This window comes from Talpa occidentalis, unplaced genomic scaffold (genome assembly GCF_014898055.3).
Source record: "Talpa occidentalis isolate TD23 unplaced genomic scaffold, MPIMG_talOcc4v2.1 talOcc4.12, whole genome shotgun sequence".
Lineage (NCBI taxonomy): Eukaryota > Metazoa > Chordata > Mammalia > Eulipotyphla > Talpidae > Talpa > Talpa occidentalis.
In genome coordinates, this window is record NW_023601212.1 from 20,466,421 (window position 1) to 20,610,599 (window position 144,179).

The 144,179-nt window shown below is 42.1% G+C and overlaps 2 protein-coding genes across 3 annotated transcripts; both read left to right on the top strand.

Moving 5' to 3' along the window:
• The first annotated feature begins 1,679 nt into the window (after positions 1-1,679).
• On the top strand, positions 1,680-73,362 carry TECTA (tectorin alpha). The gene is made up of 24 exons (XM_054693153.1): positions 1,680-1,880; positions 3,107-3,171; positions 6,217-6,350; positions 9,474-9,761; positions 13,283-13,420; positions 13,766-13,931; positions 18,258-18,670; positions 24,063-24,633; positions 26,801-27,393; positions 28,657-29,230; positions 32,701-33,302; positions 40,724-41,285; positions 49,628-49,827; positions 53,908-54,291; positions 56,429-56,715; positions 59,076-59,371; positions 62,030-62,140; positions 63,346-63,548; positions 64,528-64,691; positions 65,141-65,389; positions 69,763-69,925; positions 71,027-71,114; positions 71,662-71,778; positions 72,592-73,362. The coding sequence occupies exons 2-24, from the start codon at positions 3,108-3,110 to the stop codon at positions 72,690-72,692; spliced, it is 6,468 nt and encodes a 2,155-aa protein (XP_054549128.1). The 5' UTR covers positions 1,680-1,880; position 3,107; the 3' UTR covers positions 72,693-73,362.
• Positions 73,363-117,298: 43,936 nt separating this feature from the next.
• On the top strand, positions 117,299-134,479 carry SC5D (sterol-C5-desaturase). 2 transcript variants are annotated; one of them, XM_037505467.2, is made up of 6 exons: positions 117,299-117,388; positions 119,987-120,099; positions 126,459-126,676; positions 127,381-127,513; positions 130,507-130,607; positions 130,959-134,479. In XM_037505467.2, the coding sequence occupies exons 3-6, from the start codon at positions 126,467-126,469 to the stop codon at positions 131,412-131,414; spliced, it is 900 nt and encodes a 299-aa protein (XP_037361364.1). In that variant the 5' UTR covers positions 117,299-117,388; positions 119,987-120,099; positions 126,459-126,466; the 3' UTR covers positions 131,415-134,479. The 2 variants fall into 2 exon arrangements, with proteins under 2 accessions (XP_037361364.1, XP_054549131.1); XM_054693156.1 differs by lacking the exon at positions 117,299-117,388 and adding an exon at positions 117,520-117,644.
• Positions 134,480-144,179: the final 9,700 nt, after the last annotated feature.

Here is a 144,179-nt window from a genome sequence, read left to right on the forward strand (position 1 = left end):
TGATTATGTCCAGATGGCATTTACTTGCCCCCTACCCCCACCAGCAGCAGCCCTGCCTCAGAAGGATGAAGCATTTAATATGGGTCAAAGAGCTGAGACAGAAAAAATCTTGAGTGCACGAAGAAAAAAGAGCAAAGCCATTATTATGCCTCAAGCAGTTTTTTAAATCAAGCCAACTATTTGTGCTTCAAGACATATAGGTTGACTAAAATCTTAATAAAACTTGGGCAAGAAGAAAGCTTTTCTAGGTGAGTCTTAGATTTGAGTTTAATTTAATTTACTTTTTTAAAAAAGATTTATTTATTTATTTATTTATTTATGCAAGCACTGGGTACAGTCAGAAGCGCGAGATGGTGAGAGAATCTACCAGAGCCAGAGTGGGGAGAGCAGAGCAGGCAGACTGATGAAGTACACTGCTGAGGGGAGCAGCGGGTGGCAGGAGAGGTCTGCGCGCCATGTGGGACCCTCACCCGGTGGCCAGGGATCCAACCAGCGCTGCAGAGGTTGCGGGCAGCTTCACAACCCAGTGCTCAACCGCTGCGCCACCGGGGAGGCCCTAATTTTATTTTAAATAGGCATCCCCAAAATATGTACCTTTTGGAGGAAAATACTCATTTGACATTCATAAGTAAATATATGTGGAGGAGCAGTAATACTGCTGAATATAAGCTTACTATGAAAAACCTACTGAATTAGCACAGGCAAGTACTGGGGAAATGTTGAATCACTTAGACTAAGAAATTAGTTCCCCAAACATCCTTGTTCACTTTTGGATGGCTTGCTCATAACTGGAATTCTGTTTGTTTGTACATTGGCATTTAAATGTCTGATCAGAGAAAAACTTGGAGTAATATTTAAAATCTCACTGATTGACAGAGTTTTTCCTGCTACATTCAGATGATCTCTCTCGAACAAATTTCACTTTAAATATTTTGAATAGTAGACTTTTGTTTATTCTTCACCCCAATTTTTCTCATTCTTCATCAAACCTAACACGTTTGTACCTTGTTTACACAAACTTTCAAATTATGTACTCACTGCAAATGTCAGGCAGGGCAGTCTGTCTCCCCTACCCCCTCAGGACCCTCTCTAAAGATCAGCAAAGGGCCCCAGGGCACTGGGCTTCCCCTTGTGTGGGATCCTGGGATCAGGCCTGCCATTGGTCACCCACTTCAGTGTTGCTGGAAAGCGCCTCGGCCTGAGAAAAGGGAAGGGCTAAAACCTACAAAAGTTTGAGAACGTTTCTTTAAATACTTCATGCATACCTGTGAAAAAACAGGATAGAATCTGTCTGTGGCAACGGTTCAAAACTAGAGAAACAAAAAAAGACTTGAGTAGAAAACCAACTTCATTTAAATGTTGGAGGCAGCAGCTTTGTTTGGAGTTTTAATCCCATGCTGGTGGATGTTAATTCTGTAACATTATACAGTGGCCTTTTTTTGGGTACAAAGGTAGAAGGGGGGGTTTCTTTTGTGTTTTTCAGTGCAAAGTGATTCTGATCAGCGAGGACCAGGATTTCAGCTCCGAGTGCCTGACATTTCCATCTGAATCTACTTTTTTTTTAAGGGGGGAGAAAAAGGTCTAGTTTTTCAGGAAAAGAACCTCTCTACGCAATCCTGAAACTGATCTTTAGATTTACTTTTCCTTAATCAATAGAAAAAAACTTGATTGCAACTCAACACTTATCTGACTCTAGCGCAGGACTAACTGAATTTTTGGTTTTACGAGTAGGGGATTCAGACATCATTTCAGGAATCAGAAATAATTGGCAGCAAGTGAGGGAGAACCGACATGAATTCTTGTTGCACCTAAGTTTTTCCTGGTTTACCAAGATCTGGCTTAATATTTTTGACTCAGTTCCTCCAGTCTCTACAGAACAGGTTAGTGACATTTTTCATAAATGCAAATATTTAAATGAATCCTCCTTATTGCTCTCTGAACTGTTTCCCTAAGGACTCAAGGCTTAAACTTGCTCGGCATTCCCTCTAAAACATGTGTGTGATTTCTGCTTAAGTTTTAGTGTCCTTTTCAGCAGAAGTGACCAATATTGCTGATATACTTGAGATTTCAATGTGTATGGTCGACAACTGGAAATTTACAATAAAATCTTCCCTGGGTAAATTCACTGATTTTTCATGGAAGTTTGGCAGATGAGTTTGATAGCGTCTGTAAGAAGAGGAGGGTTTTTAAGAATACTATTAGCAGACTTGATGGTCTACCCCTCTACTTGGTTCTTATGTAGAACGTAGAACTTGTACCTGTGTGTGTGTGTGTGTGTGTGTGTGTGTTTCAGTGACTGGAGCAGCACAGACCACACAAACTCTTAACAATCCCTAAAGCCACAAGTTCAACTAATGGTAACTTAAATGAAAGCTGAATTCACTTTTGTGATGTTCTTTGTTTAATTGATTTGCTGGGACTAATCATTTGCTGTGCACTGGATTCCACTTTTATTGTTATTCCAGGGAGCTACCCTAATGTGGTTGTTTTTTATGACCAATATCTATCATTCATTTCTCTGTGGACAGTCAGTGCATTGTCTTATATTATCCGTGAATCTGGCCAGTACTTCCAAAGAATCATTGGCTCCATCCTATAAAGGTGATGGCGAACACCAAATCCTCCTGCCTATAAAAACATGGTGGGCATTAGTGCTTTTATTTGATCCTGATTGAAAGCTGTTGTGAAAATTAGGAGAAGCGAGTCTCACAGAGGATGACAAGTGGGCTTGAGAGACAACAGGACACACGTATTTCTAGAGGGGACTCCCATTTCTCAGTGCTCTCGTTGGCACAGATGGATGCCTTTCCCTTGCTCATTGCCACGGTCACTGCTGCTATATAATTTCCTGACAATTTGAATGATCTCATTACACTTCCAAACTGGCTTCTCATGGGGGAGTCTAATTTGTTCATGAAATGTTGAACTTCGGAGGACCTGCTGGCATTCAGGGAATTTCAACCTGACTCGGAACTGTTGATGTTGTTATGTGAATTTGTTCTGTGATGGTTGTGATGTGTCTTGGGATTTGCCACCAAACACACCTGGTGTTCTATTTACTCTGGCAAGCTGGGGATCTTTTTTCTTTTTCTTTTTAAAATTCCAGGATGAATTATTCATCATTACTTAGAATTTGGGTCTCTTTCATCTTCGCACTTGTACGGCACCAAGGTGAGTACTACAGAATTCCAGAAAGCTCTTGATTAGCATGCTCTTGAATTTATAAAGAGACACTTTTGTTGGAACCTTAATTGTCAGGGCAGGTGTACATGTGTCTACAGATACAACAAGAAAAATGTAAATTAAATTCTGTTGTCAAGGGCAAACTGCATTAACTTTGAATGATAGTCACTTACATTCCTACTTTTCCTTATTTAACTTCGAACACATTTGTGTTTATCAGGTTGCCCCAGGTTGATGCAGTCTTTCAGATAATGAAAATTATTTTTATGAAAAGGATATAGAATAGGTGTGTGTACCCCTCCCCATGACTGATAAATGATTCCCATTAAGGCATTTAAGTTACAGCACAGACTTTAGCAAATGCACTTGTTTTAGCCCAAATCAGAAAAGTCACAGTGACACTTATGTAGCAGCCTTTTATAATGGCCAAAAAGCTAAAACTGCAAGTGAAATAAGAAAACCATTCCCCTCGGTAATTCCTTCTTTTCTCTGTGTAGCATTGTCCAAGGTAGGTAGGGGCCACATAAACATCTTTCTGCTATTGTTGGATTTTACACAAGAAACATAGGAACATCTACATAGATATGAAGCTTTTATGGATAAAATACTAAAGCTTCTTCCTTTGTTTTGTTTGTCTATTTCAGCTGGCACATTATTACAAATCTAAATGGGTAAATCTATAAGACATGTGTAGCCCTAACTTGGGTAAATTTAAATAGTTGTAGCATACAAAGTGTTATGAGAAAGCTCTCCGTAGAGTGAGTCCCTCGGACTCCAGCCCCCTCCCTCTGTTCTGGGAAAGTCCTAAGAACACCATAACAGCTACTGTGAAGCCCACAGCCTAAAGACAGCACGTCCCGGGCAATTTTTTTCTTTTATTAATTCCGATGCTATTGCTAGGCCACTCTGTTTGCAAGTTACATTTTTATTATAGTGATGGTATCTAAGTTGGAAATTAATGTAGTTTAAAGCTACTCCTTATTAAGCACCCTTTTTTCACTCAAAAGTACTAAGTATTTATAAAATCAGATACCTTTATTGTTCGAGTGTCTTCTCAAAATTGAAAAATTTTAGCTGTCCAAAATTTTAATTGTTCCTGTTCAAAATCATGAATTAGTTAATATCACACATAAAGAGAAGACACTTACAAATGTGCCTCCCCTTTGAAGCAGAGAGACGAGTTAAGACTCCATGTGCCCAGTTTTCTGTCTCTTCTCTGAGGGGTATGGATTTCCCATTTCATAGGCAGATTGGCCACTGCTGCCCAAAATACCAATTAATCTTTCAATGAAAATGATTACAATTCAGTGTGAATTTGAGCCCTTATTCACACTTGGGCATCACTCCTGAAGGATAAATCCATGACATGATTTGATGTATTATTATTAACTTGAGAAAGTTCATCACCCTTAAAATATTAAAGGCCTGTGTATCACACAATGCTAGGGATCATCAAGAGATGTTTTAAAAATCCCTACCTTCTAGGAATTTGGAATTTGTCACTTCTGTGTAAATACAAATGTTTGAGAACCCTTTTTGCCTACTGATTGTGGCATTAAGTGAAGCACCTCAGCAGGGACTTCTGTGATGAAAGTAACTACTCACTTCCAGAAGGTTCAGCTTTGGTTGGCTTCCAGAGACTCCTGGGACTTGGGGAACAACACTTACACACTAATGAACAGACTAGTTTTCCCTGCCTCCCTCTGATGATAGCCCTTAGAAGCAGAGTATTCTCTGTCCAGACAGAGCTCTGCTTGTCCTGCCTCAGAAAGAGAGAAGCTGGCATTGACCAGGCTCGGCTGTGTTGCTCTCTGGCCTCTTTCTATTCTCTCTCCCATGAGCTGTTGTCTGCTCACTAAAGCCTCCCAGAGGCACACGACTGCCCCTGGCCCATCGCTCACCAGTCTATCAGCTCCATCAGCACCCAGCAGGCTTTCCCAAGGAACTGGCTGATGTGGAAAGGAGTGTTAAGACACTGGCAAGCAGGTATCTCAGCAACAGAGGCCAGAAGCCCGAAAAAGGACTTGCCAGGGCCCCTGAGAACTGCCAGTCAATTTAGAAAGAAGACAAGATGATGTTCTATTGTTCTACTTTCATTCCAGCGAGGAAGCAATAGAGGCAGAGAAAAGTGACACCCCCCAGTGTAGGTGACGTCAGAGATGCCTCTGACCCTCATCAACCTGAGGAAATTGTCTAATAGTTCTTGCTAAACTAGATTAGCCCTTGCAAGAGTTTGGATAGGGAACTGCTGAGAAACAAGCCGGCTGCCAGGAAAGGTGGTGACACCGTGACAGGGAGGGAACGGAGTGTGTTTGTGCTGGGAGGACGAGTAAGAGCCCCAAACCTCCTCTCCAAAGTGTCCTCAAGGGTCTAAGCGCCATGTCCACTTTAGGTAAACGAGCTGGTTAGACAGGCTTTTGTAGAGCCGGAGCTCAGAAAAGGTCACTCACTGGCCAGTCACCACAGGCCTTCTCCTCCTACTTTTGTCCCAGTTCCAACTATTGTTTATTCCCTTCTGGGATCTGGTCTCTTCTATTGTGAAGCAGGAGGGAGGCCACTCCTTTCAGGAAAAGACATGACAGAATTCTTGGCTAGAAAGCTTTTCATAGCCATGTCTCTGTATCTTGCCTTCCCATCAAGGATCAGGCCTATCCTAAGTCACGCCAGGACAGAGGCCACCTCTCCCTGTGCTGAGAGCTCCAGACAGAGGTTATTTCACAGCCTTCTAGTCAGTTTGAACCCTCGCAAGAGTTTGGATAAAAAACTGCTTATTCAATTGCTCTCACCAAAATAAAACTCAGAAATGAAGCATGAAGTGCGTTCTCCTCAGGAAAAATGGCATCTCTCCCATTTCCACAGGGAGATGATAAGGCGCTGTGTCCGGTGCCGTTTGGGATAAGCGCAAAGGCAGTCTGACTTGCATTTAGCCTGTGAGACTCATGAAAAGAAGCTGGCGTGAGTGGGTGGGAGGGAGGTAGCTTGCCAAAGGGAAGCGGGTTCTGCTGTCTATCTAACTGTCATCTCTCTTGACAGCTCAGCCCAAGGAGCTCATGTATCCATTTTGGCAGAATGACACCAAAACCCCTAAAGTAGACGATGGAAGCTCATCGGAGATTAAGTTGGCCATCCCTGTTTTCTTCTTTGGCATTCCTTACCGCACCGTCTATGTAAGTGGAGAAGCCTCTCAGCTGTTGCCCTGTGGCCCCCACCTTTGATTGTCATTAAGGAAAATCTTTTAAACACCTTTTTCCAGGGCTCTGAGAATGGAGGATTTACTAGCAGCCAAAATGACAAGTTCTGAGATTTCATGAGCTGATAGGTTTTATGATTAAGAAAGTCAAAGGTATATTTAATGGCTAATGTTCATAGGAGAGGAGTACACAGGGCAATAAATTGCTTCTGTGGGTGATTAAACACAGAAGTGAAGCAGAGGCCCCAATGCCATGAACATTATTTCTGCTACTCGACAAGATAGAAAGATACAGTGAACCACAATAGGAGCAATATCATTTTTTCTTTCCTTTTAGGGGGTGTGAAAAGTTTAGACATCGGCTCTTCGTGGGTTTCCCACCAATTTGGAGCAGAGTTGAAGTAGAGCTGAGGTGTCATCAATTAGTGTCTAAAAGTTGATTTCAGAATTGGCCACCCTCACTGGATCTGAGATGTGCCATGGGGTCCCGTTGTCAAACCCGCAAGAAATGGTACTTTAAAGCACAAACTCTTGGGGTCTTCCTGGTGGCGCAAGGGGTTAAGGCACAGCACTGTGATGCTGTTCGCAGCCACTGCAGCACCGAGTTCGATCCCCAGCCAGGGAGGTGACCCACATGGCGTAGCAGACCTCTCCTTCTGACTCACCTGCTGCTCCCCTCAGCAGTGTATTTCAGTCAATCTGCCTGTTCTGTTCCCCACTCTGTCTCTGGTGAATCCTCTCACCCCCCACACCTCTGGCGTGTACCCCAGTTCTTATATGCACAAATAAATCTTTAAAAAAAAAGTACAAACTCTCGCCCATAATCAGAGCTTTCCTGGGTATCTGTGTTGTCAAGATTTTTTTCTGACCATTTGATGAGACTGTTGCATATTGAGAAAAAGTTTCAGAGCCACTGAACCTGTCTTTATCTTTGCCTTAAAAAGCTGGGCGAGGCATATGTAGATCAAACCCCATTCCGTCCTCTTCTGGGTCCCATGCTGGAGAAAGAAATGAAACTCCAAGCGTGTCCGTCTCTGGCTGTCTCTACATCTGGAACCTCCATCTTTTCCAGCTTTGCTCGATGGCTTAGGGCTGGCTCCCATTAGGAACTAATTCCCTCTTCCATTGCTGAAGCAGTGGTCCCTGAGCCTGTGGCATTGGCTTCACCTGGTGACTTGTTAGAACTGTCACTTCTCAGGCCCCACACCAAACCTACTGAATGGGAAACTCTGTGAGGGGAGTCCAGTAACCTTTATTTTAACAAAGCCTCCAGGAGCTCCTGATGCCCATAAAAGTTTGAGAACCACTGATCAAAACTATAGGATTTAATCAAAATGCACCTGAGACTTCTCAGGCTTCCCCCACAGTCTGTGTGTTTTAATCACACCCATTATTCCATAGTAAGCACATCACTCTGGCATCCTGAAGTGACTTTTATAAGCTACTCTCAGCAGAGCCTCCTTCGTCTATAACAGCTGATTATAAGTTCCAGAATGTGTTGATCTGCTTTTAGAGATGAGTGAGTGGTAGAGAACTTCCATCTGGAAACTTTAGTCTCCCAGACCTCTAGAACAAATGTGTTTAGTTAAGTTCCTCTTTCTCCTCCATTATCCTGTATGACATGCATCTGAATAATTATGGCCCTTGCAAAAAGGTCCTTAATTTGGGGAAGATTTATTTGAGCACAGATTGTTCCCTAGTTTCCAGCATTTTGAGTAATGCCATCTTTTTCAAGCCTCTAGGTTGTTCATGGTCACTCCAGACCATAGATGTGTAATGTCCTCCAGCTTCCTTTTCAAACCTCATACCTGTGCTTTCAAGACAAGTTGACAAACCCTTGGCCCTGTACTGGTAATCTGCCTCTGGGTCTGTTAATGTCCATAATATTACTGAATAATGTAAACATGGCAAACGATTGGTACTTACAGGAAAATGTTTCTAGGTTTTCTGTATCCAGGAATTACAGGTATTCCCATCAGAGGCATTTCTGCTCTTGAAGCCACACAAGTCACAGGGTTAAATCAGTTATCTACCAACATATGGAGTTGCAGACACAAGCAGAGGCTGAATTGTTTATAGGTCCTGAATCAATTGTGTGTGCATATTAGCTGGTGATTTGCAGTAAGGCTTAGTCATTTATTAAGTTTACTAAGCTATTTATAAGTCATGAAGAATTCGCCATAAGATAGTGATGTACATTTACGACATAAAGTATACGTATCTACATTTTTATGTAGCAATTATACAAAGAAGTGTTATCATGGAATTAAGCATTTGTAGGTTGCAACCTTGCGCTTGTTCTAGGTATGGAGCGGTTGTGACCTCAGTGGAAGCCCTCTAAATGTCTCACCCATAGAAGGACAGTGTTCCCTCTGAGATCTGAGTTTGTGGATGGACTATTTGATTTATCTTTTTCTGATCTCCTCTTGTCATATATAATTGTGTTTGCTCAAGATGGGGCTATGGTCTGAGAAATGCTTAGCTAGGTGATTTCATGGTTTGTAAACATCATAGAGCGTAATTGCAGAAATCTAGATGGTACAGCCTACTACCCACCCAGCCAAATCGTGTAGACTATTGAGACAGAGTCATAGGTTCAGATCATTATTGACTGAAATATGATTTGATATATGATTGCAATAGAATCAAGGTCTAATGTAGAACTCCTCAATTTTTTTAATTTAACTTTTGGCCTTCATGTTTCCTGTTTTTTTTTTTTCCATCTATTTTGCATTGGTGACTCTATCTTTATTGCTTCCATTACCTGCTGCCTGGCCCAACACACACACACACACACACACACACACACGGATGCACGCATGCACACACAGTAGCATTTGATAAGTATAACTAGAGATAGAGAACATGAAAATGAGACTGATTATTAATAAAAAAATGAAGCTGACTACAAATTGAAAGTGAAAGAAAACCAATGAGTTTGTCTGGAAATCAACGAACCTCCTAGCTGAGCAATGGAAGCTTGTGTAGGGGGTTCCAATTCAGTAGTTTAAAAGTTGTCTCCATTCAGATGACTGGGCAAATGAGCCTCTGAAGCTGTTGTATCCTCCAATGCCCTGTGCAAAACCTCGTATTTTTGCAGGTCAACAACAACGGCGTTGTTTCCTTCAACGTGCTTGTGAGTCAGTTCACGCCGGAGTCCTTTCCCCTGACAGATGGACGGGCCTTCATTGCCCCTTTCTGGGCAGATGTGCACAATGGCATTCGAGGCGAGATCTACTACAGAGAGACCATGGACCCTGTCATCTTGAAAAGAGCCACCAAGGACATCAGGAAGTACTTCAAAGACATGGCAACCTTCTCTGCCACTTGGGTTTTCATTGTGACGTGGGAGGATGTCACATTTTATGGAGGGAGCAGCACCACACCTGTAATAATCCACATTTTTGCATTTCCATTTCATAGCCTGACATCTAATTCTTGTCCATCTTAATTTCTGTGAAGGAGTCTAATTGTTAGAGCTGATGATCGTCCTTTTCCTTGAGTGAAACTAGGGAGTCTTGTCACCCGTTTTCCCAGAAACAGAGGGAGCCAGCATAGCTAGCCAGTTCCGTCAGTGGGAGTATTTCAGAAGCCGTGTCTTCCCTGTCACTAATCATTATGAATTTCTAAAAATGACCCCTCATGATTTTCTAGGATTAGTAGCATTCCTGTTCTGCAAGACAGTGATGGAGACACATAGGCATCATCCAGGCCATGTGAGTAGGGACCCACAGGAGCCCAAAGTGCTTTTTTTTTTCTAGCCAGAGGCATAAATGCCTCTCTCCATCAGCTAATTTCCCTTTTTTCCCCTCTTTTTTTCCACAAAACTTGGTAGAAAGAGTAAAATAGGTGTGCCAGTTTGGGGCACAAATGACCTAACTCATTTTATCATGTTATGCCCCACCCTTTTTTATTATGATTGGAGCTAGAATTATTCATATGTGATGTTAATTGGAGTGGGCAGTTAAAGCGTATCCTGAGTAAAGTTTCAACATCTGCTCTGAAATCCCAAATGTGCAGTCAAATAAAAGTCAAATCAGAAAGATTATCACTAGCATTATGGTAGAGATAATGAACTTTCCACATAAAGGGACAGAATACAGTTTTCACCAAAGCCTGTGGCTTGTTTGGGTGATGCTGGCAGTGGAGGCTTTTGGGATAACAGGCTTGTCTTCAGCTGTCTAATTTCCAGTTAGCAAAAGCACTAAAAAAATCTGCCCACTGCTTTTTTTAGTATTATTCTCAATTCCATCTGTTTTCCAATTTCTTTGGCCATGCGTTGGTTGTTTCATGGTGGAACAGAAACTACTGAGTTAGAGACAGAGATGGAAAGCACTAGGCTGGCAATTCACTGCCTCCTCGAAGTGAGTGCACAGTGGTTCAGAACCAGCAAACTGAGGCATCAAGGCACACTTTATCGCTAAGAGGTTTTAGAGAACAGAAAGGCACAAGTTTAAACAGTGGCTGCGTTGGCTAGAAATAAGCTCAAAAGAAGCATACATTTCCCTCTGTCATGTTATGGATTGCTAACGACTCCATGGGTGATGTTTTATGTCCTTTAAGGCTCATACCTTGCAGTGTTAGAATGCAGGATGCCAGCGATCAATAAATTTTAGTGTCATTGGTGGGGCAGGGGGAAGAGAAGAAATACCCATCAAATGCTGTCCACCATTTTTTTTTTCAAAAAAACTTCCCTTGGCAATAAAAGTGGCAAGATAATTTAGACACTTTCTGGTTTGTATTTTGGAGCACATTTCTAGACAAGCTGAGAACTCTTTCTATGAGATGGACGAGGTAACATCGAAGTGCTTTGAGCTCCTTGGAGAAAAAGATGATACAATCATCCAGTGCTGTTAATGCATCCATTTATCCCAATTTTCCAAACTTTGTCCCAGGTCTCCTCTCCTTTATAGGAACACATATCATCAGACCAACTTGATGCTGGATTTGAGAGCCCCTTTACAAGCAGAGATTTCATGAAAGCCCAATAGAGGAGGGGAAGGGCATATGTTTATTTCAAGCAAGGATCTTATCTTTACTGAAGGCTTACTGTGAGCCCAGTACTGTGATGGGCTATTTTTGTATTACTTAGCCATCACAAGAATGTTCCAGAATAAGCACTCTCTTTCTACTGTGAAGGTGAAGGAAGGGGCTCAGAGAGCCTAAGTAACTTACCTGAGTGGCAAGAAAAGGGGTTGGAACAACAAAAGGAGGCGGAACAATTTTCCAATGGAATTCTAACTATTTGTTCAGCTGCCTTCTAGGTTGCACCAGAAGTCCTCAGACGTATAAACGGGTTTTGCAAAGAAGATCTGGATGCATGTGAAAACTAACGCTAAAGAGATGTGGTGGGGGTTGGGGGGTGAGTGGGATTGGGTGAGAAAGGGTTGAGAGGATTTGAGGGAAGTTAGCCTCTGAAGTGTCGTTAGGATGGTTTTGAGGTGACTTCTGGGATGAGAAATGGGTTGTTCTCAAGTCTGCTAGGACCAAAATATTTCCAGCTTCATTTTGATAAAGGAACTCACTTCCCAAAGGAACTTCCTGATCTGAGGGAGGATTTAGCTTTAGTCCTTGTGTGACCTTGAGTGGATGCCTGTCCCTTGAACTGGACCCGATAGAGAGCTTATAGAAATCTTAAGCTGGCTGCTCTCTCATCTCTGTGTCCCACTTTCCCCTCTTGTTGAGAGGGGCAAATGAATGAAATCATCTACCTGGTTAACTCTATCAAAACCGCCATCGGCTGTGGCAAGCACTGAGCTGGAGAAGAAAGTCTCGTTTACAAAAAGGGCTTTTCTTTCCTTGTACCTTGTCTCTCTCCCTGGGACCGAGATGGGAGATTTGGGGCTTCCAAGATCCTCTACCCCAGTTTGATTACACAGGATAAGGATTTGTGTCTTCCTTTGCGTCGCAGAGAATGCTAACCAGGATGGTATCAGGCAGCCAGGAAAAGGCTAGGTTTAAATGAAAAGGTCAAAGCAACTTATTTGTTTCCTGAAAACATGTGCCGATTAACAGAGGAAAATAGTATAGAGTTGGCTACAACTTATTTCTGGAAACTTTGCAAGGCTTGTTTGAATTTATACAGCATCTCCTTCTAAAAAAGTATAATATTAAGAGTGTGTGATGACAGTGCACTTAGATATAGACTCGGGGTTCTGGCCTGAGTCTTGTTTTCTACTGCTGGGTCATTGCAAAATTTCTAACAATTTCATTTCCCTTCAGCCCTCGGTTTCCTTCGGTATAAAAGATGAAAATGGGCCTCCAAATCACCCTTCTTGGCATTGGTCTGAGGTACAGATGAGATTTGAGAATTTTGCAGATATAAAGTGATGTATCAATGCTCAGAGGAGCAATTTCTCCCCACAAAGTGCTTTTAAAAAAAATCATTTTCTAACTTCCATTTAAAAAAGAGGGAGACATCGCACCAAGATTGGAGGTTTTTTCCAGCAAGCAAGAACACAGTTTACACCAGCACTTCAGCCACTCTAACTAGCATTTGTTCTCTCCTCAAATCCAAGCCCCACCCAACCTGCTCAGGAAACAGGTGCCTGCAGCCCTTTTCCGGGCTCGCTGTCTCGGATAGTTTATTCTCATGCTGCCATCTATAGGTGGCCGCGGGTGAGGACATGCTCAGCCTGGCCTCTGAATTTTCTGTTGGTGCAAGTCAGATGTAAGAAGGCCGCTGAGTCAGACGCTAGGTTATTCTCAGGCAATTTCTCTTTTAGATGCACAACCCCACATGTCTTCCTTTTCCCGCTGGAGGCGAGAACAAAACTCAGAGAGGAGGCAGAGCGTGACAGGAGCCTGGAGTTGCAGCAGCTCTGAGCCTTTTGGAGGTGGGAGGGTGCAGAGCAAAGAGGCTTCTGGTGGGGTGTGTGACCCGTGAGACCAGCCCTTGCCGTCTTGTAGGTGAACACCTTCCAGGCCGTCCTGGTGTCTGACGGCTCCTATACCTTCACGCTGTTCAATTATTACGAGATCAACTGGACCACTGGGACGGCAAGCGGTGGTGATCCCCTGACCGGACTAGGGGGAGTGATGGCGCAGGTAGGTGTTCTGCATCTCCTCCCCTGCAAGTTTCTGAAGCATCAAACTCTGCCTAGTGGCTCAGCATCTGGAGGGAGTCCTGCCGACAGGTCTTCCCTAGATGGGCTTGTGTGATCTTGCAGGAGGATCGAGAGGCTGGTCTCGCCTGTCTCTTATTTGCTGACCGAAGGGTAGCATGAACTAGGCAGGCCTTCCCCACCTGGAATGGTGGGTGACCCCAAGGACTCTGAGAAAAGGGGGTCTCTTGATGCCGGATGGGCTGGCTTCTGAAAATAAGGTAATGGGGCAGATTAACCAGTGGGCTGGTGTGTGTGCTCAGAAGTCTGTATTCCCTTTGTGCTCTAGGCAGGATTTAATGGTGGAAACCTCACCAATTTCTTCAGCCTCCCGGGGTCAAGAACCCCTGATATCGTGAATATCCAAGAGACCACAAATGTCAACGTTCCAGGCCGCTGGGCTTTTAAAGTTGACGGGAAGGAAATTGACCCAGCCAATGGCTGCACCTCCAGAGGTAAAGACTTTTCCTCTTCTCTAAGGCAAAGCGGGGTTTGTTTAGTTTAGATTGACAGGCAGGCTTTTAAGCTATGGGGGCGGACTCATTCCCGATGCCTTACTCTTTTGACATCTCTCAGCTGGGTAAGAGAGATCAAGGTAATTTTAGCATGCACATTCATCACACTGGGAGCTGAAACCCTGCATTTGCTACACTGTGGTTTTCAAAGTCCTTGCCTGGGGTGTGAACACAACTCCCTGTTCGGAGCGACTCCAAAGTGGACAGGAATCTTGAGTGATTTCTCAGCCAGAGGGACAGAAGGGAGCCCTCCTGCTTAACATTATTTTTGTTGTTGTTATTGCCATTGCCCCCCCCTTTAAATTTTCTTTTTCTCTTTACTCCTGCTCTGCCATCTGCACTTCGTAGATCCACAGGAGTGGGCGAACTTGCACCGTTGCCAAGTCTCCACTAGAGTAAATCAGTACTTCCTAGTATGACTAGAAAGAAGAAAAAATGTGACCCAGTCTTTAGGTAGCATCTCCTAAAATCCTCCCACAGCAAAACATGTAGGAATTTGCAGAGAATCAAAGCTGGCTTTAGGTTTGGGTGGGTTTCCTTTACATTGGCATCTGAAGTTCAAAGCCTTTTTTGAACTATCTGAACCCTTTGGGATGTACAAAACGGCCCAAGACTCTCACAGAAACATCCTAGTTCATAGACTCCTGCTTCTTATGTGTCTAAAAGTATTTAAGAAATAGTATGTCTGCTTCCAAGAATGGAGATGATAGCTACTGCAATTTAGGTCTCTGTGGGTTTCCTTTACAGATGAAATCATTCATACATTTGTCTGTCCATCTACCTATCCACTCATCTATTTACCAGTCTTCTACCCATTCACCTATCCATTCACCTACCCACCTACTATCCATCCATCCATCCATCCATCCATCCATCCATCCATCCATCCATCCACCCATCCACCTATCCATCCATCCAGTCATCCAATCATCTACCTAAACCCAACCCTAACCCATCCATCATCCATTTGCCTATGCACACAACCTGCTACCCACTCACCCATTCATTTACTTACTTACCCACTATCCACACATACTTACATATATACATATATACATACATACATACATACAACCATTCAGCCATCCAATTATCCAGTTATCAAGTCATTACATCTTTCCAAATGCGCTTTGAAAGCCCCAACGATGTGTTTGCCATTCTGTTAGGTGCTGAGATGAAGGATTTCTAGTCTCTTATAACACCATTATGGTAAAAAAGATGCCACAGAAGCAGTGATGATGCAGTGTCAGGCATATTATGATAAACATGAGTGCAAGGTGCTGTGAAAGCTCAGAGGAGGATCTTGGGGAAAATGTTTCCAGATTACTAAGAAGTTTTGGGTTGGGATGAGTTTTCAGGGGATCTCTTGCAGATAGAAAGCACAAACTAGTGACCTACAAAATATCAGCAGTCCTGGAGGCCTCAGAAAACTCTCTGACTCAGTTTTAATTTCTTTGTAATATACAGAAAAGTCACATTCTCCTGGTTTGATGTGCCTACCTTCTGTCCCCTTCCTTGCACTGAAGCTTATCAAACCTCAGCCTTTGCACTAAGAAAGGTCATTTGCGTAGATGGTCTGCCTGAGCATCTTTGCCTCTATGGACTCTGTGAAGTCCTCCATGCTCAGAATAGCAAATAAATGTTTTGGAGTTAAGCTGATATTAAGCTGAATTGGAAAGAACCTTGCTCCAAAGCTCACCATGAATTCAGAGATTGTGCCCTCCCCCCCTTAACAGTGTGAATATAGAGTGTAAATACAGCATCACATAAGGTCTGTGAACAATGCCAAGCCAGTACTCCATTATCTCCCTCCTCTTCGTGGCCCAGACTAGGGACCTACCCGAAGCCTTCCCTGCTTTGTCGGAGCATCACATAGCTGAGTGGCTGTGATCGTGCAGTCTAAGTACCGAGCGACAGCCTCTTGCCTGAGTCCTGGGAATGAAATGCCGTGATAATGGAAAACGTTGGCTTGCAGAGCTGTGGAGTTGGGCAGACGCCAGCTGTGTACAGAGTCCTCACTTTGACTTCATTCTTTTCCTCCTGAGTTATGAGTTTGGGTTGCATGTGCAGGACAAATTCAATATCTTTATACAGACTGTTGTGCATTTTTATGGGCCACTGGACATATATCAATCTAATGAGATTGGGGTTTGGCTGAGGTGACAGCAGGGGAAGTGTTGCATAAAGCTGGTTTATTATATCAGCATTTTGCAAACAAAATGATCTCAGAGAGCCTACCTTTTTGGTCCAAACCTCCTCTATTCAAAGACATTTTCCTCTCCTTAATTGGTCTGCCTGAAAAAAACAGAGAGTGGAAATTATACCAAGTGGAGGCTATTAGAATATATGCCGCCATGGACCAGTGCTGAAGAACGTTCATGATTGAGGGGGCCCATTTGAAGGGCTGAGGCATGTGATTCACTGGGAATGTGAATAATCGATTGTTCCATTTGGGGCCCTGGTCTTAACAGATGCAAAAAAAATAGTTGCCTGTGAGATATAATTGATCCTGTTGGACCATCATCAAAGCACCCCTGCTTTTTGCTTGGGTTGTCCTTAAGACCCTGTGCTGTTCACTAGTATTCAGGTTTATAAACACTTGAGACATCTTTTCAAAATAAAGTTTCAAAGGAGTAACATCATTTCCATTTCTTAATGTGGTGTCTTTTATACTTTCCTTTTCAGACACTCAATTTATAAATGCTTCTGCCTCTATCACTATGTGCCAAATTTATAGTTTCACTGTTCTTCATGAGGCAGGGATGAGACAATAACATTGTCCACATTTTCAGGTTAGAAAACCGAGACACCTGAAATTTAAGTCAGTAGACCTATGTCGATTGCAGACTTGTGACCATGGTCCAGTTTTCTTGACCTTGACCCCTCACCCAGGGCTTTATCACAGCCTGCAGCCTAGAGATGCTTCTATTTTAAATAGAGGTTGATATCAACAACTGGCACATTTCAAAGCTTTTGGTGGGGGAGATTATTTATTGAGGCTTTATTTTATTTTTTAAAAAACTTATTAAATTTTTTTAAGTCGTGGTAACATTGGTTTAGAACTCTGTATGCATTTGGAGGTACAGGTTCATACCTCTTCAGGTGTGTGTTACCACATCACGCCCGCCACCACTAAGGCACCTAAGTCCTCCACTGTAGTCCATTGTACAGGGAAAATGGGCTTAAAGACTGATGTCTACCAAGTAAATAGAAGTAAAGACTTAAAATTAGCACAGTCCGTAAAGCCATGCCCCTCTTCCTTCTCCTGGTGGCTTAGGTTGTATCAAGAAGTTGCATTCAGTGGATAAAGACTTAGGGCCTGGACCAAGAGAAAGATGACTTGAGTAGAAGCGAGCTCTGCCTCTGCAGCATCTGCAGGATTTATGAGCCTTGGCACGTGGCAGGCAAGAAGTCAGCCTTTTCCAGAATCTTCCCCAAGACCTGGGATTTAAATATGTGCTTTTGACTCCTGGTTCATGTTGTTGATCTTTTCTGGAACACACTGGCCCCGGCAAATATTTGTTCAGTGAGTGTATGAGTGAATGAATGAACACAACAGCAAATAAACCAACGGTCTTGCTGAAGGGCCTGGCTAAGTGGGACCTTTGTTTTGGAATTCCCCTTATTCTTTTTTTTTTTTTAAAGATTTATTTATTTATGTATACAAGTACTGGGGTACAGGCCAGAGGTGTGGAGGGTGAGAGGATTCACCAGAGACAGAGTGGGGAACAGAACAGATTGACTGATTGACTGAAATACACTGCTGATGGGAGCAGCAGGTGAGCCAGGAGAGGTCTGCTGTGCCATGTGGGCAGCTCCCTGGCTGGGGATCGAACTCGTGCTGCAGTGGCTGTGAACAGCTTCTTAGGCTGCATCTAACCCCTTGCACCACCAGGAAGGCCCTCCCCTCTTAATCTTGAAAGGAAGGCTAGGGCTGCTGTGTTCTAACCTTTCCCAGGGATTAAGGTGGTATCTTTCCTTGAATGGGAATGTGCTCACCGGCCACGGAGACAACCATGCCAAGAGTGTAGATTGGATTCAGACAGACTCAGCTTGGGATCCTGCCTTCATCCCTGAGCGGCTCAGTGCTCCTCCACAAACTGCTCAACTTCTCTTAAGCCTCAGTTTCCCCATTTGTCCAATGAGGGCAACAATACCTGCCTAATAAGGTTCTTGTGTGAATTAAATGGTATAATGCAAGTACAGCACATAGCCCCCGGATGGCTCAATGTCATTATTGTTGGCTCTGCTGTCATTATTCCCCAGGACAGTTTCTTCGGCGAGGGGAGGTGTTTTGGGATGATCTGAACTGCACCATCAAGTGCCGCTGTCTGGATTTCAACAATGAAATCTACTGCCAAGACGCCTCGTGTAGCCCCTATGAGTCATGTGAAGCCAAAGGCAAATTCTTCTACTGCAGCCCGGTGGAGACCAGCACTTGCGTGGTGTTTGGGGAGCCACACTACCACACATTTGATGGCTTCCTCTTCCACTTCCAAGGCTCCTGCGCCTACCTGTTGGCCCGACAGTGTTTGCAGACTTCCAGCCTCCCATTCTTCAGTGTGGAGGCCAAGAACGAGCACCGCGGAGGCTCGGCAGTCTCCTGGGTGAAGGAGCTCTCGGTGGAGGTGAATGGCTACAAGATTCTCATCCCCAAAGGAAGCTATGGAAAAGTTAAGGTGAGGCCCTCTCTCTCCTCCGTGGGGAGGAGAAGCTGGAGATTCTTCAGCCTGGAACAGACCTTTCCAGGTCTAGGAGCTCTGTTGTTTGCTATGTATACCAAAGAGAGGCCCTGCACTTCTGGCTTTGCAAACGTCATGTCAAATCCCTTATGAGGCTAGGTTTTCTTTGCACAAGAGCTTGCTCCCCTGAGCTCTCTCCCTAGTGTGTCTACTTGCTGTAAAATACACTTATGTTCCAGGTTCCCTCATAAAGGCTGGTAGACACACACTCACATACACAAGCATGAACACACATGTGAGCACACATGTCCGAGCTCAGCAGTAACTGGGACAGGGAGTAAGTGCAGTTTCTCATGGACCTGGCTTGCAACAGGTCATGCCCTCAAGCTGGTGCAAAACCAAAGCACACTCCCCCTCTGCAGCACAGCCTTTCATGAACACCCCTCATCCCTCATCCTATTTGCTTCATTCTCCAAATTGATTGGTTTCTCCAGAGGCTCCTGAATAGCCTCCTGGAGTGGACTTGGAGACTGTAGTGAGGCCGGGTGGGAAGGTCTGCAGAAAGCTGTGCCCATACCTCCTTCTGACAGAACTTGCCCACTCCTGGTGGCAAGAGAGAACATGGGTCTCTAGGTCTGTTTAGCATATGCAAATGGTTCCTGCCCCTGCCCACCTGGATTTCAAGCCTGGGCACTGACAAAAGAGGGAGCGCAAAATGCCATTAGCAATTACTCAATTTGTGGAGGCCCCAATTTTCATAATGTTAATGAAGACCTCGTTGCAACCATGTATTTATTTGAGCAGTAATAATCACAGCCACAAGGGGTTGATTGCTGCAACCCCATGCAATCCTTAATCCCCATGCATGGAGGCCGTTACAGAGATTACAAACCAGAACTGAAGCCAATGCTGGGATTTCTTTCTTCTCTTAAATGTGTGTTGTAGTTTTAATGGATGCAGCATGTCCAACAAAAGGCAGGACAGAGGAACTAATTCCATGTTTCTGGCTCTGCCCTTCCCAGACCTATGTGGCTTTTCAGTGTCATAATTAGAAAAGTGAGCCATTAACGTGGTGCAAATGCCAGTTTTCTTGTTTGGTTAGCGTCTCTAGAGACAGCTCTGTGTCCAATCAAACGTCAGGACGCGTGGGTACAGGAGGCTGCAGTTTTTCCATTTTAAATGTGTAGTGCGCAGTTGAGCAAGATACTTATCTTCGTAGATAGATGCTAACATTTCAGGCCAGAAAAAATGTTCGCTGGCTGTTCCCTACTTGCCTGTATTGTGGAGATGATGTGTATGATATCTGCAGTTGCAAGAGGAAGCTCCATGCTTCGTTCCTACTTTCCATTTTGATTAAAATTCTTTCGCGCTCACAGTCAGACTTTTTCTTACAGAAGGAAAGGGACACCGTCATTGCTTTCGGGCCCGGCAGCTCTGCTAATTTCGCACGGCTCTTTTCCACCGTCCAAGCGTAGGGCATGGATTCTTCAATTTTCTGTGGTGACAGGGAGATGTGGATGTGAATGTAAATGTTACAGGAAGAAAAGGTTATGTGACTCCAACAGCAAGCTAACAATGGCTTCCTTTTCCTTTTGCCAAATGGCTTCCAAGTGTCTCTGCACACACCTGCTCTGCTGGGGAGGCTGGCAGAGCCTCCTCCCTGGGTGAAGTGGGGACAGGCAGGGAGAGGGTGGGAAGCAAGCAGGAGCCCCATATACCTGTGAGGCTGCCGACTTCCTCAGACATGCTGTGGCCACTTAAGTCTCTTTTTGCTAATTATTGATTGCCTTTCTCCATGTGCTGGGGTTAGGAACTGGGCTCTGTATATATTTTGTTCCCCCTTTCATTATTCCCAAGTAACAAAATCAATGATTGGAAGTTGTATATGTTAATGGGGGTCACAGAAATCGGCTAAAATCTATATGTAAGAATCATCTCCTTCTAGCTAATGCTTATCAGTTTTCATATTTCTCCGCCAGACCAACCTGAATAGTTTAGGTGCTGCCGTGAAAAAATTGCCAAGGCCAAATAATCTGTGGTGACGAAGCGCTCAATTAGGGGACACATCTGCTCAGCCCCTGTGTCACCACTGCCAGTTGATTTGCCTCTTTAAGTTTCATTTTCTTCTCCTGTAAAATGAGAAACACTGTCCAGAAGACAGGGCTTCTGGGTTGTAGCTTGGACTTGGTTACCTCCACTCAGAACTGGGTTGGAGGGAGCAGGGAGCAGTGGCCAGACATGGTTTTGCAGCTGGTAAAGGTCAGGCCCTCTTATGTACAAGTTCACAAATCCTAAATCTCAGTTTCCTCGTCTGCAAAAGGAGAAAAGGATAAGAACCTTCTAAGGTGGCCATGAAATTGAAATTGATTTAGTACAAAATCCTGGCACACAGTTGGCACTTAATACATTCTCATTCCACATTGCCATTCCCATTGAAATCTTTTAGTTCTAGGATTTGTGCTTCCATGAATCTACTTCTCTCTTCTTACCTTGTGCCTACCCGTGTCCTGGGACAGACACTGACAAAAGAGAAACAGCTAAAATGCAGAGAGAAGGGAATGCAAAGAGGTGGGATTCATCAACCTTTGGCTAACCCAGAGCTGAGGAAATAAATCATCCATTGGAGTAAAGTTCTCTGGAACTCCCACTCTGCAATGTGGGGTACAGATATGGTGACTCCATCCCACGTGGGTTAACTGTGACACATGTGCAGTGAAAGGGGAAGCAATGAGCACTTTAACCAGGAAAAAGGGGCATAAACTGTAAAATACCAGTGCTGTGATCAACCCAGGTCTAAAGTCAGTCTGAGGGGGCGCAGAGGGTTGTTGCAACCAGAGGGTTGTTGCAATACCCAGAGACCACCAGAGACCACCTACCCCTGGCTTTGCTTTCAACACAAAATGACAGTCCTTGGTTAGCAGGAGCTTAAGAGAGAGGAGAGGAGAGGCGAACCCTAGCAATGACTCTATTTGGCATTTACAATTATACCAACCTTGGGGAAGATGTCACTTTCTGCATCTCGGCATAAAACAACATATAATAGTCATCCGGTGCTCCTGCTCGCTGATCTCCTCATAATTTGGCTTTTCTTTCCCTTGTTGGTTAACCTGCTACCTAGGAGATAAGGATAAATCAATCAACTCCTAGGTTTTTCTTTCTACTTCTAGCTCTCTGAATGACAGTCTGTTTCTCGAGCCCATTTTCCTGTCCTCTTTTCTGATGGAGTCTTACTAATCTCAAGACACAGAGCATTGCACAAGGTAAGCCCTGGAGGCAATGCTTGGACAGCCTATTGTCTCACTTCCTAGATGACTCAGAAGGCAGCAACAATGGGGACAGTAATCAGTTGGTGCCAGAAGCCAGCATGGGCCCAGGGCAGCCTGGAGAGCACGTGCACACCACAGGCAAGCCCAGCGGGACTTTTCTAGAACAACCATTCCATCCTGGCCACGGATGTGATGTCTGTACGTGCCAGGCATATTCAGTGGGACAAGAAAATGGACTCTCCATTGGAAGTACATCCAGCCTCCTCCTCAGATGAGCCTCACATTTAGGACTCATGCTCACCTCTTCCTCCATTTCTCAAAGCCAAAACCACCAGGTCCTGCTGAAGGCACCCCATAATTCATCCGTCCCCTCCCTCTTCACATCTGTATGTGGCTTATGTCCTCATCCTCTGTTGACCCCAGACTCTTAAAGTAGTTGCTTGTCTGGCTTCTCTGCGTCTAATCTTGACATCCCCACTAATGCAGGACAGAGGGGACTTTGTAAGATGCAAATCTGACCATGTCCTTCCCTTGCTTAAAACCTTTCAGGGCTGTCCCCACCCAGTGGAAATCCAAGTTGCTAGGGGGGTTTGTTTGTTTGTTTTTATGGGTGCTTTGTTTTGATTTAGAATATGGCTTCCAAGCCCCTCAGCACAGAAGCCAGAGCAATTCTTCTCCATGAGAAATCAGGTCATGCTGATCTTTTGCTCTCGTGGCTGCTTGGTTGTCTTCAGAGTTAAAGCCAAGGTGCGCACAATGACTGACGAGGTCCCACCTTTGCTGGCAGTCTGACACCGACTTCTGCCCTCCTCCTCCCACCCTCATGCCCCCATCTCCCCACCCCCACTCCCAACCCCTCGAGGTCCTGCGAGTACCCACATGTGCTCCTGGCTTTGTCCACACTGTCCCCTGCATGAGCCACTCTCATCCCAGAAAATGGACCTACAGGGCATGCTCCCTCATCTCAAACACCCTCCCTGGTAAGGACTTCCCTGACCCCTACTTAAAATTACGAACTCTCTACCCTAGCACTTATGAGACACAACTCCTGCTGTATTTTTTGCATAGCACTAATCTGACATATATTTTGTTTATTTTGTTTGTCATCAATGAAAATATAAACTCTGCCACCATTTCTTTTGCTCATTGCTAATCCTTAGAACAGTGTTTGACACACAGAGAGGACTTTTTGTTGATTGAATGGACCTTGCTTGTGTCCCCAGCTTCATCTTTGGCCACCCCTTCCCTCTGCAGTAACACCCCATAGCTGTCCCTGTACCCGCACAACTCTTTCTAACCACCTGCCTTTATTCTCTCATCCTGAAATTCCCTGCTCCCATCCTTCCTTTGGCTTCTTCTGTTATCTTTAAAGATCTGGATCAGACTTAATTGCCTCTAAAAAGGCTGATATAACTCCCCTAGGCTGGATTAAGTGTTAATTTACTGTTCTCCCTGTTCATTGTCTATTAATGTGTATTTAAAACAGTATACGATAAATGTCTCTGTCTCTCTTTCTCGGCAGACTGAGTGCTCCATGAAAGGCAGGGACAATTGCTTATTTTAGCCTTGATTCCTCAGCACATAACACACAGTAGGTGTTCAGATTTGTTGTTGAGTGATATCATGTCAGGAAGTGACAGGGTGAAGCATCAGAGGACGATACCTGGGCAGCCTCAAAGCTAAATTGTGGGAACAGTTTATAGTACACATTTTAGCTTGAAGGAAGAATGCTAATGACTGGGAAGGGGTCTTGGGAAATATGTGACTTCAGTTGAGACATAAAGAATGGATTTAGAATAGCAGGTGACTTGTCTTTCCGGAAAAGACCTGAAGTTAACCCTAGAGCCAGCCAGGAGGGGTAGACAGCCACCTGTCCCCAATGGTGTGGAGAGTGCCGCCAGCAGGTGCCATCCGTCTCTGCTTACGGGCACCAGGCCAGCCGGCTCATGGTAGACCCTGCTCTTGAGGCTTCCCCCAGGCCTCTGCCTAAATAGGAGGCAAAACTGGACATTTTCAGGTCATTTTCTCTGGAACACTGAGTTGCTTTGCTCCCTTCCCAACCTCAGCTGGACCCTTGCCTGTGCACCTGCTCACCTGCCTTTCACTGTTACTGTTGTTGGCAGGTTAACGACCTAGTGACTTCTTTGCCTGTCACCTTAGACTTGGGGGCAGTGAAAATCTACCAGAGTGGCATGTCAACGGCCGTGGAGACAGATTTTGGGCTCTTAGTGACATTTGACGGCCAGCACTATGCCTCCATCTCTGTGCCAGGCTCCTACATAAACTCCACATGTGGGCTCTGTGGGAACTACAACAAAAACCCGCTGGATGACTTCCTCCGCCCTGACGGCCGGCCAGCCATGTCTGTCCTGGACCTGGGAGAGAGCTGGAGGGTGTACCACATCGACTGGAAGTGCGGCTCGGGCTGCGTGGACAACTGCACCCAGTGTGACGCCGCCACCGAAGCCCTCTATTTTGGCTCTGACTACTGTGGCTTCCTCAACAAGACAGACGGCCCCCTGTGGGAGTGTGGCACCATGGTGGACCCCACGGCCTTTGTGCACAGCTGCGTGTACGACCTGTGCAGTGTGAGGGACAATGGGACCCTCCTCTGTCAAGCCATCCAGGCCTACGCCCTCGTGTGCCAAGCCCTGGGCATTCCGATTGGAGACTGGAGAATCCAGACTGGATGTGGTAAGCTCCCATCCAAACAATGCAGGGGGTACAGGAGAGGGTGGCAGGACTCCTTGTTAAGACCAATTCCCTGAGTGAGGAATTATAAAGAATTATAACTATAAAAGGATTTTTACCATTCTCCCCTTCCCTACTATATCATAGTTAGAAAACAATAAATCTGTGATAAACATAAATCACTGATAAACAGTGGCAGGAAATGCTTGGCTAGAGGAAGGCCAGGTGGCTGGAGTGGCAATCCCAGAGCTGAGGGAGGAGGTAGGGTTTTCAGAGCTGGAGGCTGTTGAGTAAATGCAGAATTCAGCCTGCTTTATCAAAAAGCAATCTCTGGGAAAACAATGCACCTTCCTAATGGAAGCCACAACATCTGCTTCCTGCTCTTTCCTCTCCACTTTGTGTTCCTTTTGGTTTATTGTCTCTTGCTCTTTGAGCTGGCCCCCTGCTGCTGGTGCGTGAAGGGGCTGCAGAGAAGGTATAAATCTTTTCTGAAAGGCCCGATGGTTAACAAAAGCCCCAGCAACTCCAGTGTGAGGTAACCCAGCCTCTTCTGAATTAGACTTTTGGACTAAGATTTGTACCGCTGAGTCTAACCCAGCCTCTTCTGAATTAGACTTTTGGACTAAGATTTGTACCGCTGAGTCTCGTACCATTGTTGTTTCCTCCTATCCCACTGAAATTGCTCCCTCTTTTCCTAGTTATGAAAAATTTAAAAACAAACAAATAAAAAACAAAAATCTTTGCAGAATTTCTTAATCCTTGGTTTTCCCCATAGGAGTAAACAGAAAATTAGAATCCATGCACATGAGGGTGCCTTGAAGTGAGAAGTTTTCGATGTTTCTTGAAGTTCCAAGGCCAGAGGAAGATTATTTCCTATCAGTATAGGTTCCATTCACATAAATCATCATGTGTCAGATCCAAGTCTTAGACAATAGGTCAAATTACTAAGAGACACTGTATTTTGTATTTTTATTTCTTACTATTATGCTCAGAGCATCCAAATCCTGATTCAGGTTGACATAGACTTCCCTTTGATCAACTTGTATATTCTAATTGCCTAAGTAATATTTTGCCTATAATGGCAATTTTTTCTAGTGTTACTATTTTCCTATCCCCCCCACCCCCTTTACTGGGATGAATTATATATAACTGAGAGTGCTAGTTTACTATGCTGCTGAGTCCCTGCTTACTGGATTCAACTACACTAAGACATTTATGTAGATTCAGATGTTCTTAAAATAAGAACTGAAGGTTTCTAAGTCTCGAAGGATTCCTGGAGGAATAAGCACACACATTCTTTTCAGATAGCCAAGACTTCTGATTTTTACTCTCTCAGGAAATTCATTTGCAGTCTTTTTGCTACTGCTTAGGTATTTTAAGTACCTCCCAATTACAAATTTCGCATTTTCAAATTACTCCTCTTAACAGCCACACTTTACATTTCTCCTGTCAGTGGATTTGTTTCTTTTTAAGAATGGATCATACTCTTCAAAATCAGGGGGAAAAAAGGTACATGTCCATCAATTGAAGATCTTTTTTTTTTTTTAAAAAAAAAGTTTATTTATTTATGCATATAAGAACAGGGGTGTAAGCCAGAGGTGCCAGGAGTTGAGAGGATTCACCAAGGAGAATGGGACGCAGAATGGGCAGATCTATTGAAATATACTGCTGAGGGGAGCAGCGGACTAGACAGGAGAGGTCTGCTGCGCCAAATGGGTAGCTCCCTGGCCCCACCAGGGATTGAACTTGCTCTGCAGTGGCTGGGGATGGCTTGATGTGCTGTTTTTAACCCCTGCACTACCAGGGAGGCCCTCAATTGAAGATCTTAAATCATCTCAATGATTGTATTATTTCACCAAATACTGAATCTATATTGAATCAGTCTAGCCTAGATAGGATAGTGGCCTGAAGTTTAATTTCTATCAAGATGATCAAATGAGAGTCAGGGGTGACCATTCCATCATGTGACTCAGCAGTTATCAGAGATAAAATTGCGCTCATTTCTACCAACACAGCCTCAAATCCTCTTCCCAGGGAGTGGTGGCTTAGGCCTCACTCTGGCGGTAAATGCTCCAGCAGTGTCCTTCTGCCAGGTCCCAGTTCTGAGTGGATTCTGGCAGGTTGGCGCCTGCGTCATTCATATGCTGTTCTCTTCTCTCCCCTATGTCAGTGTCCACAGTGCAGTGCCCAAACTTCAGCCACTACTCCGTGTGCACCAGCAGCTGCCCTGACACCTGCTCGGATCTGACGGCCTCGCAGAACTGCGCCACGCCGTGCACCGAGGGCTGCGAGTGCAATGAGGGCTTCGTCCTCAGCACCAGCCAGTGTGTCCCGCTGCACAAGTGTGGCTGTGACTTCGATGGTCACTACTACACCATGGGGGAGTTCTTCTGGGCCACGGCCAACTGCACGGTGCAGTGCCTGTGCGAGGAGGGCGGCGAGGTCTACTGCTTCAACAAGACCTGCCGCAGCGAGGAGGTGTGTGCGGTGGAGGATGGCTACCAGGGCTGCTTTCCCAAGCGGGAGACCGTGTGCCTGCTCAACCAGAACCAGGTGCTGCACACCTTTGATGGGGCCGCCTTTGCCTTCCCCTCCGAGTTCTCCTACACCCTCCTGAAGACCTGCCCTGAGCGTCTGGAGTACTTGGAAATCGACATCAACAAGAAGAAGCCTGATGCAGAACCAGGTTGGCTCCGGGGTCTTCGGATTCTAGTGGCTGACCAGGAGGTCAAGATAGGAGGAGTTGGGGCTTCGGAAGTCAAGGTAAGACCCCTGTTGCACTTGAGGGTTTTCCGATGAGCCCCACCAAGTGAAGGACACTTATTCTTCTGGTCTGCCTTTGGGCCTCTGACCACAAGCAGACTGGAGAAAGGCAATGACTGCAAAACTGGAGCACTTTCTCACGATCAGCACCAAACAAGAGTCTATTGGTTGGAGACATTGAGTGAAGCCGTAATTTTTCAAATTAGCTCTAGCAAGACTAAGCCAAATTGCAAATAATTAAAGGATGCTTATGTTTTGGATAAAAGGTATCACATTTCATCCTATGAGGTAGATAATAATATTACACTCACTTTATAGATGAGAAAAACTGAGGCACAGAGAGGTTAAGCAACTTCCCCAGGAACACACAGCCATAATGTGGATCAAGGCAGATTCTGTGATCTTAAACTACACTGATGCTTCATGGAAGTCCACCTGGGTCCATGCAAGGGGTGCTTGCTATGGTGTTTCCTGACCCTCTGACCAGCTCTACCATACCACCATTAGGTATCCAGACTCAGATTATTAGTTCTAGAAGGAGTCTTTGGAATCATCTGGCACAGCTCTTTGTTTTAACATGCAGATTCCAAAGACCTAGGTGAGGGAAAGAGGCCTCACAGCTAAGTCATAGCCAAGCCAGGAGGATGCGGAGGAGGAGGAGGTCTCCTTCCCCCTGCCTTACATGTCTTTTACCATATTACATGAAGTCTCATTTAGAAAACAAAAGTCAACCACTGCTGACCAAGGAGATAATAAAGCACGCATCCACAACCGAAAGGCTGTGCTTTCATTCCTATTGGCACATTGGCAGAGATTCCTATATTAAAAAGAACAGTAAGAGGTGAAAGGATGGCTATATAATTAGATATACTCTGTATGCCTCCAGGGACTGGGAGATTTGATGGGAAAGGAAGGAGCTGGAAAGGTGGGGAAGAAGAGGTTCTCTTTGTGAAAAGATGTCAGGCAGCAGGAAGGAGCTCATATTTCAATTGGTTGGGAGCTACCCCAGTGTGTGTGTGTGTGTGTGTGTGTGTGTGTGCGCGCGTGTGCGTGCACAGAGCAAATGAGTTGGGAGTCTGGAAAGAAAGAAACAAAGATCCCATGTAAAGCTGTTGGTGTCTGTGTGGCTCACATAGACTGCTGATTTCTTGACATTTCTGAAAGGGCCAGTCATGGGCAGAACCACATCTTTATTCCATAGTCTAGTAAATTGTTGGTGCTTTGTGTGTTTCTGGAATTGATGACAGTGATTTGATTTTTCAGTTGAATGGTCAGGAGGTGGAATTACCTTTTTTCCACCCGTCGGGGAAGCTAGAAATTTATCGAAACAAGAACAGCACGACTGTAGAGTCCAGGGGTGTGGTGATGGTCCAGTACTCAGACACGGGCCTGCTGTACATCCGGCTCTCCACCGCCTACTTCAATTGCACTGGAGGCCTGTGTGGCTTCTTCAACGCCAATGCCAGTGATGAGTTCTGTCTCCCCAACGGCAAGTGCACTGACAACCTGGCGGTGTTCCTGGAGAGCTGGACAACTTTTGAGGAGATCTGCAACGGGGAGTGTGGGGATCTGCTGAAGGCCTGCAACAATGACTCAGAGCTGCTCAAATTCTATCGGAGCCGGGCCAGGTGTGGCATTATCAACGACCCCTCCAACAGCTCCTTTCTTGAGTGCCACGGGGTGGTCAATGTCACTGCCTACTACCGCACCTGCCTCTACCGCCTGTGCCAGAGCGGGGGCAATGAGTCGGAACTCTGCGACTCTGTGGCCCGCTACGCAAGTGCCTGCAAGAACGCTGATGTGGAGGTGGGCCCCTGGAGGACCTACGACTTCTGCCGTAAGTTGGAGTGACCTTATGGATGTGTCAGCTGGGCAGTGAGGGAACACATGAGACATTGGGTCTTCATCCTCAGGATTTCTCTTTCTATGGGAATTGAGCTCACAGACTAATTACCGTGTATTCTTTCCCTAATCGGATGTGTCCTCTAAAAGGGCCATCACCCTAAACCAGATTTCTTCTCACGTTTGTTTGATTCTAATTACACGACAGCTCTCCATTGTAGAACACTTGACCTTCCCCTTGTCCTGTGTGGTTTTATTTAGCTAGTGAAGGGTACACATCCTGTCAAAGGGCTGGGAATCTTTGTGATCCTTAATTTGGTGTTTTCACTCTTGGCAAAGAAGGACCTGGATCATTCACTAGAAGGTGATGGGTTAGAAAAACATTTACATTGTAGAGATGAGTGCTGCTTCCCAGGCAAATCTGGCAATGGCTATTAAGAGAGTCCTATGTTGCTGGTTTTTCATTTTGTTCCCAGAGTTCCTGACCCCTCCCAGTAGGGCAGTGATAGTGTGAGCAACAATTAGAATAATGACTGTGAAGAAGCAACATATAGTACCCTTGGTTATCTGGTTTTCAAGGAGGCCCCGGGAGATGCAGTGTGGAAGGGTAGAATGAGTGACTCAGGGGGTGGGACCCACATCTGGAGCAAAGACTGCCTTTCTGGGACTCCATCCCCCATCTCTTTCCCTCCAAAAAGCTCAGTTCTAACCCAAAATCAGTGCCACCAGTAAGAGTCCATCCTTGACAGTCATTACATTTCTTCCTTCCTGTGTTATTTTTTAAACTTTTCATTTTGAAAGAACTTCAAAGTTGAAAAAAAATTTGCAGGAATATCTGTGTACCCTTTAACCAGAAGCTGGCATCTGGGTGAGCTTTACCCATTGCTATTGGGGTATTAGTGTTTTGCCTCTTTGAGCTAATAACACACACATACACACACACATGCACAAATGCATATATGCATATACATGCTTGTCTTTTTAAGTCTCTGGTGTCAGAACATGAGTGAGGTTGGGTGGCTGTCACTCAGAGATGAGTAGTCACACCCCTGCTGAACCTTAAGCACAGTGGACAGAGATCAATAGCAGATACTCTGAATCCTAAAGCTGGGATTCTGGGAGTCTGCTCTTTTCATAGTCACCTTAGGGAGGGAGGCCCCAAGCTTCCTGCGTACCTCCACATCTAGTGGGACCTTATGATACTTTCCCAAGGCGGTTCTTTTAATCCATCCCCCACGTCCTCTTTTGACCTCTCGCCAGCTTATCTAATACGGTCTCCATCCCTGCTTCACACTCAGCTCTTTAGCTGTAGTTCATTCATGCTGCAGGATCCACTCTGTGGCCCGGCATGTCAGTGCGCTCCTGCTAGACTAAGAACTCCTACCCAGCAGGGAAAGTCTCTGGCTGGTTTTCATGTTGTGTGGAGCACAGTCTGGTGAAGAGTGAGTGCAGGGGGAGGATGATGATTCCCTCTTCTTCTGGGTGTGAAGGCTGCTGAGAATACCTTCTCAACTGTCCCTGATCTGGGCCTGGAGAACTGGAGGAAGTTCTTGCAAGTGCCTCTTTTAGAGAAAGACACATGTGCAGAAGCAACCGCATGGTACATGGCTTCCTGGGGCAGGGAAAGAGCCAGGGCTCAAACTTGAGACCTCTCCCCAGGATGTGTGGTTGTGGGCTCTGGTGAAAAGGATCTGGAGCATGTTCTTTTGCTTAATCTTGTCTGCAGGTACTAAGGGGTTAATCTGGCTGGGGTCCTGCAGAGTGGGGACTAGATTGTGCAAAAGCTGTAAATCAGGCACACAATCTTCTTTGAACCTAGAAAGAGACAACCATTGCTTCTGTCTTCAAATATTTCAAACCAGCCCTCTGGTTGACAGAGCCAGGCTGCCCAATTAAGTAATTTCACAGAGGCATTTCAGGGGCCAGGGGAAGTTTTATTACTTTACGTCGGTATGTTCCAGACTTTCAGACAAATTCAGACAACACAATAAGTCATAAAGCTAGAGCCATTTAAATAAGTCATGTTATTTGCTATCACCATAAACCTGCAGTCAGTGTTATAACATTCATAATTTAGAGACAAATGTGAAAATCCCGCTACATAGACATATTTAATCAGTGCAGAACTAGCCTTCAACTCCAAAGCCGTATGGTTTTGTAGTCAATAGGAGTGGAGAAAGTCCTTTAGCCTGGGGGGGAAAAAAATTGGCTTCCTATGCACAGTGCAGAACCATTGAGTTGGTACTTATGGGCAGAGCTATTATTGTCATGCAATTTATTTCTCTGTGGTGTCCTCCATGTCCTTGGATTATAGAACATGATTAAGGAAATGATAGTATGCATAAGAGCCAAAGAAAGTTTTAGAGGCAAGATCTTATTCTCCCAGGAGATGGTGGAGACCTTCACAGGTCTTTACGCTACACAGACTTGTAGATTTCCTCCATGCTCCTGAATTCGTCCCTGTCCGTGTCAAATTTTGACAAACTAAAATGATAATGAGAAACGGGAAGTTTCCTGGCACTGCACAGTGAGCTGCTCACGCTATCATCATATCATGTGCGGTGCTTTGTGACTCGGAAACTAGGCCTGGGAAGGCTGCTGGGTGGAAGTGCAATTTGCATGAAACTTGTGAGATGGTAGGATTTGGCTGGGTGAGGGCCATCTGGTGGGGGGGGGGATGTGAGCAAATGATGCAGTAGCAATCCTGTGCGGGGGTGATGTGGGGGAGACTCCAGTAGGTGGGGGAGGCCAGAGGGCACCAGCAGCAGAGAAACGAATGAGAAGAGGAAGAGCAGTTTATAAGGTAACAAAACCTAATTGACGCCTGTCTGTAGTAGACGGAAGTGTAAAGAGGAGACAGGGTGTACCGTTTATGGAGACTCTGCTGTGGATTCCGTATATCAGGTTATTACTCCTCAGAATTACCAAGCTAGGTAAATATTGATCTGATTTAATAAAGGAAGAAACTGAACTTCAGTGATGATATCCACAGTCTCTATGACCTCAGGACACTCTCCAGAGTCTTTGATCAGATGAATTGAGAGTCTAGAGATTTGGATTTGAATCTCTCTTTCCAGGACTTATTAGCTGTATTAAGTTAAGTCTCTGAACCTCACATTCCTCACCTGTAAGACAGGGATGATAAAACTTCCCTTACCTGCCAAGCTGCTAACAGAAGTCGCACAGATGTGCCTAAAGCAATGGCTGGCATGTAACTGTTACTCAGCCCAAGCTCATGGTCTTGGAACCTTCTGCATGGAAAGTGCACTCAAAGTACACAAGAGTCAGGGGTTCACTGAGCCTTTGTGCACCCAAGATGACAGTGGAGTCATTCACCTGGACTTTACCAGCTCTCTGAGCTGCACTATAGATATACACGTGCATGCACACGTGTGCTAATGACGCACACACACTGTCTTTAGCTTGTCCCTTTCTCAAGCCTGTCTTCTCCTTGCCCACCCTCAGCCCTGGACTGCCCGGAGAACAGCCATTTTGAGGAGTGCATGACGTGTACGGAGACCTGTGAGACCCTGGCCCTGGGCCCCATCTGTGTGGATAGCTGCTCTGAGGGTTGTCAGTGTGACGAGGGCTACGCCCTGCAGGGCAGCCAGTGTGTCACTCGGAGTGAGTGTGGCTGCAACTTTGAGGGGCACCTACTAGCCACCAATGAGACCTTCTGGGTGGACCTGGACTGCCAGATCTTCTGCTATTGCAATGGCACAGACAACAGCGTCCACTGCGAGACCATCCCCTGCAGGGATGACGAGTACTGCGTGGAGGAGGAGGGCCTGTACTACTGCCAGGCCCGCACGGATGCCTCCTGCATCGTCTCAGGCTACGGCCACTACCTGACCTTTGATGACTATGCCTTTGACTTCCAGACCAGTTGCCCACTCATTCTGTGCACCACAGGACACAGGCCAAGCTCAGATGCTTTTCCCAAGTTCATCATCACAGCCAAGAATGAGGACCGGGACCCATCACTGGCCTTGTGGGTCAAGCAGGTGGACGTGACTGTGTTTGGCTACAACATTGTGATTCACCGGGCCTACAAGCACACTGTGCTGGTGAGTAGTCAAGAGCCAGACCCCACAAAGGAAGACTCAGGGGTGTGAAAACAGCTGGGCTACAGCAGAGTCAGGCTGGCCCAGAATCCAGCAAAAAGCACAGGGTGTTAGAGTAGAGGTTCTGTGTCCTTTTCTCTTATAGATAAGGAAACTGAGCCTCAGAGAGAAAAATGATCTCTCTGAGTCAAAAGTACCAACTTAGAAAGATCCAGTTGTTGAAATGTTATCTTTTCAGCGAAGCAGAGTATTTTGGGGAGAACACAGCCCTGGATCCAGTCCCAGCGCAGCTGCCACTGTGTGCCTAGGACAGTCCCTGCCTTTGTAATAGAGAACACAGGCCTAGCACAGAACTGCCTATTGCCTTAATCCTCAGAATAGTATTTGCCTACCTTGGCCTCCTCCCACCTCCACAGTCTCCCCAGGGACTCCAGGATCCTGGGCTCAGCAGTCCTGAAAGCACTGGGAGCAATCTCTGCTCACCTGGGCCTCAGTGCCCCCTTTGCACCCCCTTGACGGTGAGGATGGGAGCTAGTCAGGGTTGGGGAGTTCCGTGTGCCCTTAGTCCAGCCTAAGGGCCTTAGCCCCAGCCCTCCTTATTCCACATCTTGCACTGAGCATAACATCAAACACTAACAAGCCAGCCACAGCCTCTGCTTAGGCGTTTTGTTGGAGCCGATCTAGGGTGTTAGCCTTTTAGCATCATCCTCCCCGGTCTGTGGCATGATTTATGTCCAAGGGGACTCCTTTTCATCTTGTACACATTCTTTTTAAAATTCTGAACTGACACGAAAGAGTTCCCCAGGCAACTCTACTGATTTCTTCCTTAGGATTTCCTGAACCTCCTACTCTGACAAAGAGAGGTCTCCAGGCTTCTGAAACTGTCTTCCCTTTCACATTTATTGGAAAATGTACCTTCTTAACCTCTAAGGTGAATGTCTCTCTCTGCCCATTCTTCTTTCCTTTCTTGATTTTATACCTAAACCCCTGATTGCTTGCTTCTCAAAAACAGTGTGTTCCTGTATCCATTTCTGCATTAATCACATTGTAATTTTTCCTGATGTTCGTGTTTAACCCACTCAATATTAATCGTGGGCCTTTTCAGGGCAGGGACCATGCCTAATTCATCTTGATATTAAATGAATACACAGTGCCCTGCATATAAAGACACTCTAAACATTTGTCAGACAAATGGATGAAATGACATAATAACTCCTTTCTTCTAAAGTTCCTAGGACTTTTATTTTGCTGCCGGTCACCTCTTTGGCGATCCAAGAGATTAAGCTGTCACTGAGGCAAGTTAGGAATAGATCAGATGTACTGCTTTTAGACATGTCAGGTTGCTGCAGAGGTCTGCATCAGTGAAGCAGCTCAGTCTAATAACGCCCTGCTAGTCCACTGTCATCATATGTGTGAAAAGGAACGTAGCAATCATTGTGTCTGTGTGGCTTGCTTGCATCATATTTGTCCTTTTCTCCTCCAGGATATATTTCTACCCTAAGATGTATAAATGTTCAGACAGTTACTTATGTCCTTGACATTCAACATTCTTCTACCTTCCTACCTTCCTGGTTTTTAATTTTCTTTTAAAATAGAATTTGTTCCAGGGCCTCCCTTGGTGGCACAGGCGGTTGAGCGCCGCACTGTGAAACTGTCCGCAGCCTCTGCAGTGAGGGTTCGATCCCGGCCAGCTAGTGAGGGTCCCACATGGCATGGCAGACCTCTCCTGTCTCGCCCGCTGCTCCCCTCAGCAGTGTATTTCAGTCAGTCTGCCTGTTCTGTTCCCCGCTCTGTTTCTGGTGAATCCTCTCACCCTCCTGTGCATCTGGTCTGTACCCTCGTTCTTGTATAAATAAATAAATAAATAAATAAATAAATAAATAAATAAATAAATAAATAAATAAATCTTAAAAAAAATAGAGTTTGTTCCAGGTCCTGTACCATCCAGAGTGTCATGAAATCCCACTCTCTGCCTTGGGTTATATGGTCTCAGCATGGAGGTGTGTAGACATCTGAGGCTCCACTCATGAGCTTTCTCAACTCTTCCCAGTGATTTTCACATAAAGGCTACTGGAGCCTCCTGAATGCTTATTCTTTGTGTGTTCTCCCCTCTTCCCTTTGTGGTAACTGACTCCCCACTCTTGCTGGGCAGATCCCTCTCTCCCTCTGCTGTTTGGTGAAGGCCCTGGCGGGTCAACTCCCCTTCCAGGCAGGAGGGCTATTCCAGTCTCACAAGATGCCCTTGTGAGAGCATCTTGACTTTGGCTGAAGTCAGAACTGTGAGAACCACACAGCTGGTTCCTCACATAAAGATGGCGAGGGAAGAGTACTCATTTCTCAGGGCTGCCATCACAGAGAACCGTGGACCAGCAGACTGAAACCAACAGAAACGTATTTGTCATCATCCTGGAAGCTAGAAGTCTGAAATCAGGCCATCAGCAGGGACTCTCTAGGGCCCCAGTTCCAGGCCCCTCTTCAAGCTTCTCGAGATTGTAGGCAATCCTTGCAGATCCTTGCTTTGTGGCAACACGGCTTCTTGTCGCTGCTATGTCTTTGCATGGCTGTCTTCCTCTGTGTCTTCTGTTTCTCTGTCTCAGATCTCTCTCTCCTTTCAAGGACACCCGTCATTGGATTTAGGGCCCACTCAAATCCACTATGATCTCATCTTAACTTGATTACATCTGCAAAGACCCCATTTCCAAATAAGGTCACATTCACACGTCCTGGGCGTGAAGACTCCAACCTGTCTTTGGCGGGGGACACAATTCAACCCACATCAGAGGGTTATCAGAAAGCGATGAGCATCAGAGAGCAATTGATTGATTAAAAGGGTGGGGCGCCCCTTGCCAGTGCCCATCTTTCTGAGTCACTCAGAAGTCCTAAGTGCCCAAACTGGGAATAAAGTATATCACTTTTAAATCTCTGACAAGAAGACCAAGTTCAGGATGCAGCAAAGGTTCTTTTGGGGCCTGAGGGATAGATTTAGCATTTACTTTGAATTATTAATATGCATTACAGGATCTGCTTGTTCAATGATTTGCATTTGTTTTTCCCATGATGTTATTATTAGTCACCATCTCTCCCTGAGAGAAGAATAATGGCTGTCATAATGACAGTGTGCGATGAAGTGCCGGACAAAACACAGCACAGAGCCCGGGGTCACAATTGGCACTCTCAGAAAAGGAGGTGACAGGAAAGTGAGTCCTTGGGACACAGGGTCGCTCTCTGCCTCTGACCTTTCCCTGCATTAAGCAGTGCTGGAGATGTGGGAGGATGCGCTAAGCCACAGGAAACTAGAAATAAATCTGCTGTCTCTATCCCAGCCCGGGTCGCGGGGGCGAGCAGCAGAAGGTGAGCCTCTTCAGGGCACTGCACACCCCCGACCCGTAGCTCACCAGAGACAGCTTCGCTCCTGCTGTCTCCCCCAGGCTTCATGGTCCAGGCACAGGGACGGGCTCCAGGACCCTCAAGGCCGGGCCTGTCACCCACTGCCCATCTTCTGGCTGGCGGGAAAGAGGCTGAGTGTCATTCCAGCTCAGTTTAGTCTGCTGAGCATGTGTCGGCACCTATTCTGTGCCATGCCCGAGGGGCAGAAAAATGAGTGACTTCTGTCCTAAGAGAACTCAGTGTCAGGAAGAGAGAGATGTGATCACGGGTCATGCATGGGCAGGGCTACAAAAGGTGATGCATGAAGATGAGGCTTGTGAGGGCAGAGAAGAGGGATTGCCTGGGCCACCTGAGCTTTCTGGAAGCGCTATCCCTGTGCTGAGCCCCGAGGACAGTGTCAGGCAGGCTGAGAAGGAGTGAGGGCCTTCTAGGAAAAAGAAGCATCAGTGAGGACGGAGGCCAGCACTATGGGGTGTGAAGGGACATCAGCTCAGCTGAAGAGGCTTTAGAAGCAGCTCAGGGCTGGCGTTTTCAAGGAAAGCCGTCCACTGAAACTCCAATATGTCTTCTATTTCTAATACTTAAATATTTGAAATCACTGTTCCCACACATCCCTGTGCCTCTCCTCTTCCTCCTCTGCTCCACGCCTGCGCCTCCCTCCAGCAGGCTCTGCTTCCATACCACCCTCTCCCTTCAGCCTGTTTTCCTTCCATTTCTCGCGTACAGAGGAAGACAGAGCAGTGGTATTAGATGGAGGAGACATTCGGGGCCTCCAGAGACGGAGAAAAGCCAGACCAGCCGGTCTGAATGCTTTCTAGGGGTTCCCCTTGGCCGTGACAGAGTTCAAAAGCCCTTCAGCTTTCATCCAATTGTTTTGCCTTCCCAAGATCTTGCCTCCTGCATGATATCTGGTAGCCAGGAACATGGAATACGGGGAAACTGAGAAGGAAGAGCAAGCCGCTGCAGGAGCCTTTGGGGGCACAGCTCTTGGTTTATTAATGAGTCCCCTGGCCTCCCCACCCCACAGTGACCCACTGTGTCTGTGCTCCATGTGTAGAGTCCAGGACTCCATCTCTAGTCCTCCAGCTGAGAAAGTTGTGCTCACCCGCATGATCTCCCTCTTCCTTCCACCTCCCTCACCTGTCACGGAAATGACCCATCACAGTATCCTTCCCACCACCTCCAGGTGCAGAGCTGAGTCACCCTGCTTCTCCCTCTCCACCCCCCGCCCACTGGTGTCACCTTCTGTGCCTTTTCTGGGATGTTCCCCGTCTCTCATCGCCTCTCCCTCCTGTGTCTCAGGGTCTTTAATCCACGAACACATGCACCCCAGCTCACCATGAGCTTCCATCCAACCTCTCCCCTTCCCTCTGTGTTCACATTCTTGGAGAGGGCTGTCTCTCCTGGTTGCTTTTTAACTTCTGCTATATTACTTCTGGCCTCCTCATTTGTTGAAGTTCTCTAATTAAGGCCGATGATGACTCATTTTTGCAAATAATAAAAAAAGCTTCAGGTTTTATCTCTCAGACCTCCCTGCCATGTAATGTTGCCTCCACAGCCCTGGGCGGGCCAGGCCCTCCCTACCTCTCCATTTTCATCTCCCACCACGCCCAAGGCCACGTTGTATGCTCCAGCAACACTAAATTGCTGTAATTCTTCATATTTATCAGATTTCCTCTTTCCTCTTGGCCTTTGCTTGGGCTGTGACCTTTTCTTATGATTCCTTTTTCTTTGCTCTCATTCTTCCTCAATGATGAGCCCAAACCTACTCACCTTAGGAGGGTGTGTGGGTATCAGCTTCTGCGGGCGTTCCTGATGCTGTCCCCAGGCTGTCTGCTGCCTATCCAACTGTTTATCTCCATCTCTGCTTTCATCAGAGGATGTTGTTATTATCTGATTATGTACTTTGCCACCTGCCTGTGAGCTCCTCGAGAAAGGGCCCCCTGATTTGTTCCAGCACGAGCACAGTGCCTGGCGCAGAGGGAACCAGATTGAAAGCCACTGGACAAACAAATGGGGAATTCTGCCTAGATAGATGTTCATAGAAGAGGAGAGGGTTGAGTTGAAACCTGAAGGGTGAGTATTGCCCCAGAGAAGGGGGGCTGAGGAGAAAGGCATCACTGATGCATTCTGTCCATTTTTCTTTTTCTTTTTTTTTTTTTAAAGATTTATTTATTTATGCATACAAGAACTGGGGTACAGGTCAGAGGTGTGGGGGGGGGTGAGAGGAGTCACCAGAGACAGAGTGGGGAACAGAACAGGCAGACTGACTGAAATACACTGCTGAGGGGAGCAGCAGGTGAGTCAGGAGAGGTCTGCTGTGCCATGTGGGTAGCTCCATGGCCGGGGATTGAACTCATGCTGCAGTGGCTGTGGATAGCTTCATAGGTTGCGCCTTAACCCCTTGCGCTACCAGATCTCTAGAGCAAATCCTGAGGGGGATTCTTGGGAAATGAGGGAAGCACGAGCACATGAGCACTCAGCAAGGATAGGTCCAAGCCAAGACCAAGGTCAGCCTAGGGGCCTGCACTGACCTGCCCACAGAATTGGCCCCCTGTGTGGTCAGTCATCATCAGTGCAGGGCTGCCCTTGGGATGGGTGGGGTGGAGGGGTCCTCGCCTCCTGGGCCAAGTGGCTCCCATTGGCCAAGGCCCGTTGCAAGTTATCATAACCCGCCATCACAGCGACTGAGGATGGAGTCCTAGGTGAGCAGGGAAGACACTACTGCGCCCCTCAGCAAATGAAATGGCATAGTCACATGACATGTCCATTGGGGATTGCATAGGGTGATGGATATTCTTGGGGTGGAGGAAGTCAGTGGGGCCAGCCCCTGGTGAGACCTGTGTGATATGCGGAGTATGACATTTTATCACGCCGGGAAGAGGGTGGTAAGGATTGGATTCACTGCTTTCTGTTGCATTAAGAAATACTGTCATAGCAGTAGTGAGTAAATGAAGGACAGGGGTGATGCCAGAGTGGGCGGACCCGTCAGGAGAGCATGCAGTAGCCAAGGAGGGAGGTGATGACTGTCTGAACTAAAGCCGTAGCTGTGGGGACAGAAGGGAGTCAGATTGGAGAGCAATTAAGGAGGTCAGGAGGGAGGGGCTTTTGGGTCAAAAGAAGACCAGGAGAAAGACCAGCCCTCCTCCCAGATCTCCCTGCAGGCACTGTTATCCACGTGCACGCATCCAGCCAAGGGCTGTGGAATTTGGCTCATCTGAGTCCAGTGGAGTAGGGTGGTCCGCTTGGGTCAAGTGCACTCAGCGTGAGGCATTGTGCTGGGTGCAATAAAATGTCCTTCCTGCCCTCAAGTTGCTCATAATCTAGGAATATAGCAATGCAGGCAGCCAACCACGCTATGAGGCAGATTGTGATGTGTGCTTCAATAGCAGGACATGTGTGCTTGATCTTGCCCAAAGGTGGAAGCTGCAAGAGAGTATAAATAACATTTTGCTGACCCAGACAAGGGAGTGATTCATTCCTACCACATGCTTAGAAAATCTTGCTTTACAGAAGAGGCGATGTTTGAGCAAGTTCTGGAGTAGGAGAGGAAAGTTGATGGGTGAAGAATGGCATCCTAGGGAGAGGGACGAGCAAAGTCAAGTCATTATTCAAGGAGAAAAAAATCCCAAAGGAATTACTAAATTGGCACTTGCCCCAAATAAATCCACAGTAGAGCTAGAAATGGAAACACAGGAGTTCTAGGTTTGTGTATTTTAGTCTAGACTTTAATTGAATTCTTATTACCCTCTCATTACCTTGGAGAAAACAATTTGAACTCCTGGGGGAAATAATGCCAAGTAAACAGAAGGCAGTGAAATAAATAGGTTTATTAGTGCACAAAAGAGTCATTTAAGTCTGTTCAAATCCTAATAATACTAGTTGACTGACATAAACGACACTAAATGCAAAGATTGTGCTGAACCTCCTCAAACCTCCCTCTGGGCTGCCTCTCTCTTGAGGCTCGTCATTAGGGGAAGCCTTGGGAAGTCTCCGGGCTGACTGTATTTCTCTACTTAACCCTCTTTCTCTGGCAGGTCAACAACGAGCGGCTGTATCTGCCATTGAAGTTGGGACAAGGGAAGATAAACATCTTCTCCTTTGGCTTCCATGTGGTGGTGGAAACTGACTTTGGCCTGAAGGTTGTGTATGACTGGAAGACCTTCTTGTCCATCACCGTCCCTCGGACCATGCAGAACCACACGCACGGCCTGTGCGGCCGCTATAATGGCAACCCTGAAGATGATCTGGAGATGCCCATGGGTCTGTTGGCCTCCAGCATCAATGAGTTTGGGCAGAGCTGGGTGAAGAGGGACACCTTCTGCCAGGTTGGCTGTGGGGACCGCTGCCCTTCCTGTGCCAGGGTGGAAGACTTTTCCAAGGTCCAGCAGCTCTGCAGCCTGATCCCCAGCCAGAGCTCTGGCTTCACCAAGTGTCACAGCAAAGTCAACCCCACCTTCTTCTACAAGAATTGCCTGTTCGACTCTTGCATTGATGGGGGTGCAGTGCAGACTGCCTGCAGCTGGCTGCAGAACTATGCCAGCACCTGCCAGACGCAGGGCATCGCTGTGACTGGCTGGAGGAACTACACGTCCTGCTGTGAGTCCTCTCCCTTCTCTCCTTATATCTTGATGGGTGCGGGCAGGCCTTTCTTCCAGCACCATAGAAGCCAGGGCAGATCGCAGAGAAAACTTCAAGGACATGCACTTTGGAGTTGAGTTTGCTGACAAGGTGTGTAACCTCCCAGAGCCTCCACTTCCATAAAGTAGGGTTCATGCCGATCAGTCCTTGTGTTACTCTGAGAATGACATAAGGTTATGTATCAAAACCACAGAGTAGCATGTGTGGATTTGGACTTAGCGAGTGTATAGCAAAATTCCAACAAAGCCCTACTGTGGAAGGGTGAGTTAGTAAGTTAGTTATTGCTAGGGCCTCACGGGACCTCCATTGTGCTGACCGTTGACAAGCTTTCTTCATATAAGTGTGTTTTTCTCCGTGCATGTATGGCGTTTATCGATCTTGTGTTTATGAGGAGCATTTGAGAAAGAATTCGCGTCTCTGGATCATAGCCTTGTTCTGTCCTTAAGGACCAGTGAGATCTTGGCGCCTCTCGCTTTTTCTCTCTGGTTCTCAGGTTCTCCCTGATCATGTGCCGCCTACACCATTTTTGCTACACAAACATCAGGAGGATCAAATTAGGTAATTGAAAGCTCAGCACGCGCTATGCATACTAAGTGTATTGTTGTTATATTAATGGCTTGCTCTGAGCCAAGCCCAGTGCTAAACGCTTTATCAACATTATCTCACATTTTCTCCTCAATAACCCAATTCATCAGGGAGAAATTGAGACTCAGAGGAGTTAACTATCCTATCTTAGGTCATACAACCACAATGGCAAAGCCAGAGTTGATCTAACCCCAAAGCTCATACTTTCAACCCATAGGCTATTCTGGAATAATTTGCCTGCATTTAGTACATCACAGTAGGAAAAGATTGGGGAAAAAAAAACACAATTGGTCTCTGGCCAGTCTGGCTTGGTCTATTTTTCTCCATCTCAAATCTCATTAGCCACAGAAAATTTCTTTTAGACACAACTGTGTGTAAAGGCTGCAAATTGATACTGAATGTACAAAACTCTCAATAAGTGATCCAGTGGGGGGGCCCAGAGAATAAACTCCCTTTTCATGCTGGAAAGGGTGGTTTGGATGAAAAACCAGAAACAGTGGTGTTGTTTAAGCTCACGCAGACAGTTTACATTCCTCATAATTGGATTTGCGTAGACTGTGGGGCAAGGTTGGAGGAACTGGGGAGGTGGAGGGAAAAATGCCAATACTGTATCATCCCAGCTCAGTCCCTGAGCAAGTGGTTGAGAGGATGATGCCAGTGGGGGGTGACTGTCCAGGCTAACTGGCCTCTGGTGACTTTAGTAAAATAAGTTCACCCTATAAAAGTCAGGGCCTGGATCAATCCCTAGAGTCGCTCTGAATGTGCTGGGGTCAGCACAGTGGGGCAAGAGAACTTGCCTTTCTCTGTATCAGGAAACCAGGGTCTGTGCCCAGGGCCTGAAAATGGTGCAGGATGGGGAAACTGTTTTAGACACCAACTATGGGGAGTTCCCTCTTCCCCTGAGCCTGGCCACAGAGGCTGCCCACTCTCTGGCCTGCCTGGGATGGGGGCATGTATCGGAAACTGGTCTCCGCAGCGGTCAGCAGGGCCAACACAGGTAAGGGCTGCTTTTAGAGGAGCAGGTACAGAACCCTCACCTTAAATTATGGTCCTAAATTTTGTCGCTCATGAAGGAGGTGGAGTTGAGTTAGCCAACCCCTAAACCTTACTTCCAAGGATGAGGTTCCTGCTGCCCCCGCAGAACTTGCTTAAAGATAAAGAACTTAAAGATGATTTTTCTGTCCCCTCCAAGAGAAAGCTTTTCCTCTTCCCTCAAAGTTCTGTTCAGACATTGGCTCCTCCTCCTTCCACAGAAATGGGGGGCTTTCTCCAAGGCACCCCTGTCTCCTTTACTTTCGGCCATGAGTCACATCCCTGGCTCCACCAGTTGCCCACCAGCAAGGCCTCGCCCAGCATCAGGGCCAGCCATCCCCATCACGAGAGTAGTAGCACCCCCCATACCCCCCACCACCTTGGTATTTCAGGACAGGGGAAGTGATCCAAGGACTGCACCTGAGGAGAGGGTGGTAGTGACTGGAAAGCTAAAAAAAGAGGAAAAATTATACTTTAAAGACGGTAGGTGGGGGCCTCCTTGGTGGCGCAAGGGGTTGAGACGCAGCCTATGAAGATGTCTGCAGCCTCTGCAGCACGAGTTCGATCCCCGGCCAGGGAGCAACCCACATGGTGCAGCAGACCTCTCCTGGCTCGCCTGCTGCTCCCCTCAGCAGTGTATTTCAGTCAGTCTGCCTCTTTTGCTCCCCACTCTGCCTCTGGTAAATCCTCTCACCCCCCACCCCGCATCTCTGGCCTGTAACCCAGTTCTTGTATGCATAAATAAATAATTCTTTAAAAAAAAATAAAGATGGCAGGTGGGTGTGGATGGGAGTGAACACAACTGGAGGCAGCTTGGTTTTGCATTTTGAATTTCGGAAGCAGAGAAAAGCTGTGGGAGACTGGGTTCTGGCTCAGCCATGGATCTGAGAGAACAGAGAACATGACCCAGAAAGCGGGTCTTGAATGCGATTGTCGCCCTTTGACGAGACTGAAAGCTCAGAGACATGAGGGCGGGACTCACATTCCCCACCCCTTCTTCTGAGCATCCAGCAACTCAGCATGCCCCTGTTGACACGGAGAAATGGTGCTTTTAGAAGAAAGAGAGTTAAACCAGAATTGCCCGTTTGACTTAAGCTTTACTGGTTACAAGGTAGCATGTGGTGTTCTTCAATGATATTGGCTGCTCCTATCAATGGATAATTTATTATGCAATTACCTTATTTCTAAATGCATCAGAATAGTTCTTCACCCAAGTTGAACAAATAGGCTTACAGGGATAGGCAAGTAAATTGTTTTAATTATTAACCCCTCCTTAAATCGCAATTAACTGAGTCTTTCATTCTCCCAGTCCCTGAGCCGGGGGTGTGGCAGGGGTTAAATAAGAGTACTAGGGGTTGGGAGTACAGTAAGAGATGAAAATAATAAATGCATGATATAACTTGGCTCTGATTCTGTGCCAGGCACTCCTTCCTCGAGGAGTATTGGTCATAGCTCCTTCTCCCAGGAGGAAAACAAAGTTCAGAGAATTAAGTCACTTTCCCATTCGGCTTAGGTGAGTTGGAAAGTGACTCCAGAAAAACTGTGTCTCCCCCTGTGTGATTCTGACTCTCTGAGGTCAGGGAGACCTGGAGAGCTGGGGAGGTCCTGGGTGCTGCAGAGGGTATATAGTGCTGGAGGACCAGGTCTGGGGAGATTCTTACAATCTCATCAACTCATTGTGAGAATTACATCTGATGCTCTCTCATAACCATGCCGGCCAGTGCCTGACACCTGTGGTCAGTTTAGGGTGGGTGTCCAAATTGGTTCCCCTTTTATCAGAGCTGGCTTTTGCTACTTTGGAGTCCCGTGTCCAAAATCTGGCAACCAGGGATTTTCTTGCATATTTCTCTGCAGATTCATAAATTCTTGTTGAATGATTTTTAAAAAAAAAAATCCCTACTACTACCATTATAGCTGATCCTATTATTAACAGCAGAAGTACCAGGCGTTGTGCTTGTACCATCATTGAATTTCCAGGCACTGTGCTAGACACCTTGTAAAACTATGCTTCGTTCTAGCTTAACATCTGCTTGATGTGGGAGACATTATACCCCCCATTTCAGAGATAAAGGAACAGAGGTTTAAAGAGAGTAAACTCCCAACCCATGAAGACATTGTTAGTGGCAGAACCAGGGTCAAACCAGGTCAGTATGATTCCAGCGTCCTTGTCCATTCAATTATACTACAACAGATTGCTTTCAGGACGATGGGTGTATCCTGCCCTCCCCCAGGCTAAGTCACTAGCTATAGCAAGAGACACATTTGTGACCATGGTTGAAATCCAGACGGAGAATGGACATCAGTCACAATTCTCAGTACTTAAGTGGAGAAATTTTAAAGTTTTTCCTCAGGAATCAAAGGTTTGTGAACCAACTACCATATTCTCAGCACTATCTGGGGTGCCACTGGAGAATCACTATTTAAAAATATGGAGTTTATAATCTGGTTGGGAAATAGAAGCAGCATACTTAAAACAACAACCACCACTAAATCAGTAGAATCTCTTCCTGAATATTAAGATGTATTGTAGAGCTTCAGTAATGAAAACCAGATAATACTGACACATGAACAGAAAGACCAACCAATGCAAAGGTGACAAAGTCTAGTAATAGACTCAAACACTAAGAAACACTAAGAAATTAGTGAATAGTAAAGCTGGCATTTTGAATCACTGGGAGAAATGTATCCCTCAATAAACAGGAAAGGACAAGCTACTAAGAGAAAATAGTTAAATCCCTCCTGCATTCTTTGCTCCAAAATAAAATCGACACCAAATCAAGACTTAACATAAAAATTCAAGTTATAAAATATGTATACAGATTATTATAAATATCAAATCATTATATTGCAATACCCAAAACCAATGTAATTGTGCATGCCAGTTGAATCTCTATTAAAAAAAAAATAGGGGGCCTCCCCGGTGGCGCAGCGGTTGAGCGCTGGGTTGCGAAGCTGCCCGCAGCCTCTGCGGCGCCAGTTCGATCCCTGGCTGCCCCCCTGCCACCGGAGGAGGGTCCCACATGGTGCGCAGACCTCTCCTGCCGCCTGCTGCTCCCCTCAGCAGTGTACTTCGGTCCTTCTGCCTGCTCTGCTCCTTACTCTGGCTCTGGTGAATTCTCTCACCCTCTCGTGCTTCTGACTGTACCCAGTGCATGTATAAACAAAACAAACAAACAAATAAATAAATAAATAAATAAAACATGCCTCTATTAAAAAAAATAAAATAAAATAAAAAAATTTAAAAAAAATAGGTACTAAAAGAAAACAAAGGAGTTCTGTTTGGGAATCCTGCAGCAGAGAAGGCCTTTTAAAGCAAAACACCCAAAGCTATAAAGGAAAAATCTATAAATCTGACCATTTTAAACATTTTAATTTCTACATTGGAAAAAACACATTGGAAAAATCACAAAAAGAAAAAACACACTCCAAAAAAGAAAAAAAAAAAAAAAAAACCCAGCCGCAAAGTCAAAAAAAAAATGGTGAACATTTTGTAATACACGACAGGCAAAAATCTATTTTTAATTTATAAAAAGCCTTTCTAATTTAATAAGAAACTTTTTCAACAACACAAAATGTGCAAGGGACATGAAAAGGGAGTTCAGAGAAAAGATGAATGCTTATAAGCAAATGAATAGATTACTAGCCTGAGAAAGATTGCAAACTCAGAATATAGCATATGGAGCACTTTCTCTGCATTTTTTTTTTTATTGTAGGAAAATATACACCACTGATGTTTATCACCTTACCCATTTTTAAGTGGCATGGCATGAAGTACATTTATACTGCTGTGCAGCCATCACCACTGTCCATCTCCAGAACTCCTTTCATCTTGCAAAACTGAAACTCTGTCCCCAATAAACAGTAAGTCCTCATTCCCTGATTCACCCCCACCCTCAGTCCCTGACAACCACTGCTGTAGTTTCTGTCTCTGTGAACAGAACCACTTTAGATTCCTCGTGTGAAAGGAATCATAGTTGGTTTTTTCTGTGTGTGTGTGTGGATGGCTTATTTCACTTAGCATAATATGCTTAAATATTATCTGTATTGAAGTATATTACAAAATTTCCTTCCTTTTTAAGACTGAGTAATATTCCATCAAATGTATATAGTCAGGCATTGCTTAACAGTGTTTTGGTTTTGGTCAACAGCAGACTAAATATGCAAGGTTGGTCCCAATAGGCCATACCATATAGCCTAAGTGTGTGGTAGGCTATGCCATCTAGATTTGCTTGACCACACTTTATGATACTTGCACTGTGATGAAATTACCTAATGACACATTTCTCAGAACACATCCTCATTAAGCAACACATGACTGTGTACACATTGTGCTTATTCATTCCTCCATTGATGGACACTTGGGTTGCTTCCATGTCTTAGCTAGTTCACTAAATCTTGCTATGAATATGGGTGTATAAATACCTCTTTGAGACATCCAAAAGTGGAACTGCTATGGTAATTCTGTTTTCAAATGTTTGAGGGATTGCCATACTGTTTTCCACACCAGCAGTTCATTTTACATTCCCTCCAGAAATGCAAAGTGTTCCAATTTTTTTCACATCTTTGCCAACACTTATTATTTTCTTTCAAAAATATTATCCACCCTAATGGATGGGAGGTAGTATCTCATAGTAGTTCTGATTTGCATTTCTCTGATAGTTAATAATGTTGAACATATTTTCAGGTGGTCATTGACATTTCATGTATCTTCTTTGGAGAAATGTCTATTCACATCGTTTGCTCATTCTTGAAAAGGGTGGTTTAGGCTTTCTGTTGTTGAGTCTTAGACGTTCTCTCCATATTCTGCATAGTAAACCCTTACAGATATAACATTTTACCTTTCAGAGTTCCAAGAACAGAAAGTTTGGTGATAAACAATTAGTAAGGATATAGGAAAATAAACCTCATGTAGCTCTGATAAGAGGATAAATTGGCACAGTTTCTTTAGAGGGCAATTCATTTGTATCCATTAAAAATTTAAATGTCCATACTCCTTGATTCAGTAATTCCACTTCCAGAAATTTATTGTACAGATTCACTTACTCATGAGGGCAAAGATATATGTACAGGGAAGTTCACTGCAGTATCATCATAAACACATCAAAAATGCACACTATGCAGCAGTGTGAAAACAGTAATTAAGGCTAAATGGAAGAAATATTGTTATGAAAAAGCAATGAGCAGAAAAGTATGTATATTATGCTCCCACTTATGAGAAAATGGGGATGGATTCACACAGGCCTGTACACACACGTGCACTAGGGGGCTTGTATTTGCATAGAAAATTTCTGGAAGAATTGACTATAATTTTTTATCAGAGATTACCTTTTCATTGCTCTTTTACTTATATGGTTTGTATTTTCCCCCCATGTAAGCAGTATCTTTTAAATTAAATGTTTAAAATATTTATAGCGTGTTATGGTATTGGTTACACAAATCTGCACGTGCTAAATTCATAGATGTATGCACTCAAAAAGTAAATTATTACCATTAGATAATTTAAAAATTAAATAAACAGCAAAATATATGCTATAGATGATATAGAGTGGTAGTGCCCACAAATAGTAGTTGTGCTTTCATATACATTGATTAAAATAATAACTTCTATATAATTTTTTTCTGTTTTATTTATTTATTTTTGAAGATTTATTTATTTATTTATGCATACAAGAGCTGGGGTACAGGTCAGAGATGCAGGGGGGTGAGAGGATTCACCAGAGACAGAGTAGGGAGCAGAACAGGCAGACTGAGATACACTGCTGAGGGGAGCAGCGGGCGAGACAGGAGAGGTCTACTGCGCCGCTTCTGTATAATTTTTGAGCAAGCCTGCCTTTAATGATTGACTGACATTAAGCACACAAACTCATTTAATCCCTCCAAGCGAGCCATGAAGTAGGTGCTGTGAGTGTCTTCTTTTCACCAAAAAAGGACCTGAAACCCAGAAAGGCTAAATAATGAGCTCCGATCTCTTACAGCTGACTCCAGTGCCCAAACTTTTCACCTAACTGTCTTCCATAGAAGCATCTACAAGCATTTGAAAGGCACAGAATATGGATGACAGAGGTCAGACTGCATATACATAGTACACGGGTGCCTTTGCAGAAATCGAGAGCTCAGGGGACTACCAGTGGTAAACTAGAGGCTTAGGGAAAAATTCTGCAAAAGTTATGAGTTGAAGGTGACTTGTCAGTGGCATAAGTGGGGGAGCCTTATGAATAAGATGGAATTCCACCTGGGAATTGAAGGATGGGGAATTTGGATAGGCTGAGAGGATGAAGAAAGGCGTGAATTAAGGAAGATCAATGTAAGTGAGGACATAAAGGCAGGAATGAGTCCAGGACACCCCAGGAAACCATCACATGGAAGATGATTGAAGTTGAGGTGTATGTTGGGAGGTGGGTTTAAGGTAGCAGGTTTTGGAGGACCTCCAAAAACCAGGCAGAGGAGATGAGAAAGCTTCCATGAGAACCCCCCAGTGACCTCCATGTGCCCTGCGGTCCATTCTTTAGCCAGTGATAAGTCAGATGGAGCCTTTCCATGAGCAGAGAGGGTCTTAATGAAGAGGGTTGACAGACCTCCCTCTCCACCAGGCCCTCTGCCTCCCGGAGTGGGTGAGCGGGGCCGGGAGAAAGCTGCTGATCATCTGCGGCTGTACGAGTCTTGGCTTGTGTCTTCTGTTGCAGCCGTCACCTGTCCCCCCAACAGCCATTACGAGAGCTGCGTGAGTGTGTGCCAGCCCCGCTGTGCTGCCATCCGCCTGAAGAGCGACTGCAACCACTACTGTGTGGAGGGCTGTCAGTGTGACCCCGGCTACGTCCTCAATGGCAAGAGCTGCATCCTGCCCCATAGCTGCGGCTGCTATTCCGACGGCAAATACTACGAGGTAGGGGAGCCCTCCTGTGCCTCCTTCCATGCATCAGACTCCTCTCCGAGTCTAAGAGGTTGGCCACCATTGGCCAGTCTGCCCAAGTCACTGTGAGGATTGCAGGGAGATGTGACAGGACAAGGAGGTTAAGAACAGGGTGGCGAAGCTCTTGTTTGCAGAGTATTGGGTCCAGACACACACCGGGGTTTCACTCCTCTCTCCACCCGATGCCTCCCCTTCTTGCTGGCATTCGTGTTTTTCTCCCCCCATGCCCTTCTCTGGCTCCTTCTGATTTCCTCTCCTGTAAATCTTAATCTGGAAGCCTCTGGAAGCCTCTGATGTGGCTACAGTTTGGAACGAGGGTCACTGTGCAGCTGACATTTGTAGCTGTCTTAGCTAAGGCCATTTTTAACTGCAAAATATAGAGCGGAGGCTGAGAGGAGTGACCTTCCCTTTTCTGGCTATCAAAGCCCCATGAGAGGGAGCAAAAGCTGCCATCTCTGCATGTACCATTTGTCACCTTGTACTGTCCCCAGAGAGTTCTGTCTAGACTGCTTAATGCAGTACTCCCACATCCCACCCTCTGCTTCTCTCTCTTATGGGGGATTAAATATGAAGCTGATGAAGATGCCCTTCATCGGTAGCTGTCACTCAGCAAAACATTGTACTTTATAGTCTTTATGTGTCCTAAGACTAAGCTCGTAAAGGTCTTGCCTAGAGGAGACATTTAGCCTGTGGCCCATTCTCTGTTTAAATGACATCAACACCTTCTATCCGTGAGAAGACATTAACAACTGCCAGTATCGACTATCTGCTGTTTGTGCTCTCTATGCTAGAGGTATTGTTTGGGATGATAAAGCATGGTCCCTGCCCTAAGGAACTTAAAAAATCTATGCAATGAAATAAAAAAAAAAATGCACTTTAAAGAACAAGAGAACAATTACCCCCAAAAATCAACAAATGAAAAATAATAGCCTGCAGAACTAATCAATTTTAAATGGAAAAAAATAGCAGCATTAAAAAATCTAATTGAAATGTCTGAATTGGAAATAAACTAGGCAAAATATAAATAATGTGCCCCTTTTGTAAAGATGCATTGACTTGTTCAAGAACAACGAAGTTGCCTTTACTCTGAGAAATAAATAAAAGAAAATAAATGTGGAAGTCACTCTCAATTTCATTTTTGCTGGGAAATTTATTTCAATGTTATATTTAAAAGACAAGGAAAAGTGGAATAAAATAGTAGAACTAATCAGCGACTTCTAGGTTTTGAAGTTAGTTCTTAGAAATATTGATTATTTGAAAGGAAAAGGCAGACATGAGGGGGAAATCATAATAAATTCAGTTTTCTCACAATCTGGGAAAAAACATAACCAGGCTCAAAACTGAAAAAAACACTCGTCTAATCTCTGCTCCCCTTGTCTGGAGACTTACTGAAATGTATCCTCTGCCAGGTGGGTCACGCATTCTCAGCGGGGATCCTGTGTGTGTCTGTGGCATAATAAAACGAGACTTGGGTTTGATCCTAGCTGAAACACCACTGGTAGTGTGACATTGAGTAAACACTGTTATTTCCCTAAGCTTCGACCACTCTCTCTATGAAATGTAACTAATAATACCAGCTCTAGAGGGTCGTTGTATAAATAATCTATGCAGGTGCCTAGCCTCCTACCTGCCACCTAGCAGTTTAATAATTAGTACCTGCCATTGTTGTTGGTGGTGTTGTTTTTCTCTTGGGACACATTTTGGAGAGAAAAAAATCCAGGCATGTTAATGAAATGATGCCTCTAAAAGCCCTTGGAATTCACAGGAAAGGCCCAATATAGCTCTTAGCAGCTATTAGTACTATAAACATTATTATCTACTTTTCATCAGGAAGTCAGTGGGTTTTGACAACAGCTTATATCTAAGAAGCAGCAAATGCACAGAACAAATAATCCACATCTACTTGCCATGATTCAAATAAGCTTGGGGGCTTGTTTATACAACAGATTTCTTTGGAAATAAAGAGAGAACACATCTAGCCATTAGCATGGGGGGTAAGCACCCAGCTGTTGTTGTCAGGTTAATTAAGGTAAAGAAAACAGCACCGGGGGCCTTTTACCAGGAAGCCAGTTTTGTGATCAAGTTCTCCTGTGGGATGAGATATTTACCCTTGATCATATCCACATGCATCAGGTGATTTTTCTCTTTCTGCCCATGTGAGTCTGACTTCTTATCAGAAAGAGGCCAGACCATTCACTCAATTATCCTGCAAATCTGATAAGAGGAGTGAAGTCAATCTGTGAGGCTGCTGGCACTCAGAACATTTTATAGGTCTGGAAGGAGAGAAGACTTGGTTCCAAGAACCTTTCACTTTGAGGATGAAGGACTCAGCTGTGGCATCTTTGAATTCACTGGACTGAAGAAACTTTTCCTGGAAGATCTCATACTCTGTATTTATCCTTGAGTATGAGTCATGCCTGTATTTAATATCCAGGGTTTTGATAAGTCTATAGTTAAAGCAGCAAACAGTGACCAAACAGGGGTCTAGGCCTTCTTGTGCCATTGAAACATCTCTGGGTAACACTGAGTTAAGTACATCAGTGCACTGGCTCTCTACATCCATGTCTCTACAACACTGTCTACTTGCTGAGACCACCCCCCTAATTAGACAATCATGATCCATTTCCAACAGTTCCCTGGAATTCCCTGAAAGTGTGATATCAAGAACACAAATTCCACCAAGTAATGTTGTGGCTGTTCATGTGGGTGGGGAAGAATAGAAAATAAGAGCTGCTACCGCTTGAGGATGTACTTTGTAGAAGGTATTTTATATATCGCTGTGCAATTCCTTACCATCTAAAAAAGGACAAGTGGTCCTTCTCCTGTAATAACAGCAGCTACTAGTATTTATTAAGTGCCTACACTATTCCAGGAAGTGTGCTCCACACATCTGATTTAATATAATCCTCCCAATGGCCCAGCAAGACATTATTATCATTATTTCCAGTTTAGAAATGAGCAATCAGACATTCTGGGAGGTTAGCAGTGCTCCTTACCATGGCACATGGAGGGTGGTAGGGCCAGCATTGAAACCCCAGTGACCTGATCCTAAAGCTTTCCTGTCATAGATGTCTCACTTCGGGGCACAGAAATGGAGGTACTGGGAGCAGAAGTAAATTAGAAGTAGACTAGATAAAAGGGAAATGTTTGGAACGGTGAGTATCGTCAAAGGTTGACATGGTTCCTCCGAAACTGGTCATCACTTTCTTTAGCCTAGTTCAGATTTTGAACGGCTGCTTTTCTCTTTCTTGAGTGAATTTAAATTTCATCTGTGAAGTGGAGCCAGTACTTACTGGAATAATTTTCTAGCCTATATTTTTCCTCTTCACCTAGTTCCCCTAACAGCAGCACATTCAGATGAGCTGTGGCTAGTTCTGCAGTCCAGGCACCAAGATTCCCAAGTCCTTGATCAAAGACAGCAGATTACTTGGCATCTGAGTTACATGGATTTGATGTAATATTTGAATTGAAGCAGCTTCTCTATTGCCCCCAGTTGCATATTCCAGCCCCATGAAAGACAGGCTAACCCAGCCTGGTGAATATTTTTTATGTTTAATATATTTTATTTTATATAATTCTTACATCATTTTTCATTTTTGCACAGTGTATGCATTTTCATTTTGGTTATATTCCCCATACAATTCCACTCCCCTTATTTTGACCCTAATCCCTCCTCTCCTCTGTTCCGCACCCCGGTAGTGTGTCTCTGGTTTATAGTTGCTTGTTGATTTTGATTTTTTCTTCATTATATTTAGTCTTTTTCCTGGTCCCTTATTTAGGTTTTCTAGATTCCTGCTATGAGTGAGACCATCCGGTATTTTTCTTTTTCTTTCTGGCTTATTTCGCTGAGCAGGATCCCTTCCAGCTCCATCCATGTTGCTACATGTTGCATGAGTTTATCTTTTTTGAATGCTGAGTAATATTCCATGGTGTATATGTACCACATCTTCTTGATCCAGTCATCTATTTTTGGGCATTTGGGTTGTTTCTAAAGCTTAGCTATTGAAAACAGTCCAGCCCAGTGAATGTAATTCAAAGGCGCCTCTCTTCCAGCCCAAGCAGCTGTTCTGGAACAGTGACTGCACCCGGCGCTGCCGCTGTTTCCGGCGCAACCTGATCCAGTGCGACCCTCGCCAGTGCAAGTCGGACGAGGAGTGCGCATTGCGCAACGGGGTGCGAGGCTGCTTCAGCACCAAGACGTCCTACTGCCTGGCAGCGGGAGGCGGGGTCTTTCGCACCTTCGATGGCGCCTTCCTGCGCTTCCCGGCCAACTGCGCCTTCGTGCTCTCCACCAACTGCCAGAAACTGCCCGACATCTCCTTCCAGCTCATCATCAACTTCGACAAGTGGTCGTCCCCCAACCTCACCATCATCTCGCCCGTCTACTTCTACATTAACGAAGAGCAGATTCTCATCAATGACCGGAACACTGTCAAGGTGACACATCTCTCCTTGATTCTTTTTTTTTTTTTAAAGATTTATTTATTTATTTATTTATACAAGCACTGGGTACAGTCAGAAGCATGGGAGGGTGAGAGAATTCACCAGAGCCAGAGCGGGGAGCAGAACAGGCAGAAGGACCGAAGTACACTGCTGAGGGGAGCAGCGGGCAGCAGGAGAGGTCTGCTCGCCATGTGGGACCCTCCTCTGGAGGCCGGGGAGCAGCCGGCGATCGAACCGGCGCTGCAGAGGCTGCGGGCAGCTTCGCGGCCCAGCGCTCACCCGTTGCACCACCAGGGGAGGCCCTGTCCTTGATTCTTAAATGTGCTGGGGAACAAGGCAAGACCAGGGAGGGCTGTCTGTTGTGGTTTTCCCAGATAACCAAATTGGAGGATGCATGGTTTTCACTTCATTTGCACCATATATAGATGAGCAGATCTTAATGAAAACGTAGAGATTTCCACAGTGCCCTTCCCTGAGGGTTCCAGTGGCTCTGCAGGAAGGGTGGAATGTTCAGGCCATAAAAGTGGCCTGGGCTCTTGTACAGCACCAGGTGATAAAGTGGTCGCCAAGTCAGCTTTTTCTCTGTATTCATTTCCAAAAAGCCTCTCATTTTGATTTTTACAGCCTCTAAAATTATTCTTGACTGCCCACCTGAGCCAAGACCCACTCTTTGATTGCTGCCATCCTTTCTGGAAACTGAATGAAGGCAACCCTTTTGTCTATTAACACAACTACCTTGATAAAAATCTGGTGGAACACACCCCACTATCAGAGGGCCCCATGATGACATGTAAAGTGAAAGAAAACGGCAGCAGACTATGATGAATTTTTCCCTTTGGCTGGCTGCCTTGTGAATCTTAGACCTGTATGTGAATAAATGTGAATCCCCCCACCCCACCCTCTGCCATAACTACTACAGCTCTCTGAGTTGGATTCTTCTATCCCTTCCATTTAAGAAGGTAATACACTCTGATCTATTGGCAATGACTCTCAGCCTCTTAGCCAAACCTGTCTGCTCACCAGGCTCTCAGAGCAGAGATTACAGCCGGGTGGGCATGGAGAGAGACGGGGCCTGCACCTCCCTATTTTATGGAACTGGGTGTTAGCGTATGTCTCTGCTTTGCACTTTAGTTCAGATAATCGTGCATTGAATATATCTTGAAGAGTCATCACATAGTTTGGTATCCAACACCAGGCAAAAGACTAGCAGTGTTTTGCAGGCTTGAAAGGAAGATTCTGGATTTTAATACTGAGTTTTAACCTCAATGAAAACTGCTGCTGTTTTTGATACTCCAATTCCTTTTGCAAATTGGCCCACATTGAAGCAACTACATTGGTCTAGAATACAGGAAATAAAAAGTGAAAATGACCCCCTGAGAAAGCAAAACTGACATTGTTGCTGAATAAAAAACCCAGGGAATCATATTTTTTAACAGACTTCTGCTTTTTTTTCATTTTCAAGACGCAAAAGTTACTAATAACCTGGGGGAAAAACCCAATCTATTTTGTAAGTACAGGAAAAACATGTTATATTTAGTCCTGAGGGCTAGGAAAAGAAATTCTTATAAAGCAGGAAAATGACAAATGTAGAAAATACTGTGCTTATAGGACCTCTGGGTGTGCAAGGGGCGGGGAGCCCATGAGTTTGAGCATTAGAAACAAGAAAACAATAAACATGGCAGAGATCCCCAGATTCATTTTAACCATATTAGATGCTCCTTAGCGTACAGTTGGGATTTCATTTTTAGTGATTGGTTTATGCGGGGAAAAGTTTTATAAAAAAGCTAGCCATTTGTTGTGGGTTATGCTTTTCTGATACTTTCTTATCTCTCCACTGATATATTTTGCTTTTGGGGGGGCACTGTGGATAGTAAGATGAGTGCCCTTAAACTTTAGGGCACAGGTTAGCAAACTACAGAATTTAGCCAGATCTACTTGCTACCTCTTTTTGTAAAAAAAACTTAATTGGAACATAGCCACGCTCATTTCGTTATTATCTGTGGCTGCTTTCATGCCACAGGGGCAGAGTTGAGCAGTGATACAGATCCCACGACCTGCAAAACCTACAATATTTATTTTGGCCCTTACAGTTTGCCGACCCCTGTAATTGATTTTATTTTCCCTCCACTAGGTCAACGGCACTCAAGTCAATGTTCCATTTATTACCGGGTTGGCAACCAAAATCTACAGCAGCGAGGGGTTTCTGGTCATTGACACCAGCCCCGACATCCAGATTTACTACAATGGTTACAACGTCATAAAAATCAGCATCAGCGAGAGGCTGCAGAACAAAGTGTGTGGCCTCTGTGGCAACTTCAATGGGGACTTAACTGACGATTACGTGACCTTGCGGGGGAAGCCGGTGGTGAGCAGCGTGGTGTTGGCCCAAAGCTGGAAAACCAATGGCATGCAGAAGAGGTGAGCGCTCCCGCCGCTAGACTCTGGCCCCAGTACCCCCTGCCCACCCATGCGAGGTGTTAGTACTAATTGCACTTTTCCAAGCCTTGCCCCTCCTCTCCTCCAGAGAGCCGAGACAGGATCTTTAGGGTTTTTATGATACATCATGATACATCAGAGTCCTCATAATATCTTGAATTGTGCAAGTGGGAACTGGACTTAGATGCATCTTAGATGCATTGTACAGTTCCCGCTATACGAAAGGGCTCTAAATGGTCATGTCATCCTGCTCTTGGCTGAACAGAAGCAGGTCCCCGAGATTAGAACCCTGAAACCACCTGTCCCACCCCCTGCTGGGGTGGGATGAAGGGTTGACTCAGGACAAGGGCTAACCTTTGCTCCCTGTCGGGTCCCATTGTGTGTCTGTGACTCTTTTTTTTTTTTTTTTAAAGATTTATTTATTTATTTATACAAGCACTGGGTACAGTCAGAAGCACAGGGGGGTGAGAGAATTCACCAGAGCCAGAGCGGGGAGCAGAGCAGGCAGAAGGACCAAAGTACACTGCTGAGGGGAGCAGCGGGCGGCAGGAGAGGTCTGCGCGCCATGTGGGACCCTCCTCCAGTGGCCGGGGAGTAGCCAGGGATTGAACCGGCGCTGCAGAGGCTGTGGGCAGCTTTGCAACCCAGCACTCAACTGCTGCGCCACCAGGGAGGCCCCTGTCTGTGACTCTTACCAGAAGGCTTGCTTGGGGTTGTGCAAGTAGATGTGGGTGGGAATCAATGAAAATTTTTTAAAAACAGAAGTCACCATGGTTTTTTTTAAGCCGCTCTGTGGCCAGCTGAGATAGAATGAGCTGAACAAGTTATTCCAAAAGTGTTTGATTTAGGGCCTCTCTGGGCTGCTGAATTATGTTAGTACCTTTCAGGGTCTATAGATGTGCTTCTCTTTCCTGGCATTTCTTTGCTTCTACAATGGTTCCATCCCCTTGTGCTTGAACTTGGTAAACATCAGCCAAGCCCCAGTTGTGAAAATGACTGTCCAAATCCTTTCGCCCCTTCCCCAAATGTAGATGAGTGTTGTGTCATAAATTAGACCCTCCTGTGAACTGTGGGACTCAGAGCTGAAAAGAACTTAGAGTAATATCTAATCCGTCTCTTCTGTTTCTCAATGAAATGGAGGGTAGAGCAGAAGAATGTATGGGAGGGGCCCTGTAAGTGGCAAAGCCAGTACTATGTTCTAGAGTTCATAATTTGATGCTTTCTCCAAAATATATTTACTGGGTCCACAATTTTTTTTAAAGATTTATTTATTTATTTATTTATGCATACAACAGCTGGGGTACAGGCCAGAGGTGCAGGGGGTGAAAGGATTCACCAGAGACAGAGTGGGGAACAGAACAGGCAGATTGACTGAAACACACTGCTGAGGGGAGCAGCAGGCGAGACAGGAGAGGTCTGCTGCGCCATGTGGGTTGCTCCCTGGCCGGCCGGGGATCGAACTCATGCTGCAGAGGCTGCGGGTTGCTTCATAGTGCGGTGCTTAACCCCCTGCATCACCAGGGAGGCCCCTCCACAATTTTTTAAAATAGACAACTTTGGACATTTTAGGCATTATGGGGCTGCTGAAGATGAGCCAGATTCAGCTCTATTTGAATTTCTGATTCTGATGTGAGCTTCCTTTCCTTCTCTCCCTGTAGCCAAACTCTCTCCCTCCCTCCCTTCTTTCCTTTATAAACTATTTCAGCTGAACACAGATTTTCCTGTGAGGCTTCTGCTTTTGCTATCTGATAGCTAAATCGAAACTGATTTAGAAATTTTCTGGCCACCCTTTCCAATCTTTAATTCTCCAACCATCATTATTGTTATCATTGATTAACAATAGCCATAACTGGGGCCTCCCTGGTGGCGCAAGGAGTTAAGCACAGCACCGTGAAGCTATCCGCATCTATGGCAGCACAAGTTCAATCCCCGGCCAGGGGGCTACCCACATGGCACAGCAGACCTCTCCTGTCTTGCCCTCTGCTCCCCTCAGCAGTGTATTTCAGTCACTCTGCCTGTTCTGTTCCCCACTCTGTCTCTGGTGAACCCTATCAAAGGTTAATGATTATTATATCAATAACTGCCTCCCATGAAACACTTTGGCTATCATTTCATGATTTTGTTTTGCCCTCACTTTTCCCAGTGATACTGACAATAGAAATTACTGTTTGGCTTTCTGAGATGAATAGATTGAGGCCACTAGTCTGCGAGGTCACACAGCCAGTGGGTGTAGGAACCGGCTCCGGCTCTCGCTTTTGGGAGAGAAACAGAGGCCATAGTCGTGGTCTTCCCGCCCACTGGCCGTCTTGGCTGGCTGCCTTTGCTTCTCTCAGTCTGACCAGACTTCTTGCCCCCAGCTGCAACGAGCTGCAGTTCTCACAGTACGCAGCTACATGCGACAATGTGCACATCCAGAAGATGCAGGGCGATGGCTACTGCCTGAAGCTCACGGACATGAAGGGCTTCTTCCAGCCCTGCTACGGGCTCCTCGACCCCCTCCCCTTCTACGAGTCCTGCTACCTGGACGGCTGCTACAACCACAGGAAGTTCCAGCTCTGCGGCTCCCTGTCTGCCTACGGGGAGTCCTGCCGCTCCTTCGGGATCCTCAGCACTGAGTGGATCGAGAAGGAGAATTGCTGTAAGATGATGATTTTACTTCTGCACGTTCTTTTCTGAGTTGGAAGAACCGCTCTGCTGGTGGCAGCTCTGTGTGTAGGGCTGGCTGGCTGGTCTCCAGCTTCGCCCACAGATCTGCCTCCTGCTGGGAGACTTGGGAGTTCTGAGCTGCAGCTGAGGCGTGAGGAGGGCCATTTTTGGTGGCATTCGGTGGACTGTGGTTCTGGTCCAGTCATGAATTTTGGAACACCAGCCTGGGAAGATGAGGTTCTCTGGGCTGGAGCATAGTGACTGATGAGAGAGAGACAGAGCCCGGGGCTCCTGACTGAATTCAGTTCCCAAACACAGCTCAGCATTGGCTCCTCTGCTTTCGTTGAGAAGCCAGATCAGAAAGGAGGGCCTGTGGTGAGTTGAGTTGGGCTCTCGCTGTCTCCATCTGCTTGCCTTGAAGGGAAGCTGCGGTTGGACCTAGAGATTATGCATACAGTAAATTAGTTGATAAAATATAAAGATCGATAGAGACCTGGGTTTTATTCTGGAGTGAGAAAGTTATTTTGATGTGTGTGTTCATGGACATATTTATTCATTTTCTTACTATGTGAATCAAGCAGGTAGAACAAGTACAACGCTAACCATATATATTTGTCACAGACATTTGTATGTGGCCATAGACTTGGGGTCACTCAGCCTCATGAATGCAGAGTGTGGAATGCTGTGGTCAGCAGAATGTGTGCCAGTAGCTTGACACACACCACCAAGCCAGCCTCATACCGGCCCATTCCAAGACGAGGCAGGCGCATTCGGAAACTTGCAGACTAAAGCTGTCTGAGTATGGGAGGCATTTAATTTAGACTCTAAAAACAATATAGTTAATTAAAATATGTTTCCAGTGATTTCAGAAACTTTTTAACAAACAAATTACTAGTCTCTGTGGGAAATTAACAGAAATGTTTTATTTGATGACTTTAATATTTACCCTGTTGGGCTAAGAAGCAATACTTTAAATAACTTTAAAATTAACTGGTTTGAACTTTAAAAATTGCCTGGGATTTTTTAAAAAATCATTTGTTTTTTACCTCAAGGCATCCCTCTAAGAGTATGTCTTGTTTGCCGACTGGCAGATGGACCAGACTATTTGTAAATGAGTGTTTTGCTTCCTGTGGGCTCACTGCTGCATTTTCTTTCTGTTACTTTTTTTGGGTTATTTTCATGTTGTATTAATCAACCATCACACTCGCTGAGCTGCTGCTCAGCTCTGTGTTAACTACTGAACACGTAAGGCAGGTGAGAGAGGCTTTCTAAAAGGATTCTCTTTTTTTTTTTTGCAAAAGAACTGGTGTATGGGCCAGAGATGCAGGTGTGAGAGGATTCATCAGAGACAGAGTTGGGAACAGAACAGACAGATCTACTGAAATACACTGCTAAAGGGAGCAGCAGGCAAGACAGGAGAGGTCTGCTATGCCATGTGGGTTAGCTCCCTGATCGGGGATCGAACTCAGGCTGTAAGGGTGATGATAGTCCTGAGACTTGACCTGTAGGCCACCAGGAAGGCCCTAAAAGGACTCCTTTTGAAGATAAATGTTAAATGATGCTGATGGCTTCTCTTCAGCCGTCCTTCCAGGAATTCAGACAGGGTGATCTAAACCACCTCTATTCTCACCAATTGCAATTCAGTACTTAGCAAAGGTTTGTGGTCCTGGATCTAAAGTTGTGGGACAACTCAGAAGTTTATGTTTCATTTTTAAACTCTTGACGCTAACTCGGCGCATTTTGGGATCGAATAGTTGTTCTTTTAGCCTTGGCCATGACATACCACGAGGAATAGGGTTATTACTTCTGGATAGAGAGATTGATTCTTCAAATAAATGAGTCTCTAAGAGAAAATGCTCTCAATTAGTGGATCTCACACACAGATGCTTATACTCTTGCAGGGCTCATCTGCTGCAGAAATAGTGTTCATATGATGTGATGATTATTCTTCCCGCGCATTTATATTTTCCTTATAGTTTTACCCTTTTTGGCAAAACAACGCCATTAATCTAAGTCAGTGCTGGTGAGTGTGTGTAGGTATTGGGCTTATCTATTTTTAGACAATTAAGTGGAAGTTTATAGGAAGAAGGACCATGAATGAGAACACAAAGGAGTCCTGGTCAGAAGGACCTCTCTGAGATCTTATTGGCCTCCAAATTTTCATTCTTGACAAATGTTTGTTGAGCACCAACTCTGAGGTGGTTGGGTGTTGGGATAGTAGAAATAAATGGTTTGACCTAGTCTTCACATAAACATAAACACACAAATGCATGTAGTTGTACAGTATAGTAAGTGCAGTAATTGTGGTACTTTGTGGCTGTTAAGCATGTCCATGTGTCCATTTTCACCACCTGCCTTCACCTGTGTGTCACCTTGGGCAAGTTCCATCTATGAAATGGGAGCTGCAGTACTTCCCTTGCAGAGTATTTGTGAGGGCCCAGGGGGAAATGCAGCCTAAGCATGAAACTGGGCTCATCGCAAGGACCCAATACCAGCTCTTGTCATTCTCTTCTGGAAGGTTGCCCTGGCTGCCATCTGACCATCGCTAATTCCATCACAGCTTATAGCAGCAGGTCTGGTGTGGCATCACGAGCTACTATGCATTGGTGTGAAAATCAAGTTGTGCGTGTTTGTTTGTTTTCCTTTTTAGCAGGAGTGGTTGAAGATCCCTGTGTGGGAGCTGACTGTCCCAACCGAACCTGTGAGCTGGACAACGGAGGCGAGCTGTGTGGCTGCATCGAGCCACCGCCCTATGGAAACAGTGAGTAACAAGGGCCCCCTCCCCACCCCAAGAGAGAGGCCTGGCATCCTCGGGAAGGCTCCAGGATGGGAACGCGTGTGTGTCCCATGCTATAGGTTGGAAACCCAAATAGCGAAGCTTTCATCAACATTTAAGCAGAACAAAGAAGCAATCTGAACCTTTAAAGTACGCTAATCATTTTCTCTTAGCTACATCCTTTTCTTCAATAAATTATAAGACCTAAATATGTACATGAATGAAATCAGCCAGTTACATCTGTGGCTATGCCATGTTCAATATCAGAGAGGTCCAAACTGATCTTTTAGATGCTTAGGGAGTGTAGGATGGTTTAGTGAAAAAAGTAAGAGTCAGCACTAGAATAACGGCTTCTTTAAGACTCCTTTCCAGCCAGCTTTATCTGGCCCACAGCCTTTGGGTCCTGAAGACACAATTGAAATATTTGAAGCCAATGGCAAACACGCGGGACTGCAGGACCTGTCCCCGAGTGCTGCCCCCTGGAGGTCGAAGTGGGGAAAGGAAGCCTCCAGCTCTGTACTCTGGTCTGAACCACGCAGCTCAGAAAGCACGTGCTAAATTGAACATCTCCAGAGGATGAAAGTCTAATTGCACTAAAAGGCTCCATAGGAGAGGACACATGTGCTGTTCAAGGGCTTCACCTAAGCAGATAAAAATGTTTCTTTCTGCTTCTGTAGTGCTCATTAGCCTGTGTTTATGTACTCAACGGAAATGTCAATTGGTGCATGGCTGTGTCAAAAGGCTAGAGCGCCTAAGCTCTTCGGGGACTCTCTTGGGGTTCTGCTGAGCTGCAGTGCACCAGGGGACCTAACCAGTGCTGCTCCCAGTTGGGGGCATGTTCTTTCACCAAGCCACAGTGAGCCAGAGTCGGTGTATAGCCTCCGGGAAGGTAGCTACCTCCAAAGTGGGGTGAAGCAAGGCCGGGGTTTATGAAGAGGACATAAGAAATGCTTTATTAGCATTTCATCGTGATTTTTTTTTTTAAGCCTCTACCAATGCCAAAGTTATTGCTTTGAGTGAATTCATACACTCATTTGGAGTCATCAAAGCTTAATTAGACATGCCGCAGCCTTGGCAGGAAGATCATTAGTAGCTTCTAAAGGAGAGTGGTAATGGGAGGCTTTGCCCCCCACCCCTGCAGCAAGACCAGCTCCCACTGACTTGCCTTTTGTAATAACTGTTCCCCACAGACTCACATGACATTATTGATGCAGAGGTGACCTGCAAGGCAGCCCAGATGGAGGTGTCCATATCCAAGTGCAAACTCTTCCAGCTCGGCTTCGAGCGGGAAGGTGTGCGGGTCAATGACCGGCAGTGCTTGGGCATTGAAGGGGAAGACTTCATCTCCTTTCAGATCAACAACACCAAAGGGAACTGCGGAAACATCGTGCAGGTGAGAAACCAGGGTGGAAACGAATGCCTGGCAGAGGGCCAATTCCGCACTGGGTGTTTGCCCATCGGATATCCTTAAAGGCAACTTCCAGGTGGCCTGCTTAGCATATGCTCCTTGGAAAACTGCAGAAGGCACGTGGGACACGAAAGAAAGACAGCCAGGAGCCTGCTCACTGGGTGCTAAGTGGTTGATTGAACCACAAGTGGTTGATTTGCCCAGTAATGACTTGCTGCTTTTCTTGGTTTGTGCTGTCGCTGTCATCTTTTGCCCTGTATATTGACAGTTTTTTTTGTTACCGTTTTTGTGCTTCTATTGTCCTTGCAGATAAATACAGGCTGGATTCAGCAATTTCAGGGCTTTACCCAAAGGTGTCCAAGACACCGTTTAATAGCTGACTGTACAAATACAACAAGGTCTCAACACTTATTGTCAGATTAGCCAACATGTAGGCTAGCAAAGCATCTCACTCCTCTTCTTTGTGCCCTGCCTGTCATCTGTCTGCCTTGTATTGATAACTGTTCATTAACACTTGTATCAGGGGGTGAAGGGAGTAAGAAGGTGAAACTTGTATTTGTTCATTTTGGTCTCTGTGGGCATGTCTGGTCAAATATTGGTGGAGGAGAGATTTTGAAGTAAGAATTGCAAGAGGAGAGTTATATTACCCTGTCATGCCAATACTTCACACCATTCCCAGCTTGGGTTCCTGCAAATAACTGGGGAATGCTATAGATAGAATTCAGCGGTACGTGAAAACACCCTCTGTGGGCATTCAAGGTCATCAGATTGACGTGTGTTGATGACATCTATTGCAATACTTTCCTCCCCTAGTAAATGCTGAGGTTAGAGCCATACTGATTTATACTGGTCTCTGGGTTATGTATGGAATGAAGCCATTTCTCCACTTTCAGGGCTGTGGATTTGAAATGCAAGCCACATCCTCCCAGATTTAATGATTTCTGACCTCCCCTTTGCTCTGCAGTCCAATGGCACTCATATCATGTACAAAAACACAATCTGGATAGAAAGCGCCAACAATACTGGCAACATCATCACCAGGGACCGGACGATCAATGTGGAATTTTCCTGTGCATATGAGCTAGATATCAAGATCTCCTTAGACTCTGTCGTGAAGCCTATGCTAAGGTAAAAATCTCATGGGCTGCTTGCATGGCTTTGTCTTTTCCTTGACAGCTAAGGTTAGCATAATCAAAATGGCTAGCTGTTGTTTTTGAAGCACAAGGCGGGTGTGGGGAGAAATTCATATTTTCTGAACCTAAATGCCTTGGATCCGCACTGTTCAATAGCACTTTCTGCAGTGATGGAAATGTTCTACATCTGCACTAACCAATAAGTAGCTCTATGTGGCCACTGAGCACTTGAAATGTGACTGGGGGGCAGGACTGAGGAGTTGAATTTTTAATCTAATTTAAATTGCCACGTGCAGTTAGTGGGTCTCATGTTAGACAGTGCAGCCATAGACTTTACTGCTATGTGCTTTGCCTTCCCCCTGCATTTTCAGCTGCAGAAATGGTAGGTAACTGAGTAAGTTGTAAGTATTTCGGATCCCAGACTCATGATTGTTTTCCTTTTAGTGTCATTAACCTGACAGTTCCAACCCAAGAGGGCAGCTTCACCACCAAGATGGCTCTCTACAAAAACGCCTCCTATAAGCATCCCTACCGCCAGGGAGAAGTGGTGTTGACAACCCGAGATGTGCTGTATGTCGGAGTCTTTGTAGTGGGAGCTGACTCCACACATTTGATCCTTACACTGAACAAATGCTATGCCACCCCTTCCCGAGACAGCAATGACAAGCTGCGATACTTCATCATTGAAGGAGGGTGGGTAGCCTTTTTTTATTATTTTTATATTCCCCATACAATTGCAACCCCGATTTTGACCCCAATCCCTCCTTCCCCCCCCCACTCCCCACCAGCAAGAGTGTCTCTGGTTCATAGTTGTTTCTTGATTTTGATTTTTTCCTTTCTTATAGTTATTCTTTTTCCTGGTCCATATTTAGGTTTTCTAGATTCCTGTTATGAGTGAGACCATCCGGTATTTTTCTTTTTCTTTCTGGCTTATTTCACTGAGCATGATCCCTTCCAGCTCCATCCATTTTGCTGCAAATCGCATGTGTTTATCTTTTTTGAATGCTGAGTAATATTCCATGGTATATATGTACCACATCTTCTTGATCCAGTCATCTATTTTTGGGCATTTGGGTTGTTTCCAAAGCTTAGCTATTGTAAATAGTGTTGCTATAAACATAGGGGTGCAGGTGCTCTTTGGAATTGATGTTTCTGTGTCCTTTGGGTAAATACCTTGGAGTGGAATTGCTGGATCATATGGAAGCTCTATCTTTAGTAGGTTGAGGAATGTCCACACAGCTTTCCATAGTGGTTGGATCAGTTTGCACTGGGTGGGTAGCCTTTCTTAGAGGCCAGTCTCTGAACCTTCCATGTAATGTTTGTCTGCATCAGTTTTTTAAAGGAGGGAAGGGGAACTGATACTTGTTGACTACCTGCAGGACTAGCATTTGCAACCCTGAGCTAGCTAATTCTCACAAGGACCACCGAAGTAGATATTACACTCATATATAGAGGAGAAGCATGAGACTTAGGGAGATCACATAGCCACTTAGCACAGATCCCCAGATCCAGGGGACATTCGCCACAAAATGCTTTATTCTCTGTGTGATCAAAGAGGGGATTCTGTCCTGCCTACTTGGAATTTTAATTTGAGAGAAATGTAGATCATCTGCCAATGAAAGAATGTAATGAGAATAACTAAAGCTTGGTGAATAGGACATCTATCAAAATTAAAGAGGAATTCAAATAACAGCCTGTAAACTCAAGGAGTTTCTTCTTACTTGCTGCTATATACCCAGCACCTAGTATTTTCATGAAACATGATGGTTGTGCATCAAAATATATTGAGTGAGTGAGAAAAGAAGACTTTAGACCAAACAACAATCATGATAATTATCTTTATTTTAAAAAAATGCTTACTGGTTATGTTAAGCAACAATAATTCTTTTTAAAGTAGCTTTATTCCACACATAATTTATCTACCATAAAAATACACTTGCTTTAAGTGTAAAACAATGATTTTTAGCAAATTCAGTAAAAACAGGAGTGCAGCCATCACCACAAACTAATTTTGGAATATTTCCATCAACCCAATACAACATTAATCAAAATTATTTCCATTATAAGTGGTAGAGAGCAAATAAACTAGCTTGTGTAAAAAAGAAGACAGTTAATGGTTACAAAGCCAAATCACAGAAGAGGATTCTGGAAGCCAGATGCTGATGAGAATCCCTGTACTCATTGTACCCCTTGCCTCTCTGTCTCTATCTCTGTGTCTCTCTCCTTGACACTGTTAGGTGCTGGCAATCCTGGACTTGCATTCTTACCGCAGTCTCTGGGGAGTGCGTGTGCCTTCTGTCCCCAGTCCAGGGGACCCCAGAAAAGGAGCCCCCTTGGCTCACTCCCCTCCTCTTGATATGGAGGAGATGCAACATTAAATTGCCTGGTGGCAGGAAGGACAGTTTTCCTCCTCCCTCTAGGTCCCTAGCAAGGTCTGAAAACTAAGCACACTAAGATAGACAGGAGACAAGACTACATGTTTATTTAATGTAAGTTTTAGGTAACACTGGAAACTTTGTAAGAAAACGGAGACCCAAAGAAAGGTTAAATCTGAATAATTTTATGTCAGGCTTGATGAGGAATGGACAGCTGGGGAGAAGATGATATAAGTGCAGTAAGTTGTGGGGTATCTCGCAAGCCCTTTGTCCTTTTTCAGGGCCCATTTGACTCTGAAGATAAGGGCGCCCCTTACTTCTGGGCAGAGGGAGAGACCTGTTTCAGAGGAGAAGAGTGAGGGAAGGTCAGAAAAATTAAATATTAAAATATTCAACAAATATAGAATTGAATTATTCAGTATGCCAAGGTGCCAGATGTAGGGGTAGTGTGTCCTGAACCCTTCTTTAGCCTGGGGCAGCACCCACGCCTATGGTGCCCAGGGAATGCCCTTCCTCCCCCCAAAAAAGGGGTGTGCTTCTGGGCAAATAATAAATAACCACTATTTTGCAGATGAAACAGCCTCAAACAGGTTAGGCACAGAGCTCAAGCACACCCACCCACCCAGCAGGGGACAGAGGAAGGTTACTTTCAGGTACCAACACACGAGTCACCCTAACTAGCCAAGCATGGCTAGTGGCCTGGGTGTTGGGATGCACTGTGGGATTTCCAGCAATGACCTTGATAAGGCACTTGCCTTTCTGAATCGGTTCTCCACTTCCTCAGAAGGACTTGGCTACTGCTTGGTGTCTTGGAGGTATAGATTTTGGGCATGTTTCCCGGTTTTCCTGTTCTTGTGCCTTCCCTATCCCTCAAAGCCCCTTCTTAAAGTAGGAGTGCTAAGACCCCAGCCATTATACAAATATGAACCCAGGTTTTAGGGTGTGTGCCTCCTTTGAAGACCACTGTAGCATTTAACATTTTTAAGCAGTATTTAATAGACTGTTAAATAGTGGGGGAGAGTGAGCATGTTCAGCTTCCCCAGGGTCCGAATAAAGGCCTTCAAGCTAAACAATTATTGGGGGTGATTTCATCATGTGGGAGAATTTTGATTCATGAGTTCTCTTGACCTCTCTTGGGGGGATGTGGTTATGACTTTTTTTGCAGTGAACTTATGGGGAAATGGATGCTCCATGCTTAATGAAAGAACAGCACAATGGGTCACTTCAGAATTTGGCAGATCCATTCATTCTTCCAGGGTTCTGTGAAGGGTGTGTTGACCCCAGCATCTATAATGACTCAGGAGTCTGGGGACACACATGTCACTTCTCTCTTCTGTCCATGTTCTTGGACAGAGAGTGGACACAGAACCCTAGAGCTTGACTTCCTGGCTCATGCCAACAGCATCCAGACAGCCTGTCCCTCCTTCCTCAGAACCCCTCCTTCTGCTCCATGTTTTTGTGATACTGAAACCCCATCTCTCTGTGCTTATGAGGGGAGGTCTGTGTGAAAATTCTGCTAACATTCTAGAATCCTCGCCCCAGTTTAGATCATTCACATGAATAACAGTGACCAGGAACAGTATGGCAAGTGAGTTTCTGCTTCAGAGCATCTAAGAGACGAAGGCCTTGAAGACTAATTACCAAACTTAATAGGTGTGGGAATGCTGAAGGATAACTTCAGTTTTAATTTTCCTTATCACTAAGCTATTTAATCCTGTGGACTAGGGATAGGAAACAAAAGAAAAAAAGCCATCCATTATATCTTTATCATTTTAAAAAGCTTTTTGGCTCCTGTAGGCCAACCTTGGCCGTGGCAGCACAACTCATTCATTCATTATCCAACAAAGATTTTTAAATATGTACTACTTGCCCCAAAGTGTGTTGGAGTGAGGATTACAAATTGGGTCCCGAATACTCTGAGTGCTCAGTAGGGTGCCGCTGGCAAATCCACTGTTGCTGCCTGGCCTGGGCAGGACTGGGGAATATTTATAAAGGCAGAGAACAGGGGTTATGCCTAGAATGAAGAGTAGGGAGACTTCCATGTGGGGGAGACGTGATATGAAAAGACCCTGGGGCCTGAGAGACTGTGATCCATTTGGGGAACTGTTAGAAGAGGCAGCAAGTTACCTGTGCCTGCGTGGGGGCCATGGCGTCACCTTTGCTGTCTTTGCCTCCTGGCCTGACACCAGGAGTGGTGGGGAGGTTGTGAGAACACCTGTCACCTGCATCAAAACAGCTCTGCAGCTCTTCCTGACCGCTTCCTTCTCCTCCAGCTCCCACCCATTTTAATATGTGGGAAGATTTCCCAGGAGGTTTGAATCAGGGGCCCTCCCCCAAATTGATAATTAACTGAAGAAAGTACAGAAGCGGTAAGGACTAATCTTGTGTTTGTCAAATTGATATCAGTAAAACACAGCATTCTGTGGGGGCGGAATGAGCAACTGCAGCGTGGGGAGATGGAGTGTGGTCCCTACGGTCATTCAGTTTTTAGTTGCAGCCTGGATACTAGTTCAAGGTGCTATTTGATGCTTTCAGAACAAACTATGAAAATCAAAGGGAGTGGGAATAAATGAGAAACTCATGGAGTCTGCAGGTCACTTTCAAATGCAAAGGCTTCTCTCCTGTTTATGATGGTTTTATATAAAATATGAAAGTGGGAAGCAAAGATTCCATTTTTTTTTTCCTGAATAGGTGTCAGAACATGAAAGATAACACCATTGGCATTGAGGAGAATGGTGTCTCCCTAACCTGCCGCTTTCATGTCACCGTCTTCAAGTTCATTGGGGATTACGATGAAGTTCACCTTCATTGCGCGGTGTCGCTCTGCGATTCAGAAAAGTACTCATGTAAAATAGTAAGTGAGCAAAGCAAATGTTTGGCCTCATTTCTCATGGCCCCTGTTTTCTGACTTGGGGGCACAAATGCCTGGGTCAGTGTGGCCCCTTAGACTACAGCACTTAGAAGCGGCTGAACTGGAATCATCCTCAGATGCTTGGGAGCAGCAGTCATCTTTGGTGGGACAATAAGAGGACATGGGGGAATGGTGTCCACTCCCTTCTCTCTGGAATGTCCATCTGGCATGGGGGTCACCCTGGAGCAGGGCTTCTCCAAGCTCGCCACTTTTAATGGTTTGGGCCAAATCACTGTGTTGGGGCCACTTGCCTGTGCATTGTAGGCTGGTTGACGGCATCCCTGGCCACCTCTCTCTACTCACTCAATGCGAATAGCATCCCCTGACCTAGTTGTAACATCCAAAATTTCTCCTGATATTGCCAAATATCCCCCCATGGGGACACCATGAGTCCTGCTCAAGGATCACTGCACCAGATTCAGGTCACTTGCATCTGAAGTGACCGATGGGACCAAGCTCCAAACACTACAGTTACAAACTCCTGGGCTCAGGATACACTTTATCTATGGCTTCCTCAGGTGGGGATTACCCTGTAGCTCATTCAGATATTCACCAGGGCTCGAGGCTGTGCAGAAGCTCATGACGTGAGGTGACAACCCAGCCATGTCCTCCACACCAGCCTGACATCTCCACCCCATATGGCGTGTCCCTAAAATTTTATTGCACTGATACCTGGTCCCTAACGCTTCACATTCCAGCTTTATCCTTCCCCCATGATTATAGATGTGACCTGTGGCTTACGGTCAGAGCTGCTTATAGAGAGTGCCTGACTCATCATTGCCCGAGGCAATATGACACACCTCAACTCTAGAAAGGGAGCTTCTTTGAGTCTAATTGTAGTAAGGGGAATGTATTTAATTTTTTTAACAAAAAGCCCAGAGTCCCAGTGGGCTCGATGATCAAGACCGCATTGGTTCTAATTAATCTGAACAGTGATAGGGCTCGAGGCCGGAGCCACTGCCTCTTTCGGAGGTGGAAACACGGTGAATAATAAGTCATCAGCTTAATTGTGTGAAATTTTCCCCCTGGTGTTCTGTCTTTCAGAATTGCCCTCAGAATTCAAGGATTGCCACAGATTATACCAAAGAACCTAAAGAACAGATCATTTCAGTGGGACCTATTAGGAGAAAAAGTACGTATGTTCCCTAAATCACACTATAAATTATTAAGACGACGGGAGGCTTGGGCTCATGCTGGGGTGTGTTTCCCCGATGATGTTAATCTGGAGAATGAGGAGGCTGTTGAGAACACTGCCTGATTCTGTAAGGTTTTTTTTTTAAGATTTATTTATTTATGCATACAAGAGCTGGGGTACAGGCCAGAGGTGTGGGGGGGTGGTGAGAGGATTCATCAGAGATGGAGTGGGGAACAGAACAGAAGATTGACCAAAGTACACTGCTGAGGGGAGAAGCGGGCGAGTCAGGAGAGGTCTGCTGTGCCATGTGGGTTGCTCCCTGGCTGGCCAGGGGATCGAACTTGTGCTGCAGTGGCTGCAGACAGCTTCATAGATTGCATCTTAACCCCTTGCACCACCAGGGAGGCCCTGTAAGGAAGTCTTTTGATTGACTAATGCAAAGTTGGTATTTTCTTCCTCCTCTCCTCTCTTTAAAGCTGAGCCCTTGGGTAGCATTTGAAAAGTTAACTGTTTGCAGTTGACTTGACCAACTGCTCTTTTTCAGGGCTGGACTGGTGTGAAGACAATGGAGGGTGTGAGCAGATTTGCACGAGCCGGGTGGACGGGCCCCTCTGCAGCTGTGTAACGGGGACCCTGCAGGGAGACGGCAAGAGCTGCAGAGGTAGAAACCCCCCCACCTTTAGGGAAGGCAGCTGGGGTGGGGGAACCCATGAAGTTCTTTGCCCTGAGAAGGAGAAACTCATGTGAATCCCATGTGGGCAGCAACTTAGCTATGAAAATTCCAGAAGTTAAGAAGATGGGGAAAACGCCCAAGGACTTCTAGCGCCATTTTGGTTTTTTGAAACCTTTGAGTTGCTGCTCTTTTATCTAAATACAAAGATGATTTAAAAAAATCAATTATCCAACCATTTAAAGACCAAATATTGGCCTTAAATCTGGCCACCAAGTCTGCATTAGCTGTTGCTCCCAACAGATAAGCTTTCCTTAGCAGGTGGTTCCCCTGTTCCCTCTGCAGGCAAGACTCTACATGTGAGGTTAATGCTGCTTCTTTGCTGCCTAAGCTGGGGCCATTTGGATAAAGTGGGTTCTTTTTTTTTTAAAGATTTATTTATTTATTTATACAAGCATTGGGTACAGTCAGAAGCGTGGGAGGGTGAGAGAATTCACCAGAGCCAGAGCGGGGAACAGAACAGGCAGAAGGACCGAAGTACACTGCTGAGGGGAGCAGCGGGTGGCAGGAGAGGTCTGCGTGCCATGTGGGACCCTCCTCCGGTGGCCGGGGAGCAGCCGGGGATCGAACCGGCGCTGCAGAGGCTGCGGGCAACTTCGCAACCCAGCACTCAACCACTGCGCCACCAGGGAGGCCCTAAAGTGGGTTCTTGACAATGATGTTTCCTGAACTCAGTTAAGATGTCTGATCTCTATCAAACAGGTATTTTTTCCATAGGACTTACGTGCTCCTCTCTGTCCACAGCCTCCAACTCTTCCATTGAACTTCAAGTCGGGACACTACTGCTCATCATGGCCCAGATTTCATTATGGCATTTTGTCTATAAATCAGGCACGACCTCATAATTAACTCAAGGTTGCTATACAAAGTACTGTAATTTACTCTCTTCTACTCCCTGTAGCATTAAAGTTGTGTGCCCTTAAGTCAAAACCTACTGGAAAGCGTCCAGCATCCATCTCCCAGTGATACCACCCGCCTCAGTCAGAGACCCAGAAATGAGTGAAATTCCAAGCTCCTCTTTCGAAGGATGCAACAGGGCTTCTAAAAGCCACTTGTGGAAAGTATATATCTTGCCTAAAAATTCCCAACAGCTGTCCCTAGAAAATTTTGATTCATGTGAAAAAGCCATAAAGGGAAAAATCCTGGTTAGAGAAATCTGATTAGAGAAATCTGTCAAACCATTGCTGGCTCTGGCTCCAAGTTTTCACAGGGAGAGCCAATGGAAAGCTATTGAGAAACAGCGACTCCCCCTAAGGAATCTTTCCAGTGTTGGGAAGTGTCTGGTCTGTGACGTGCCTGTGTCGCTCCCTTCTGTTACGATGTGTTCCTTGCCCCACCCTCCGTGTCCTTCAGCCTTGCCACGGCGGCCTGGCCACTGGGTACCTATGTGCAGCCCTGGGAAATCCTACTGCCCTGTCCTGTCCCCTCCAACCTAACCCCTTCTCTTTTACAAATCAACCAAATAATTTTTAATGTGTTTTATGCTTCAATAAACTTTGTGTTCAAGTATTGTCATTTCTTGGTGGCTGGCATCATTCTTACTGATGGTAAGCCTCGCACGCTAAACAGCAAGCTACGATTTAAACAAAGCAGTGGCAGCCGTAGCAACAGCACCAGGTCGGCCCAGCTGGTCAGAGTTAATGCGTTTTGTTCTGCGACTGTTGGTGTGAATCTGCAGAGCATTAGCTGGGCATTAAGGTGCTGTGCGCAGGAGAAGCAGGCGGCATCCTCTTTTGTGAGTACATAAACACACATTTTCTGTAATTAACTACAAAATGAAGCTAGATTTCCAGAGTGCCTCTTTTTTTAAGGGTAAAAAAAGTAAGACCCACTTCAAGTGTATTTTGAAGTTGTTTTGGATTTAAGCTGATGGCATTTTTCTGGGAACTCTGAAAGCCTTGACCGTGGGTGTGGGTGAGATGACTGCCACCTGACGTGGCAAGTGCCACTTCCCACTGTCCCTGGGCTGCAGAAGTGGGGTGTAGACTGAGTCAGCGCTCAGCTGCTTTGTTCTCCAGCTTCCCTGGAGGGTCAGTAGATTCTAGCTGGTTGGGGCAGTCCCACATGATAAGAGAGGACAATGGTGTTGATGGAGAAAAACATGCATCTGCCTCACCTTGCGCATCATGGGAGCTTTTGGGGAAATGCTGAGCATTGAGATGGATTAAGGAGTCAAATCATCTCATCTTGGCGAGATACAATCCATCTTCCTCACCACGATGGAAACTGATGTTATATGCATGTTATTTTTTTTTTTTTTTGCTTTAATCCCCCACGCAAGACTCCTCCATTTTGGATCAGAAGCTTTGGCACCAATGCCCCATTCTCACGGACACTATTTACAGTTTAGGTTTTCACAATCAAGCAGATTCTGAATGGGACACAAAAATGTCTCGTCTGTTTTTCTACTTATTCTTTTTAGATGAATTGTAAATGAAAACTGCAAGGGAGAAGTGTCTTAATATTTCATCATTTCTCTATTGATTTTTCCATCAAAGTCATAAGACATTTCTCAAGTAAAGGCTACAGTTTGTTGTGCTTTTTAAATTTTTTTTAGCTTTTTAATTATATCTTTTTATTCTTGGCCTTTGGTTTTCTCACTGGGTTGACAACCTTGTCTGTCATCAGGATAAGCCAGGTTATGGTGCCGTAACATACATCCCCAGAATCTGGTGGCTTATACAACAAAGGTTTCTTTTCATCCATGTCAGGCAGCTCTGTCCTTCACTCAGCCTGGGTGAGTGTTGTATTATTGTTTTTTTCTAACAGAATTTATTGAATGATTTACTTTTTCCATAGAGAACTGTAGGATACATTTTAGCATATAACAGGGTTCAATCCCTGTGGTGGCATTTGAATTCTTATTTTCTTCCTTTGGTTTACCTTTCTGTTCCTATGTTAGACCACCCTTTTAATCTGAGGTATACTTGATGTAGAATGTTATCTTTTTCTCAGAGAATAACATATTTCTTCTCCATACCTATGAGCGCAGGTTTTTTTTTTTTTTTAGACTCCACCTATAAATGAGATCATATGGTATTTGTCTTTCTCTGTCTTACTTATTTCACATAATACCCTCAAGGTCCATCTGTGTTGTCACAAATGGCAGGATTTCCTTTTATATGACTGAATAACATTCCATTGTGTATGTATGCACCACGCTTTCTTTATCCATCCACCCACCTATAAATACTTAATGTTGCTTCCCTACTTTGGCTATCGTCAATAATGACACAATAAACATGGGGGTGCAGGTATCTTTCCAAGTTAGTGTTTTCATTTCCTTTGGATAAATACCCAGAAATGGAATTGCTGGATTATATGGTAGTTCTAGTTCTAATTTTTTTTTTAGAGGAACCTCCACATAGTTTTCTATAATGGCTACACCAGTTTACATTCCCACCAACAGTAGACCAGCGCTCCCTTTCTCCATATACCTGTCACACTTGTTATTTCTTGAGACTTCAATATCTTTTAATGTTGCCAACTCAACACTACCCTTTGGGATTCACCTCAGCAAGGGTAGAGAGTGTGAAGAATGGCTTGCCAGAAGGGACACCTTTTACTTCTGTTCCCATTTCATTGGCCAAAGCAAATCACAAGGCTGTAACTAGTTTTCGGGGGAAGATAAATGTGAGAACTTCCCATTAGCCCAAGAGGGAAAAGAACCAGAAATCTGTGATGATGACTGACTGCCACGCTGTCTTTGAGTCCGTCATTCTCACCTGTATTACAGAGAAAGCTTCTACAGGTTGACAGCAATATGGTCCCTTGGCTGACTATCTGGAAGGCAGAGCTAGAAGATGATCCTGACCCTTCTACTAATCTGCTTGAAACAAATCATTTGCTATCATCATATCTTAATTTTCCTCTATAAAGTGAGAACACTTGGCTTCTTAAATATCCTTATTTTAGAAAGTAACACTATTGTGGCCATGTCGATGGACCTTGACGGGATTATGCTAAGTGAAGTAAGTCAGAAGGAGAAAGACAAATGCTTGATGATTTCATCCAGCATTTGTGGAATAGAAAGGGGGGAAAGCAATCAAACAAACAAAATAAAAACAAACCCTTGGGCTCTGACAAGAGAGTTGTGGTTAACAGAGGAAAAGAAAGGAAGTTAGAGGAGAGCTGGGGGGTGGGGACTGGTGATTGGTTGGTGTTGGATGGGGACTGGACACTTGGTGGGGGCATGGTGAAATATGTACAGTTGTCAAGGTGAGAAACTGTACCCCTGAAGCCTATATAGTGTTGGAAACTAATGTTGCCTCAATCAGAAGGAATACAAACTGCACAGGAATTGCTTTTGTAAATGTCCTAGAACTCTTACTTTAAAACTCAATCAGAAATCAGTCAGATTTGAAAATTAAATCAGAAGGATAAAAAAAGAAAAGATACATATAAACGTAAGTCTATGTGAAGACAGCTCTAGAACATTGCCTTTTCCTGCCACTCAAAAAATTTTTGCTCAGGGAACAAGGGGAAAAGCCATGCTTAGCAGAGGTTAAAATGGAAGTTAATTGGGAATATTATTAACTTGGTGTTTGTCTGACGTAAAAAAAAAAAAACACCATCTTGGGGTCTGGCATTTCTGACAATTGGGAATCTGGTAATTAGTCTCTTAAATAGTAGTAAGCATGTGCTCTAGTCAAAATCCTAATGGCAAAACTTGAGTGCACTAATTGTTTCACATTGTCTAATATTCTAGCTATTTTTAAATCCATTTGACATTTAGTGAGAGCTCGAAATCTACTAATTTTTTTCAATCAAAGGAATTAAGTAATCATCAAAAGATGATAATCATGAAGGTTTAGGGTAATAAAGAATTATTTCTTTACTAATTCTGAATTAATTAAACATCTACCCCATTCTGAACCTTCCATTCTCCCTCCCAGAACTCGGGATTTCTACAACCTCAATTGCACTACAATTTAGGAGACCACGAAGGCATTTTCCAGCGCCCTGATATGCTGGGATCTGCAGCACAACCTGTGAAAAAGAGAATCAAACAGCGCCCTCTAGTGTCCTCTTTTTATTTTTGCGTGAAACCCAAATGTACATTTGAACCACACCAATCAAAATATGATTTCTCCCGATCCTTGAAACCGTAGATGGAGAACATTACCAGAATATAGCTTTAGAGAACACATCAAATGCCAAGGACAGTTTCTGGAGAACAGTATGAGATTTATTTTTATGCACACAGTAAGCATAATTCCAGGAAAATACCAGCTCTTGGCATCCCATGCAAATTTTGCCCTTAATATCTATTTCTCTAACACGTTGACAAAAATAGCTGTCGAGAAAAATTAAGTGTCTCTTTTAAAAGTTGAGAAATAAACAATCTGATCAAGAAAAACCCATGAAATATTTAGCGATCTTCCTTTCCCCCAGCAGAATACGAAATACTTTCATATGCATCTAAGGCACAATAGCAATAACTCTGGTCTGACTAATGCCAGGCTCTGTTTGTGATGGTTTAATTATGTTTGCTGAAATACGGCTCTCATATAAGACAACATCTCCACGGCAGAGGGACAGATCTCTCTGTCTATAGCTGGAAATAAAACACAAAAGACTCATCGTTCCATGAAGAACCCAGCAATCAAATTCTATTTGCTAAGGAAACAAATGCAGGAAGAACATTCACACCACATTTTGTTGTGTGTGTCTGTTTGCATGTCGCCTCTGGGCTAGCTACTGCTTTATTCATTAGCGTAAAATATTGATTGTGAAATAGTTTTGAAACTAAGATAGTCTCTCTTTAGATGAAATGACACCTTATGCTCACGTGGCATATCATATACCAAATGCTTTCCCACCTTATTGAATATTGTTCTGCCCCTGTTCATGTTGGATTTTGACAGAGAAATGAGAGGAAAGTGTTAAATTGAAGTTATATCCCATACAGCAGAAAGTACTAACTACAGAAAAGCACAAAGCCATTTGTATATGCATACATCATGGTTTATTCAGTAAATTTCAACTTCCAATGAGACATATTAGGATGATACAATATTTTTTAAGTCTTTCAAGTCCTTTAAGGACAAAGAATCCTTGACAGTGAACTCTTGGTTGTTGCCTCCAACCCTAGGACTTCTGTGTGGTCTACTTTAGGGTACAATAATCCACGGATATTACCTTGCTTTAGTTGGTGAAAAAATATTTTATTAAAGGAGACAACATATTTAATTACTTTAGTTTGTGAAAAATCTTTGCATTGGATATCCAGAATACACTGATTTTTTTTTTTAACTTAAAGACTCTATTCACTTAGAAATATGCCATACAGTTAATACTTATATGTTAACCAAAGGCAGAAAATGCATGGTGTCTAGTATTCTTCTCTTTCCCTGCCAGGAACATGCTTAATGCAACCGGCCGTTCTGGTCCTTAAATGCAGTTCACAGATCTATGGTGGACCATTCAAATCAAGGAGGTACAAGTGTATGTTCAATCACGCTTTCCAATAGTCTCAGTCTTGATGACTGCAAAATGCTGTTAAGAAATATCTACATCCAGGCAAAGGAGGGAGTCTGTTCTCCTGAAGAGTCCTGATCAGAAAGCAATTTGGCAAAGTAATTTGACAAGGGAAAAATGATTGAACATATAATGTGAAAGTGTCTCGGTGTCACAGCAGAATATTCAAGCACAAAAGGGAAGAGGAGCTGAGGACAGCACAGAATACAATTTTTTTTGTCCTAAAAAAAACAGTGCCTGTATCCTAAAGGCTTACGATGAACCTCCAAGAGAGGAGTAGAAGAATTCTATTAATTCAAAATTAACGAAGTCTAGAGATGCTTGGCCACTGTCGATTTTATCCACAGCTTCTATGGGTTGCCATTTTATAATTGTACTTTTAATCTGGCCCTTTCATAAATGATTACTGTCACTTGTTACATTAAAATAAAATCCAGGAACTAAGTTAGCAGAGAGAGAGAAATCTTACCCCTTTTATCTTAAACATTCCTCTGGGCCACAGTGAACCATTTACCTAACAATTACAATCAGTTTAAGTGTCCTCTATGTACGCAATTTTCCTTGAGAGCCCAGGTTGCCTGATGATAGGGAGACACATCTACAGTGCACAGCTCTTTTTATTTTAAGGATGGCAATTTCTGGTGGTCACAACACACAGGTATTTGCTGTATTTCCAGGCATTATACTCTAGAAACACAAATTCAACAAAAGTCAAATTCCCTGATAAACCCCCAAAGACATACCCATGACTCATAAAAACTGAGAGCTTTCACAGCTACACTGGTATGAACTACTTCCATTGCCTCTGCCTTAGAGTTTTCCACACTTATGTTGGGAGGGTGAAACTATAGAACTTAAAATCAGATGGTGATTTGCAAATTTTCATAATAAAATGTTATAAGATGCATGCATGTATTACTAAATCTTCTACCAAAAAGTTCCATTCTGTAGAGACACAACAAAATTCATCTTTGAGTGTAGTCTTAGAAGTGGGTTTTTATTTATTTATAGAAAATGCTTTTTTCCTTATGACTTCATTCATTTTTGTACACTTGATTTCTTCTCCTCAGATATAGTCCTCATAATTCTCCCACCACCAGAGCCCCCACGAGCCATCACCATAGTCCCTTGTGCTCTTCCCTCCTCTGTTTTGACTCCTCTCCTTTTCTCTTCCCCACTGTATGCCTCAAGTCAATGGTTTGCCTGCAAGTTTTGGTTTTTTCCTGACCTTTGTTCAGTTTCCCTATATTCCATCTATAAGTGAAGCCATCCAATATTTCTCTTTTTCCTTCTGACTTAAAAAATGGGCTTTTTAAATGTCACCCTCAAAACAAGAACTTGAGTCACTAGATCACTGGCAAAATTTGCTCCAACAAACAGCAGAAAATGCAAGTATTTTCAACAATTGCTGCATTAATTATTCCAATCCTATTCTGGGTAATGGATGAGGCTTGGAAAATGAGAGTGGCATAATCTTTTAGTTTTATGAAGGTGGAACAAGAAACATTTCATCCCAATCTGTAACAAAGTGCCACTGAGCATGGCAAAGACAACACAGAGAGGTTGGAACTAGCCCTTCTCATGGACACTTAAGGGAGCCAGGTCGCCACTGAAAATATCTTTCTCTTCCAAAAATATCAAGAAAGGAATGTTCACTTTCACTAAAATTCCTAAGCAGATTTTATTAAAGGTAGGGGGAGATTATTTTAATTCTCTTTCTGGGATATTTGAAAATATTAATACAAAGGAGAACAATGTCTCCCCCAGATTTAATACAGCGAGTTAAAAATCCAATTGAACCCAGAGCCAGTCAGTGAAATGTAAAGACAGGATTACCCTGAGGAAGAAAGTTAGAATTTAATCAAATATTCTGTTGACAAAAACCAATGTAAAGGAAAGAACAAAGTGTCTTTAGAGAATTATCTTGGAAGTAAAAGCATGATTTCATAAATAAAAAATGCTAACCTGATTACCTTGAACAATAAGTAAATTATTGTGAAAAACAATCCATAAGATACATAAGAAAACACTGATAAACATCCCTAGGATATTGAGAAATTATTTCCTTGACCATTTCTTTTGCCCAAATGCCAGTAATTAAGGGTAGCAAAGTTTCCACTAATTCTACAGTAGTATGAGTGTGTTTAAGTATGTGTGTGTGTATATGTGTGTGTAGAAATTTAAGACCTCAGGATGAATTCTAAGGAAAGAAGCTTCCCATGATGAATCTTAAAATCTAGTAGCATTTAGTTGAAAGCTTCTTTCTCTAAAACATGTATATATCTAGCAAGAGTTCTATTTAGTTTCTCCTTGACTTAGCTGACACTAGGAATCTATTGTTCAAAATTCATTCATCTCCTGCTTTTACATTTTCAGATTCTCAAAAATTTCCATGACTTCCGCTGCCAGCTTGTCTAGTTTTGTCATGATAACATTCAAAACCTGAGAGACAGAAAAGAAATTCTGAGGGTTTTCTCAGGAAAGAAATGCAGTCTGCTACAACTGATTGCAAAGAAAAATGGGGCCCAAGACTTTCATTAAACCACATGAAATAGAACACTTGGCAAATACAGGTGAGCAAGGTCTTCTGAGGCCAGGAAAGGAAAAGAAAAAAGAAAAAATCCCCATCCCTAAATATCAGTGTTTGTTTTTCTTGTTGTTCTAGGCAGAATCAATGAACTGAATCAAACTTCTCTTGAGCAGTAATTTAAAAAAGAACACGTATGTTGCTCTATTCTTCTTGTACTTTACTGGGAAATGTAAACTCATCAGTCAAACACAAATTCCAAGAACAGTGCTGACTTCAAACTGGGATGCTAGCTGTCCTTTGCAATAAAGTATAAACTCAATGGAAATTCAGAAACTGGTTCATCCGGACTTAAATTCTGCCTGTAGCTTTCTAAGATTCCCCTGCAAAGACAACTCCACTGTCAAGTTCCTCTCTGTATTATTAACTTTTGATGATTTGGCATGTCAATCTGGCTCATCTGGACCATCTCAGAATTTAAAAATCGTTAAAAAAAAAAAAAAAAAGACTGGATTAGAGTTATTCAGTTAACTAAAGAAGACTCTTTTTTAGAGAACCATATTTATTTTTCATCTACCATATACTAACCCTGTGGTGAGGCCTGTTATCTATTATTTCCTCTATCCCCCCATGATGATCCTGTGAAATAGTTATTTCCCTATTTTATAGATGAAAAACAGTGACCCAAAGAGGTTGAATAATTTGCCCAAGATGATTTCATTTGATTTCACAAATATGTGATAAAGTTAAAAGAATCATGGCCAGGATCTTGTCTGGGAACATTATTAAACAAAATGCCAAAGGTGGTCAACTTTGTTATCTAACAGCACTGTTTATGTGGAGGAAAGAGGTTGATCAAGTACTCTGTTGTAACTGGAGGTTTATCCTATGGACTGTCAACATTGAAAAGAATTTTATATTTGGGAATTTTTTTAGCATTTTAGATTTAGAAATTTATCTTACCCTCAAATTCCACTGAACATGAATTTATTATAAATTTTAAAGATTTATTCTTTTATTCGTGCACACAAGAACTGGGGTGCAGGCCAGAGGTGTAGAGGGGTGTGAGAGGATTCACCAGAGACAGAGTGGGGAACAGAACAGAGAGATTGACTGAAATATACTGCTGAGGGGAGCAGCAGGTGAGATAGGAGAGGCCTACTTCGCCATGTGGGTAGCTCCCTGAACGGCTGGGAATCGAACTTGTGCTGCAGAGGCCCTGAATATGAATTTAGATGACTCATAGCATAATAGTCCAGAATGTAGATTCTGGAGCCAGATCTGGGTTTGGATTCTAGTTTCACCACTTCTAGCCAGATGTGTTTCATTCATTCATCAGATAGTTCTTGATTGCCTTGTGTATTATCTCTACTGTGCTAAATGAAAACAGATATAGTCCCTGTCCTCATAGAATTTATGGTTTACAGGGACAGTAAAGTAAACAAACTGATAAAGATGGAGGAAAGCCCTGAGAAGAAAACAAATAGGATGTTATGGTGAAAATGGGGAGGGAGCTTCTTAGATCCAGCAATCAAGTAGGCCTTAACAGAAGGTATTGGTTCAGCTGAGGTTTGCAGGAACTGGAGGAACCAAGTAAGGACGAAGGTGTGAGTACCAGGTGAGACCTGGCAAAGGCTGGAGCAAGGGGAAGACCCTGAGGCTTAAGAATGGTATGCTCACACAGATGAGGAGGGGCCAGTGTGCATGGAATATTCTAAGTTTGCAAGGCCTGGGGCTGGAAAAGTAGGTAGGCAGCAACTGTGACAGCCACTAAAAGGCATCTGAATTTTATTTCAAAGGCAATAGTAAGCCATTAGAAGATTGTGCGCAGAAGTGGTACCATCCAATTTACTTTTATGAAACACTTTAATTTTTTTACAGTAGTTTTAGATTCACAGCAAAATTGAGCAGAAAGTACAAAAATTTCCCACATACTCCCTGTCCACACACATGTAAACCCACCCTTATTTTCAACATCCCCCAACAGAGGGACACATTTGCTAAGTCAGTGAACCTACTTTGGCATCTCATCACCCAGAGGCCATGGTTTTCATTAGGCTTTGCTCTCGCTGCACATTCTATGGGTTTGGATCATGTATTGTTATATGGCACAAAGGAAACGTGGACACCAGCGCTAACATGAAGCAGGTTTAATACACTGGTGCTGACTCAGCAGATTCTATCCCAAGGCTAAGCCCTGTCTGTAGGAACTCAGGGGCTTATATACACCTTCAGTTTCTATAAGGTTCCGGGTGGGTTTGCATTGGCAGCTATACATGGTCAGATAGGAAGTGGGTACATAACAAGAGGTTAGCTTTATAGTTGCATATCAAGGAGTGAGTAAAGGATCAGTAGACATGGGACTCCCCAGGTCCATCCTGCCTCATGGTGGTATATAGTTTAAGATTCTTATCAGGGACTAAGTTGCATACCAGGAAGTGAGCAAAAGGTTGTTACTGTCCCAGGCTGCTTATCCCAGGTCACCATGCTTCAGTATGATGACATATATCCACCAATCTAGAACCATCCAGAATAGTTTCATTGAGTGAAAAGTCCTCTGAGCTCTGCCTATTTATCCCTCTCCACTTATATTTTAAAAAGAATTCATAATATTATAAGGAGAATGGATTTTGAGAGAGAAAGAAGAAGCAGAAAGATTAAGGGACTGCTGTATTAATGAAAGGTTGGAGTTTCAGCAAAAGTCCAGGGACAGAGGATGTGGGGAGACATGAATGACTTTGAGGTATACTGGGGAGAAGAACTTATGGGACTAATTCTTATGCTGGATTCAGAATCAGGGGAAAGATAGGAATCAAAAATGCTTCTGATTTGTGCAGCTGAATGGATAGATGGTGTCACATACAGAGATGGAAAAACTTAGTAAGAAATAGTTTCAGGGAGAAAAATCAAGCATTCAGTTTTGTACATGTTGAGTGTGAGATATCTAGGCGCGATCCAAGTAGAGGTGTCAAGTGGGCAGAAAGATACATGACAGGAGCTCCTCAGACTAGTCTGGTTGGTGATAAGCCGTACATGGAAATCATATACATTTAAATGGCATTTTAAACTCAAGACAGAATTTAAAGAGAGAATAGAAGGGGCCGCCCTCTCAAGGGGCTGAAAATCTACAGGATCAAAATTTAGAGGTTAGGAAAGTGAGCGAGAAATCACCAAAGGAAACTTAGAAAATGCCAGAAAAAGCCAAGGAAAACTCAGGAAGAAAGAGTGACTGATACCAAAGGAGTATTTTAAACAAGGTAAAGTGGCCAAACTCTTGAGCTTAAGATCTTGGGCAAGTTATTTAATCCTCTGAGGCCCTATAAAATCTATACCACAGAGACAATACTACTTATTGACTACAATTGTTCAGAGTATTGAGTGAATGGCAGAGCTAAGTCACTGACCATGGGGTTACAGAATATATAGGATGTACACAGCAGACTGTTCTCTGATCTTCATTAATTCAACAGCATCCGTTATTGCTGTGTTGTAGACGTGCAGAAGTCAGTAGAAAATTCTGTAAGAATGCCAATTAAACTGATTTTTTTTTTACTATTTCTCTTTCCTTACTGACATTCTAAGTCATTAAAAAGGTATAAGAATAAATTTCTCCTTGTAATGAAATGCTACTTTTCAGTGTCAGTGAGAGTATGTCATTCATTACTTCAAAACCTGTTCTACTGTCCACCATGCCCTAATACTATTTGACTGTCCCATAAAGTGTATGAGTGGTTTTTTTTCCAATTAATTTTAAGTGCAACTTGTGAAAGGCCCAAATCAGCAAAGTTATTAAATCTTAAAAATACTAGACCACTTACTGTAAAAGCGATCAGAGAGATATCTCTTAGGGGAATAGTCTCCAAATAGCTTGCTGGTGTCCCTGAATGCTGAAGTGCTGTTTAAAAAGGAAAATTATCAAGCATGTAGGCTTTCCAAAATGGCATGAGAAATCCAAAGCTATTAAAAATAGTGAAGCATTAATGAAAGGAAAATGAGTAGCTTTCATTTATTAAAAATTATGTAAACACACTCATTTCCAATCCATTATTATTGCACTTGGATATTTTTGCTAAACATTATCAGTAGGTAGAAATATAAAATGAAAATTTGCTCTTAGCTAGCATTTAAAAATAGAAACTTCTTTTCAAAATAGCCATCCTCACAAAGTTCTGTCAAGCCTAGTTGGACTGATAAAAATTACTTTAGCTTATAAAAATTCAAGCAATGAAAATTGAAGGATTAAAATACATCTTCTAAGTTCAGACAAAGACTCCAAGATAAATCCAAGTAGAAATGCTCCTCTATCGTTCAACAAACTGAACATTTGGAAATTTCCCCTAGTTAATGATGAGGGTGCATCTCAAATCTTCTACGAGGTGAAGGAGATCACTTTATAAGAAAAAATAACAGGGCCTCCCTGGTGGTGCAAGGGGTTAAGATGCAGCACTATGAAGCTACTGGCAGCCACTGCAGCACAAGTACGATCCCTGGCCAGGGAGGTGACCCAAATGCCGCAATAGACCTCTCCTGTCTCACCCGCTGCTCCCCTCAGCAGTGTATTTCAGTCAATCTGCCTGTTCTGTTTCCCACCCTGTCTCTGGTGAATCCTCTCACCCCTCTGTACCTTCCGCCTGTGCCCCAGTTCTTGTATGCATAAATAAATAAATCTTTAAAAAAAGAAAAAAAGAACTGAAAATTCTCTATAAAAGTGCTTACTAATATGTTAGTATTTACCCAATGAATATAGAGTTAGTGGATAAGTATCAGTGAAAGAGAAAAAGAAATATCCATTAAGATTGCAATATAGGGCCTCCCTGATGGCACAAGGGGTTAAGCACCGTACTATGAAGCAATCCGCAGCCTCTGCAGCACCAGTTTGATGCCCGGCTGGCCAGGGAGAAACCCACATGGTGAGGCAGACCTTTCCTGTCTCGCCCACTGCTCCCCTCAGCAGTGTATTTCAGTCAATCTGCCTGTTCTGTTCCCCACTCTGTCTCTGGTGGCTCTTCTCATCCCCCGCATCTCTGGCCTGTACCCCAGCTCTTGTATGCATAAATAAATAAATACTTTAAAAAAAAAGACTGCAATACAAATTGGATACATGGACCCTAATTCTGGCTATTGCACCAGGGCATGTGTGAACTTGAGCTGACCAACACAGTTGGTCCCTTCTGTCTACTCTCATCCATGTTCCTGCTCACTCACACTCTAAGGCAATAATAGAAATACCGAAATAACAACAACAACAAAAAAAGCATTAGTTGGAAGTAGGGGAGGAAAAACAGTAAGGATATAAAACAATACGAAAATTAGACTTTTTGGCAGGTCATAGAATTCTACTTAAATGCTAACAAAGGATTATTAATTTGGTTCTAAGCTCTCTAGCAAACAATGCAAAAGTCACTCAACTGAATGTCTAGAGCACAGAAACAAATTTCTTAGGATAACTGGTAAGTAAGTAGGAAAAAAATTGGTGTAATCATTTAGTAAGTCCAACCAATGATTCACTTCTTCTTTTGGAATCTACATATCCGGAGGAGGTACCTTTGTCATCTCTGACAGCCATTTACACCAAGTATCAAAATAGATTGAACTAAGAACCCGATCGTCAAGCCGCTGTATTATAAAGAGTAGCATAATTATTCTCTATACTAAGAACAAAAAGAACTCACTCCTAAGTGCTCTCAGAAGGAGAATGAATACATAATACCATATTATAACAATGAGAAACCAGCATTTATTGAGTACTCGCTCTCTACTAGTCTCTAAGATCTGCCCTCTACATACATTATATCGTGGTTTACATCTTCATTCTAGGTGCTGCCATGCTTTAAAAGGGTCGATTTTTTCTTACCCAGACCGTCAATGCAAATCGATGGCATCATGCCAAAGTCCAATTCAGTAAAAGCCGCTCTGCGCAGTCTGGCGACACAACCCTCTCAAGACACCAGCTGGCTCTTTACTACATTTATAGCAAAACGATGGCAGGTGAATTGCTTGCAACAGAATAGCCTGGAATGTTAGGAATGTTCGTTGTGTTCACCTTAGGTCTCAGTAGTAGGTCACTGATGTATTATGTACACTAGGCAGCATATATAATTTTTTTAAAGAATGAAGTGTTAAGTATTTAAGTTTTGATATTTCAGTAGGAGCAAAGTGATAGAATAAGCAGCATTATTTTTGAAAATCTTAGATACTTATGCAGGAATTATATAGTTATCAAGCAAATACTAGCACTCCATAACCTGCAATTTATTTACCATTCTATTACAGGAATTTGAATTCTTATTTTTTTTAATTTATGAACTGCTGCCTTTAATTTTTTTTTTAAGATTTATTTATTTATTTATACAAGCACTGGGTACAGTCAGAAACGTGGGAGGGTGAGAGAATTCACCAGAACCAGAGCAGGGAGCAGAACAGGCAGAAGGACCGAAGTACACTGCTGAGGGGAGCAGTGGGCGCGGCAGGAGAGGTCTGTTGCGCCAAGTGGGACCCTAGCTGGCAGCTGGGGATCAAACAGGCGCTGCAGAGGCTGTGGGCAGCTTTGCAGCCCAGCGCTCAACCACTGTGTCACCAGAGGAGGTCCTGCTGCCTTTAATTTATAAAGTGCTGCCTTGCAAGTTTTTATACCTTGAGATATATTTCCAGAATGGATTTGCTAGGTTGTAAGGAATGTTCGATTTGACCAAGAAATGCCTACAGTTTTCCAAAATGATTATATTCACTTTCTTCCTTGACAATACATGAGTGCTGACATTCTTTAGACTCCTTGCCACATTGGTTTTGTAAAGTTTGTTTGTTTAGACCAATCTGTTGAATGTGAAATAGCATCTCTAGTCTTTAAATTTTCCTGATTACTCCTTAGGTGAAGTCTCTCTGCATGGATATGAGTCATTTTTGTTTCTTCTCATATACCATCTGTCTTTTGCTCATTTTTCTAATAAATTGTCATTCTTATTGATTCATAGAATTCTCTTATTTTCTGGATTTTAATCTTTATGATTATGCTGAAAATTATGAACTGTTTTGTAACTTGTAAGGAACACAGATTCTTAATTTTAGTAGTTGACTTATCAGTGGTGAGTAATATCAGTGTTTTATTTTTTTTTTTCTGTATATATATTTTTTTTTATAGAGGCTTTCTTTCTTTCTTTCCTTCTTTCTTTCTTTCTGCACTGGGTATAGTCAGAAGCGCCGGAGGGTGAGCGAATTCACCAGAGCCAGAGCGGAGAGCAGAGCAGGCAGAAGGACCGAAGTACACTGCTGAGGGGAGCAGCGGGCGGCAGGAGAGGTCTGCACGCCAGGTGGGACCCTCCTCCCGTGGCCGGGGAGCAGCCGGGGATTGAACCGGCGCCGCAGAGGCCGCGGGCAGCTTCGCAACCCAGCGCTCAACCGCTGCGCCACCGGGGAGGCCCCAGTGTTTACTTTTAAAAGAATCTTTCTTACCTCAAGTTCATAAATCTATTCATCTTAAATTTGTAAAACTTGAAGGTTTATATAATATTTAAGTGTTTAATCTACTAGGATTCATTTGTTTTTAAAGATTTATTTATTTATGCATTCAAGAGCTGGGATACAGACAAGAGGTGTTGGGGGGTGAGAGGATTCACCAGAGACAGAGTGGGGAACAGAACAGGCAGACTGATGAAATACACTGCTGAGGGGAGCAGCGGGCAAGACAGGAGAGGTTTGCTGCGCCATGTGGGTAGCTCCCTGGATGGGGATCGAACTCATGCTACAGAGGCTGCAGGCAACTTCATAGGTTGTGTTTTAACTGCTTGTGCCACCAGGGAGGCCCCTCTAGGATTGATTTTTTTTTTTTACAATATTCTTTTTTTTCCCTATCTATCTATCTATCTATCTATCTATCTATCTATCTATCTATCTATCTATCTATTTATACAAGCACTGGATACAGTCAGAAGCGAAGGAGGGTGAGATGATTCACCAGAGCCAGAGCGGGGAACAGAACAGGCAGAACAATGAAGTACACTGCTGAGGGGAGCAGCGGGTGGCAGGAGAGGTCTGCGCGCCAAGAGGGACCGTCACCGGGCGGCTGCTGCAGAGGCTGTGGCAGTTTCGCAACTCAGCGCTCAGCTGCTGCACCACCGGGGAGGCCCTAGGATTGATTTTTTATATGTATTTCACACTCTGAGATTTACTGGTTTTTAATTCAGAATTTCATAAACTTCATTAGCTAGCATTATAAACATTTAATTTGAATCCTAAACTGTCTCTAACAAAATAAAATCTGGCCTAACTAAATGTGGTTTGTCTAGTGTCTGGAGTTTGTCTCTTTTCTCTCCTGTGTATCTTCCTGTGTATACACATGCAGATAGTTCCAGAACAATAACCTAGGCAAAATTGTCTAAGTCCCTTAGAATATGGGCCTGACTTCACAGTATCTTTAATAACACAACAGAAGCCAGAAATAGTCAAGTTTTGCCACTGCATTTGTTTTTCTTTTCTTTTCTTTTTTTTAAAAGATATATTTATTTATTTATACAAGCACTAGGTACAGTCAGAAGTGCGGGAGGGTAAGAGAATTCACCAGAGCCAGAGCGGGGAGCAGAGCAGGCAGAAGGACCAAAGTACACTGCTGAGGGGAGCAGCGGGCGGCAGGAGAGGTCTGCGCGCCATGTGGGACCCTCCTCCGGTGGCCGGGGAGCAGCCGGGGATCGAACCAGCACTGCAGAGGCTGCGGGCAGCTTCGCAACCCAGCGCTCAACCGCTGCGCCACCGGGAAGGCCCTGCATTTGTTTTTCTTCATCTTTCTTTTGTTTAATGTTGAAATACATTCCCTCAATACCCAGTTTGTTGGAGTTTTTTGTTTGTTCCCCCCCACCACCATTGCCCTTCAAACCCTTTGACCCTTTCTCCTTCCACTCTTCCTCCTATGCTTAGAAGCCAAGCTTTTTTTCCCCAAAGATTTATTTATTTTTATACAAGAACCGGGGTACAGGCCAGATGCACAGGAGGGTGAGAGGATTCATCAGAGACAGAGTGGGGAGCAGAACAGGCAGACTGATGAAATACACTGCTGAGGGGAGCGGCGGTCAAGACAGGAGAGGTCTGCTGTGCCATGTGGGATCCTTGCCGGCCGGCCGGGATAGAACAGGCGCTGCAGAGGCTACGGCCAACTTCACAGCAAGGTGCTCAACCACCTGCGCCACCAGGGGAGACCCAGAAGCCAAGCTTTTGTAACAGGGTGGTCCCCAGGAAAGGGGGAGGTTCCAGGTTTCCTGTCCCACCCAAAGGAGGGTGAAATTGAACAGGGAAAGAATTGCAGAGGAGCCTGAGGAAGGAAGGAAACAGGATGGAGAGCCAGAAGGAGACCTGGAGGAGGCACATGGACCCGAGACAGGGCAGGCAGAGGGGCAGCCCAGACCCCGCAAACCTGCCTGCTCTAAATAGATTCTGCCATCCGCTGCATCAATACAAAGCATCTAAGACTTTAATGGGAAGTAAATTTAATACAATTAGGAAACAATACAGGAAAGGCAAAGAATATAGTTTCTAAATCAAGCACCCAAAGTGACCCGTCCCCTCATGGGTAAAAGTCCATCCAAATGGGATTGGCCCAGAGCAAGGCCCCAAAGCCTGCCACAAGTCTAAAGCACCTTCCAGTGGGGACCCACAGAAAAGGCTCAGAAACAACCAGACAAGTCAGGAGGGAAAAGAACAAAATCAAAATCAAGACAAAAACTCCATTGTCACCTCCCCACGGGTCTCACCCACATCTGTGTCACCCAGTCCACGACCAAAAGGCAAGTGTAGTTTCTTCAAGTATCTATCTGCTCCATGTGCCTCCTCCAGATCTGGTTTTCCATTCTGTTTCCTTCCTTCCTCAGTCTCCTCTGCAGCCTCTTCTCTCCTGGCTCAGCAACACCCTCCCTTGGGTGGGGCAGGAAACCTGGAACCTCCCCCTTTCCTGGGGACCACCCTGTTTTGTCATTCATGTCCACTGGTTTTTACAAGAATTTTGCTTTGCAGAATCATCTGTGTAAACGCCCAGTATTTGTCTTTGTCATTCTGATTTACTTGATAACGCTTACTTCCTCAAACATCTTCCATTTTGCTATAAATGGCAACATTTTGTTTTCCTTCTGGCTGAGTGGTATTCCATTGTGTGGTGGGGACCTGCCCGGCATCCCCTCCCCAGGTCAAATCCTCAGCAAAAGTCTCATGGAGTCCATGCCAGCCTGCACCCTGAGGCTGAGGTCAGACCATAGCTGCAGCAGATGTAAGGACTTTAGTTGGGCCACAAGTTGGGAATTGTTCTTTGCTTTTCCAGCCCAGAGCCTCACCCTGAGGCATGTGCTATTGAGATCCAGGTGCTTCGAACAATGGTTAGGGAAAACATTCAGTTTTGGCCCTGGGTGAGGATAAGGCAGCTGTTAGCACTGTCACAACCTCAGACAACAAACAGTAGCTTCAGGAGACACAGGTGATCAGATCTGGCTCTCCCCACCGGTTTAGACTCCAACTCATCTAGATTGGGAGCCTTGGGCTCAAGCCTCTTGCTCAAAGCCAGGAGTCATCACCCTGCACCCTTGCTCCTCTAGTTCTCTAGTAGCTCCCTTCCGGGCTGTGGGCTCACTGCTGCACCCCCTTCTCTGCCCAGGGCTCCATTTTCAAAGGCCCTGATGTGGTCTGTGGTCTGTGCCCTTGAGTTAATAGCAAACTACCCCGGAGCTCTGTTCAGCAGCTGCCACGCCTCTTGGGAGTTACACTGCCTCGCATGGCTCTAAAAACAGTTGAATTATAATCCATCCTGCCATTTTCCACCGTCCTGCTGCTCCTGAGATACGTAATAGTCGTCCGTTTATCATTCGGGGATTGTTGGCTTTGTTTTGTTAATCATTTGGTTGTGAATCTGTGGAGGCCAACCCGGCACCTTCACTCTGCCGCCATCTGCTGGCATCTGGGCCTGATTTCTGGGCAAGCTTGGGAGAGTGTTTTCTTTTCATTGGTAACAGTCAAGCACCATGATAGAATAATTCTTTCTCCATTGTTTTGCAATGCCTGCTTTATGCATGTGGATTATTTCTGAGAGCTCTCTTTTATCTGTTGGTCTATTTATTCCTATCCTAAAAGTACATCTTAATGACTGTAGCTTTGTAATAAATCGTGATAACTAAGACATGCTTCTAGTTTGTCCTTTTTATCAAAAGTGTCTTAACAATTCCTAGACATTTACTCTTCAATATAAATTTCAGCATATTTAGTGTACTCTCCCATATAGATTCATACAAACAAAATTTATAAATATTCTAAAACAAAATAACACACAAGAAAATTATTGGGGTTTGTACTGGCTCCAAAGATTCACTTCAGAACCATTATACCCCAATATCTTACAACACTGAGATTTCCTACCCAGAAACTAATATTCTCTATTTATTTAGATTTTAAATAACTTTCCATATGTTTGGAAATCTTTTCTTCCTGAAGTTTTTGTACATCTTTAAAGGTTTTTGTACATATTTAAAGTACATCTTTTGTACTACTTTTGGTGTTTGCTTCTCAATACATTTAATAACTACTGCTGATGCGTTGAAATACAATTGCCTATAATACATTGAGTTTCTATCTAGAAATCTCTATAAGCTCTAAATAATTCTAATACTTTAAAAATCGTACAGTTTTCTACAAACACAATCATACAATCTGAAAATAACATTTTTTTTTTCATTCCAATTCTTATACCTTTTACGTATTTGTTCTTACTGGCTTGGACAGAATATAAGGGACACTCTTTAATAAGAGAGATGGCTAGTGCATTTGCTTTTTCCTGATCACAAATGAAAAATTCCTGCACTAAGGATGGTTTCTGCTTTCAAACTTCTTGTTAATGACCTTAATCAGTGTATATTTTTAATTTGCTAATAATTTTCATTGTGACTGTGTAACAGGGTGGTCCCCAGGAAAGGGGGAGGTTCCCTGCCCCACCCAAGAGAGGGTGGAGCTGAGCAGGGAGAGGAGAAGCTGCAAAAGAGACTGAGGAAGGAAGCAGGATGGAGCCAGGAGACCTGGAAGAGGCGTATGGAGCCTAGAGACACGTGAAGAAACTGCGCTTGTCTTTTGGTCATAGACTGGGTGACACAGATGTGGGTGAGACCCATGGGGAGGTGACAATGGCAGCTTTTATCTTGATGTTGATTTTGCTCTTTTCCTTCCGGGCTTGTCCGGTTGTTTCTGACCCTTTTCTGTGGATCCCCACTGGAAGATGCTTTAGACTTGTGGCAGGCCTTGGGGCCTTGCTCTGGGCCAATCCCATTTGGATGGACTTTTACCCACGAGGGGATGGGTAACTTTGGGTGCTTGATTTAGAAACTAGATTCTTTGCCTTACCTGTATTGTTTCCTAGTTTTATTAAAGTTCCTTTTCATTAAAGTCTCCTATGTTTTGTGTTGATGCGGCGGATGGCAGAACCCATTTAGAATAGGCAGGTTTGCGGGGTTTTGGGCTGCCCCTCTCCCTGTCCTATAACAACTGGATACTGAATTTTCTCAAATGCTTTTTCAGCATCTATAGAGTTGATCATGATTTTTCTCCATTCTTAATGTGTTGAATCACTTAATTGATTTCCTAATACTATGCCAACCTGCCTTACTGGGATAAGTACAATTTGCTAGTGACAGATGAACTCTTGTTACTGACTTCTAGCATTGTTGGATTGCTAATAGTTCACTTGCATTGGCCTATAGACTTTCTTATGCTATTCTTGTTGGAATTCTACCCTCAGAAGTTCCAGAAGTTTTCCAGTTTTTAAAAATCCTCTTGCAATTGACTTTGGAAGATTGGAACTACTTTTTCTTTTGATGTTTTGTAGAGACCATGTAGTGCTAAAGTTTTCTTTGCAGAACATTTTTTAACTGATGACTCAATACCCTTCATGGTTATATGACTATTCTGATTCTCTGTTTTCTTTACATCAGTTTTATCAGTTATATTTTTCTAGGAATATTTCCATTTTATTTAAATTTTAAATATATAATTCTCAAAGAGTATATACATCACCATCTCTGGGAAGGGTGAGAGACTCTCACATATGCCATAGGAGGTCCTGGTATGAAAAGACTGGAAAGCTATTCATCTACATGGAAGAATAGCCTGACAGCATCTCTCTCATATCCTTGTTGTGTGAAAGTACTTTTTTTTTTTTAATTTTAACATTTATCATTTTTTAGACAATATTTGCTTCCCTCCACCCCCTCAGATTGAGTCCCCATAGAATCTCCTTCCCCAATGCACCCGTGCACCATCACCTCGGTCCCCTGTGCTCCTCCCTCCCTCCCTCTGATCCCTCTCCCTCCTCCTCTCCTGCAGGATGTCTCTAGTTTATAATTGTCTGTTTTTGCTTTGTTGTGTTTTGTACTGTTATTATATATATATATATTTTTTTACACTGATGTCTTATTTAGTTCCCCTGTATTCCTGTTATAAATGAAACCATTGGATATTTTTCTTTTTCCTTCTGGCTTATTTCACTGATCATAAATCCTTCTAGCTCCATCCACGTTGCTGCGAATGGCATGAGTTTATCTTTTTTGATTGCTGAATAATATTCCATTGTGTGTATATACCACATCTTCTTGATCCAGTCATCTATTTTTGGGCATTTGGGTGGTTTCAAGGTTTTACCTATTGTAAATAGTGCTGCAATAAACATAGGTGTACAGATGCTCTTTTGAATCACTGTTTTTGTGTCCTTTGGATAGATCCCTAGGAGTGGAATTGCCAGATCATATGGTTGCTCCGTTTTTAGTAGACTTAGGAACTTCCAGACAGCTTTCCACAATGGTTGGACCAGTTTGCACTCCCACCAGCAATGTAGGATAGTTCCTTTTTCACTGTATCCTTGCCAACATTTGTTGTTGCTTGTTTGAAAGTACTTTCTCTACCACGTTGAGTGACAGAAACTTGGAGGTCAGCTCAACTCTGTTCCCAAGCTGAAATGGAATCACCCCTTTTACACACAGTTCTGCTGAGAGTGAGTCCTATAATACATATCCTCAGCCATTATCACTCCCCTCTCCAACACAGCTCCCAACTCTTCTATCCTCCTTTTTTTCCCATTTAAATTAGAAATTGACAAAGGGTGTCAGGAACACAAGGACACACCAAAGCACTGGTCAAGAAAAGGCTTTTATTTTTCACTATTTCTTTCTTCTAAATGGATACCATATAAAATAATTTCAGTGTTTGCGAGGCATGCAAAAGGCCTCACATATGAAAAATACCATATAGAGATAAGTATATTTAAGTTATGCAAGTTCTCCCTTTTCTAATTCAGTGCTCACCATCGAAAATGATGCTTGAAGGATTAATTCTATAAAACACAGTCTCATGCATTTGAAACACTCCAAAAGAAACATGCCAATAAGTTTTTTACCAGGAAATATTGTAACTTACATGATGCACCAGTCATTCTAATTACACTTTTAAAGAAACATATGAAAACCATTTACAGGAACTTCTCCTGTTACTGTTCTTGCTGCTCAAGCATAGAAAACAATAATCTCCCTTCCACATCTGCTTGTACAAAGGGCCACGCTTCCATGACTTGCCAGAAACTTGTCTTAGTTCTTGAAATAGCCAATTAAAAAGAAAGAACTAAATTTAAGACACAAAGACAGGGTTATTTTAATATAGAAAAGTTAACCACAAGTAAATAAAACCCAAACCTACTAAATATTCCTGGGTTGTCTTCTTGGTGAGACTGTGCTTTTTTTATTTTCAAAGTAGATGTCATCTTCTGAAGGAAGTCTTTTCTCAGCCCGCCCAGAGATGGTGTCAGAGCCCACACAGGTGTTCTTAGCTTCTCATTCTCTATTCTGTTAGAATACTTATCACATTAAAAATAATTGCCTGTTTACTTATCTGTCTCCCACTAAAATATAGTGGGATAAATAAACTACACATACCATGTAGTTTATTTTACTCTCAGTATTTAGCCTGGTGTTTGCTTGACCCAAAGTAGGAATTCAATAAATGCCTGCTAAAGTAAATTAAACCTCAAAATTTCACAAGACTGTAGATAAATATATATATGTATATGTACACACACACACACACACACACACACACACACATACATCATTTAATCTAAATTAAATCCTTAGCCAATCATTCCACGTAGTGTTATCTCCTATAACAATAGTTTTTTCAAAGTGGTCCAAGGCGAGCATCCTCAGCATTACCTGAGACTTGTTAGCAATACACAGATCCCATCCCAGACCTACTAAATCGGGAGCTCTGGTGGTAGGACACAGTGGTCTATGACTTAACAAGTCCTCTGGTGATACTAATGTGTTTTAAAGTTTGAAAACCACTGCACCAGATTTTACTGTCCAAAGAGGTGTATTGCATTCACAAGGCAGATCACCTCCTAATCATACACATTGATGACATCTCAAATTATTGTCCTGCATAATCAGAAATTGATTTTGCTCAAGTCAGAAAAAAAGCTATGTTGGATATTTGACTCAATTTTGCATGCAAAGAGTTTGTCAAGAGAGTAAGAGAATGTTGACAGTGAAACAGCATGAGCAAATAAACTAGAGGTTTTCTAATTCTCTTCCCTGGATCCCTAGATTTCCTTTTAACCTCTACATGCTGCTGTGGATGTGCTAGGTGGTCACCTCCCACCTCCGGGCAGGCAGAGCATCCTCTGTTTCCTATACTGAGGTTCTCCATATGATTTTATGTGAATGAAGGAGTGAAAAAATTTCTAATGATTTAATCTCTGAAATTCAAAAGGTTTCTAAATTACTGATACCATCTAAATTACCATTTTGAACAGCTGGGAAAACTTACTCTACTATTGGTAGATGTATTAGGCAACACTAACACTTTTCAAATCAATCAAGTGTAAGTGTGAGTCATAGTGATCTGTTCCAAACAAGAATATCCACTATGAAAAGCAGAATTGGTTCTTTTTTAAAAAATTATTTTTGTTTAACTTTTTTTACATCGTTGTTCATTTTCAAACAATATTTGCTTCCCCCCAACCCCTCAGGTGTAGTCCCCATAGTTTCCTTCCGCAGGGCACCCATGCACCATCACCTCAGTCCCCTGTGCTCCTCCCTCCCTCCCTCTCATCCCTCTCCTGCCTCCTCACTGCAGGATGTCTCTGGTTTATAATTGTCTGTTTTAGCTTTGTTGTGTTTTGTACTGTTATTATTTTTTTACACTGATGTCTTATTTGGTTCCCCTATATTCCTGCTATAAATGAAACCATCCAATAATTTTCTTTTTCCTTCTGGCTTATTTCACTGAGCATAATTCCTTCTAGCTCCATCCACATTGCTGCGCATGGCATCAGCTTATCTTTTTTGATTGCTTAATAATATTCCATTGTGTATATATGCCACATCTTCTTGATCCAGTCATCTATTTTTGGGCGTCTGGGTTGTTTCCAGGTTTTACCTATTGCAAATAGTGCTGCAATAAACATAAGGGTACAGGTGCTCTTTTGAATCAATGTTTTTGTGCCCTTTGGGTAAATCCCTAGGAGTGGAATTGCCAGGTCATATGGTAGCTCCATTTTTAGTAGAATTGGTTCTTTATAGGTGAGATGTTAGGTGCAAACACAACCTTCTGTGACATAGGCTCTACTATTACCACTTAACAGAGGACGAAACTGACATACAGAGATAAAAATAACTCCAAAGAAGATCATATAGCTGGTAGATAGCAATGTCAGATTCTAACCTACAGTCTGGCTCCACACCTTCACACCATAAGCATTGTGTTAACCTGGTTTTAGTTAAAGTGCAGAAATTCTCCAAAGGATATAGATAGATAGATAGATAGATAGATAGATAGATAGATAGATAGATAGATAGACAGATGGATAGCTAGATAGATAGACAAACAGATATATGAAAAACATGTGGGACCTCCCTGGTAGCGCAAGCAGTTGGGTGCCACACTGTGAAGCTGTCTACAGTCTCTGCAGCATGGGTTTGATCCCAGCCAGCCAGCAAGAATCTCACATGGCGCGACAGACCTCTCCTGTCTTGCCCGCTGCTCCCCTCAGCAGTGTATTTCGTCAGCCTGCCTGTTCTGTTCCCCACTCTGTCTCTGGTGAATCCTCTCACTCCTCTGCTCTTATATAAATAAATAAAAATTTAAAAAAGAATACTGGAAAATGTCCTGCCCCACAACCAAAGTTCATCTCTGTTGCAGGTCACAAAGAGCCACCACTACAGATGGGCAGTCAACTGTTCTGATGATTACAAATGATCACAGTGAATAACTTCCAAATTTGGGAGCTGTTTGTCAGAATATGAATGTGCCCTTGATAGTGTTTCTCACATATGAGAATCATTTATCAAATGTTCCATGGCAGCAAAAGGGCTGAGAACTCACCACTGCTTTATTGCAGCTGGGTGCTGATTTTAATTATCCTCTGCCCAGAGGATGACATGACCCAGGATGCCTTTCTAAGGTTCTAAAATGCATGAAAGTTTGAATTTTACAAAGACACAACCATGTATGAAAGATTTCGCTACAGGAGTTGTAAAGCCTTTTATTGGGAAAGAACAAAAAAAGGCAGAATTACAAAGTAAGAGATGAGTTTCAAGTTTTTAGAAGCATTGGATATTTTGGAGCAAAATATTCCTCAGTCATCTTTCATGTAATTATTCAAGTCACCTTAATTCCTACTAACATTCCCAGTTTTTTATTAATGAATCTTCAAAAACACGGATATTTAGTTCTACTTCATTTAACACATAAACAAACCTTTCTCCAAGTTGATCCACACACCTCATCACACATCATTCTCTTTTCTTCAACATCTCATTGTTCAATAAAATACTTAACAAGATAAGATATACATTGACATTCTTTATACAGTGTAAATAGACCTTTTTCTCAGTATTTAAAACACATTCAATATTATATTTTCAGTTAAAAAAATCTAATATAAAGAAGATTATAAGGTGATATTCAAAATGACAGAACAAGGACCACCAAAAATTCTTTACCAAAGCAACTCTACCCAAAATTCTGTACTCTTCTAGAACACTGGCAAATATTGTTACAGTCAACTTTTTAGAACTCTGGAAATTAATCAAAGGCTTGAAACAATCAGGGAAGTAAACAAAACAAGAAAAAACAAAACAAAACAGCTGAGTCTTGGTCAGAACCATAGGCTTAGATTGTAACTTGCTGTGATCCTGTCTTCCCCCTTCGCTCTTTGGTAGTCATGAAAACCAACAGCTCAAAATCACAGTTAAAACCAGCAGCCTGGCAACCGGTAGAGGTAGCAGAAAGAGGCTTGTGTTCCTTCAGTGCTCAGGAGGATAGCCAAAAAGCTGGGGTGTAAAAGAAAAAGGTGTAAAATTAGATTTCTTTAAAAACAAAAAAAAGCTCTTTGTGAGCTTTTGTCTCTTTTGTGACCTATAACAGAGATGAACTTGTGTTGTGGGCAGGACAGTTTCAAGTATTCTTTTATTTATTTTATTTTATTTTGTTTTGTTTTATTTTATTTTATTTATTGATACATACAAGAACTGGGATGTAGGCCAGAGGTGTGTGTGGAGGAGGGGGTGGTACAGAAGGGGAGGGTGAGAGGATTCACCAGAGACAGAGTGGGGAGCAGAACAGGCGGATCCACTGAAATACACTGCTGAGGGGAGTAACGGGCAAGACAGGAGAGGCTGGGGATTGAACTCATGCAGCAGTGGCTGGTGATATCTTGATAGTGTTAAGACTTTAACCCTGTGCCACTAGGGAGGCCCTGAAAAATTAGATTTCTATATGGGGCTTTGAAATGGCCTGACTTACTCAGGGGACTCTAGAAGGCCATGCAGATGGAGGAAGCTGAGTGTGAGCCCAGGGCTGTGAAAGCCCAACATTCTCACATCTAAATGACCCTCAGGCTCTGCTCAAGCTGGAAGTTGTGGAATGCCTGGTTGGAAGTCTATGGCATGCCCCAACACGCGCACACAGCCTTTTTGCCAAAACCAGAAGACTTATGGTTCCAGACATCTAAGGAAATCACTGTCTTATTGCTGACTTACCACAAAGCCCACCAAACAGAGATTTCAGTGGCCACAAATAAAAAATTATAGGCTTTGTAGAATTAGACCAAAAAAAAAACCCAAAAAACAATAAACAGCAATACCAGCAAAACCTGATGAGTGAGTGAGGTTGCTTTCTCGCAACCATTTTGAAGTGAAGAAAATGTTCTAATAGTGATTGCAGTGGTGGGTACACAACTCTCTGAATATACTGAAACCATCAAATTGTATGCTTTCAATAGGTGAATTGTATGGTATGTGAATTATATCTCAAAGCTGTATTTTATAAAGCAATAACAAATGAAACTGGGGTCTAGGGGACTCTTATTTTCTCTTAACTTTTCTTATAAATACTAAAATTTCAAAAATAAGTATGTTTTAAAAGACTGTATAAAGAATAAAGCTACTTATACAAATATTAGAAAATACAGTAAGAAAAAACAAAAGGAAGATGACATTCCTATCCCACTTTCAAAAACAGTTCTGTTAATATTTTGATGTATTTCCAATTTTTTTCCTCTGAACTTTTAAATAAGAATATCATAATTATCTTAGTTCTGCTCTTTTTTTTACTGAATAATTCTTCATGCATGTGAACATACATCTATAATATCATTTTTAATGGCTGTGGAATATTTTATTATCATTATCATAATTTATTTAAGCAATTCCCTCATTATTAAGTGTAAGTTGTTTTTAATTTTTCATTACTTTCAACAATATTTTTAGTCAATATTCTTGTATTTATATTATGGTACTCACTTATAATTACTTACAAAGGATTAATTCCTAGAAAGAGAGGTGCTGGGATAATGAGTATGCCTGTTTCCTTCAGAAATATTTCCTATAGAAAGACTTCCAGTTCCAGATTGTTTATTTTTCACATCAAAATTTCCAAATTGAAAGAACTATTCCCTCAGGACATACAAATCACAACACCTATGTCTGATTCAAACTAATGTAGTAGCTGGAATACTTCTTGCCAAATCATGCTTTTAAAATTTTTCATACTTCCTCAGTTTTTGATAGCATGGTATAAATGAATAAGAGACTATTTTGAAATGATCTGATCATTTAGGACAAATGTTCTACTTACATAAATACAAATTGGAATTATTTTTCTACCTCATACTAGAGTCCTGAGCCAGCTTTCACATCTTTATATCTAAATTTGCTCACAAACTGGTGAGCCAAATGGATAAAGCAAAGGCAGTGAGCCAGGCAAATTTGCATCTGGATTCTCTGTAGGACTCTGGGAAAGTGTTGCCTTGCAGTTTCAGAGGCAAATTTATTTGTGTAGTACAGATGGTTGCCTCAAGAACCATTTGTAACACAAATTGCTATTATGGTTTGTCATTCTTGTTAATTTATAACCAGATCAGTTTTGCCCCAGTTACAAATGGATTAAAAATCTGTCCATTTTGGTTTTTTAAAAATATATACATATAAATTAAACTATAATAATGAATGCTATATACATATACATAGCTAATTTAAAATACATCCACTTTGACTCAGGAGGCAAAACAAGGATGTATGAATGATTGTAACCCCAGTGCCTGCCTCTCTCTCTTATGAGGGAGCACTTTCCTCTAGCCTATTTGGGGAGTGATATTATGTTGATTCCTGAGTCAGTCCTTGTAACAGCTGCCATTGCATCCTCTCTTCTGTTTTCTGCTTTGTTCATATTTGATTATTATCCAGACTAACCTTGCTTAGTAGGAAGCTATTCTAGGCAATAGGTTCTCTTTGAGCTGTTCTCAAGTGGAGTTTGGTGCAGAAGATCATGATCATGCAAGGCATCTGAGAAGGAGTTTTCTCTTGAGTGAAGACTTGGAGGCTGGAAGGCAACAAGCTAGAGGAATGAAAATGCGTTCTGGGGAAGGCACAGCGTGATGTTCGTATTCGGTCAAAAGGGTGAATTTGTTGCTGCGAGGCGCTGAGTTGATTGCCTGCACAGAGTACTTGTAGACATCTGAGTTGTTTGGCTTAGCAAGAGTTAGGGGAGTCTGGAGAAAGGACAAGCTCATGGAGGGGCTGGATTATGGAATGAGATGATTTTATAAGAGTTGTCACTCTCTGCAGAATGTAGTGTGGTTGATATCTATTTCCCTTTACTGCATATTTTGATTATTTTATTTTTTCTGCTCCATTTGAACCCATTGCAGTCTTTCTGGCATGAGTGACCTGGCCATTTAGCTCTGATTCTTCTAGCTAATGATTGTTCTGAAGAGTATTATCAAATGCCTTCTATATTTGTATCTTCTGGCTTCAGTTTCTAATAATTGTGTCAATTTCTAAAGTATAACTTAGTAAGAGTGAGAATTTAGATAATTTTTCTTTTATCTAGCAGAGGATTCCATGAAAGACCTTATTATGTGCTACTAGCCTCCTCGTGAATTGGCTACCTGTGGGTGAGACTCTGCCCCTGGTGGGAGAAAGAGCCGTTGGGGTAAAGGTGAGTGTAGAAACCACATAGCACAGCACATGGCTGTTAAAGGAGCTGAGTAGTGTGTTTCCTCTTTGGCTAGGAGGTAGGCATGGTAGGCCCTTGTTGGGCATGATCAGAGTCCAGCCCCACCACTTTCTATCTGTCCCACCTTGAGTAAGCCACTTAATCTCACAGAGCACGAGACCTGAAATGAAAATGAAAACCACAACTTGCAGAGAGATTATGAGATGTAGAGGTAATCTATATTAAGTATTTGCTTTATAGCAAGTGTTTAATAAATGGTGATACATAACAAATTTTTTTAATTTTTAAGAAGCACATGTTTGACTCAGCTGATAGATATTGCTTTTTATAACTGTTGAATGTTGTTGAATATTTTAAGTTTGTTCCAATTTTCGATATTAGAATTAAGGCTGCAGTACACATCTCCATGAATATAGCTTTATCCTTTGAATTATTTCAAGATAAATCCTGACAAAATGCTTCACTAGATGAAAGGGCATTGATATAATCTCCATAGATTTTAATGCATATTGTCAAGTGTGGATGCAAGGTGAATTAAGGAATAATTCTTAAAAATGTTGACTTTACCAGTTATCTTAAAGACACAGCAAAATTGAATACTACGTTCACACTATTTTCTTTGTTTCTTAGCTAATAGATGTGAGTGGTATTTTATACTCTTTGGATTTGTGTTATGCTTAACAATATTAGATTAAAATACTTATTCGTTGGTTTTCCTTTTGTGTGACTGGACTATTCATATACTTTTATGATGAGGTTTACAGAGTATATATTTTACGTATATACATATATATATACATACCTCATTGATAATATTCATCTCATTATATATTACATTTCTATGTGCAGTTTCATATATTTCAATGAATTCTTTTTTTAAAAAAAATTTATTAAAAAAAAATAAAAAAAAATTAAAAAAGATTTATTTATTCATGCATACAAGAGCTGGGGTATAAGCTAGAGGTGTGTGTGTGTGTGTGTGAGAGGATCCACCAGAGACAGTGGGTAACAGAACAGGCAGATAGACCAAAGTACACTGCTGGCGGGAGCAGCAGGCGAGTCAGGAGAGGTCTGCTGCACCATGTGGGTTGCTCCCTGGCTGGCCAGGGATTGAACACATGCTGCAGAGGCTGCGACAGCTTCATAGGTAGTGTCTTAACCCCTTGTGCCACCAGGGAGGCCCCATATTTCAATGTATAAAGGGAATAATCCCTTTTCTTAGTTCTTTTTCTTTACTCCTGTTGTGTGTTTTTTTTTTTTTTTAGATTTTTACGATTACCAAAGTGATTGCTTATTTAAAATGCCTGCTGTCAAATTATATTTTTTCTCCTTTACAACGTAATTATTTATCATGAGACCACAATTTCACTTGAACCCTCTAATTTGGGATTTTATGATTGAATAAGTGCGGTTCTCATGAATTTCAGCAAAATAGACAGGATTTTTTATGCTTCAAGATGTATTGTCGTAAGCTAATAGGATTTTTCTTCCTGTATAGGTACTATTTCTATAAAAATTAAGATAAAATAAAAAATATGACATTGCAGTTCAAACTAAAATTTGTTCTTTAACTGGTCCAGAAACTATTTTCATGATCTACAGGAAGTCAGCAATTAAACCATGATTCTGAATCACTTGGCTATCAATTTACCTCCCATAAAGTAAAAATCTTCCTTTTGTAAATAAAAAAAGATGGTTGCTTAGAAAAACTAGTAAAATGAGATAAAGTAAAATTTCTGACATGACTGATAAAGAAAAAGGAAAAAAATTAAAAAATTATTGATATAAAGAGGCTATAACAAGTGAAGCAAGGAGTTTAAAAATCAAAGAATATCATGAACAACTTTCTGCTGTTAAATTTAAATAAATCATTCAAATGGAAATTTCCTGAAAATACACATTACTCAAACTGACTCAAGGAAAAATAGTAAAATTTAATGTATCTAGAATAATGAAAGACATTGAATTAGAAGTTTACCCAATAGATAAACTATAACTATAGATTATAATTATAATTTACACAATCTATATCTAAAAAGTTAGCCAATTTATATGAATGACAGGGTTAACTTTGAGATTAAGCATCAGGATATGACATATTTTTTAAACCTGATTTAATTAAAATTTGGAAAAAGCTGCAAGAGATTTCTAATTGTATTATAATGGTAATTCACATTTTTGGGATACTTTTATTAATTTATTTTTTAATTTTTTTATGTGGGGTTCTTTTATTAGGATAGCCACATTTTTTTTTTGTTTGTTTTTCTTTCTAGCATTCAAACACTAACCAGTTAAATTTTAAACATTAACCTTTAGGGAAGCATTGTATAAGATTATTATGTTCAATCCTACAAATGGAGAAAATTCTAAATTATAACAAGTTTGTATCTTTCTTATAAATGTTTATTGTGTGTAAACCACCCAGTCTAAGGTACCTATCCTGAACAGACTAAAATATTCTACTATGAGAATGTAAAAGCCAATCCCGTATGTATGAATATGTATGCTCTGAAATATATTTATACTTTTATTGTTAAAATATTTAAGAAATTCAACAGAGGGTATTCAAGTAATGTGTAATTTATTTATTGAGGGTTTTTCTTACTGTTCTGGCTTCCTAACCAGGGCCCATCAAAGTTGCTTAGGTCAGTCCTTCAGAGTTGATTGTGTATACAATGGGGAAGCAGAGGGAATGTCGAGGAATCAGCCATTTACCCACTACAAAATATCTGCTAAAAAACATTCTTGTTTTTACTGAAGTGATAAGTGATGGTACATTCATTTTGGAATTCACTGGAATAATGAAATCATGGTGTTACTTCCAGTCAGTGTCTTAAATAATTCTCTGCAAAGGTTATGTGCCAGACTGAAATTGCTTTTAGATTTCAGGCAATTTATAAAGCGTCAAGATTCAAATGTAAATATAAAGTGTAAGCTGATTTTTTTTTTTCAACCTAGCCAGGGAAAAAAATGTCAGTTGTCAGATCCATCATTTTAAATTAAAATTTGCAGCTAAATGTTAATGGCAATGAATAAGTCCAAAGACATGTAGGAGGGATTCTTTCAATCCCAGTTAGAAGCATCCTTCTAACAGCTAAGGTTTTCCTACAAAGCAACTACAGTGCATAAACATTAAGACATAATATCCAGGGCCTCCCGGTGGCGCAGCGGTTGAGCTCTGGGTTGCAAAGCTGCCCGCAGCCTCTGCAGCGCTGTTTGATCCCTGGCTGCCTGGCGAGGGTCCCACATGGCATGCAGACCTCTCCTGCCGTGCCCGCTGCTCCCCTCAGCAGTGTACTTCGACCGTCTGCCTGTTCTGTGTTCTGTTCCCTGCTCTGGCTCTGGTGAATCCTCTCACCCACCCCCCACCCCCACCCTTGTGCTTCTGACTGTATCCAGTGCTTGAATAAATAAATAAATCTTAAAAAACAAAAACAAAAACCTTCAAGCATTCTAAAAAAAAAAAAAAAAGACATACTATCCATTTGAAAGCATCAGTGTTCATTACCTATAGGAAGCTTATTTGTCACATGATATCATCTACCTGTGTAGAATCTACATGTGCATCATTCTGAAAATCTGTGAGGAGGTAATATATGTACACTGCAATATAACACAAGCAGTAGCAGTAAATATTTTTTAAAAAGTCTCATTTTTGTTCTGTTTCCTCTGAGCTCCCCTCCCTTAAACCCTGTAGTTTTCTTATGTGTCTGTCCCTCAATATTCTATGTATGTGAAAACATATACATCATTTTACATATGGAAACATATGCTACATAAGCTCTGTGCTCTGCTCATTTGAATTTAACAATACATTCATACACAGTGACCTAAACCTTGAAGAGCTGCGTGAGTACATCTCATGACCTTGAATGCAGAGGTGAGGGCAGCATTTGAGCTCAGAGGAAGAGTGGTGTAGGAAGAAGTTAGCCAATACTGGGGCATGGAAGATGTTCTAGAGAACAGGAGGGAGGGAAACTCCATAGCACCTGCAGTTGGGGTTAAAGCACCAACAAGGGCCTCCCTGGTGGCACAAGGGGTTAAGCACCTCACTATGAAGCAATCCGAGGCCTCTACTGCACGAGTTCGATCCCCAGCCCGCAAGGGAGCAAGCCACATGGAGAAGCCGACCTCTCCTGTCTCGCCCACTGCTCCCATCAGCAGTGTATTTTGGTTAGTTTGCCTGTTCCCCACTCTGTCTCTGGTGGAACCTCTCTCTCTTTCTCTCTCTCTCTCTCTCTCTCTCTCTCTCTCTCTCTCTCTCTCTCACACACACACACACACACACACACACACACACACCGCATCTCTAGCCTGTGCGCCAGCTCTTGTATGCACAAATAAATAAATCTTTAAAAAACAAAAAAGCACCAACAAGGGGGTAAGAGTGATATGCAAGCTGGGGTCTCACAAATTGCCTAAGGTTCATTTTTCATTTTTAATAAGTTAACATAGTTAACAAGACAAACTAAAGAATTTTACCAGGCTTCTGAAAACAAAGAGCTCTTCATGTGATTAATAGTTTCTTTTCTACTTGTGATGTGACTCGCCAATGGACTATTTTTGAGACCAAGCCATATATTCTACTTACTGTGCAGGCATGCGTTTTTGCTGTAGCTCTGTAGCTGAGATTCTCTAGTTCACCACTAGATGGACCTATTTGCTATTTTGTCTTCCAAGAAAGAACAGTTTTTTAGAGTCAGCGGTCTTCCCAATAAGGACCAAGACTGCTGCTCTTAACACAACATTCATTTGAATTTTTGAAAAATAAACAATTTGTTCATATAAAATAATGAATATAAGGGACTCACATATTTAAATAATTTTAATAAAAACAAACACCTGTAAATTAAATCTCCATTAAATGCCTGCATGTTAAACCTCCTGGCTTAAGAGTGTAAGAAATAAAACACAACCCAATCAAATTAAAGGTACTGGTTCCCTGGTCTTACCCCTCTCTTTCTGTCCACATGCAGACCACCATTCTGAATTACCAGCTACTTAAAAAAAAATTATTTTACAACATATGATGTATCCCTAAGCAATAGAATGGTTAATTTTTCTGGATCTTGACACTTGATAGAATAACTCATGTTCTATGTATTTTGAATGCTTTTTTTACTCACCATTCTATTGATGAGACTCATCCATGTTGACATGTACAGCTCTGCTGCATTTTTAACTGCTCTATGGTATTGTGTTTAAAATTCTAAACACTATGTCTATTCACTAAACACTATGACTATTCACTAAACACTATGACTATTCACTAAACACTATGACTTTCAGAATTTTTTTAAATTATTTTTTATTTTAATATTTATCATTTTTTACATTTTTTTAGACAATATTTGCTCCCCCCACCCACTCAGATTGAGTCCCCATAGAATTTCCTTCCCCAAGGCACCCGGGGCACCAGGGCACCATCACCTCAGTCCCCTGTGTGCCTCCCTCTCTCCCTCCCTCTGATCCCTCTCCCTCCACCTCCCCTGCAGGATGTCTCTGGTTTATAATCATCTGTTTTTGCCTTGTTGTGTTTTGTACTGTTATTATATATATATATTGTACACTGCTGTCTTATTTGGTTCCACTATATTCCTGTTATAAGTGAAACCATCTGATATTTTTCTTTTTCTTTCTGGCTTATTTCACTGAGCATAATTCCTTCTAGCTCCATCCACATTGCTGTGAATGGCATGAGTTTATCTTTTTTGATTGCTGAATAATATTCCATTGTGTATATATACCACATCTTCTTGATCCAGTCATCTATTTTTGGGCATTTGGGTTGTTTCCAGGTTTTACCTATTGTAAATAGTGCTGCAATAAACATAGGTGTACAGGTGCTCTTTTGAATCACTGTTTTTGCGTATAAATTTCAGAATTTTATTTTCATTCATGCAGTCAAAACTCAGATGAACATTCTTTATATATAATCTCTGTCTAATAATTCCAATATCAATCTTAGGAGTCTGACCCTTGTTCATTTATTTTTTCTGCTGACTTTTTTTCATTGGATCTGTTTTCTTAGGTATTTTAATCATTTTTTTAAAAATTGTGAATCTATGTTCCTTTGGTGGAAATTCTCTAAAACTTATGTTTTGTTTTTTCTTTAGGTTTAGTTATAAGGAGCTCTCCATTTCTTTTACCTGGAGATTATTTCACCCACTGCTCTGTTTAGCTAAGAATTCAGTCTGTGGCTTCAGAAATGGTGCGTCAATTGCCTTTCTTTGGGGCAGGGAAATCCATGATTTGCTGTCTTCTCCAGTTAGGAATATGTTGAAAAGTCTGGAAGCAATGCTGTAGCCATTTGCATCTTGCACATGTGCCACATCAAGAGTCAGGTCCTCTCTCTATCTCTTCATGAGCAGACTGATATATCCCATGTGAGGCTAATTGTTTGGTCAAGCTCCAAATCCATCTGGAAGATGTCAATCTGGGTGGATCTTTCTCATTTCACAGAACTTGTACTTGGCTTCTGCAGGCTAATTTGATGGACAGCAAAGTGGCCCAGGGGTCACAGATCAGATGAAAATTCTCAGTGGTTTTGTCAATGTTAATGACATCCATAAACTTGACAGTGTAGCTTATATCAGTGTGGAGCTGGCCATCCGTCTCAGAACTGCTGTGTGTAGATCTCCTTTACTTCCCCTCCTGTCAGAGAGCACTGGAATCTGTACCTTAGGAAAATGCTAAGAAGGAGCAGCTTTGAGGGCTCAGTGAATGCACAAAGGGCAAAAACATCAGTACGTCCCTCATCCCATGCTTTGAAGCATCTGTGTACTTCAGGACCCTCAGTTATGACTGTTCTAGGCACAGCAAGAAGTGACATCATGGTTTTAAATGAATTATATAGGCTAAATTTGCTTTGGTTCTGCCAGCATATGGGGGCAATACAAATCTATGGCTCTTTGAAAATGAAATCATGGCTTGGTGATATCAGACCATGTAAGGGAGAATAAATTGTGTACCCAAGCCAGATAGAGTATAGACAGTGGTTCAAAATTCTCCAAGGAGGGCCTCTCCAGTGGTGCAATGGTTGAGCGCTGGGTTGCGAAGCTGCCCGCAGCCTCTGCAGCGCCGGTTCGATTCCCGGCTGCTCCCCGGCCACCAGAGGAGGGTCCCACATGGCACGCAGACCTCTCCTGCCGCCCGCTGCTCCCCCCAGCAGTGTGCTTCGGTCCTTCTGCCTGCTCTGCTCCCCGCTCTGGCTCTGGTGAATTCTCTCACCCTCCCGCGCTTCTGACTGTACCCAGTGCATGTATAAACAAAACAAACGAACAAACAAATAAATAAATAAATAAAACATGCCTCTATTTAAAAAAAAAAAAAAAAATTCTCCAAGGAGATTCTTTTCTTTCTTTTTTCCCCCTTCCTCATCCTAGAGACGAAATCAAACAGAAAATTTTCCATTTGTGTGGTTAATTTCTGCATTAATGCTTTCCAGAGTTTTGACTTATGCTAGAAATTTAGATTCTATGTAAATCCAAGATTCTTTAGAATCCACCCTTCTTTGGATTCAGACTTTGTCTCCTCCCATTACAAGCCATTAAAATCCAAATTTCAGGCCTTCCACTTTTAATTTCACATCACTAGAGATTGTTGCTGCTATTCTAACAGTAGTAAACAATCAGATAAGCTACAAAAACATTGCTTTTTAAATCCACCATGACCTGAGAACAGAAATAAACTCATTAAAACTACCATCTAGAAAGCAGAGTCCTTCCTCCAAGAGTAGATTCCTATATCACTGTTTTCATCCTAGTAGAGCAGTGGAAAAGGGAAGACATCCTAGTAGGTGGTAAGGAGAAACCAGTAATATTTAATGAATTTTTAATGATGCATGTTAATTAGTACAATGAATTAGAACCCCAAGTAGACTCTACCTGCCAACCTACAATGATAATTATCAGACATGTATGTGCCTTCACCAAGGGAACATGGATAGTACACTGAAGGCTGGGAGAAGAGCAGAAGAGTTTAAAGACATCTACTGCAAGGTGTCCAGAAATTCCCCAAGTTAAAACAATGGTTGGATGAAGGGTAAGAGCAGGACAGAATGTGGAGAGAAACTTCTTAGAGGCATTTTGAGTTTTCACTGAGTACGAGGCTGCAATGCCAGGATGACAGTGCATAGAGAGATTTCCCTAGGTACATAAAGATGGAGCTGGAACTTAAGAGAAAAGAGAAAATCCAGAAAATTCATAAAACTAGAATCCAAACTGTGAAGCCAGGATAAATTGCTCATAAAATTACTCAGAAAGTCGTTGTCTAGGCTGTGAATTAACAAATTTCTGATCGCGTACTGAAATTTGGTGCTTCTCTCAAGCTGAGGATTCTCAGCATTCTGACAGAAGAAGGGGTCAGTAACTTTCTGGGAAAAACCATACTTCAATCTCTTCTGTTCTTTATATACAATGTCCAATGTGCTTCTGCAGAACTAGGAATTCTCAGCATTTTGACACAAGAAGGGATGAGCAGTGCCTGGGGGAAATATTACTTCAGTCTCTGCTGTTCTTTTAGACACTATATCCACTGTATAATTAAAACTATCAGACACACAACGATGCAAGGAAATGGAAGCCATGATCACAAGAGGAAGGAGGCAGACCAAGAGATGGATCACATGTTTGAGTTATGAACCACAGACTTTAAAATAACCATGAAAACATGTTAAAGGATCTAGAGGAAAATCTGGGCAACATTCATAAACATATAGGGAGTAGCAGCAGAGACTGAAATGATGAAAAAAATGGACCAAATGAAAGTGCTAGGGAAAAAAATGATAGCATCAGTGAAGAACTCATTTAGTGGGATCAGGAGCATCCTGGGCTCAGTGGCAGCAAAAGAGCTATAAACTTAAAGAGTAGAAATTTATTCATTGGAACACAAAAATAAAAACGATAGAAAATTCAATAAAATACCTGAGATTTACAGGACACAAATATGTAACCACAGCAAGAGAGAAAAAGAAGACATAATGGAGCAAAAGAAAAAGTTGAAGAGATGACAGCTGAGAATTTCCCAAATTGTTGAAAGACATCAATTCTTAAACTCCAAGCAAAATAAGCACACACACCCATACGCATGTATACATACGCACACAGTCCACAGCACACTTAGGCAAAGGCATTCAGAAATAGTTTACTTAGTAGATACTTGTAAATAAAAGATTATTTGGTGAACACAGTACTTAGATAAACTTTTCTCTAAAAAGTTTTTGCCCACCCATCCTGGCCTCAAGGGATTAGAAAAGGAAATAAATAAACTCAAACATTGGTATTGAATACAAGGATAAAATCACTGACAAGGATTTAGAACACTAGTGTCCTCCAAGATACTAGTGTCACCTTGGTATTATGAAAGACCTCAAAATGAGAATTTACATTGGCGTAATCTTCGATTAGCAGAATCCCCAGAAGCCTGGCAGAAGCAAATCAAACTTCTCCATGGAGGAGTACCGTTATCACATTCTAGAACATGCTATGCTTTTTCATTTTGCTATCCCTTGCATAAGCGATTCTCTTCATCACTGGACAGCTGTGGATTCCTATTTCCCCTTGAATATCTTTTATTGTTTGAAGCTGCTTTGACTTCCCTAGATAAAGTCAGTATCCTCTCTGTACTTCTATTTTGGTGCGTATTTTGCATTTATAACCCAAATTTGCTCAGGCCACACCAAGTTCATGGGTATGAATGACAACATGTCCACATTAATAGTTCCTGTGTGACCTATTAATTGCTCTTTTATCTGTAGGTCTCGATGGAAGTTCATCCTTGTTGCTTCCTTAGTTGTTTCTGGAAATGTATGGGTGTTCCTCATATGCGCTGAAGGTACCTGAAACAGATCACCACAAGATTCTCAGAACTAGTCTTCTCAAGACACCCTTCTCAGGTGTCAATAGCTAAGAGCTAAGATTGTCAAGAGCTAAGAGCAATGAAAGACCTTGGAGGTTCAGGAGAAACTTTTGCTTTTGCCTGAGTCCTTAATACTTCTCTAATTTAAGAAGATTGCAACTCCCTAAACTTTTGCCTTTTCTTAATTGAAGAAGTGATCACAGCTCCCCTTCCTATGACCCAGAAAAGTGTTTGGGGGTATCATTCAATTGAAAGGTTTATCTCCAAACATATCATCTCTGGAAATATTATCTTTACTCTGAGAGTAAAGACACAGTCATCTCCTCCTTGTCTTGTGTAAGAATGAAGTCACCCCGTTTCACCCCACTCCCTCTCTTGGGAGCCTTGGGTCTCTTCAACTCAGGATTTATATCCCTTTCTCTCTCACCAGTGATGGGATCTGCATTATCATTGTAGCATCCCCTATTCATGTTATTAAATGATTTTCCCTTTGCTAACCTATCTGATGCTGTTTTGATTACTTGTCCAGCCTGAGAAGAACCCACAGGAGAGCAGGATATTCCCCAGCACCCCGACAGTGTACATGAACCAACCTGTGATTTGCTGTTGCTATGAATTCCACCTTAGGGAGTCACATCAGCAACTTTCTATAAGCACATTGTCCTAGTCCAGAGCCCTAATTCCAGGGCTCCAAAGTTAAAAAAAAAAAAAAAAAAAAAAAAACAAAAAAAACACATAAAGATACCCATACCAAGCATGATTATTTTTTATTTTAATACAGGCAAATGGTAGAATTGTAATGAATGGTTGCCTGGGCTGAGCTGGATTAAGAGGTGAGCACTATTTTTTTATTTTTCTTTAAAAGCTATTACATATTGGGCCTCCCTGGTGGTGCAGCGGTTGAGTGCAGCGCTGCGAAGCTGTCCACAGCCTCTGCAGTGCCGGTTCAATTCCCCACCGGCCAGGGAGCTACCCATATGGCCCAGCAGACCTCTCCTGCCTCGCCTGCTGCTCCCCTCAGCAGTGTCTTCGCTCCGTCTGCCTGTTCTGTTCTCTACTCTGGCTCTGGTGAATTCTCTCACCCTCCCGTGGTTCTGACCTGTACCCCAGTTCTTGTATAAAATAAATAAATCTTTTTAAAAAAGCTATTACATATTATCTGTACTTTTTAACAATACACAGCTGCATCTTTGATAAAAATAGACTAAATTTTTCAGAAATGACATCACATGTCTTTCATCCTCTCTGCACTGCAATCAGACTGTGTTCCCTGAAAAAAAGAGGCAACTGCCTTTATTCTTACTAGCTCAACTTGTCACATTGTCCAAAAGCAGCATTGCTTCTTTCCTCTGTAATTCATATCGGTCCTTATGAAAACTTCTTCCATTTCTACCTGAAACCCCCTAAGATGGGTTCTTGGTCCCATCAAGGGCAATGACATAGATGCAAATTCATGAAAATTTGTGTTTTTCCATGTGCTGTCAAAGATGGTAAAGAAAAGTGCTTAAAGTATGAGTTCTGATTTCTGCTTTTGGACAAGGGAAGTTTAGATCTACCCTCTTACTACCCTCCTATCTACCAAAAGACCCACGTGAAAAGAAGCCAGTTTCTCCTACAGAAAAAGAGAAAGGACTGGATATCTGCCTGTGGCCGTGTGAAAGAATTTAGAAACAGATCTTCCAAGGCTGCTGACAACCAATGGAGTGAGCTTGGAAGTGATCCTCCACCAAGAGTCTTGCGATGACTGCACCTATGGCCAAGGCTCTCCCTGTTTCATTCAGAGACTTCTGAGCCAAAGGGTGAGCTCAGTTGCATCCAGCTTCCTCACCCACAGAAAATGTGAGGTAAATGTCTATTATTTTAAGCTGTTATATTTGGAGTAATTTGTTGCAAAGCAAGACATAACTATTACAGTAAAAGAAACTCTGATTACTGTTAGGATAAAGACTACATATCTTAGTTTCCCTGTTAGTTAGAAATGACCATGTGACTGAATTACAATCAATAGAATATGAGAGGTAATGTGTAGAATTTTCAGAGCAAGGCTTTTAAAAAGTGGCAACATACATTCCATATCCTCTTTCCTATTTCTCTAGCTAGGACACAGAAAATAATGATAATGACGGGCCTACAAAATGGAAAAATCTGGATCTCTGAATTACAATATGGAAGATGATTGCCCACTAACCAGGATCATTCATTTGAACTGTTATGTGAGTGAGAACTTTCTATTGTGCTTGAGTTATTATAACTTGGGGGGCTATGTGTTATCACAGACAATTATGTTAATAAATAATTTTATGTGAAAGAAAAACTTTTTCTGGAGTAAACTACTGTTATTTGGGGTCACTGTCACATGAAATGTATTACCTCTCTCTCTCTCTCAAGAATTTTATTTTTACCTTAATATGTATACCCCAGTCAAAAAAGGTCTTTGAGAATGATTCTTCTGATTGTAGCTCTAGATAGCCTTCCTGTATAATCTATACCCCTAGCTGAATTTTCAGTTTCAATTTGTTTAAACGTTTGTTTAAAGTTTAAAGTGAAGGCAAGTTAAAGACTTTTGCAAAGCAAACTGAATGGAAAATCCTACTAGATATGGCACTTAAAAAAATGTGTCTTATCTATTATAACCAGCTTGCCTATAGCTAATTTAATGGCTATTTTTATTAGCACTCATCTTTATACAGTCTTTCCAAAGCATTCTAGGGTTTCATAAAAGCAATTATTTTTCTTTGTAGGCTCAAATCTTATCAATTTGTATAATTTAATTAAACGACATAATTATGAAGGGTACAACGAAAAGAAATAGATTAGAGCAAACACAATTGACTCTCGGTCAGCATTCCACTCACTAGGGAAAGAGATATGCAGGGGTGAGCCAGAATGAAGACAACTAGATGTGAGTCTTCAGTATTTTATAGGGATGGGTAGTATATTTCAGGAAGGGAACTGAGCATATCAATTAAGTGGACAGTGGTTGGGAAGAGTTTCTACTGGAGGCACTTGTGTACTTTTATGTGGAGAGAGAGACCATAGCTTTCATCTAATTTCAGAGGACCCTCTGGTCCCAAAAGTGTTAAGTACCATGCCTGAAACTGTAAATTATAACAAACCAGGGGACCAGGTTGAGGCATAAATAGCTTCTTTTCCTAGGATCTGCTTTTGGACACTTGTACACCTACCTTTTTCTTGAATATTCCTTCTCCCCGAAAAATAAATTCATACACATAGAAGTTTGTGAGCCAGTTCATCAAAAACAGTGAGATTCTAAATCTCCATTTAAAATCTTTCTAGCTAGGAGACCCCCTCAGTCCCTTCAGGTCAAATGTTCCCTCCTCAGAGAAGCTAACTTTGACCCTACTTACTGTCTAAACGAGTAGCCACTATCAACCTTGATTCCTTTAGCCTTTTTTTTTTTTTTGCTCTCTTCATATCACTGACACTGTATTATCTTTTGTTCTCTTTCCCCTCACTATTATATAAGCTTCATAAAGGCAGAGACTTCATTTCTTGTGATCATCAATATATCTCATGAGTACAGAACAGTGCCTAGCATTTTCAGCCATTCCATAACTATTCATACCTTGTTTATATTCCATCTGGACAAGGAGGTGGATATTGGGACTAATTTTTGAATTCTTTGACACTGGACAGCAGGTATAGAATCAGGCAAGTTATGAACAAATAAATTACCTTGACAATTGTTCTTGGAGAGCAGAGCATACAGAATAGCTGTGACCTAGGATGCTCTATTGACATATTAAAAAAAGACTATTCTCTTGGGGGTTAATCACTACTTTAAGTTGCTAGGAGCAAGCTGCAAAATTTTAAACTCTACTGTCCCCCAAAAAGTCATTATGCTTATTCAGCGATAAAATTCTAACTATTCAAGGTATTATATTTGAAATTTGCTCATAAAATACCAGATTTACTCACTCAGTTTCTCCATTTCCTTCTCCTAACCACTAATTTGGTCTTATACTCTTATGTTTATATTTCTAACTGGTCCTCCCATACTCTCTTGCTCTGCCCCCTGTATAGTGATTTTTGTAAAAACATGGAAGTACATTATAACAGCATCTAAGTTTCAGGTATGCCATCAGTAAAAATCAACATGTGTTAACAGGGCATTAAGTTCACCACGAAGCATCAAATCACATCCTTCCCCATACAACCACCCGCCTTTCCACGTGAGATACATTGCATAACAGAATCTGACTGAGTCTCTTGCACTAGTGAGAAACGCCTCTCGCATTCACTATAAGATAAATTCACGCCATTCGCAGCAAAGTGGATAGAACTAGAAGGAATTATGCTGAAATAAGTGGAGAATTATGCTGAATTAAGTGAAATAAGCCAGAAGGAAAAAGAAAAATATCGGATGGTTTCTCTGATGGCAGGAATATAGGGGAACCCAATAAGACATCAGTGTAAAATATATATATATATATATAATAACAGTACAAAACACAACAAAGCAAAGACAGACAATTATAAACCAGAGACATCCTGCAGGGGAGGAGGTGGAGAGGGATGAGAGGGAGGGAGGTAGGAGCACCGGGGACTGTGGTGATGGTGCACGGGTGCCTTGGGGAAGGAAATTCTATGGGGACTCAACCTGAGGGGGTGGGGGGGAAGCAAATATTGTTTAAAAAAAATAGAAAAAAATTAAAAAGAGGTTAAAAAAATGAATAATGATGTACAAAAATTCAAAAATTCAAAAAATAAAAGGAAATCCCAGCAGATCTTTCCCTCGAGGAAGAGCCGCTGGAGGAAACTTCTATACATGTCATAGAAGACTCTGAGTCACAAGCAACAGTGGCAGCAAAAGGCAAACAAAACCAGAACTTGAAACTGCATTCTCCCCGGCCTAACCACCTGCACCTTATTCGCGCCCTCGCAGCGGCAGAAAAAAAGCAGGGGGCGTGGCCGAGCGCGGCGCCCACGTGACCGCCGAGAGGTGCGGGGCGCCTAGTCGCGCGATCCGCCGTCATATCAGCTTATGCCGCAGGACGCTGATTGGCTGGCGGCGCCGGCCTCTCTGCGCGTCACGCCTGGCTCCGCCCCCGGGCCGCGCCTGGTTGTCTACGCGGGCTGCTCACCGGCCCGGGCTACCTGGGACCCGGCGGAGGCTGGATCGGGGCTGAAGCTCTCTAGGTAGGGGTGACTGGACGGCGGAGGAGGGAGGCGGAATTTGTCGGACGGGAGGGAAAGGCGAGGAGGAGGCGGATGGAGGTGAATTAGCCAGGTGGGGCCCAGGTGGGGCCCAGGTGGGGAAGTTCAGGCGCCAGGTCCTCTCTTTTTCAGCACGCCGCAGGCGATTCTTGATGCCACCTCGCTGCCAGGCCCTGGGGGCCCTGTCGGTGAAACTGACCCGAGGACTCCTGTGCCCACTAGCAGGAGAGACTGGCAGGTAGCCAGGCATCCACGAACAGGGATGTGATGGGGCAGGTTGAGGGCTCAGGGGACGCACCTTGGCCCGGGCTGGCGGGAGGGGGGTTGCGGCCGGGAGTTACCTGGTTTTAGGGGCCTCGGCAGGAGGAGGGATCTCCAAGAGGCCTGGGAGTGAAACCGACACAGGGATGGGCGTGAAGAAAGTGAAATGTTTCATGTTGGCTAGTGCGTGTCTTTCTTATCCCAGGGAAATCTGTGCACTGAACACTTGTGCTTTACGACGGATTTTCTTCCATTTGGGGAGGGATTTTTTTTTTTAAGGGGCGAAGGAATGAAAGGCCAAAGAACTCATTTTGGTCATTGACCTGACCAAGGTGGTGGGAACCTGAGTTTCTGCAGTCTAACTAGGGTGGAGGGACAACAGCCCGCCTTTTGAGAAAGCTAGAAGGAAGAGGAAATAATCTGTAGCATCATAAAGGGAGAAGACATGTCTTTGGCATCCTATATAATCGCAGAATAAGAGGTGATGCAGAAGAAAATGTTACTTACGTAGTTTCCAAACTGGAAAGATTGTGGTTGCTATGCAGTTTAGGCTGAACTTAGTAGGTTACCTCTGTTTCTCATTTCTAAAAAAAGTTTCTAATGATAAGCACCCAAAAAATAATTATATGACCCGCAATCATTTACAGAGTGCTTTTCTTTCCATTATGTAATTAAATATTTAACATGAGATATTTGGAAATTTGTATGTGTGTGTATATAACATCTTGAGAGATAATGTAGTAACTAAGAGAACAGGATCTGAAATAGTATTCCCAGCTGTAACTTGCTGTGACTTGTAACTTGACCTCCGTTTTCCTGCCTATAAAATGGTATAAAATGGAGGTTATAGAAGTACCATCCTCAGCGTTGAGAATTAAGCAAGATAATACATGAAAAGTCCTTCAAATAATACCTTATTAGCAATAAATGTTAGCTATTATTGCCTATACTTTTAAAATAAAATAGTAATCTGATTGAGTTCTTATTAATGTGTTTTAAGAAAAGGGTTTCTTTTTGCAAAGATAAAGTATTTAAGTGTCTGTTTCAGTCAGGGGTAATAGGTCCTCTGAAACCCTAGTGTTTTAAAAATTAATGTGCAAAATTACATGAATTTGTAGAGCCAATGAGAATTTTAAAAAGTAAAGTGCTAAGAGGTGAAATAGCGGGGAAGACGCAACAGAACTTGTTTATAATCCATGAACTTGCCCCCCAATTATAGGTGTTTGAATCAAGACAAGTTATTGAATTTTCTGTGCCCAGCTTCTTCATTCTATAAAATAAAAGTAATACTGCATCTAACTCTTGGGGTTGCATAAAAGGGTAAAATGTGTTGCTATTTACAGTTCCTAGTAAATATTAATATTAGCTATTTTCAGTTATTTTTCAAAGAAAAATCAAATGGCACCTTTGTTCTGCTTTAGGTTAAAGTAATTTCAACTCAACTCTGGCTCTCAAAACAATAATAATATCTCCTATTTACTGAGTACTTACTGTGTGTTAGGTGGTACCAAAGATTACGTACTTAATCTCTAACCCTTACAAAAATTCTATAACCTCAATATGTTATTTCAATCCACAAATAGAATACTAACTTCAAAATTGAATTGCAGTTTTGAGATCATAGTGTAATGTAGTGTCTGATACTTAATTGTTGTTTGAATCAATAATGTATGATAAAGGATCTATAAATATCTGGCTTTTGGCATTAATTAAAATTTCTTTGCCTAACAAAGTGAGAAGAAAATGCTTTCAACTCATACCACAAACATGGGCTAGATGCCTTATAAATCAAGAACTTCTAGGATTCGTTTTTAACAGACTAAATAAAAATCTAGTAGGAAAATAGGCAAACGGAAAAAACAGGTAATTCATAGAAAAAGGCAAATCATTTTAAAATATATGACATGATGCTCAACCTCACTCATAATAAGATAAATGTAAATTAACTATATACTGAGATGTCATTTCTTTGTTGACAGATTGATGAAAATCCAAAAGTTAATGATTTTCAAGGTTGTAGGAAATTAGACACTATCCCACCTTGTCATGGGCATGCAAAAACATTCCTCTGGGAAGCAACTTAGTAATAGTTACCAGTGTTACCATTGCAGTTATTCTTCGAATTAGCTTTTCTGCTTATGCTTATGGAAGTTCATTGTAGCATCATTTGTAAAGGCAAAAGATGATAATCTAGCCTCGTGTCTATGTGTTTAAATAAACAAGTGACATCATTTATACAAAGAAACATAGGTCCAGACCCCTTAACCATCATTTAAATCTGGAAGGCCCTGCTAATCAACAGTTTTTTCTTTTTTAAAGTTTGGCATGTGGACTCATTTGATGACAAAGCCTGACTCCAGCTGACTCAGTCACCCAGTGTGTCTCGTTGCACGTACACTGCTACTGGATACTCCTGTCTCTGCCATTGGCTGGTACTGTCTTACTACTTTCAGCTAACTTGTATGTGAACATATTAAAAATAGTTAAAGATAGCTCTGTGAATAACAGAAGGAAAACCTCTGTCCTCAGTCATAGTACACAACATGGAGTTATGGTAGGCAGGTGTGTGTGTTGTGACAGTATGGGGACTGCAGCCATGTATGACTTAAAGAATAGAAAGATCATTGACACTGACACTTGCAGTGAGGACCCAGAACTAATGATAGACAGGACATCATTGCACAAGACAAGAAAAGAAGATCCTAACCATGCTTTGATTAAGTGGGTTTGACCAAAAGGAAGTTAACAAATGCCATGATTGCTTTGTTGATCAGGAAACAAGCTAGATATCATGGACTGCTTCATGTTCATGAATGTTAGTAGTAAGAAGGAAGGATTCGGATTCAGAAGTTTAGGGAGCTGGTTAAAAAAAATCTCAACATAAGACGGAAGTTATTTTGCTGATCTTGAAACAGTTAAACATTACCCTGATGGATTTGCTGAGAGTGTCTGATGAAAACCTAAGTGTTGAATAAATTTGCACTAGATGGTGATGAAATAGTCCTTTATTGTAGGTCACAAGAGAAGCACCATATTTTAAGACTAGGTAAAAACTGTTGTGGTGGGTGCCAGTGCTCCAGACACAGAAACATTAAGTCAGCAGTGATTAGAAAACAGCCAGCATCTGCAGTGTTTGAATGAGGCTCCAAGGCATCTTCTGCAAAAATCTTCGGACTGTTTTCAGTAACACCTGTGCTGGTGGTACAAGCTCTAAGCAGGCTGGGCTGGAGAACAGTGGAAGATTTAAAATTATACCTAGGCGACTCTTGTGCATTCTCTCCTTCAACTTTGTGTTAAAAGTAGTGCTTTTAACGTTTACTTGTCTCCTGCACCAGTCAGTGTTATATTTTGGGAAAACAAGTAAGTTTTTACTGCCTATAATACTTCGCAGAGGTCTAGAAATCAAAACTTCCTGCAAGAGGTCAGCCACGAAGACCCTGTTTTCAAAATCATAAATGCTTGAAAGGTTACATTAATAAATGCTTGGCATTTTTAACTGACAATGAGGTTTGAAAATGAACTGGCAGGTGTACGTTTTGAAGGATTTTATGTCACCAATGAGAAGGTGATCCCTTCATTAATTATACCATATATATTTTTTAAAGATTCATTTATTTATACAAGCACTGGGTACAGTCAGAAGCGCCGGAGGGTGAGAGAATTCACCAGAGCCAGAGCGGAGAACAGAACAGGCAGACTGACTAAATACACTGCTGAGGGGAGCTGCGGGTGGCAGGAGAGGTCTGCGCGCCATGTGGGTCCCTTGCTGGCGGCCGGGGATCGAACCGGTGCTGCAGAGGCTGCAGGCAGCTTTGCAGCCCAGCGCTCAACAACTGCGCCATCAGGGGAGGCCCTATACAATATATTTTAACAGTGAAAACTGTAGATAAGTCAGGAGAAGGTGACAACGAAGAAATGATGCTTCTGTTACTTATTCCTTCAGAGACAGGAAATTGCTGGAAGGCTTTTAACCACACTCACATATAGCAATAGTCATGGCTGCATTCGTGATGGTGGCCACAGTGGTCATGTTGTGAATACAATTGAAAAAATTGCTAAAGACATGTTTAAGCAATTAAACAGCAGTTGCTTAGGTAAAAGCATACATTGAGAAGACAGATGGACCAACAGAAATCTTTTCAAATAGCTCTCTTGAGTAGTGTTGCTTCATCCTTGAAAATCCTGATCCTAGCCCAAGATCATAGTCCATTTCCAACCTCATGCATGTCTCCTTCTTTCTAAGGTCTTCAAGCAACCAGATGTAATAACTATTGCATATGTATGAACAGCTATATCACAGGGTTTTAACTTTGCTGGTATTTAAAGGTTTGTTGAATATTTTCCTATAAAATCGGGACAAATAAATATTTGTGGTCTGTATCAATTCTACCATTTTTCTAAATAAATTATTACTATCCAAATGAACTGTAATACTATTTACAGTCTGTTTTTGTCTCACTTCATGTGCACAGTCATGTTTCTAAACAAATACTAATGTGTTTAATAGCAGGGGCATGTTATGACCTTTGGAAAAATTTAGAAGTTCTGAACTTCAAAATACATCTGATGCCAAATGTTTTAAGAAAAATTGGCAGACCTGTATCATTAAAAAAGTAGGGACTGACTGTTGGAATTCCAGAGTAAGAAATTGAGAATGTGCTTCTCTATAAAAGCAACAAAACACTGGCAAAAGTTGTCAAAGTCAGCTTTTATAAAACTCTAGAAATTAGCTAAGAGCTTACAACCACCCTAAGAATGTTTATTTTAGAAAAGTGATTGAATGTCGGTAAAAACAACTTATGTTTTTATTAAAGAGTATGACTAAGTTGTTTTTGTGGCATTTTAAGTTGCTCAGGGTGAATGTCAAGAACCTTCACAGGTGTTAGCCTCACCTCACAGCTGCAGGAGGTAGTGTTACCTATTGATGCTCACAAGAGCTTGATCGAAAAGGAAACAATGAGGAATATCCATAGGAAGCTTTGAAAAAACTCTGATATTTTCTTGGGAATTTAGAATGTGCCCCACTAGTAGAGAATACAGGTGTGCTACAATTAGTCTGGGACAGCCACTTAAACAGCAGCAGGGATGGGAGTGAGGTGCAGGGAGGCCCACGGAAATCTTATTTCTAGAGTTACCACATTATATTCCATTTTCCACACACACGCAAAAAAAAAAAAAAAATGAAAGAGAAAAGTATGGTATGGCCTGTACACATGCAAAGCAGTCAGTGACACGCCCCGAGAAAGCCCCAACATTGAACATAATGGATAAAGACTTTGAGTCAGTTCCAAGAAATGTTTTCAAACAACTATAGGATGACCAAAAGGAAATATGAAAATAGTTTCCCACCAAATGGCATATCAAGGAAGTGCTAGAAATCATTTTTAAAACAACCAAATAGAAGTTCAGAAGTCAAAAGGGTAATTCTGAATTTAAAAATTAAATGTTCAGCTTAACATAAGATTTGAGCCAAGAGACATTAAAGAATTTGAAGACAGATCAAATGAGATTATCCAGTCTGAGGAACAGAAAGAAAAAGAAAAAATAATGAGCAGAGCTCTAGTGCCTTGGGCTAAACCAACAAGAATAACCAGCTTGAGCATAATGGAGTTCCAGGAGAAAAGAGAGAGAAATAAGCAAAAAGTTAATTTGGAGAAATAGTAGCCCCAAACTTTACAAATGTGATGAAAAATACTATCTACACATCCAAATTGCTCAGCACTTCGGACTTTGGGATTTTTGTTTGTGATGATGAAAATGCTCTGTAATTGGATGGTGGCCATGATTGCCCAACTCTAAGACTGTACTAACAACTCCATAGTCATAGTCTTTAATAAAAACAGAGAATTTTGTTGTGATTTATATCTCAATAAAACTCATTAACTCCCTCCCCCCGCCCCCCCTCCAGGTAAATTTTGTTTATATAGAGAGATGGAAAGCTCTCCAAGAGAAAAATAGAAAGGTCTGTCACAGTGTATACTGCATGCCACAGTTTTGTAAAGGAGGAATCTAAAATATTGTTATTTGGTCTTAAACGAAGAAAGCCTTGTAAGAAGTTATAGGAAAATAATATATTTAATTGTCCAGAAGTCTGGAAATGAGATGATAATTGTGGTGTGCTTACTAAATCTCTGGGAATTTAGTGGGGAAATCTAGTGGGGGCTATAGGCCACAAATAAGTAAGTAAATTAGAATGAAAAGATTTTATTTTCCTACAGGCTATTTTATTCATAATTGATGTTTAGTTCATAATTGATGTTTATGTACATGGCCACATATGGAGCATATGAAGACTATTTGAATACTGAAATTTTTCATCTATATATTTTTCTTTGACTAGAGGATTAGAACACAGTAGTTTTATTTATTTATTTATTTATTTATTTTTTTGCTCCCTCTGGTGGGCCTGCAAGGCAAAGACGGCTCAGAGCGGAGGTGGGGGCTGCATGTCTGTAAGAGGCTGGGAGACCAGGGATCCAACAGAAGCAACGCTAATTTTACTTTTAAGTGAACATTATACAATCATTTCATTTAAAACTAATTTGCAGCATAAGTACCTACAGGATGTAATGCTTGTGTCTTTTTCCAAGAATATCAACTGTGGGGCCTCCCTGGTGGCTCAAGAGGTTAAGCACCGCACTATGAAGCAACCCACAGCCTCTGCAGCACGAGTTCGATCCCTGGCCGGCCAGGGAGCAGCCCACATGGTGCAGCAGACCTCTCCTGTCTCGCCCGCTGAGAACACAGTAGTTTTAGATTTGTTTGCAATCATTCTTCTATTTTAGTTATTTGTATTTGTCAGTTATCCCAAGGACCAAAATAAAAGATTTGAGGGCTAGAAGTTAATTTAAAAATACTATTTGGTTTAGCCAGCTGTTGTTTCCAAGAATTCAGTGAAGGATAAAGGAGTAGCTCATAAATGATAGTTCCAGTGCTCAACATCCCAAAACTTGGTGTACTGTTGCTAAGTTCTAAGGCAGAATCATGAGTAGAGCATAGATTTAAGAACTACTCAGTTGACTAAAGTTTTTCTAAAGTTGAATCATCTGCAGTAGGAGTTGGCAGACTTGTCCTTCGAGGGACCATATAGTATATGCCTCAGCCTTTGTGGGCCATACTGTTTCTGTTGTAATGATTTAGCCCCATCTTAGTAGTAGAGAAGTTGTCATAGACATATAGACATAAACATCTGGACATAGCTGTGTTCCAATAAAGCTTTTTACAGAAGCAGGCCTGGGTTTGACCTACTGGCTACCAGTCCCTGATCTAGAATATTGCTTGGGGCGGGGAGGAATAAATCTATATTCTAGTTCTTTACACCAAGAATACATCTCCCTTTGTCCTTTTCTTCTGTCACAAGACCCAAATAGTCCCTGACTTCTGTGGTGGCAGCATAGATACCTTATAGGTAATTCTTTTAAAGTCTCAGCTCTGAAGCAAAATATCGCTGCAATGAATCCTTTTAGGAGGTACTGCTTAAATTTACAACCAAAGGAATAAGCCAGGACAGAGTAGAAAAGATCACTGAAAGAGAATTAGATCTGGAACTTAATGCTACTTACCAGTGATCTTAGAGAAAAAACTTCTGGGCTTCAGTTTCTTTAACTGAGCTTTAATGTTTCACGTGTAATAAAAGAGATTGCGCTAGAGATGATGTTTAAGATCCTTTACGATTCCAAAGATAACATTTCAGGGATTCTAGTAGCAGGCTTGTACTCCATAGACCTATTAACCCTTTGCACTCCGAACCATTCTGGACATTGGCTACCAGGTACTCGACGCTACTTTGCGGCGGAAACGTGCATTTACAGACCCTCGTATTATTTAGTATAATTTTGGAACCAAGTAATGTATTATAATGATATTGGACTTATATGAATTGGGTGACATCGAGGAATGTATATTTGCAAAAAAACAATATTTTATTGTTTATAATTTTGTACAGTATGATAAGTTTTGTAACACTCCCCAATATGCATTGCAGGCTGATTAGTGCATGTTTGACATGTCTGTATAGAGGTCTATCTGGAGCTCATCTTCGCTACTACTTGTGTCATGAGACTCATTCGTGGTTGGACGCTTTGCCATTGTTCGAATAAAAAATATGAATAAATGCATGGGTTGAAAATTTCTAATTGTTATTACTAACTGACAAGATGATATTTACCAAAATAGCTTTCACCAAACAATTTATTCACTAAGAAAAGAATCACTTTTCCGATTTTCTCCCCGTTAGATCTATGTGCACTGCTCGAAGCTTCAAACCAAAATGAGCTCAGCTTTGAAAATCTTTTCCTCCAGATGTAGACTTGTTTATTTGTAATTGTATATCTCACTATACAGTGCGTGCTATGTTCGAAAAGCGACCTTTCTTCTACAAACTTCCCTTATCACTCTTTTCAAGTGGCGTCGCGAAGTGCTCGGACCGTCGTGAGCATGCATCTCACGTTCTTGTCCGACACAAAACCCGCTGACATTTCTTGTATATATCTTAGTAATTTTACGATATTTTGATTTAATTTCTTGTGCCATTTCAAGATAAAACTTCAGGGAAACATGCATGTCTAAAAAAGTTGCGTTGAAATAACTCAGTTCCCCGTAATCACTAATAAATTGCAGTGTCCCCTGAGAGGGGACATCCGAGTGATATGCTAGAATTCCGATTTCCCTTGAGAGGGGACAGCGGAGTGCAAAGGGTTAAATCAAAAACTTTGTAGGTAGTTTTCTGAAAAATTTGTGCTTTGGAAATGTCATTGTGGGTAAATAATTGTTGCATATGTTTGTTCTTCAGGGGCTAAGATGGATCTTGTACTCAATGCTGCAGATTATTATTTTTTTACACCATACATATATCCAACTGCATGGCCAGAAGATAACATCTTCCGACAATTTAGTACTCTCTTGATTATAACAAATCTTGGGGCTTATATCCTTTATTTCTTCTTTGCAACACTGAACTATTATTTTGTCTTTGATCATTCACTAATGAAACACCCACAATTTTTAAAGGTAAGTGATTTTTCTTACCCATCTTTTGCAGTGTGATATGTTTGTGAGATTTTTAGATTAAATTGACTATAACCATTACCTACAGTTTTTGAATCCAGCTGCAAATGGGTAGATACTTTTAATAGGGCAAGCCCTCTCTTCCCATGCCTAAATTTAAAGAAATATATAAATTAACTTTAAGCCTGTTATCTTACTACATACCAGATAGAGAAGAATTTCTTTACTAATGATAAATGCACACGCATGTGATTGTTTTAGTGGTTGATATTAACAAACTGAAATGTTTTAGTCTGTGTGTATTTTTCTTTGACTAGAGGATTAGAACACAGTAGTTTTAGATTTGTTTGCAGTCATTCTTCTGTTTGAGTTATTTGTATTTGTCAGTTATTCCAAGGACCAAAATAAAAGGTTTGAGGGCTAGAAGTTAATTTAAAAATACTGATTAGTATGGAAATAGAACTTTAGAATACTGTTTCGTGGGAAGAAGAAAAAATTTCAGAATTTAAAAGAATTACTGCATTTGCTCAGTACAAAAGTAGTGTTTTTCTTACATACCCATTTTTACATAAAACAGTTTTAACATAAACGGGTTGGAGGTAAACACCATCATATAAGAGTTTCAAAGTCAAATCGAAAATAATTGCACACAAGCTTTGTTTAACATAAGATTGGGTGATTATAAGTATTGGAAATTGCATTTTCAGAATCAAGTGTCCCGAGAGATTATGCTTACTATCATGTCTTTACCATGGATAAGCATCCCCACTGTTTCACTATTCCTGCTGGAGGTGAGAGGGTACAGCAAATTATATGACAACACAGGAGAGTTTCCATATGGTAAGTAAATACATAAATGCCAGGTACAGACAAGTTTCTCTAAAGAACAAAATCTGTTTCTCTTTTCTTGTGGAAAATTGTAATTTTTTCAGTTTCGGTTTTATGCATTCATGTTATGCCATGTATGTGCACTTCATTAGTTTCAACTATTAATTTTTTTTTAAAGATTTTATTTATACATACAAGAATGAGAGTACAGGCCAGAGGTGGGGGGGGTGAGAGAATGCACCAGAGACAGAGCGGGGAACAGAACAGGCAGATCGATTGAAATATACTGCTGAGGGGAGCAACGGGCGAGTCAGGAGAGGTCTGCTGCTCCATGTGGGTAACTCCCTGGCTGGGGATTGAACTTGTGCTGCAGAGGCTGTGGATAGCTTCGTACGTTGCATCTTAACCCCTTGCACCATCAGGGAGGCCCATCTATTAATTTTAAAGTCTCTGTTAGATGTGGTCATACCTGGAGGAAGGCAGGAGTGATCACAGCTAGGTTCTTGCATTTGTCTCCTTTAATCTTTATTGAATTCAAGCTTCTTTTTAAAAAATTCAAGTAATCTTGTCAATTATATAAAATCAAAATACATAGATTTAAAAAAAAATCAGTTATCTGGCTACCTAGAAACTAAATCTTTTGACACATATTTTTCCATTGTTGACACTTGTGTATTTCATTATTTACATTATAAAAATGAATGTTACTATACAGGCTGATTTGGACTTTGATTTTTTTCCCTCTTAATAATGTTCACATTTTCATGTTTAAATATGAATAGGTAGAGCACATTAGTTTTAATATCTCATTGTATAGCTATCTTTAACTTATTTAAACTCTAATTTTTATACCTTTAGATGGGTCCCCTTTTTTCTATTATAATAGTTTTGCAATGACTTTTTTAAAGATTTATTTATTTATGCATATAAGAACTGGGGTACAGGCCAGAGGTGTGGGGGTATGAGGATTCACCAGAGACAGAGGGAAACAGAACAGGCAGATTGACTGAAATACACTGCTGAGGGGAGCAGCGGGCGAGAGACAGGAGAGGTCTGCTGCGCCATATGGGTCACCTCCCTGGCCAGGGGTCAAACATGTGCTGCAGTGCTGCAGATAGCTTCATAGTACTGTGTCTGAACCCCTTGCGCCACCAGGGAGGCCCCTGCAGTGACTAAATTTTTATGAAATTCTGAGAATATTTCCTCAAGCGGCATTCTACTATCTAGTGTTAGAAAGTAAGATTAATAGTTAACACTTATTGATTGTTAATATGTACCAGCTGTAATTCTAAGCTTTTCACTTGTAGCAATTCATTTTATTCTAGTTCAATTTTAAGAGGTAGGTACTATCCCCTTTTATGACTGAGTAATTTAAGTGTACAAAGAGTTTTAGTAACATGCCAGGTCATTCAACAAGTAAGTGGAGAATCTGGGACTAGCACCCAGGTTTACTAGCACCAATCCCCCTGCTCTCTAGGAAAGAAAGTAGCTATTTAAAGGAGAGAACAAAAATTAAACACTAGGGGGATGAGTTGGCTAGCCTTGAAAAAAGGGAATAGAATTATGAGTCAAAGGGTGAGAGGGCATTTATTAGTAAAGGTGCAGAGGTAAGACTTTCAAGATATTGGGAGGCTAATATAATGTTAAATGTCAAAAATATCTCAATGAAAGAACAAAGGAAAAAAAGATGTTGGAAGAACATTGAGTCATCCAGCCTGGTTACCAGGAATAGATGAGGTTAGAAAGTGTTGGCTGTGGAGTAAATGCTAGGCTTAAGATACTTAGTGGCAAAAAAGTTTCTAAGTAGGAAGATAGTGTGTAAAGGTAGTGTGTAAGTCTTTGCTTTTGAGAAGATTAATATGAAGGAGAATAATTAAATAGCATTATTCTCATATTTGAGCAGTAAAGATACCTTAGGAATATCCTTTATTTGTCTCAAACATCTTGATAGGGTTTTTTTTTTTTTTTTGCTTTTTTATATTCATGTTTACAGCTGAAAAAATTAGCAGCACTTTTTCTGTCTGTCTATCTATATCACCAATGTATTTTATTGTTCTCAGTCTTATATCTAAGCCTTTAACCTATTTTTAGTTCATTTTGTATATGGAATAAGAGTGATCCAGCTTTATTTTTTACATGTGCCCATCCAGTTTCCCCAGCACCATTAGTTAAAAGAGACTCTCCTTACTCCATTTTGTAGTTGTGGCTCCTTTGTATTGATATATGCATGATTTATTTCTGGGCTTTTGCTTCTACTTCATTGATCTTCGTGTCTGTTTTTATTCCAGTGCCATATTATTTTAATGACTGTGGCTTTATAATACAGTTTAAAATCAGGCAACATAAAACTTTCATTTTGGGCCGCCTGGGTTGTGCAGCGGGATGAACACAGTGCTGTGAAGCTGTCCGCAGCCTCTGCACCACTAGTACATGGCAGTGTTTTTGGTCCATCTGCCTGTTCTGCTCCATACTCTGCCTCTGGTGAATCCTTTCACCCTCCCACGCCTCTGGCCTGTACCCCAGTTCTTGTATAAATAAATAATCTTTAAATAAAATAAAACCTTCATTTTTCTTCTTTTTTTATTTTCTCAGAGTTGCTTTTGGGTCTTTTATAGTTACATATAAATTTTAGTATTTTTTGTTCTATTTCCTTGAAGAATATTGTTGAGATTTTAATGAGGATTATATTAAATATCACTTTTGGTAATTTAATCACTTTAACTATATTAATTCTTCCCATATATAAACATGGAATACCTTTCTACCTCTTGTTCTAACTGAGAAATGCTTTAGGTGGGACATTTTAACTTTATGAGAGGAAAATGATGAAATGAGAAAATTACAGAAAGTTAGGGGAAATTAATATATAGTTTATTGAATTAGCCAAAACAGATAGTTTATAGTGTTTGAATCTTAGATCATACTTTGCATTTAAATAGATGTGTAAAATATAAACTGATCTGAAGCTGAATCTTGGTTCTGCTGTACCCTATTGTCTCTTCTAGGCTGGATTCAACTCGTTATTAGTGTGTTTTCCTTCCTCTTTTTCACTGATATGCTGATCTACTGGATTCACAGAGGCCTTCATCATAGACTTGTGTATAAGGTAGAGTCTGTTATAGCTGAAAGAAAAAATATTATACATCTCAGTTGCATATGATTTTAAATTCTGTTCTCTATTTCCAATAACTTCTGTCAGCTTAGTAAATAACTAAATGGCCTTAGTCATGACAGGTTCCAAGTACATTTTGTTTATAATCATTTTTTATGGGTCAGTGAGGGCTGTGTTAATATGTAATTATTTGGAGGCAAAGTAGGAAGACACCGCCAAAATGATTTTGCTAATATCAAAGGAATGCTATAGTTAGGTTGTTTCCACAATATGAGTATGACAAGCTGAATTGATGCTGCACTGGGGTAAATTTTATGGTGCTAATGGTATCCTTTTCTTCTGTAGCACATACATAAACCTCATCATATCTGGAAGGTTCCTACTCCATTTGCAAGTCATGCTTTTCACCCTGTGGATGGCTTTCTTCAGAGTCTGCCTTATCATATATACCCTTTTGTCTTTCCATTACACAAGCTGGTTTATTTAGGTTTGTATATCTTGGTCAATGTCTGGACAATTTCCATTCATGATGGTGATTTTCGTGTACCTCATATCTTAAGGCCATTTATTAATGGCGCAGCTCATCATACAGACCATCACCTCTACTTTGACTACAACTATGGACAGTATTTTACATTGTGGGATAGAATTGGAGGCTCATTCAAAAATCCTTCCTCCTTTGAAGGCAAGGGACCACATACATATATGAAGAATATAATAGAAGAAAATCACAACAGCCATGCAAGGAATGGTTGTGAAAATGAAAAATTATTCAATGGAGAGCTTACAAAGACTGAGTAGATTATTGCTCATTTATTAAATATTTTTAATAAGGAAAATAATCTCCATACAGCCAAGAGACATAGCAAGTAAATGGCACCATTTGAAAATCAGCATTGAGGGTACCGATGAGGAATGATCATAATGGTAACGATAGCTCAAGAGGAAATCAGTCTCATGCATTAAAACTCTAGGTATTGATCTAAGAGATGACTGTGTCTTTCTAGCCATCAAATCTGTAATTTACATAGCCTCAACAATAATTTTTTAAAAGATGGAGAGAAAATAAATTATTGAGAGGACTAGGTTATGTCCTTTGCCTTAATCCAGCCACATTCATTAAGAAAAACTCACTGAACTCCAAGGCTAAGCACCATAATAAAGAAATACTAATAAAGTATAAATATAAAGATGGTTCCTTGTTTCAGGAATTAAGTCTTCAGTGTTGGTAGAGTAATGACTACTTGTAATACTTGGTTCAAGTGAAAACATCAATGTGAACACCAATTCTGAAATAATATATTAGTGGCTATGTAAATGACTTACTTCATAGCAGGTGTAATAAGATTGTCGTCTTCCTACACATAGGAAGCTTAATCTCTGGGGATATTGTCAAATGTTACATTTTACTGATGAATGAATAAATAAACCAGTTTTTAAAAATTGATATTACCATGATTTAATCCAGATGTGGGATTATTTAAAGATTTTGATGGTTGTTGTTTAAAACCATTATGTAATAAGCATAAAGTTATGTGAATCTAAATATATTTAGAAAGGGAAATTTGATGCCCCAGTAATATATTTGACTGCTGGTTTTTTAATTAAACTGATGCACTGCACTTTTGATATGTTTCAAAGTTACAGACCTATAATTTTCTATAAAAGGAAATAATTGCCAAATATTTAGGCCTGTCACTAAAGATTAGTTTTGAAGTCGTAATCTTCCTCCTTACTTTACCCACTTCCTCTGCAAAAAGATTTGACAAATACTTTCATAAATAAATGTTGTGTGTTGTAACATATATTGAAAAAAACATGGTTTACAAAGGCATTCTATGAACTATTTATGTAAATCAATAAAAGTTGATTATGAATATTATTAAACTGTATCAGTTAACTATTATAACAGCACAGAGTATTTTTTGTACAAATTTTGTGTTAATTTGGAAACATAAATATTGTGAATTGTCAAAACTGCTTTAGAATGTCTCCAAATGCTCAATGTCAACAGGCTAAAGAGAGAAGAGGGTGTCACATGTTCTTTATATTTTACATCTTTTGAGTATTTCAACAAAGGACCAGCTGTAGAATTTAATTTAATTTAATTTAAAATTTTTTTAAGTTACTTTACCTAAACATAGCCATGTATCAGTTAGTATTCTGTAACTGGTAAATTCTGCTCAGTGCTCCACTTTGCTCAAGAAAAAGAAGGGAATTAAGCAGAAGTAAATTTTGTTTCCTAATAATAATGACAGCTAGTATTTACTGAACTTTTACTCATATTCAGAAAGTGTAACGAATCCCGGAGACGAGGAAACTGGGACTCAGTTGTTTTAAGTTCCAAGATAATTTTTTTCTCATGTCAAGTTCAGTGTGTACGTTGCAGGAGCCTGGCATTCTGAGATCCAGACTCGCTATCTTCAGGCTCAGCCTTTCTCAATCTGCAGAATCTTCTTTGTTGAAGCAGCACTTAAGGGAAGAGAACAAAGTGCATGTGGAAAATTTTGTGCAACTGACATAGTAGTTATGCATACTCCTCGACTCCTATTCCTTTGGAAAAAATTCATACGGCCCATCTAACTGAAAGAAATTCTGGGAAATGTATCTAATTGTGTGCCTAGGAAGATGGGGTAACTAGTTTCTTTTTTTTTTAAGATTTATTTATGCATCAAGAACTGGGGTACAGGCCAGAGGTGTGGAAGGTGAGAGGATTCACCAGAGACAGAGTGGGGAACCAAACAGGCAGATTGATTGAAATACACTGCTGAGGGGAGCAGCAGGCAAGACAGGAGAGGTCTGCTGCGCCATGTAGGCAGCTCTCTGGCCAGGGATCAAACTCTGTGGATAGCTTCATAGGTTGTGTCCTAACCCCTTGCGCCACCAGGGAGGCCCACAAGTTTCTTGAATAACTAGCCAGTTTGCATACCTGTGTAATTTACTCCCCTCTTTCTGAGGATCCTAACAGAAGTATGAAGAGGGGAATAAACCTAAAAGGATTTCAGATTATCCATGGGCTGATTGTCTTAGTGTCCTTAATTCCGTAACTCCAATTACAAGTGTTAGATTTTGATTTTGGTGTAGCTAATAGAAAGAACATGATTTGCAGGGAGAGAGAGGTTCAAAGCTGTTAGAAATAATAGATTTTGCCCTCCCACTATTTAAATTCTAGTCTTAAACAAAATAATCCAGTCAAAAAATGGGCAGAAGAGCTAAAAAGAAACTTCTCCAAAGAGGAAATGCAAATGGCCAATAGGCATATTGTAATCAGGGAAATGCAAATCAAAACTACAATGAGATACCATCTTACACCAGTGAGAATGGCACACATTAAAAAAACTAGCAACAACAAATGTTGGCGAGGATGTGGAGAAAAAGGAACTCTCCTGCACTGCTGGTGGGAGTGGAAACTGGTCCAACCACTATGGAAAGCTGTGTGGAGATTCCTCAACCTACTAAAGATAGAGCTTCCATATGTTCCAGCAATTCCACTGCTAGGTATTTACCCAAAAGACACAGAAACAGTAATTCCAAAAAGCACCTGCACCCCTATGTTTATAGCAACACTATTTACAATAGCTAAGCTATGGAAACAACCCAAATACCTAAAAATAGATGACTGGATCAAGAAGATATGGTACATATACACCATGGAATATTACTCAGCAATCAAAAAAGATAAACACATGCATTTTGCAGCAACATGGATGGAGCTGGAAGGGATAATGCTCAGCGAAATAAGCCAGAAAGAAAAAAATACTGGATGGTCTCACTCATAGCAGGAATCGAGAAAACCTAAATAAGGGACCAGGAAAAAGAATAAGAAAGAAAAAATCAAAATCAACAACTATGAACCAGAGACACACTGTGGGGGGGTGGGCGGGGAAAGAAGGGATTGGGGTCAAAATAAGGTGGTTGCAATTGTACGGGGAATATAAAAATAAAAATAATAAATTTAAAAAATAAATAAATTCTAGTCTTATTAAGCAGTATTATGTTAGACAGTCCTAACTTTTTTTTATATGTTTTTTGTACAACACATTCCCTGTTGTCCGTTAGAGGAATTCAAGGATATTTTTTGAAAGTGAGAATAAAGTCCTTCCCAGATAGATATCACATCAAAGACTATTTACCTTGACTTTGACACTGTCAGCTTACAAATCAGGAGACAATTAAAAGGCAAACCACATTTATTTGTGATGAGTTACAGGTCAGGAAATAAAGATGCAGGTAGAGACCCAAATTGTATACTGAGTTACAGGATAAAAACAAGGGTTTTTTTTATAGAAGAGAAAAATCACATGAGTTGTTAGGAAAACTTCCTAATTGTACTGACAAGGTTCAGCCACCTTGGCTATATGTAATTGGTTGCTGATTCTATCTCTAGATAAAAAGTCCATAATCAACATATCTTTTGACCAGGATGTTTGTTTTCCTGATGTCCTCAGACCGTGGAGGAACAAGATGAGGTAGGCAGTACCTCTGAAATGGCGTCCAACCTGCTCTGGGTCTATTTAAAATAGCCTGGGTTTTTTTTTTGTTTTTTTTTTTTGTTGTTGTTGTTTTTTTTTTTTTTTTTATAAAAACCCTTTACAGAAATAGGACAGGAAAAGTCAAGATCACATTTCACATTATGGTAGACATTGGGAAATGGATGGAGTTGATACAAGAACATATTTAAGAAAACCCGGAGACCTTTATTGAGTCCTCATCTGCCTCCCTGTTCTAGAATACTGAATGTTACGAATTTCCACTTCTCATCCCCTGTATTGTTTCTTTTTCCTCTTAGGAAATCTGTCAGGGACAGATTTGGAGAGAATTAAGAGTTCACTTTTTGATACATGGAGTTTAGAGTGGAGGCAGATTATACAGTGATGAAGCCTACAAGGAAGATGGAAAGTAGGTAAAACCAGAACCAAGAAATTTGGAATTAAACGAGATACATAAAAAGTTTGAAGCCATGAGGTGGCAAGGAAAGCATTAAAAATATACCCAATGAAATCAATTTAGGGGAAAAGAAGTTCTTTACATCAAACTGAAAACACTTTTCTGCCAGTCTCCACATCAGCACTCACTGCTTTCTAACAGCTGTGCTTACATGCACCTTATTTATTCTAGAGTCCAGATTCCTTTAGTGGAGACCATGTAGGATGTGGAAGTAACCCACTGATAGGGGATTAGGTAAAGAAGAATACTCTCCAACTATAAGGAAAGACATGATGTTGACCTTTTAACACAAAATGGAAGGTGCTTGATGGAATTATGTGTAGCCAAACAAGTCAGGATGACAAAGAAGTAGTGGGCATTGGTATATACATGAGTTAAAAAAGGAATGTGGACAGATTGACAAAGCAAAATACTTATAAAACCTAGCAGACACTAAAAAATGTGGTTTCTGAAGTTAAGAGAAAGGAGGAAGGAAGAAAGGGCCCAAGGGCAGCAATGGGGGAAGAAAACCTAGCTAAGATTAAAGAGAGGCCATGCGTCAATTGTCGATGTATTAAGCCACGTGTCCTTACAAAATGCCCAAGACATAGTTGAGATTTGATCCTTTGCTGAATGAATTACTGAAATGGTGGACATGACAATAAATATTCAGTAAATATTTAATGAACACCTACTAGGTGTCAAACACTGCACTAGGTGCAAATATTTAATCTGCAAGCTGACACATTTTTTGGACATTTTCTCATTTATTCGTTAAATGACATTTACTGAATGCCTTAGGAGAGATTAAAGGGGAAGTAAAAGAGCAATCAAAAAGGGTTCCTATGTTGAATCTAGAAAACCTAAATAAGGGACCAGGAGAAAGAGTAGCTATAAGAAAGAAAAAATCAAAATCAACAAACAACTATGAACCAGAGACACACTATGGCGGTGGTGGGGGGGGGGCCGGGAAAGGAGGGAATGGGGTCCAAATAAGGGGGTTGCAATTGTATGGGGAATATAAAAATAAAATAAAATAAAAAAAAGGGTTCCTATGTCAAGGATAGACTATTCTCAGTCAGTATGAGTCTTCATACTTTCCACTGGAAACAACCCACCCATTCCCTGGATTCTGATGGTATGTATGGGTTGATTGAATCCATGTGGAATTATAACAAAGAACCCTCAAAATTATTGGTTGATTGTACCAAGAAATGACAAACCTAGGAGGCAAATCTATGACTTCGGCTGTAATGTGCTTCATCCCAGAGGAATTATAGAAGCTCAGAGCCTTGGAGTTAAACAATTTTCCATCCTGGTTCCGTCACTTGCATATTGCATGACCTTGATTTCTCCATCTGTAAATTGATGAAAATACTGCCTAGCAGATAAGATTAACTAAGTTAGAAACACTCAATTAAATGTCAACACAGGCTATTATTCATGTAAATTGTGCTCAATGACTCCGTTTTCTAGGTTCAATGATTATTGTCATTAATTCTAGAACAGGCCCTCAGTAGAAATCAACTGCAGGGAGAAAGATGCCTAGATATTTTCACCTTAAAATTGGAAGGTGAAAGACAGGAGGTGAATTGGAGATAAGGGATAGAGAGGAAAATCATAAATTAAATCAAATTGACACATTATGGTGAATTTTCTTTAAAACAGTTCTAAGATACCTGAATTGCCTGTTGCAAAATAATTTCATTTAAAAAATGCATTGCTATAAACCATAAGGCCAGTCTTCAAGATTTTGAGATAAAATAGAAGAAACTTAACTTCCTGAAAAGTACATAAATGTGTAAGAAAGATAATAGGGAAGGCGTTGTACAGACCATATTCTCAACAAGTTTTACTTCATTTGGTACAGAAAGAAAAGTACTTGTTTGAATCAATATTTGCTTTATTCAAATATATCTAAAACTTAGTTTTTCTTAAATCTCTGGCATCAAATTGAAGATCTTATTATTGAAATATCATTTGTACAGTATCATGTACTAAAATGAGAAATTATATTTTCATTTCTTTTTTTTAAGGTTTTTTTTTTTTTATTCATGCATACAAGAGCTGGAGTACAGGCCAAAGGTTGGAGGGGGGTGAGAAGATTCACCAGAGAAAGAGGGGGGAACAGAACAGGCAGACTGACTGAAATACACTGCTGAGGGGAGCAGCGGGCGGCAGGAGAGGTCTGCGCGCCATGTGGGACCCTCCTCCAGTGGCCGGGGAGCAGCCGGGGATCGAACCAGCGCTGCAGAGGCTGCGGGCAGCTTTGCAACCCAGCGCTCAATCGCTGCGCCACCGGGGAGGCCCTCCTTTTTTCAATAATAAGCAAAACCCACAAAGTTCCCTCTCAGGCCCAATGATTTTGATATGCTTTGTTTTCATTATTTTACAGTTCAAAGCATTTCCTAATGTCATCAATATCATGTGATTTCTTCCTTAACCAGTAGTATGGTGAGTATGTATTAAGTCAACCTAGATTTAGCCAGAACTTTGTTACCCAGAATTATATTCCTGCATTGTTATAGGTCAACACAATTCATTCTGTGTGATTTGGAAGGTGAAACCGGAGCAGATATCATTGTATTCTTTATGCTTGGATAGAGGAACAGTTTGTGAGACATTATTGCTGTTTACTTTTGCTACTTGGCTGCTGGTTGCCCTAGCCCACAGCGGCTGCAGCTCTTCTCTCAACCCCTTCTTCTTCTCCAATTCTGGACTTAATGTGTGTTTAACTCTGCGATGAAGGTGTTAATTCAGATGCCCGTCATTTCAGAGTCCTGGAGAGAGAATAACAAAGCTGCCAGTCTGCCACCATGAGTTCCATCTCAATCTCCTAATCCTAGATTGTTCTTGTTGCCCCCTATAGGGTCAGGAAGGACACTGAGCAGGTTTTCTATGAACCAGCAGACCGGGTAAAGGAGGAGTCAGAGTCCTCAGTGCCTTTTGCAGGTCTTTTATTTAGATTTACCAGGCACATGGCAGGCAGGGGTGCTGGGGGGCCAGGAGGCTGGCAGTCCTCCCAGCCCCCAGCAAATCCTCACTCTATCTGGGCTCTCTGGCATTCTCTCTGCTTCTCTTCTTCTTCTCTCAGCTTCCGTTTGTTCTTGGCTTCTGCTGGTGTCCCCATGACGCCGCCCTTATAAACTCAGTCTCTCAGCCCAGGTGTACCCACTTCAGGTGCCCGCCATCAGGCATGCATTCAGGACCACAGGGTTCCCTCATCTTTCCTAATGGCGGGAAGGCAGAAAAGCCTGATACTTTTTCCTTACCCTACACCCCCAATACCCATCTCACTTTCATCTCACCGACTTCCTGCTCTGCAGATTTCAGCTTTCAACGACAGAGAGAAACAAGCAGCTCATCTAACTGTGTGATCAGTTTCTTAGATGCCACTGATCAAATCATTTCTCTGATGGAACACTGACAAAGATTTGGCCCTGAAAGTAGTTCCGGAGGTTAGAATCTGTATTTTTTTATTTTTCACATCATTTTTCATTTTTGCACAGTGTATGCTTTTTCATCTTGCTTATAGTCCCCATACAGTTCCCAACCCCTCTTATTTTGACCATAATCCCTCCAACCCCCTGTCCCCCACCATAGTGTGTCTCTGGCTTATAGTTTGCTTGTTGATTTTGATTTTTACTTTATTTTAATTAGTCTTTCTCCTGGTCCCTTATTTAGGTTTTAAGATTCTGAGTTCATGGTCTCACTCATAACAGGAATCTAGAAAACCTAAATAAGGGACAGGAAAAAGAATAACTATAAGAAAGAAAAAAATCAAAATCAACAAACAACTATGAACCAGAGACACACTTTGGGGGGGGGGCGGGGAAAGGAGGGATTGGGGTCAGAATCGGGGTTGCAATTGTATGGGGAATATAAAAATAAAATAAATAAATAAAAGATTCTGAGTTCAGTGGATTGGGTCTGTGTTATCTGCAGTTGATTTTTTGATTTGATTAAAGTCATTAATGACCTTGTTACCCACATTAAGGTGGCTATTGATAATCTAAGACATGTGGTAGCAAAACAGTCACTTAAATAATCACTTATAGAGCCTTTGCAAGATATCAGCACTTTTCTCTCATTAGGAAGAAGGAGTGACGAAAGTACCAAACAGCAGCAGACTTTTAAGCTTAAAATAGCCAGGTCTGTGTACCTGAACTTGCTTTATCGTTTTGCTTCATCCTCCAAGGAGCTCAATCCCTTGGTGTGCCTACTCTTCTTTTAAGAGAAAGAGCTTCGAGCAGACAATATGGGTGAGTGGAGTGCTTGGCAAATTCTTTGACAAAATTCAAGTCTATTCCACAGCTGGAGGGAAGGTGTGGTTGTCAGTCCTTTTCATTCTCTGAATCACTACTAGGCACTGCTGTTGAGTCAACCCGGGGTGACAAACATTTTGCCTTTTCAACAACCTGTCTGTAGAGATATCTGCTATGACAAGTTGTTGGTTGGGAAGAAGACTCTGAAATTGGGATAGGTTTATGAAAGGGGTTATGCATCCCAATGCCTATGTGTGTTGGGGGGTTCCCCACACCAGCAAGCCATTTCTGGACAGCTGGGTGTCCTACGATTGTTCAATTCCAAAGGTACCCAGAGATAGCATCAGATTCCACAGCTTAAGTGCTCAGTCCCAGGAGATAGGTTGCCACATCAGATGTCAATCGAAGCCCAGATTTTCATGTGTTTGTCATGGACCCTTTACAAATTGGAGGGTCCCATGACCCTCTCCTTTGATTAATTTGCTAGAGTGGACCTTAGAGACCAAGTCCAGGTTGTTACCTGTAATTCTGACCTGTTGGTTATGCATCAGATTCCCAAGATTCTTTTCTTGGGTTCCATTAATTTCCTAGAGAAACTTACAGAATTGAGAAAATCTGTTTACTCACTAGATCAACCATTTATTACAAAAGATATTGAAGGATATATATCAACAGCCAGAGGAAGAGATAAATATAATGAAGATCTGAACAAAGGAACTTCTGTCCTCATGGAGTTTGGGGCCAGCATGGTGGGATGTAGAAACATTCTGTTTTCTCCACCTGGAAGCACCTCAAACCCTCTCCTTTGGGGATCTTACGGAGGCTTTATTATAGCTATGGCTGATCAAACCATTGTCATTGGTGATTGATTTTACTTCCAGCCCTTCTCCTCTAGGAGCAATCAGGTGATAGGATTGAAAATTCCATCCCTGTAATCACATAGTTGATTGTTTTGGCAACCAGGCCCCAGTCTTAGGTGTCATCCAAAAGTCACCTCAATAACATAATAAAAGACACCTTTTCTGCTTTCCTCACTTGGTGCTTCAGAAGCTCTGTGCCAAAAAATGGAATAGAGACCAAATAGATACTTAACCATAAATCACAATATCACAGTTATTTAGGTATGTTTTGATGAAATTGGGGACCCTGAACTTATTGAACCTCTTCCTTAAGAAGAGAAAGCTGTTTAGTAGGCAAATTTGGCATAAAACTAATAATTGGTTCAGATATTGATTTTTCCTCTATAATTTAGGAATTCAGCTTTTTCAGTATTTTAAATAGGTAACACTATTAATTATTTTGTGCAATACCTGTACAGAGCTCTTTACATGTCTTATCTCATTTAATCTTACCCTAAAACATATGAGGCCAATTGTATGCCTTACAGATAAATGAATCAGAGACAGAAAAAGGCTAAAATAATGTCCAAAATCATAGCAAATGTATGGCAAAGTTTGGGTTTGAACTCAGGACTTAGTCAGATCTGTTTATTTTCACACTCTTTGGTTGGGCACTATGATACACTGCTGTAATATAAGTTGAACTGATATAATTTTTACAAAGCAACTATATCAATAGCTGAATGCTTAGCACTCATCAGAGTGGTTGTTATCATCTCTATTCATTCTAAATCTGCTAACCAAAGCCCTTTGTCATTTCTTTTACTTCTCTAAGGTGCCATCAACCTCTGTCCAGTGCTCATTACTATCAGTCTATTTCTTTAAGTGAAAGCACCTATGATTAATTCATACACAAGGGTGAATGACAAACATCTTAACCCTTCTTCTAGATGCTGTTGTGTAATCACAAAATGGTGGACCTTTAGAGGACATTAGTGATCATGAGTTAAACCCTTTATTTACAGAAGAAGAGACAAGTCCAAAAAGTAAATTATTCACTGTTACATTCTTAGGCTGGACTATAACTCTTGAGAAAATTAAAAGAAAGATAAAATATCATTAAAGCAGGGGTTCTGATTCCCTCTAATGCAACTCTGCTAATAACATCATGCAGTGTGGCTCCAGTTGTAAACATTATTGTGGTACTGGAGTTGTAGAGTAATAAAACATTTAATAATACATTTTTAAAGACCCTGTTGTTCAAAGTGTTCCATCCTAGGAAACCAAGGAATTTGCTAATGAGACTTCTGGATTAAAAGATGGCACAGAAAGTCCCATTCCCTTTGGGTGCCAAATTTCCAGCTACTTGAATAGTGATTAGAAACTAGGTACGCACAGATGAGGAAACACCTAGCTGGGCCCAGTCTCATAACCTGCTTACAACCGAGAATGAGGACTCAAAGCTTTGAGTGTGGGAGTATTTCTTCTCTCTCCCTGGCTTCATCTTTCTCAAGAATTTCATCCTGAACCCATTAGGTGGGGTACAGTAAAGATCCCACTGAGAGTCTGGCATGGGTGCTGACCCCAGCAGATTATGAAGGGCTTGTGCTTCCTAGACGGTACAGAATAGGTATTATTTTTTTTTAAATAATAAATTTTATTTTTATATTCCCCATACAATTGCAACCCCCCCATTCTGACCCCAATCCCTCCCCTCCCACCCCCCACCCCCCAAAAAGTGTCTCTGGTTCATAGTTTTTTGTTGATTTTGATTTTCACTTTCTTATAGTTATTCATTTTCCTGGTCCCTTATTTAAGTTTTCTAGATTCCTGCTATGAGTGAGACCATCCGGTATTTTTCTTTTTCTTTTTGGCTTATTTCACTGAGCATGATCCCTTCCAGCGCCATCCATGTTGCTGCAAATTGCATGTGTTTATCTTTTTTGAATGCTGAGTAACAGAATAGGTATTATTTTTGAAGATAAAAGTTTAAGAAATATGGGCCTCCCTGGTGGCGCAAGGGGTTAAGCAACGCACTATGAAGCAATCTGCAGTCTCTGCAGCACGAGTTCGATCCTGACTGGCCAGGGAGCAAACCACATGGTGCAGCAGACCACTCCTGTCTCATCCTCTGCTCCCCTCAAGAGTGTATTTCAGTCACTCTGCCTTTTCTGCTCCCCACTCTGTCTCTGGTGAATCATCTCACCCCCTGCATCTCTGCCCTGTACCCCAGCTCTTGTATGCATAAATAAATAAAAAGATTTATTAAAAAAAAGCTTAAGAAAAATATTTAATTGACATTAAAAAATAATGAAAGAAGAACTCATAGGATGCTGTTTTAGATAAGGTCATTGAGGAAGCTCTGTCTGAGGAGGTAATATTTGAGCAGAGACCTGAATGAAGAAGGATGAGGCATGTGGGGTGTTGTGGTTTTTGGAGTCAGTGGGTTTGGAGCGCAGGGTCCTTGGGTTCGCTCTGGGAAAGGTTTCATCAGAGTGACAAGCGGCGTGTTTCCCAGGCAAGTTTCTCTACGAGACAGAGACATTAGTTACATTTAAAGAGCAGGTTTGGGCCTCCCTAATGGCACAAGGGGTTAAGACACAACCTATGAAGCTGTCCGCAGCCTCTGCAGCATGAGTTCAATCCCTTGCCGGCCAGGGAGCTACCTACATGGCGCGGCAGACCTCTCCTGACTCGCCCACTGCTCCCCTCAGCAGTGTATTTCAGTCAGTCTGCCTGTTCTGTTCCCCACTCTGTCTCTGGTGAATCCTCTCACACCCCACCCCCCTCACACACACACACACCCCTCTGGCCTGTGTCATCTGTGCCTGAGGATCTTGATTTACATAGTTGTGTCAATGGCTATGTTAATCTCTTCCACCCCCACCTCATTGTGAGCCAGGTTTCTGGCCTTGTGGTGCACCTCCTTTTCAGTTTTTTTTTTTCTATTCTTGTCCTCCATCATGGGGGACTGAGCAAAGTGCACTCAGGGTGGGCCTTTGGTAGGTTAGATAAAGAATAAGAGGCCACCATAAAATCTGGTAAGATTTGGCAAGTTAGAAATGGAAGAAAGTATATAAAGACAGAAGGAACAAAGGTGAGGAGGCCATGGGGACAAGGTATGTTCAGGTTGAGGTGTGAGTACCTGGATCTGAATAAAAGGAGAAAAAAAAATGGGCTACAGCGTTTGATGACAACACTTCAATATTGGCTCAATCTTGAAAGTATAGTCTTAGGTTATCAGAACACCTAACATTTGCCATGAGTCACTGTAGAGCCCTGTACAGCTAACTTACCTGTCCAGGTGTCTGTTTCTCAAAGGTCTTTGTTCTCTATCAAGGAAGAGCCAAATTTTTTATCTCTTCTTTTTCTCATGAACTCATCTTACTATCAGCCATTAAATAATTGAGTGAATACTGATAACTGGGGAAGTTGTCGCTTTGAAAGACTGGAGTGAAAGTAAATAGATTTGGGCAGGCGTGTTTGAGGAGAGATATTCCTTGTTGTAGACTAGGAAACTGCATTTTTCTCCCCTA

Excerpts from the sequence above, each read along its gene's own strand:
- TECTA (XM_054693153.1), top strand. The coding sequence starts at position 3,108 with ATGAATTATTCATCATTACTTAGAATTTGGGTCTCTTTCATCTTCGCA. Across the intron at positions 29,231-32,700 it reads GAGGACCTACGACTTCTGCC|CCCTGGACTGCCCGGAGAAC; the intron begins GTAAGTTGGAGT and ends GCCCACCCTCAG. Across the intron at positions 59,372-62,029 it reads GATCGAGAAGGAGAATTGCT|CAGGAGTGGTTGAAGATCCC; the intron begins GTAAGATGATGA and ends TTTCCTTTTTAG.
- SC5D (XM_037505467.2), top strand. The coding sequence starts at position 126,467 with ATGGATCTTGTACTCAATGCTGCAGATTATTATTTTTTTACACCATAC. Across the intron at positions 126,677-127,380 it reads AACACCCACAATTTTTAAAG|AATCAAGTGTCCCGAGAGAT; the intron begins GTAAGTGATTTT and ends TTGCATTTTCAG. Across the intron at positions 130,608-130,958 it reads ATCATAGACTTGTGTATAAG|CACATACATAAACCTCATCA; the intron begins GTAGAGTCTGTT and ends TTTCTTCTGTAG.